The sequence below is a fragment of the Hypomesus nipponensis genome, chromosome 14 (assembly GCF_054491055.1).
Source record: "Hypomesus nipponensis isolate SF chromosome 14, ASM5449105v1, whole genome shotgun sequence".
Lineage (NCBI taxonomy): Eukaryota > Metazoa > Chordata > Actinopteri > Osmeriformes > Osmeridae > Hypomesus > Hypomesus nipponensis.
This window is the reverse complement of record NC_140374.1, coordinates 2,733,537-2,869,545: the sequence shown is the minus strand read 5'-3', so window position 1 is coordinate 2,869,545 and position 136,009 is coordinate 2,733,537. Positions and strand designations below refer to the sequence as shown.

The window sequence follows — 136,009 nt, the reverse complement described above, 5'->3', positions numbered from 1 at the left end:
GTTGGGTACGAAGGCTTCTTTGGCCAGATGGGCTTCTGGGTCGGAGGCCAGATGGGCCTTTGGGTTGGGTACAAAGGCTGCTTTGGCCAGATGGGCTTCTGTGTCGGAGGCCAGATGGGCCTCTGGGTTGGGTAAGAAGGCTGCTTCGGCCAGATGGGCTTCTGGGTCGGAGGCCAGATGGGCCTTTGGGTTGGGTACGAAGGCTTCTTCGGCCAGATGGGCTTCTGGGTCGGAGGCCAGATGGGCCACTGGGTTGGGTACGAAGGCTGCTTCGGCCAGATGGGCTTCTGTGTCGGAGGCCAGATGGGCCTTTGGGTTGGGTACGAAGGCTTCTTTGGCCAGATGGGCTTCTGGGTCGGAGGCCAGATGGGCCTTTGGGTTGGGTAAGAAGGCTTCTTTGGCCAGATGGGCTTCTGGGTCGGAGGCCAGATGGGCCTTTGGGTTGGGTACGAAGGCTTCTTCGGCCAGATGGGCTTCTGGGTCGGAGGCCAGATGGGCCACTGGGTTGGGTACGAAGGCTGCTTCGGCCAGATGGGCTTCTGTGTCGGAGGCCAGATGGGCCTTTGGGTTGGGTACAAAGGCTGCTTTGGCCAGATGGGCTTCTGTGTCGGAGGCCAGATGGGCCTTTGGGTTGGGTACGAAGGCTTCTTTGGCCAGATGGGCTTCTGGGTCGGAGGCCAGATGGGCCTTTGGGTTGGGTAAGAAGGCTTCTTTGGCCAGATGGGCTTCTGGGTCGGAGGCCAGATGGGCCTTTGGGTTGGGTAAGAAGGCTGCTTCGGACAGATGGGCTTCTGGGTCGGAGGCCAAATGGGCCACTGGGTTGGGTACGAAGGCTGCTTCGGCAAGATGAGCTTCTGGGTTCGAGGCAACTTTTCCCAGGTACCTTGAGTGTCCCTCAAAAACCCCAGCAGGACCACCACCATCAGAGAGGTGGTGCAACAGTGAATCTTCATGGTTTCATAGCAAAAATAGTCTGTAGAAAAGCATGAGTCAAATGCTGCTCCTTGTCCAACTTATATACAGGGCTAGCAATTTGTCCCCCCTCCAGATGATGTGAACCTGATTGGTGAAACACGTACTCTATCCGTCCAAGTGATCAGTCCAGTATCCACTGATGGCCTGTTGGTTCTTTTTACTTATCTTAATGTCTAAGTGACCTGAATGTTTGTTTTCTAGTAAATGTTTGTTTTGCTAGTGCACTGTGACACTGTGTGTTCCAGTTACATTCATTACATAATCGTTTCTTAGAATTAGCACAAATTTTAATAATGGCTTAGTGGAGCTAAACCACAATTTAAGACCATCATCCTGAACATAACAATGTTTACATTATCTATTATATCAATGAAAACATACTGTACTATACATGAGATGTAAGTTTTGTACAGTACTCCAGAACATTTGATTTGATCATTTACATGTATGAACCATGTAGATGGTAAATTAGATAAAGCGTAGTCTACACATGAATTCAGATTACAACACATTGAAAAGCAAAGCATTGACCCTGCTCTCAACTGCTCTGGGACAGGATGAACTGGCTACTTAGTTAACTAAAGTAAGTCACACTACAAGTCATCAACTGTCTGATATAGCAAGAATTAAGGAATTAAGGGCCAAATAAAAATGATCTTTGAGACACATTGAAATGAAAAATGTTTCACCTTGGAATTTGCCCGGGTGCTGTTCTATGAGCCCTGATGCATCTTGTGAAATTGCCCCAGAATGAAACGCTTGGTTTTCTCGTTTTATGGTATGCTCATGAATATATATATGAGCTGCGCGCTGATTGGTTGGTTTACAACGAGTGACGCAGCAGAGCAAAGACGCCACACGGCCAACAGCACTCACTGAAACGACAACAAAAAAAAACGAATGAAAAAAAAAAAAGACTTAATGAAACATTGAAGGTGGAGACTTACTTAAAATATAAATCAATCTATTGTGTTGTGAAGGACTGATGGTTTTGCCCCCTTTGGCTGTGCACGTGAACAGCCCCTTTCGCTGCTGTTGGGTCATGCCGTTAGTGCATGCACCCCTTATAGCTCCACTGGTACAGCCAATTGGAGCAGTTTTGGGGATGCTCGCGCTCACGATACCCAGTGGCGGGAATAGCGGAGTAGTGGACTGCCTTGTTTCTGGTGCGGACATAACTTTATTGAGGAGAGTAATTTTGTTTTGTATTGTGTGCGTTCATATACATGTAAGTAGTTCTGATGCTTCTTGTTATGTCTAGTTATGTCATTATGAGTCTGTGTTTGTTAGATACGGTATTGTAGCAGTTCAATGTGTTTTCTGAAGCCGGAGTGGTGGTTGCTGTAGCAATGCTATGTAATCGTTGTTAGCCAGCAAGCGACATGTTTTAACTACTTGCGCTGTTTTAGCGGCTGGTATGTCTACGTGGAACAACATACAGTATAGACAGTAGTGTCACTGCAGTAACGTTGTTACAAGAATGTTATAATAATATGGCTATTATTGATGTGAGGTATTCACTAGCAATATATGTTGAGATGCCTATTATTGTATTATGCTAATTATCCGTGTATGCTGTTTCTTTACAGAACCACACACACACACAAACACAATCTTAAAGGAAAATATAACCAACACCATTCCTCTCAACTTTACAATAAAAAAACAACTTTGGAACAGTACAGCATCTCCGGCATTTTAATCAGATGCACCACAGTGGCTTCTAAGCATTACTGACCAGAGAACATAGTCTCCACAACATATTGTGTGGACGGTACCAGGGAGGGGCTAGCAGGTGCATCAGCACCCCAAGAAAGACCAAAGCACCCCAATAGCACCCTCAAAATATTGCTCATTTAGTAATAATTAGCAGCAAATATGTGAGTGTTAAAATGTTAGGGACAGTGTTGAATCGAGAGTGTTGGTGTTGTTATAACACCACACAGTTATAAAATAGCACTGCTTGTGTTGCCTGTGACTCATTTACGTTGTCAAGTCAGACTGTATTTTTCACTGATGTTAAAATTAACGCCCATTGGGTAGGTCAAAGCCATGCCCTCATATAACGTTTCCTTGGAAAACGGTCTCATTCTCTGGTCTCATAATCTTTCCACCTGCGCCATTTTCTTTCACGCGAGGATGACAGTACATTTTATAACAAGGTTAGCGAGACTCTGGTAATCACATAATCACACAATTGTTATGTTTATGATACTTTATGTGTTTCTTAACTTCTGCTTTTTAAAGTTGTAACTGTCTGTTTTTTGTATTGAACTAAATAGCAATTACCTAAATGAACAAGACCAAGCCTAATAGCAACTTGGATTCCACTTCCAGAGCAAGGTGCATACAGCCCTCAGGTAATAGCGTTATAAAGTTTAAAGTTTAGTCTAAACTTTAGACTCTGAAGTAAGTTACAGTGAACCATTTACTCCCTGATAATGAACAGACTGTCTAAACGCCAGTACATGGTATGCTGGAGTTAACCGTATTATAAAAGCAATAAGGTACGAGAGGCAATAGGCTACTTTATCGTCAATGAAGTAAATGTTCCAGGGTTTGCCGCCACTATGCCGGGCCTAACCCTAACACTTTGGGGGACGATGACACAAACACATTGTGTCGTGAGAAGACTTGAGAGCTGAACAAAACGACATAATTTGTATTAACATAACCATTTATTTTCATTTACATGTCCTCGCTATCAATATTGCTCTTAAAAATATTTTTTTAAATTGCCTTGTGTAACAAAAATGTATTGAAACTTTGTTGCAGTGTTTCAGGGCGTTTTCACACATGTAGTTCGTTTGCTATGTTCCGATTCAGGGATTAATATGATAATATGTTGCAGTTGCTCCTTGTTTGGTTTGTGTTTACACTGCAACATTTAACATCGGACTAAATCTCGTAAACAAACTCCACTCGCTAGCAAACTGTTCTCTCATTGTTCTGATGCGGCTTTAATGCGGCTATGAATAGAATACAAAAATATTTTAGTATTATATAGCAACCATGACAATATTAGACATAAGTAACAATAGTTGGGACAGCTGACGTATGTTTATTGCAGTCCTTGTTACTTATGTCTGATATTGTCATGGTTACTATGTTACTCTGCCCAAAGTGTACAAAAATATACAGTAAGATTGAACTGATGTATGGTAGGAAAAGACAATAGCCTATGCCATCCTATGACCACACATCTGATGCTCATCAACATACATCTGAGACAGTGCTTGAAGTGGAGAAAAAAAGGTGCCGGTACTCTCTTGCATTGGCAAAACCATTATGAAATTTGAGATTTCTACAGTGAAAAACAAAACTTGGATTGCTGGTACAACAACAATTTATTGTTAGCCTATTTATTAACAACGTAAATGCATAGCCTCGGGAACATATTTTATCAGGGGGGCGTGGCTTAATGTTGCGGGGCGGCAGGGACGGACTGGGAGTAAAAAATAGGCCCTGGACATTTATCCAGACCAGCCCACCAGAACCGGCCCCCGTATAGCTACGCCACCACAGCTGCCTGCTAATGCACGCATAGTCTGTGTTTGATGTGATGCTAGTTCGAGAGTTCGATACTTAAAGGCCAACTTTTTTGACCTTTATTTGAGCGCAAAATAGTTTTTTGAGCCTTGTGTAAAACAAAAATGGCTGTTTTTTAATTGGTAAAACCTTGTCTAGTGAAAGTGATGTCTTTTTTTCTCTATAATTTTCAGCCCCACCCTTACGTTTCTTATCCTCATTTTCCATCGTTATTCTTCTCCCGGTGTTCCCGATGGCCAGTCCGCTACTGTAGGGATATTCCGCGGTGGTGGATTTTAAAGTCATATCATTTTAAATTATTGTGCTGTCAGGGGGTGCTGTAGCACCCCTAGTTCCCGCAGGCGTACTGTATTTATTTAAACAAGTTTGAAGCTCATGATTCGTAGCCTACCCGATGTTTCTGGTTGGACTTTGACCTCTGTTGACGTGTCTGCCTCTGGCACACACGTTCTTTTAGTGCCTTTCTGAAGCCAGGCTAACATAATTACTTACAAACGAAAGTCGTTTAGTTTCTAGGTTTGAAAGCAGCAGTGAAACATCTGTTTTACTCAGGCATCAGTTGATGCTGTCTAGATAACTTTTTCGAATCTAGCTTAAGAGTAAAATGTAGAGGTGCCGGTACTGCGGACCGGTAGGTACCAGCCCACGTCGAGCACTGATCTGAGACCAGAAGACCATAAGTACAGCTATCATCAACTTGTGTGTTTCTACTTCTGTCCCTTTACCACTCTTCATTTCCTAACTCTCTGACATCCAGCAGCTTCTTGGCTGCTCTGAAAAGCCCTTTTAAGAACCCCACAAATAATTCTACTTAATATACCTTAAAACAAGAAATATGTATCATAAATTCTATTCCCAGAAAACATATATGGAGAAAGCAAGACAATAAGCCATCAAAGTAGGTCACAACTCTTTTGTATTTCTTTCAAGAAAGATACATGCAGGGTTCAGAAGTTACTACATGTATCAGAGCAGGAAAGGTTTACTCAAGCTGTTCAACAGAGCCCTCAGTCAGGATCACTGCTCCACTGGAAACCACCACTCCTGTGGATGCCCTGGGGTCGTCAGTCCTGGGGTCCTCAGATACATCTCTCCCTGGAGAACAGACAAGCAAAGGGACAGTCAGTACCCAGCTTCACATACAATTTGATTGCTGACACATTCTTCTAGGGCTTCAGACACTAATCATTTATCCAATTGGATTAATTCTGTATAATTGGAATTGATGCAAATTCACATACTTTTCCTGAGGCATGACTGCGCACAGTTGGCGACAGCAGAGTGGCACACTGTGGCAGAGCAGTGGAAGAACACCTGGGGACAAAGCATTGTGTTAGAATGGTGACCAGCAGAACATCAAGGGCAGGGAGACATAGTTATGCTCTGGCACGGATTACCTGATTAGTCATAGGAAGCCTAGTTGACTGGTCAATAAAGGTGAACATCTTGACAAAGAAGCGTTTGTAGTGTGAGGGGAATTGGACGTTGGGAGAACTGCCCACTGGAACCAAAGTGGTCAAGTACTTGTTGTCATTCTGGTTTGGACAGCTTTTAGAGGAGGAGAAAGAGTGTGAGATGAACGGACAACATAACCATAGACGGTGACGATGCAGAATGCCTGACACCAGAGGACAGTTCCACGATGTGCACTGCGGTAAGTTTAGTAAGAGGTGTACGGTGGAGTAGTTACCCGCCAACCAGGAGGTCCCACTGGGGCATGCTGTGAGGCAGGGGGCTAATGGTGGCCCAGCAGCGGTTGAGGATCAGCACCATACTGCCGTCTGTCTTATCCTTAACACGCACCTCTACGTACACTGGATCCCGCAATACCTTGGTAATGGGATAGTCTCCCATACCATAATATGAGGAGTAGTACATGTTTTCTGTTGGGGAGGAGAGTTTGGGTTACTTTTCCCATCAGGACACAAGCAGCTCTGGAATACTGTCAAGACAGACTTGACGCCACTCACCATCCCTACAGCCCTTCACTGTGCACTGGCCATTTGCCAGTCTGAGTTCAAAATTAAGGGGTCCTTCATCATAAACGTCAAGGGGGTTGTTTTTGTCCAATATCTCGACAGTCAGAGTTTGTACTGACATCCCTGTGTATCTGATCTGGAATGCCAGCCTGAAAAGAAAGCAGTTAAATTCAGCCAATTTGAGAATTACATTTTAGTCAATTAAAGTGAGGTGAAACCACATTAAACTCATAATTTTAACCCTGCAACTTACCTTTAGTACAATTATGTTAAAATGTTATTGACACATAATTATAGTTTAGTCATTCTGAATTTGCAAACAAACATTTTCTGGAAAACTAAAAACTACAGATGTGTAATTATTTTGAGGTACTAACATTCTAGGCATTCTACAGTTAGTGACTGATGTAACCTCTCAACACTTTTTTTTTATACACTTGTCAACATCCACACGGGCATGTAACGGGCAGCTAAATCGGGAAGTCCACAGACAAATAATGTTCATTATTTTGTGAACAACCTCAACATCATGTAAAGATTAAATTATAATGGTATCAAACCTGCCTTAGATCATTTAGTGATCTGTTTGACACCAAGGAAAGTCTCATCTGCACCTACTTGAAATAGCTGTCCCTTGTAATGTATCCCAGAGGCCCAAAGCTGACATCATAAGAAGACTCCATGCTGTTCTCATAGACTATGAAATCATTTCCTTCCTACAAGAAACAAAATCATACAATTTACTAAAGTACCAAAATGTAGTGCAGGCTCCTCTAACAAACTACAAAATAGAGTACTTGATTTTTGATTAGAGATCAAAAATGTTGTTTTCATGAACAGCAACACCAGTTTATCTTACCATTGCGGAGGTTCCACAAGCTGTGACAGCAAACTGGAAGACTATAAATGCAGAGTTAAAGGCAATGGGTCTGCATTGCGGGTCTGCATCATTCCGAAGACGAACCGAGGTTAGGTCCAAAGTTGGAAGAGTGGCCTCTTTGGACACTACCATCACAATCTGACCGTCTTTGGTGGCCTGTACAGTCACTGATGAAGAACAACAAACACTACAGTGAAAACTATGTCATACATATTGACAACAAGGAGTAGATATTACATGGTCCAAAGCACTCACCTAATTTTCCATAGAAGCATCTCTGGCCATCAAAGCAGCAGTTTATGGCTCTACAACCAGCTGCTGAGGTTATACCAGATCCACATGTTATCTTGACACTTTGTTGTACATCACAGTATGGAGGTGTCTGAGGATACTGGACACTCGACGACAATGTTGCAAACACAGGTGACATGGTATCAGGCCTCTCAGGCCTCTGGGTTGGGTTCAAAGGCTTCTTTGGCCAGATGGGCTTCTGGGTCGGAGGCCAGAAGGGCCTCTGGGTTGGGTACGAAGGCTGCTTCGGCGAGACGGGCTTCTGGGTCGGAGGCCAGATGGGCCTCTGGGTTGGGTACGAAGGCTTCTTTGGCCAGATGGGCTTCTGGGTCGGAGGCCAGATGGGCCTCTGGGTTGGGTACGAAGGCTTCTTTGGCCAGATGGGCTTCTGGGTCGGAGGCCAGATGGGCCTTTGGGTTGGGTACGAAGGCTTCTTTGGCCAGATGGGCTTCTGGGTCGGAGGCCAGATGGGCCTCTGGGTTGGGTAAGAAGGCTGCTTCGGCCAGATGGGCTTCTGGGTCGGAGGCCAGATGGGCCTTTGGGTTGGGTACGAAGGCTTCTTCGGCCAGATGGGCTTCTGGGTCGGAGGCCAGATGGGCCACTGGGTTGGGTACGAAGGCTTCTTTGGCCAGATGGGCTTCTGGGTCGGAGGCCACATGGGCCACTGGGTTGGGTACAAAGGCTGCTTCGGCCAGATGGGCTTCTGGGTCGGAGGCCAGATGGGCCTTTGGGTTGGGTACGAAGGCTTCTTTGGCCAGATGGGCTTCTGGGTCGGAGGCCACATGGGCCACTGGGTTGGGTACAAAGGCTGCTTTGGCCAGATGGGCTTCTGTGTCGGAGGCCAGATGGGCCTTTGGGTTGGGTACGAAGGCTTCTTTGGCCAGATGGGCTTCTGGGTCGGAGGCCAGATGGGCCTTTGGGTTGGGTACAAAGGCTGCTTTGGCCAGATGGGCTTCTGTGTCGGAGGCCAGATGGGCCTCTGGGTTGGGTAAGAAGGCTGCTTCGGCCAGATGGGCTTCTGGGTCGGAGGCCAGATGGGCCTTTGGGTTGGGTACGAAGGCTTCTTGGGCCAGATGGGCTTCTGGGTCGGAGGCCAGATGGGCCACTGGGTTGGGTACGAAGGCTGCTTCGGCCAGATGGGCTTCTGTGTCGGAGGCCAGATGGGCCTTTGGGTTGGGTACGAAGGCTTCTTTGGCCAGATGGGCTTCTGGGTCGGAGGCCAGATGGGCCTTTGGGTTGGGTAAGAAGGCTTCTTTGGCCAGATGGGCTTCTGGGTCGGAGGCCAGATGGGCCTTTGGGTTGGGTACGAAGGCTTCTTCGGCCAGATGGGCTTCTGGGTCGGAGGCCAGATGGGCCACTGGGTTGGGTACGAAGGCTGCTTTGGCCAGATGGGCTTCTGTGTCGGAGGCCAGATGGGCCTTTGGGTTGGGTAAGAAGGCTTCTTTGGCCAGATGGGCTTCTGGGTCGGAGGCCAGATGGGCCTTTGGGTTGGGTAAGAAGGCTGCTTCGGCAAGATGAGCTTCTGGGTTCGAGGCAACTTTTCCCAGGTACCTTGAGTGTCCCTCAAAAACCCCAGCAGGACCACCACCATCAGAGAGGTGGTGCAACAGTGAATCTTCATGGTTTCATAGCAAAAATAGTCTGTAGAAAAGCATGAGTCAAATGCTGCTCCTTGTCCAACTTATATACAGGGCTAGCAATTTGTCCCCCCTCCAGATGATGTGAACCTGATTGGTGAAACACGTACTCTATCCGTCCAAGTGATCAGTCCAGTATCCACTGATGGCCTGTTGGTTCTTTTTACTTATCTTAATGTCTAAGTGACCTGAATGTTTGTTTTCTAGTAAATGTTTGTTTTGCTAGTGCACTGTGACACTGTGTGTTCCAGTTACATTCATTACATAATCGTTTCTTAGAATTAGCACAAATTTTAATAATGGCTTAGTAGAGCTAAACCACAATTTAAGACCATCATCCTGAACATAACAATGTTTACATTATCTATTATATCAATGAAAACATACTGTACTATACATGAGATGTAAGTTTTGTACAGTACTCCAGAACATTTGATTTGATCATTTACATGTATGAACCATGTAGATGGTAAATTAGATAAAGCGTAGTCTACACATGAATTCAGATTACAACACATTGAAAAGCAAAGCATTGACCCTGCTCTCAACTGCTCTGGGACAGGATGAACTGGCTATTTAGTTAACTAAAGTAAGTCACACTACAAGTCATCAACTGTCTGATATAGCAAGAATTAAGGAATTAAGGGCCAAATAAAAATGATCTTTGAGACACATTGAAATGAAAAATGTTTCACCTTGGAATTTGCCCGGGTGCTGTTCTATGAGCCCTGATGCATCTTGTGAAATTGCCCCAGAATGAAACGCTTGGTTTTCTCGTTTTATGGTATGCTCATGAATATATATATGAGCTGCGCGCTGATTGGTTGGTTTACAACGAGTGACGCAGCAGAGCAAAGACGCCACACGGCCAACAGCACTCACTGAAACGACAAAAAAAAAAAACTAATGAAAAAAAAAAAAGACTTAATGAAACATCGAAGGTGGAGACTTACTTAAAATATAAATCAATCTATTGTGTTGTGAAGGACTGATGGTTTTGCCCCCTTTGGCTGTGCACGTGAACAGCCCCTTTCGCTGCTGTTGGGTCATGCCGTTAGTGCATGCACCCCTTATAGCTCCACTGGTTCAGCCAATCGGAGCAGTTTTGGGGATGCTCGCGCTCACGATACCCAGTGGCGGGAATAGCAGAGTAGTGGACTGCCTTGTTTCTGGTGCGGACATAACTTTATTGAGGAGAGTAATTTTGTTTTGTATTGTGTGCGTTCATATACATGTAAGTAGTTCTGATGCTTCTTGTTATGTCTAGTTATGTCATTATGAGTCTGTGTTTGTTAGATACGGTATTGTAGCAGTTAAATGTGTTTTCTGAAGCCGGAGTGGTGGTTGCTGTAGCAATGCTATGTAATCGTTGTTAGCCAGCAAGCGACATGTTTTAACTACTTGCGCTGTTTTAGCGGCTGGTATGTCTACGTGGAACAACATACAGTATAGACAGTAGTGTCACTGAAGTAACGTTGTTACAAGAATGTTATAATAATATGGCTATTATTGATGTGAGGTATTCACTAGCAATATATGTTGAGATGCCTATTATTGTATTATGCTAATTATCCGTGTATGCTGTTTCTTTACAGAACCACACACACACACAAACACAATCTTAAAGGAAAATATAACCAACACCATTCCTCTCAACTTTACAATAAAAAAACAACTTTGGAACAGTACAGCATCTCCGGCATTTTAATCAGATGCACCACAGTGGCTTCTAAGCATTACTGACCAGAGAACATAGTCTCCACAACATATTGTGTGGACGGTACCAGGGAGGGGCTAGCAGGTGCATCAGCACCCCAAGAAAGACCAAAGCACCCCAATAGCACCCTCAAAATATTGCTCATTTAGTAATAATAAGCAGCAAATATGTGAGTGTTAAAATGTTAGGGACAGTGTTGAATCGAGAGTGTTGGTGTTGTTATAACACCACACAGTTATAAAATAGCACTGCTTGTGTTGCCTGTGACTCATTTACGTTGTCAAGTCAGACTGTATTTTTCACTGATGTTAAAATTAACGCCCATTGGGTAGGTCAAAGCCATGCCCTCACATAACGTTTCCTTGGAAAACGGTCTCATTCTCTGGTCTCATAATCTTTCCACCTGCGCCATTTTCTTTCACGCGAGGATGACAGTACATTTTATAACAAGGTTAGCGAGACTCTGGTAATCACATAATCACACAATTGTTATGTTTATGATACTTTATGTGTTTCTTAACTTCTGCTTTTTAAAGTTGTAACTGTCTGTTTTTTGTATTGAACTAAATAGCAATTACCTAAATGAACAAGACCAAGCCTAATAGCAACTTGGATTCCAAGGTGCATACAGCCCTCAGGTAATAGCGTTATAAAGTTTAAAGTTTAGTCTAAACTTTAGACTCTGAAGTAAGTTACAGTGAACCATTTACTCCCTGATAATGAACAGACTGTCTAAACGCCAGTACATGGTATGCTGGAGTTAACCGTATTATAAAAGCAATAAGGTACGAGAGGCAATAGGCTACTTTATCGTCAATGAAGTAAATGTTCCAGGGTTTGCCGCCACTATGCCGGGCCTAACCCTAACACTTTGGGGGACGATGACACAAACACATTGTGTCGTGAGAAGACTTGAGAGCTGAACAAAACGACATAATTTGTATTAACATAACCATTTATTTTCATTTACATGTCCTCGCTATCAATATTGCTCTTAAAAATATTTTTTTAAATTGCCTTGTGTAACAAAAATGTATTGAAACTTTGTTGCAGTGTTTCAGGGCGTTTTCACACATGTAGTTCGTTTGCTATGTTCCGATTCAGGGATTAATATGATAATATGTTGCAGTTGCTCCTTGTTTGGTTTGTGTTTACACTGCAACATTTAACATCGGACTAAATCTCGTAAACAAACTCCACTCGCTAGCAAACTGTTCTCTCATTGTTCTGATGCGGCTTTAATGCGGCTATGAATAGAATACAAAATATTTTAGTATTATATAGCAACCATGACAATATTAGACATAAGTAACAATAGTTGGGACAGCTGACGTATGTTTATTGCAGTCCTTGTTACTTATGTCTGATATTGTCATGGTTACTATGTTACTCTGCCCAAAGTGTACAAAAATATACAGTAAGATTGAACTGATGTATGGTAGGAGAAGACAATAGCCTATGCCATCCTATGACCACACATCTGATGCTCATCAACATACATCTGAGACAGTGCTTGAAGTGGAGAAAAAAAGGTGCCGGTACTCTCTTGCATTGGCAAAACCATTATGAAATTTGAGATTTCTACAGTGAAAAACAAAACTTGGATTGCTGGTACAACAACAATTTATTGTTAGCCTATTTATTAACAACGTAAATGCATAGCCTCGGGAACATATTTTATCAGGGGGGCGTGGCTTAATGTTGCGGGGCGGCAGGGACGGACTGGGAGTAAAAAATAGGCCCTGGACATTTATCCAGACCAGCCCACCAGAACCGGCCCCCGTATAGCTACGCCACCACAGCTGCCTGCTAATGCACGCATAGTCTGTGTTTGATGTGATGCTAGTTCGAGAGTTCGATACTTAAAGGCCAACTTTTTTGACCTTTATTTGAGCGCAAAATAGTTTTTTGAGCCTTGTGTAAAACAAAAATGGCTGTTTTTTAATTGGTAAAACCTTGTCTAGTGAAAGTGATGTCTTTTTTTCTCTATAATTTTCAGCCCCACCCTTACGTTTCTTATCCTCATTTTCCATCGTTATTCTTCTCCCGGTGTTCCCGATGGCCAGTCCGCTACTGTAGGGATATTCCGCGGTGGTGGATTTTAAAGTCATATCATTTTAAATTATTGTGCTGTCAGGGGGTGCTGTAGCACCCCTAGTTCCCGCAGGCGTACTGTATTTATTTAAACAAGTTTGAAGCTCATGATTCGTAGCCTACCCGATGTTTCTGGTTGGACTTTGACCTCTGTTGACGTGTCTGCCTCTGGCACACACGTTCTTTTAGTGCCTTTCTGAAGCCAGGCTAACATAATTACTTACAAACGAAAGTCGTTTAGTTTCTAGGTTTGAAAGCAGCAGTGAAACATCTGTTTTACTCAGGCATCAGTTGATGCTGTCTAGATAACTTTTTCGAATCTAGCTTAAGAGTAAAATGTAGAGGTGCCGGTACTGCGGACCGGTAGGTACCAGCCCACGTCGAGCACTGATCTGAGACCAGAAGACCATAAGTACAGCTATCATCAACTTGTGTGTTTCTACTTCTGTCCCCTTTACCACTCTTCATTTCCTAACTCTCTGACATCCAGCAGCTTCTTGGCTGCTCTGAAAAGCCCTTTTAAGAACCCCACAAATAATTCTACTTAATATACCTTAAAACAAGAAATATGTATCATAAATTCTATTCCCAGAAAACATATATGGAGAAAGCAAGACAATAAGCCATCAAAGTAGGTCACAACTCTTTTGTATTTCTTTCAAGAAAGATACATGCAGGGTTCAGAAGTTACTACATGTATCAGAGCAGGAAAGGTTTACTCAAGCTGTTCAACAGAGCCCTCAGTCAGGATCACTGCTCCACTGGAAACCACCACTCCTGTGGATGCCCTGGGGTCGTCAGTCCTGGGGTCCTCAGATACATCTCTCCCTGGAGAACAGACAAGCAAAGGGACAGTCAGTACCCAGCTTCACATACAATTTGATTGCTGACACATTCTTCTAGGGCTTCAGACACTAATCATTTATCCAATTGGATTAATTCTGTATAATTGGAATTGATGCAAATTCACATACTTTTCCTGAGGCATGACTGCGCACAGTTGGCGACAGCAGAGTGGCACACTGTGGCAGAGCAGTGGAAGAACACCTGGGGACAAAGCATTGTGTTAGAATGGTGACCAGCAGAACATCAAGGGCAGGGAGACATAGTTATGCTCTGGCACGGATTACCTGATTAGTCATAGGAAGCCTAGTTGACTGGTCAATAAAGGTGAACATCTTGACAACGAAGCGTTTGTAGTGTGAGGGGAATTGGACGTTGGGAGAGTTGCCCACTGGAACCAAAGTGGTCAGGTACTTGTTGTCATTCTGGTTTGGACAGCTTTTAGAGGAGGAGAAAGAGTGTGAGATGAACGGACAACATAACCATAGACGGTGACGATGCAGAATGCCTGACACCAGAGGACAGTTCCACGATGTGCACTGCGGTAAGTTTAATAAGAGGTGTACGGTGGAGTAGTTACCCGCCAACCAGGAGGTCCCACTGGGGCATGCTGTGAGGCAGGGGGCTGTTAGTGGCCCAGCAGCGGTTGAGGATCAGCACCATACTGCCGTCTGTCTTATCCTTAACACGCACCTCTACGTACACTGGATCCCGCAGCACCTTGGTAATGGGATAGTCTCCCATGCCATAATATGAGGAGTAGTACATGTTTTCTGTTGGGGAGGAGAGTTTGGGTTACTTTTCCCATCAGGACACAAGCAGCTCTGGAATACTGTCAAGACAGACTTGAGGCCACTCACCATCCCTACAGCCCTTCACTGTGCACTGGCCATTTGCCAGTCTGAGTTCGAGATTAAGGGGTCCTTCACCGTAAACGTCAAGGGGGTTGTTTTTGTCCAATATCTCGACAGTCAGAGTTTGTACGGACGTCCCAATGTATCTGATCTGGAATGCCAGCCTGAAAAGAAGGAAGTTCAATTCAGCCAATTTGAGAATTACATTTTAGTCAATTAAAGTGAGGTGAAACCACATTAAACTAACAATTTTAACCTGGCAACTTACTTTTAGTAAAATTATGTTAAAATGTTATTTACACATAATTATAGTTTTATATTATAGTTTTTTTTTATACTTGTCAACATCCACACGGGCATGTAATGGGCAGCTAAATAGGGAAGTCCACAGACAAATAATGTTCATTATTTTGTGAACCTCAACATCATGTAAAGATTAAATTATAATGGTATCAAACCTGCCTTAGATCATTTAGTGATCTGTTTGACACCAAGGAAAGTCTCATCTGCACCTACTTGAAATAGCTGTCCCTTGTAATGTATCCCAGAGGCCCAAAGCTGACATCATAAGAAGACTCCATGCTGTTCTCATAGACTATGAAATCATTTCCTTCCTACAAGAAACAAAATCATACAATTTATCAAAGTACCAAAATGTAGTGCAAGCTCCTCTAACAAACTACAAAATAGAGTACTTGATCAATTTTTAGAGATCAAAAATGTTGTTTTCATGAACAGCAACACCAGTTTATCTTACCATTGCAGAGGTTCCACAAGCTGTGACAGCAAACTGGAAGACTATAAAGGCAGAGTTAAAGGCAATGGGTCTGCATTGCGGGTCTACATCATTCCGAAGACGAACCGAGGTTAGGTCCAAAGTTGGAAGAGTGGCTTCTTTGGACACCACCACCACAATCTGACCGTCTTTGGTGGCCTGTACAGTCACTGATGAAGAACAAGAAACACTACGGTGAAAACCATGTAATAGATATTGACAACAAGGAGTAGATATTACATGGTCCAAAGCACTCACCTAATTTTCCATAGAAGCATCTCTGGCCATCAAAGCAACAGTTTATGGCTGTACAACCGGCTGCGGAGGTTATGCCAGATCCACATGTTATCTTGACACTTGGTTCAACGTCACAGTTTGGAGGTGTCAGAGGATTCTGGATATTAACGATCGACGACAATGTTGCAAACACAGGTGACATTGTAGCAGGCCACTGAGGCCGCTGGGTCGGAGGCCAGGAGGGCTTCTTAACCGGCCACATGGGCTTCTGGGTCGGAGGCCAGAAGGGCCTCTGGGTCGGAGGCCAGAAGGGCTTCTGGGTCGGAGGCCAGAAGGGCTTCTGGGTCGGAGGCCAGGCTGGCTTCTTACCCGGCCAGAAGGGCTTCTGGGTCGGAGGCCAGAAGGGCTTCTGGGTTGGAGGCCAGAAGGGCTTCTGGGTCGGAGGCCAGAAGGGCTTCTGGGTTGGAGGCCAGGCGGGCTTCTTACCCGGCCAGAAGGGCTTCTGAGTCGGAGGCCAGAAGGGCTTCTGGGTCGGAGGCCAGAAGGGCTTCTGGGTCGGAGGCCAGAAAGGCTTCTGGGTCGGTGGCCAGAAGGGCTTCTGGGTCGGAGGCCAGGCGGGCTTCTGGGTTCGATACTTATTGTCCCAGTTATTTTGAGCTTCACTCAAAACTCCCAGCAGGACCACCACCACCACCAAACAGGTGGTGCAACAGTGAATCTTCATGGTTTCACAGCAAAAAGAGACTGTTGAAGTCCATGCTGCTCCTGGTTCCACCTATATACAGGGCTAGCATTTTGTCCCGCCTCTAGATGATGTGAACCTGATTGGTTAAACACTTACTCTATCCGTCCAAGTGATCAGTCCAGTAGCCACAGATGGCCTGTTGATTCTTTTTACTTATCTTAATGTCAAAGTGACCTGAATGTTCGTTTGTTAGTAAATGTTTATTTTGCTAGTGCACTGTGACACTGTGTGTTCTAGTTACTGATGTCATTACATCATCGTTTCTTAGAATTGCTATCACACTTTTTAATAATGGCTTAATAGAGCTAAACCACCATTTAAGACATTTTAAAACCATCATCCTGAACATAACAATGTGTACATGATCTATTATATCGATGAAAACATACTGTACTATCCATAAGATGTAAGTTTTGTACAGTATTCCATAACATTAGATTTTAAATGAAACAATAACTCTGAGGTCAATTGTCAGATTCTATTTTAGATCATTTACATGTAGGAGCGATGTAGATAATAGAGTAAATTAGATAAAGTGTAGTCTAAACATGACTTCAGATTACAACACATTGAAATGAAAAGCATTGACCCTGCTCTCAACTGCTCTGGGACAGGATGAACTAGGCTACTAGTTGATTAAAGTAAGTCACACTACAAGTCATCTACTTTCTGATATAGCAGGAATTAAGGAATTAAGGGCCAAATAAAAATTATCTTTGAGACACATTGAAATGAAAAATGTTTCACCTTAAACATTTTACAGCTAATGAAATGCCATGAGTGGGAGTGGGGTGCGACTGGTTAATCACAGACAGGTTTATGGTAGAGATATTATATGACAGATATGCACTATGAAACATTAATATTGTATTTACATTGAACAATTTAACATTATGTAACTTAAATTAAGTAATCAAAAAGGTAATTTGCAAATTCCCTCAAACTAAGTCTGACAGTCTGTACTTTTAAGTTAATGTACAGTCAAAACAACAAATGTGTCACTGATATTTGTACTGTAAACAGTTGAGTTTACGCCCTGACAATTTAGGACTGGGTCAAGTTGGTGAGCAGACTACTGTATATTTAACAGAATCAGATCAGAATCAAGATGAATCGCCTAGTAAGTGAACACAAACAAGGAATTTACTCTGGTGGGAAGGTGCATACAATAAATAAATGTGGATTAATGCACTGGCTGTATTAATTGTACACTGTACCCCCTGGCTGGAGGCCCAGGGGGGTGTTCCATCAACGGAAAACCCATGCAGGTTTATTTCGTTAGTCTCGGTTACTTCAGTGAGTGTTCCGTTCCATTAGGTGGCTTATTCTAGTTGTACCGTCGCGTCGTATACCATCCCGACCAAGATTTATTCAAAAAATTACAAAAAATTACTACGTAATTTGGTTTTCATTAGCCTTATTATTAACAACTTTACTCTCCCAGAAGAACAAGGAAGAAGGCATTTTAACCCTCCTGTTGTGTTGACAAATTTTCAGTTTTCCCTCAAAAAATGTAGTTGATCAACTGATTGTCATGAGGTTTCATGGCTTTGTCCTTTGTCCTTATAGGCCAAATCTGAACACACAAAATACATTTGGATGATTGCCATACAAAAGTTGTATTTAACTTTCGTACACCTGTGTACAAATTATTGGGGGAGACTACAATTAGTGTTTAAAATTGAGTTCAGGCACAGCACATGCCCTTTTATCAGATGGACACACTTGTGTCCTGTGTTTGAGCACACCCATATACTTCACTCCCATTGTAACGGATCCCCGTATGTATCGTGGCATTAAACTTACTGCTGGTTGAATTTACTCCTTTATTTTCTTCCTTTGCATAGAAAAACATTCTGTAAACTGGTAAACCATCACCACCGTAAGAGCTGTAGCCTCATACGGGTCCATTGAACTATAAAACTTTGAAAAGGTATGCATGTGCATCCGTTCGTAACAAAAGGTGGAATCGTACTGACAAGTTCACATTAACACACACCAAATCTGCGATACCTTTTACCTTGTCACAATAAAAGTCCTAATTATATGTAAGAGAGAAAGTGGCATAAAACATCAATGAATTCTTCAAACAATACATTGTCATTTAGGCACTCAAAATATCACTAAGGCAAATGCAAAGCAGGCAATCAACCCCAAATAATAATCTGTCTAACGGGTTATTTACACCCATTCTTGGCTTCCATGGCAACTCCCACAGGAACCGTTCCCAAATAGAATCTTTCGCTTTCTGGACACACACACCTGTTAGCATTTTTACGAACAATCTTGACATAGTTCCAACGATGTACATATCTTTTCAGCAGCTTTTGTGTATTACATTTTTAGGCATTGCTCACAATACATTCTTTGGCAGCACAATGACCAACTGACATACTGTATGTGAGGCTCTTGATCATATTTTTGATAATGACACCTAAAGAGGGCCGTCACTAACCACTGATCAATTAACAATGATTAAAGTTTACAACTAATGATTTCAAATTGGTATTAATTGTATTCTGTTTTGAATGTTCTGAATACAATAAACAATGTTTGATCTATCCCCTGCTATTATGACCAAGGCCGTAGCCATGGAGTCAACATTAGGGGGGGGGGGGGGGGGAATCTGCTGGGGGGTCTGAGAGTCCCCCCCTGAAAACTTTTTAAGTTTGGTTATGATTATATTTTAATGATAATTTTGGACAGCGTGCGTGGTTGCCTATCGTAGCGTAGCACAATTATATTTGATTTACATTTGTATATCAATATATTGGGGGAGGGGGGCATTTTGACCAGATTTGAATATTGGGTGTATGTCCCGCAATATATATTATGATTACGGCCTTGATTATGACCCATGGTCATGTCCAGAGGCGAACTATGCCGATCTATGAATTGTGTTGCTTGAATCATTGATAAACCGTCATTATGCTGTTTGCTAAAGCTTTCTTATGCCTTCATAACCATAAGTTTGTTTTTTGTAAGACGCGACTAGAAAATGTCTGTGACACTAGTGTAAGTCTGAGGTCACAATGTTATCAAAGTGTATAATGCCATGCAACTTTGAACAAGGAAAATAGGAGGATCGTCAAGGCCATTTCTATGTGGCCTTTCTGAAGACTAAACAAAAGTTATCCGGCACCATGAATGCGGCATCTTCTTTCTGTAAAACTATGTTGATTGTCACCCCCCCTCCCATATTGTGATACTATTTAACTTCCCTAACCTGCACCTGTGGAAGAAATTTAGATTTCCTTTGTGCTTACATTATTCACTAATCAAGAGAACTAGTCATTGAATACTAGTTAGTATGTTCTCATGTAAGCTTGCTATTAATAAGAGTAGATTGTGTCTATGTGTCAGGGTTAATAGATGTTTGAGATCAGGAGAAAGTACTGGCTAAATGTTCCTTGTCATGACTACAAGGAGAGCTCCAACTATGAACTCTGTAGTTTGAGTGGTCATGTGTTGGGAGCTGTGAATCTCTTTCTCTGAGACTGTTGTAACATCATTACTGCCTGACTGTCACTATCTATGTTTACATTCTTGTGCCCTATAAAAGATGGTCCTCCTCCTTCAGAACCAAGAGATACATGATTGAGACCTAAGCCTGGTGTTGTGTTGTCATTTATTGGCAGCAGTCTGGTTTTCTCTCCCAATTTGCAGATTGATAAATACTTGATTGATACTACAGACTGATAAATCCAGAACTCAACTGAACTTAGTCACTCCGTTTATGAAGAGACGGACGAAACACTTTTTTCATCACACCTTACATATATGTAATAAAAATAAAACTTTGTCTTGAACTTTTATTTGGTAATTTACTTCATTGACTTGGTACTTTCACAGCAATCCAGTACACAAGAGGCTTCTTCACACTGGTTAAGAGGAGATAAGACAGGAAACTGACAGAGAAGATGCATTAGGGCAGGAAGTATCAGAAGTTGAAGACCACACAGAATATGATCCGGACAAAGAGAAAACCAATGTAAAACAATCAAGTGATGAGGAAGAGTGCACTGCTGAGGTTGTTGTTACATTCTGGTCAAAGAATGGAGTTTGTCTTGGTCTTCATCCCCATTTGAGAGGACAGGTCTGTTTTTGACTGAAAATTATATCAGGATGGCCCAAGGGCCAAAACAGGTTGATTTTGTGCCACTAACTAAAAATGTGTAATGATTTCAAAAACAAATATCCTTGTTAAACTTTGACACACAGTAGTCCGCGATAAATCGCGAAATATGTTTCATCTGAGTATTTGTAAAAAATAATGGTCAATAAGGCCTACAGTCCATAAATAGATAAGTTACAAAAAGTGTAATGTTCAAAGTACTGAAGTTGATCAAGACCTAACGTAATATTAGGTGATAATATATGGATTATTACAGATTTATGAACACCTATAATAGGGCGGGAACACAAAAGTAGTTAACATGAAACGAACACAACAGGAGGGTTAAAGGTAGGAATGTGTAGGCTATTTATGATTTTGCTGGTGCTCGGTTTATTGTGTTTTATAGATTCAAGATATTTATTATCATGTATATGGTTTAACAAAGTTAGTCCCACGGAAATTCTTTAGCGCAATGTCCTCCTTCCACAAAAAAACACAAAAAAGAGAGAAAAATATATAAACACACAGTCAGAATAAAATAAATTCAAATAAGGTACATCAATGAAATGACAGTTTCTTGAGTGTTTAAAGTGCGTTGTTTGCAAATATCGCAAGTCATAGTGCAGTATGTGGGTGTCTGTGTATGCGTGTGTGTAGTGGGGCTGTTTTTGTTATGTAGTGGCGGGGGGGAGTGGCTTGTGAGGGAGCTGGCCAGACGGCCTGCGGATAGAAGCTGCTTGTTAGTGTCTTTGTTCTGGATTTCAGACTCCTGTAACGTCTGCCCGATGGCAGTAACTAGCAGAGTCTGTGCTTGGGGGGTGTTCTGTCCTTAATGATATCGCAGTGTCCATATGACTGACGTGGTAAGGACGCTTTCGACAGTGCCTCTGTAAAAGTTGCTGAGAATTTTGGTTGGCCTGCCAAATTTCTTCAGCCATTTAATTTAAGCAATTTAAAGGTTTTCACTAGTGGTGGGCATAGATTTTTTTATTTTTAATATAGACTAATCCCCACAGTGCAATTCGGCTAGGTATACATCCGCACTAAAATATCAAGGTGAAAGTTGTCATAGCTTGCGTAGTAGGCCAGACCCAGCTCCCAACCAAACTTTGAGAATAGATTAACGGCGATATTTTTGTATCGCCCGAAAAGAGTCTCAAGTTAACGCAGCACGTTAACGCCGCTAACGGCCCACCACTAGTTTTCACCCTTTCCATGTCGGCCTCACCAACGTACAGTGGTGTGTGCTGCACCTTCTTCCTCATTGGGTCGATAATCATCTCCTTGGTCTTGTCTGTGTTCAGGGAGAGATTATTAGTTAGACACCGGGCCACAAGTTCCTCCACCTCTATTCTCTTCTGTACGTTGTCTCAGCCCCACCATTGCCAATGCTGTTGACCCACATTCATGCAAATGATTATGCAGCCATTTCTCTACTATATTGGTTCTCTGTTAAATTGTCTAACCACCCCAAACAATCTAAACATTTAGTTAATAACAGAATCATTGCATGCACAAAAGTTGAGCCAGTTGTCATAATTGTAGGCTTAATTCACCACAGCGGCTGTACATTTGCAATGTGCTAGCAGTTTGGACATCAGTAACACATTAATTTATGTAACAAAATTCACTTATGTCTACAAATAATATATACACTTTATATTGTCGTTCTGTTGGCAAGCCAGCCCCTTGGGAAACGTGGCATAAAAAATAAAATAAACGTTTTGTCTTTTGACCTTTACTTTGTAATATTTTTAAACAACCAACCGGAAATAAGATGCCTGATGGAGGCTCGGCTTAATTCCTCCAGTCGGCACGGTACAGCCGTGATCCCCGCTACAGGGATGGGAAAGAAAACTCGCCCCGGAACAGGAGGACGTAGAACAATACTTCAGCTCTCACCGCCTGGCCTTCGTTGTGGGACTGTCGGAGGTACTAGAGGAGAAGCTTTAGGTTCAGGATCAGACGGTAATAATGAGAATTACGTTAGAGCTTGCTACAGTATTAATATATTTGTGTAGCTCTAGCTGGAACTCGACTCGTGTGCAACAAGCTAACAATAACATTAGCTATCATGCGCCTTCAGCATTGGGCCCATTTTCTGATCTGTCTTGGCTAGGTAGCATGCTACATCGCGAGCATACAGTTGCATACAGTTAAGATACTTCGATTGAAAATATTAGGCTACACTAGCTGAGTTACAAAGTTAAAAGTCTGTGGACTATTGTAGCCCATACTATTTTGCCTTGCCCGTTCAGTGAACAGCTAGAACCCAACTTCAACTTTGTCCTTATTGAGAAGTTAGCTAGCTAGCTAGCTAGCTTGTTATAGAAACGTAGACCACGTTTGTTGTGTATCAGAATCAGCAGATACAAATTACAAAGATAAAACATAATTTTCTTTGAAATTCTAGAAGTCAAAGACGAACGGTTGCTGACCGAGGCAAGGGCCAGTAAAGTTACCTTTGCGTTCAATATATTCGACATTCAAATGCATTTAAGGGACCGTCTGTAAAGGGCAGTTCCAAAAAAATCAAAATTTTCTCACATAATTTCCGTACTCAACTCGGTGTGTTAAGTGTACAGCACAGCAGGAGGGTTAGTCTGCGGAGAGGAATTGTTTGATGTATTTTCGGTCGTTTTTTTCTTTAATATCTTACAGTAATTATAAAAAAAAGATTTCATATATATAACAAACCTAATTCCCGTGGATTGACCCTCCTGGTGTACGCTTTCTGACACTTGGTTTTGTATGATTTGGACATTTTATACGGTAAGCTTTAGATTTGTTTTTAAATACAGAACTGCACAGCAGATGGATGCTTAAATGCTGTTGAATGTCGAATATTCAATATCAATCTTGAAACTAACTTGCCCACGGTCAGTTGCCGCGCTGGGTTTGTCAAGTTGCTGTTACTACAATGTCTGATTGTAGCATAAAGAAACGTCATGTGCTGCAAGAAAAATGACACTAGCTTGTTGATATTTTTTAATTGGTTTTCTTAATTTGTGTCGTGATAACTTGAGAATCGCTTTTACCTTTTAAATTGTAGACAAAATGTGTTGTTAAAGACGAATTATGTTCGATGTTATGCAATTCAGTTGGCCATTCCATCACACCAACCTCTTTCATACCTTTTAGACTTCCTGGCTAACTTCCTGTATCGTTAAGCTACTAGTTCTATCATTGATAGAGCTTGACAGACTATTGTGTTTTGCAGAGGAGCAAGAGGCTAATTGTGATGGGCATAAATTAATAGAAGAAGAAACTACAAATATGAGGACCCCCGCAGTGAAGGCAACAGGTGAGATCACATCATGTATGCACTCGGATGTCGGGTTTATGTTGCCTTGGATTGACACCTTGGATGGTCTTATGAGAGGGAGAGCAGGAGTGTACGATCAGAGCACATTACACTACCTCAGCCCTTTGATCTGTTTTTAGAGGGCTTGTCCCTCCTAGGGGCATATGAGGACAGTGATGACGAGGACACAGATTATCAGCCCACAACTGGGAGATCTCAACACAACCAGTCAACGGACATTGACAGCACGCTTGCTAACTTTATGGCTGTAAGTATGAAACTTTAGGGAACCCTTGACCCAAGTCTGTCACATGTAATGTTGATGATTCCAATATATTCATTGTTAGGAATGGAACCTAATCATATCCTTCCTTAAAAGTGCCTTTTTACTAGTCAACACACAGATAAACATGTTGGGGTAGATTTAAAAATATATATTTGTAAGGATTGATGTACATTGGAAGCCACAAGTTTAAAATAACATACAGATTTTGCTCTCATGGGAAGCAATTTGTAAAGGAAGACAACAAGGTAATGAAAGTGATTTAGTCACTGACGCTGCCTCAAGTCGCATCAAGTTAGGACACATCTAAAACTAACAAAACCTATTGATTAACATAGGTTTAAAAAAAATAATGGGTGTAATATAATGATCATGTTTGTTTTTAAGATGTTTTTTTTCTACAAAGGATAATTTAATCAGACATAAAAATAAGTTATAACCCGTGAGAGCTGTTACAGATTTGTCTGTTGTTTAATCTGACAGGAAATCGATGCCATCACCACACAGCCAGGTTCAGAGGAACCTTCGGCAGACCCACAGGCCCCAGCTCCTACCCCCCCGCGGCCTGAGCCCAAGGCCCACCAGCTGGGCACGGACAGGGCAGCAGAGCAGAACAGTACTGGGGCTGAGTTTCAGTATAACACTCAGTGTTCATTAGCTGGAGGTGATTTAAAAAAAAAAAAATACAACCTTTGTCATATCATCATTATTGCTGACCTTTCAGCTTTCATCTATACCACCGAATAGACTGTTTGGAACAGGAACGCATGGTTGGTGATTACATACTAACTTTGTGTGCCCTGTTTGCAGTTGGGGTTGATATGGGGGATTGGCAGGAGGTCTGGGATGAGAATACTGGTTGCTACTACTACTGGAACACTTTGACCAATGAGGTTGCCTGGGAGCTACCTCACTACCTTGCTGACCAGGTGCAGGGCCTACAGCACTATACAGACAGGTGAGGTGCTACCTGTTTCTGAGTTGTTACTATAGGCTCACATAAAAGTGACGTGGATCTGACTTTTATATGGATGTTGGAAAACTGGGATATGAAAGCCCGCTGTAAACTCAAATTGGATGACATTTATTTTCTTTTTGTAGCGCAACTGTCAATGGGAATGGTACATCCCAGTCTGCAGGGTATTACTCTGAGCAGAACACATCCACCACCAGTGTCCTGCCATCCAAGAGGGAGACAAAGAAGAAGGTAATTTTATTGTTGATGTTGTGCCTGCGTTATTCTGACACATTTTGGCATGCTGACCCATGTTACCAATAAATACAATAATCAGGACCACTACAGTAAAACCTTGAAAGATCCCCATATGATGTATCTGAAGTTTCTATCCCAAAACTTGGGCACGCCCCTTTGGAGGGCAAAAAAACCTTTCCCCTGCCCGCCACCCATTATAAAGTCATACATTTTCTTTGAGTCTGTTGCTTTTGTGTTGCCAAAATGCATGATAGTTGTTGTTCTATCGGATGCAGTAATCGAAGAGGAGACAAGCCTGGGCTGTGCTTCTTTAGAATTTTGTCCGATAAAGAAAGCCCAGAGAGGAGGAGATGTTACCTCTCTCTCCGGGGAGGGCAAACAATGCCAGCCGTCCAAATAGACACGTATTTGCCGCTAACACTTCATTAAGCTCAAATAAAGAATATACAGGTATATTAATTATGGTATTTTTTTGCCATAAAACACATCTTTATGTAATCAGTTTGACACAGTTTGTAGTGTATCGAGGCGATCAACTGCAGTGGTAGTAGTAAGTTAAACTTAGCTAAATAGTTGGGTTGTTGTCCTTGGTTTTTATTTAAGTTTTTCACAGCATCCCAACATTTTTGGAATTGAGGTTGTAAAAATGAAAGGAAAAGTTGACTTTCCGTTTGAATAGTTAGCAGTTTTTTAGGCAGTTGGTGCTGTATATGGATCGCAAGTGCCCAACACTTGCAGTTTGTGTCCATGTCTTGACTTTTCTTTAGCTAAGAGGTGATCCAAAGAAACGTGGGAAAGTACATTTGCCGGCTTTTTCTGCGTCTCAACTGTGTCGAAATTTCTAGCCACTGGGGGACCAAAGGCAGGCTAGGGGAACTCGTATTAATGTAAAATAACCTCCTAAAGTGAACATTTCATGTCATGGGACCTTTAACACCCTATTCTCTAAGTCTGCTTAGGGTTCTACAAGTATCTTCAAATTAACAACCTCAATTTACTGAAAGGATTCAAATGTTGTTCCTTGCAGGAGGTGATGGAGAGTGTTGTGGCACTAACTAGCGAAGAAGAAGAGCATCGTGGTGTGGCTGCAACCCTGCTTGCTCCTCTCATCCCTTCTGAGGTGAAGGAGGAGGAGGATGTTTGGAGAAAGAGGTTGTTGGGGGGGCTAGATGACAAGGAGAGCAGCCTGGACTCTGACGTAGAGCGGGTATGCCACCCAGGGTCCCCTGCTGCCCCCCTCCGTGACCTGGACACCCCCTTTAGCCTCAGTCAAAGAGAACAGCGCAGCAGGAACCAATCACAGGACAACTCTGATGCAGAGGAGGAGGAGCCTGAGGAAGATACCATGGAACTGGAGCTGGCGTTGGAGAGGAAAAAGGCGAGTAATAAAAATCTGTTGAGTTTTGAATTTCAAACAATGTTCTGTACACTAATACACTGTGGTTGTTCTGTTAGAGTTGACTGTCTCCTCTTTGCCACACCCTTAGGCTGAGCTGCGTGCGTTGGAGGAGGGGGACGGCAGTGGAGGGGGGTCAAGCCCGTGTTCGGAGACCAGTCAAGAGCCCTCTGGCCTCCGTTCCCTCCTCCAGAAGAAAGCTCGGTGGAAGACGTCCTTCTTGCGCACAGCTAGCCCTGACTCAAACAGCAGGGAGTCAGACGCACAGGACAAACCTGAGACCAGTGAGAAACAGATCTGGGTCAAATGCACAATGTTCATGAAATTATTTGAATTCCATTTGAAAATGTTTGTCTTGTGGTGCATTATGCCGTATATTGTATTGAATATACAGATTTGACTAATTCAACCTGAATCACAAATGAGCTGTCATATAATAACATTCTTGCATTAAGTATTGTTTCTAAGTATACAGTATTAAATACATAAAACGGTATTAGGAATTGCTCATTAACGCATGCATCTATAGATATCTGTCCTAAGGATAGGGTCAACAAACCACCTCCCAAAAGCTTTCTGAACCTTTGATAACTGTTCTTTGTGTGGCCCTCAGCACATTCCAAAATCCTAGAGAAGGCTGTGGAGACAGATGAACAGGAGGCAGCGCCGGGGGAGGAGGAAGCCTTGGCTAAGGCCACTCCTAAAGAGGAGGTGGAAACTCCTGAGCTCAAGGTACAGCTACAGTTTGAAAATGTTAATTTTTTTGGAACATTCCAAATTACATTTCCAAATAATCTATAGGTAAATCTATAGGTGCTAAAATTCTAATGTTATTGTATGCTCAGTTTCAGATTGGAGAACTAGCCAACACTTTAACCAGCAAGATGGAGTTCTTGGGTATCAACAGGAAGGCCATCTCCAACTTTCAACTGCTTCTGTTACAGACTGAGGTGAGAGGACTATACCGATGGCTCAACTTGTAACCAACCTATTATCCCACAATTATATTTTGAATGTCAAATTCTAAAGGTTTGCTATTGGCTTTTCATCCACCCCAACTCACAATTGTTCCGTTTAACCTATTGCACACATCTCTCCCACTGTTGTGCAGCGCAATCTTCTTGTCTCATCTTTCATCCCAAAAATCGAAAGGTCTGTCTTTGTTTCTCAGATGCGGATCGCCGACTGGCGTGAAGGGGCTCTGAACGGGATCTATCTCCGTCGCAGGCTGCAGGAAGCCGCTGAGCACATAAAACATTACGAACTTAACGCCGCCCCTAAAGGCTGGTCCTGCCACTGGGACAGGTACGCGCTCCTTACCTTTCACAACTCTAACTCCTCCCTCCCCCCCCATCAGACGGTGACCCCCCTTCAGTCCTGGGGTCACAACCTTTTGTGACATGATATGGGGAGATGTTTACCAATGCAAGCGGGAAAAAGACCCCAAACAGACTGTTGAGGTTTCTGTGATGCCCGGCTGTCACTGTACCCGGTTAAGGAAGCAGCCACACAGGCCAGAGAGACAGAGGACCCCTGTCCTGTACTCCTAGCCCAGACTCTGTAGACTGTTATGGGGTCCAGTCAGTGGAAAGGGGTATGGTAGCTCTAGGAAGGTGGTCGCGTGCGAGAGCTTTGCACTTTACAGGACTACAGCCCCCAGAATGCAATGTTGGGCGAATGATTGACACAGAGTGACGCCCAGGAAACGTGGAGTGTCACAGGCGTGAATAAAAGCGAAGACGGAGCGTTGACGGGGACCCAGCAGGTCAGACCAACTCTATTTCCTGTTTCCTGTTATTTTTTTCCTTGATTGTGAAACATTATTTGAATATTTCTGGTGCAAGAACTTTGAGTGCTTGATGGAAGAACATTCCTGGTTTGGTTGTTGTGGATAATGATGCTCTCTCTTTGGCATCAACACATGTTTGGGGGGGATGGTTATCAGAATCTGTGAGTATTTTGTTATGACAACCAAAATGTCCTCATTTCTGAACATCTGAACGCTGCTGTTGATCAACTTTACAGTACCCAAGCTGATTGTTTTTGGTTTATTTGATTTGATAAGGTGGGTTCCCTATACATGTCCCCAAACCCTTCTCCAATCTGGCCCCTTCCCTGGATGGCTAATATAACTGTCCAGCCTAACATTGGCCCTCTCCTGCCCTCAGGGCAGCAGGCTCCCCCTCTCCCTTATCTCACCTGATCAGGGGACCATGCGATGCAGCCAGATGCCAGCTCAGCAATTGAGATTCTGTCTTCTATCTCTGTTGTCCCACTTTCTAGGGAGCACAGGCGCTACTTCTACGTGAATGACCGCACCAGCACCTCCCAGTGGGACTTCCCAAACAAGGAGACAGAGGAAGAGGACCAGAAAGGCAGCCAGACCCCCCAGCCCAGGGCTACCAGTGACGGGGAGCCCGCACCCCCTGCCGTCGCACCGTCAGGTGGGATTGCAGGTCAGTTGTCAGCTCCCTCAACTGGACCCAAAGAATCATTTTTTCATGGATCATAATTAGCTTGCCTCTTCAGTAATGAGAACCTTCACAGACCTCTACTGTACCACTGTTATTCTAATGAGAAACTTGCATAGAATAGTTATAGTCAAGATTCATGAACATTAATGGAAGCAGACTAACTAAACCTTTTGTCCGTTTGTTTATTTGAAAGGTTCCTCCACCTTTTCCCCCATGCCCCCCCCTGAGCCCGTCCTCTGGTCTGCACCTCAACCCCCCCTTCCCCCTGACCAGCCCCCTCCCCCTTCAGACTACCCCCCACCACCGCCTCCTCCCCCTGAGTCGCCTCCCCCACCTCCCCCTCCTCCAGACAGTGACGATGGAGAGATCATGGAGGTAGAGATGGAGGATGAAGAGGGCGAGCCCCCAGCGCCGGGAACAGAGGAGGATGGCAGTTTAAGGCCTCCCTTACCCCCTGGCTCTTCCAGCACCAAGGTAGGGCGCCTGTTTCATCAAACATGTCCTGACAGTTGACTCTGCTCAGTGCTTTTTTAATGTAATAGGATATCCTGTTTAGAAGATGCTCCAAAGTGGCTCAGCCAGCGTGTGCAGCAATGGAGGGCCCATTTGGAATCTGGAACCCTTGCTTTGTGACCATGTTCTACCAATTAAGCTTCAAACTATATTTCCAATCTTCCTTTCTGTCTTCCTTTTGTGAACAGAATGTTGAGTCCTCAGTTTCCTTGGGTAAGGGTCATAAACGCAAGGCTGCCGGAGCTGGGCAACCTTCCAAGGCAGTCACCATAGGCAGTAGTCCAATCCTATACACCCAAACTGCCAGTGCAGGTGAGGACGGACAGTTTTGCCTGTCAATCCGTTCACAACACAGTCTCTGTAGTCATGGGGGACCTGGAGTTGTAACGTTGTTCCTGTTTCCTCCTCAGTCCCTGTAATGTGTGGAAGTGCCTACTGGAGTGTGCCTGTAGTGGCTGCCCCTTCCCTGCCGGCTGAAACTCTTGCACCGCCTCTCCCTCCACCCCCTACACAGCCCCCCTTGCCCACCTCCCAGCCTCCCTCAGACCCCCCAGGAGCCAAAATGGTGGCCACAGACAAGACCAAGAAGCTAAAGAAGGATAAGGTGAGGGTCTATTTAATGTGGTTAGTTTAGTTCAAGATGGATGTTGCTAAGTGACAACATTTCAGGCAAGTCTCTAGTACATAAGGCCACACATCAAGCATTGAATCGTATCACTCAAGCATTAAATCACTCTAAACATCGCCTCCCTTTATCCATCTGTCTGCCATCCCCTGTTCCTGGGTGCAGTCGAAGAAGAGTAAGACCAAGATGCCATCGCTGGTGCAGAAGTGGCAGAGCATCCAGAAGGAGTTGGACGAGGAGGAGAAGAGCAGCTCCAGTGACGAGGACAGAGATCAGTTGAACAAGAGGGGCATCGAGGAATGGAAGCAGCAGCAGCTTGTCACGTAAGACATGGCAACGCAGACCCTGACCTAGTCTAGAAGAAATCTACTTTGCCTTGTAGTCCGTGACCAGATGGTCAAACTCATTTGGCCATCATCTTTGAAATGTGCTTCTTGGTTAATTCTAGTAGGATTGCCCAGGCCATGTGTACTATATTCTGTTTCAAAAGGTCCTTTTCATGGTAGACGATGTCATAAAATGTTTTTTAATGTTTATCTGTTCCTACAGAGGAAAAGCTGGGAGGAATGCTAACTTTGAGGCCCTCCCAGAAGACTGGAGGGAAAGAATGCTGAAGAAGAGGAAAATGATGAAGAGCAAATAATGTCTTTATGCATACATACATACATACATACATACATACATACACGCACACACAAACCTGACTCCTTAAAATGTTGCCATCCCCGTTTCTAACAATGGACAATGATCAGTGGGCAACTTGAACAGGGGTCTTTAGACCCTCTTATCGTGTTTTCCGCAAATTCATTGGATTAGTTGGAATTATCTTGTGAAGACTTATTGACTAGCAAACCCACTCTTTTATAAGGTTCCTGTACCTACTAAACCTTTATCCACCACCTCAAACCTAATATGGACCCTCTCTGCCAACAGTTTAATAATTAGACAGGTTAAAAATAGGGAGGTCTATCGAAAGCTAGATAGCAAATCTGTACCTCCCATACATTTTCAAATCACAAGGTGAAATTTTCTTATTAACTTTTAACGTTGCTGTAAGATCTGTGCTTTACAGAAATAGGACCTTTCATTTTGAGTGCAGAAGATCAGAGCTGTGTTTCCATTACCCTTATGTGATTGCATTGCATATCCTATTTTGTTCTCAGTAAAGTATAGATGTTGTTGAAGTTAAAAACCAGTGGTGGGACCCTGTCATTGCTTTGCTTTTCTCAACATTTTAATACTCTACTGAAGACAGGTGAACTGACCAATATATCTGTTAAACAATTGGTAATTTTGTCTGGCATTTTCTTTAGTGCAGTTTATTTTATGTGATGTTCTCTTGTCCAGTTGCATGATAAAGCGTCCCCAATACTGATGTGCCAATGGCTTTAACATTAATCTGTGCTGGTCATTTTGTAATTTGTCAACAATCACATAATCAACAATGGAGACTTGGTTTTGTGTAGAGGGATGGTCCATTTTCTGATGTCTGTTTAGCTGCTGTGTACAGCTGGAAGTCTTAGTACAATGTGTGATCCTGGTGTTCATTGTGTTTGGGAGGGAAGGGAATGACAACTTCATTGTATATTTTGTAAAAGAGTAAAACTTTTTGAACTTCTAGATCTGTTTTTTTTTGTTATTGAAAGTTTGACATTTGTTGTTCAAATGTATGCTGACAGTTCTGTTTTCGGATTAGGTCCTAAAACAGAAGACATTCGCACACTGAATAATCTATGAGGACAAATTGCGTGTCTCTTCACTGAAGACGCTCAACGTCGGTTCTGTAAACACACCAAAGAGAATGGACTCCATGGTAACGCGTAAAGAACAACTGTTGCTGGGCAACGGTGGTAAAAAAATATTTTGCTGGCATGGTAGTAGCTAGCGAGTCGCTAACAAGAGTTTAGGTAGGGTTAAGTTAACCTGTTCTGTGTATGCAATACAGAACTGAGGTTTGATTTTAAAAGGTAAGTTTAATTTTCTCACTTCTCAGTTTGTTGGCAGTTTTGCAAGTATACATTTTGTTCTAAATTGGGAGCAAAACAGGCTGGGATCTCAACTCTAACGCATTCGCCATGAGACGTCACGCATTTCAAACATTTTTCACGCTGAGAAGTACTGTAGCTTAAAGGTTAACTTGTCCAGCTAAATGCAGTTAATGAACGAGGTTCAGGCAGACTGGGGGAACCGTAGTTACCGTAAAAAATCAGAAACATCACCAGTCTCCCCCCTTGGACTCCCCGCCTGCCAAAGCAAATTCCTTGTCTGTGCAAACTTTCATGGCGAATAAATCCCTTTCTGATTCTTCGATCCAGTTAGCTAAATTGATTCCCGAGTTGATGCTTTTGAAATGTTAAACTGGCAAACTCCATGTTCAAACAGATTTTCACAGGGACTCAGGGACTCTTACAGGTCCCTCACAATGTGTCCAGCATTGAGGCCAGACACAGAGATACTGGTCAGTTTTTTTCGGAAGTGTTCTACTACGGTATACAGTACCATGTAACTAGTATTGGGCTGTGCTTGTCAAGTATTACGTTTGTCACATTACAGTGAAGGCCTAAATTAAATATCAATGCAATGCAACATAAGGATGAAATCTCGTTTTGCTGTGTTAGAGGACGTCAGAGGATGCGTATGAAAGATTCATCCTACAACACCTTCAACACTACGGACTCTTCACAGGTAGGCTGGTATACCTAAAAGTCAGGTAGAGTATAGTTTGTAAAGTCATCAGAACATCAAAAGACTGTCCTTTTTCTGGAAAAACTTGACTTGTCCTACTAAGTTGTCAGAATCAGTTTTATTGGCCAAGTATGGACATACAAGGAAGTTGGCTTCTCTTTACAGTGTGCTCTCAATGTACTCACGCGATGGGCATGAGTTAGAAAAAACAAGATCGAGTAGACAGTGAAAAATAAAGTTATGGTAAAAAACATGGTTTTCAAAATAAAATAAGAAATCGGTATATATGACAAATCAAATGAATAATATTGGATGGATGGAGTGGATAATTACGTATAATATGTGCAAGTATGTCTATGTACAGTAGTCTATAGATATACAGTGTGCAATATTTAAAGTGTCAGTGCATATCTGTGTCATCAACACAATGGCAGCAAAGAGACACCAACTGAGACTGTGAACTGAAGCTGTGTATCAGCTAATTGCTCTGCTCATAGGTTTCACCAGTCTATTCCAAAGACAAAATCCCCAAAGCTGTTGTCCAGAAGTTTCGGGAGGCATTGCATTTACTGTCCATAAAGGAAACCTGTCAGGTTGCTCAGAGCTCAGCCCCTCTCTCATCAGGCAGAGAAAACACACGCCAGAGAGGTCTCTCCAGAGGCAGCAGATGGAGGAGCCACCAGTACCAAAACTCATCCCCCCTCACTGACAGACACTTCCCAGACAGCCAGGACTCCAACCCCGAGGAAGAGGAGCAAGACTTGGGGAGGCCAAGTACAATGTTTTCATACAGATACATAATGCCCTAGCTAATTGAGTTAAAGGTTTTGTGAATCTGTCAAGTAGCCTTGATATTTAAGAGATATAAGAGACACAGGGTTCATCAATGCTGCTACGCTAATGAAAACAGACAAATTCAACGGAGCCTGATAGCCATTGTTTAATATTCAATACCAGATAAGATTATCCTTTAGGCTAATACTGTTGTGTAAATCAAATGATTGAAGCAAGTTCGCACCGTCTTTATTTCTGCCAGCCAGAATGGTTTCAAGACTGAAAGGTGTCACTTTGCAAGTCGTATCACGTCTGTGGAATAGCTCTTTTGGGACCTTCTTTTGTTATAAAGAATTAACCTTATTTTGTTCTGAGTTTCTAAGATGGCAATGTTTATTCCCCTTAGTCTCCTTGCTCATGGGCCAGGTTCAGAAGACCCGACAACTGATCATAGACCGTGACGGAGAACGCCCTGTTCACAGGCTGAGGGAGCCGCTGGATCTGTTTGCCATCCCCTCGCCTTCCAGACCCTTCCAGGGCGTCCGCTGGCCCATTGAGTGTGAGGTCATTAAGGAACCCTACATTCATCACATAGGTAAGTAAGTAAGTAAGTCAGACTTTATTTATATAGCACATTTCATACAAGAATTGTAGCTCAAGGTGCTTTACATAAAATCAATAAGAACAATAATACAAGTGATAAAAGTAATAATTAAAATAGCAACAATAATATAACTAATAAAAGTAGTAAAACCCTTCTGAGATAAAATTACTTAAATGCTTCGGTAAAAAGGTAGGTTTTAAGCGCCAGTTTTCTTGTGTAGGATATCAAACGAGCCAGTGTGGATGATAATCTTAGGGTTGTTTGGTTTATTGTTGAGGATTGTTTGTACCTCTGACGACAGTTTGTCGACAGATGTGTTGCTAAGACAAATATTTTCTGTCTTTGCCAGTTTAACATGTCATGGCATCTCCAATCAAGATAGTGGCCATATGTGGTGTTGTGTTTGCATTTCTAACGTTTGCCTTATCAGTAGCTGCGGAGCCAGTTCTTAGCTTATTTGGGTTAGAAATGATAGGACCTTGTGCTAGACCAAGGTTAGCCACTGTGTCAGTGCTAGCAGTAGATTCTATAGTGCTAGCAGCGTTAGCTCTTCTAAGTGCTGATGGGCTGTGGGTAGTCTTAGCATACCTTGGATCTTGATAATCCTGTGGTATTGTTGTCTGATTAGGCTTGATAGGGGGTCGAACAGCACCCCGACTGGTCTGAGAGGGGATTGGAGTAAAATGGGCGACTCCTGGTCGCAGCAGACGATGATGTGTTGGATTTACATGTGTGTAGTAGCTACCATCATGGTGTGTCGGCGATCTGGGCCCTTCATGTTTGTAAGCTGCGTGGCTAGCACTCCTGTGCCTCTTCGCCTTGGATTCCACACACAAGGGAGACCAAAGTTCCCAGTGGTAGGTATGAGGTTGTCAGGGAACAAGGCATAGCAACCCATCGGAAGTCACATGTCAATCAGGTGTTCTAAACAAAGCAAATGTTGCTGCCCCAAGAGTCCAGGTAGCCCAGCAGCCTTGGCCCTGGGCTAGGGGACCAACGGCTGTGCCCCAGCCAACGTTCCTCAGGCATCTGATTAACACAACCTTTTAGATTCATGTGTGAAACACATTTCTGTTGTGCTCTGCTCAGCTCTTTTCAACGAGCTCAGTAGTAAAGTCAAGCATAAGAAAAACAGCTTAAATACATTGTGAACCAGAGGGATTGTAAAGGAAATGTCTGCCAAATAAACACGTCTCTGCTGCTGTCGTATCCTGTAAAGAATGGAGCCCCCCAGATCCAGAGCCCTTCTACCAGGCCACAGGCCACGAGAGAGCTCCCATCCCTGTTGGAAATGAGATGGGAAACGTTGTCTACTGCATCAACCCAGGTACTTGACGCAGGGCTCAATCACCTCCTTCCATCATCCAGGCCTTCTCACTCCTGGGGTTCCCTCCCATCTCTTTCTTGTCCGTATTCCTCCCGTTTGACTTGTCATTGTATTTTTTCCGACCTGACCCTTGTTCCTCGCCTGTCAAGCTATGAAAAGCTCCTACTTCACCTGCTCTCGGGTAGGAGGAAGCAGAGGGCCCCTTAAGAATGCTTCAGCCTGTGCCTGTCAGCAAGAGGAGCCGATCCTGGCCTTTGAGTCACGCTTTGAGAGCGGTAACCTGCAGAAGGCTGTGCAAGTGTGAGTCTCTGGAGGCTTGGCAGCCCGACCTACGTGTTACTTTACAATCACAAAATGAATCCATGCAAACTAATGCTCACTGGAGGGAACAAACTACAGACATAGAACACACTGCGCTGACCTTCATCTCTCTGCCATGTCACTCTCTCTTGTCTTTGATTCCTCTCTTTCTCTTGCTCCATCCCTTCGCCCCCCCCCCCCCCAGTGGTATCCATGACTACGAGCTGACCCTGCGTACAGACATGTACACCACCAAGCACACCCAGTGGTTCTACTTCCGGGTGAGGAACATGAAGGCGGGCGTCACATATCGATTCACCATTACCAACCTGATGAAGTCCCGCAGCCTGTACAGCCTGGGCATGAGGCCACTCCTCTACTCTGAGAGGGCTGCCACGGAGACGACCATCAGCTGGAGGCGGGCCGGCTCCAACATACGCTACTACCGTAACCAACAGCACGTAAGCTTGTTTTATAGGTAGCCAATCGAGCTTTGCCGTCCAACCACATGACTAGGTATACTACGCCACAAAAAAAGGTGAGTGTCTTTAAAGTCACCCTCCCTCTCTCCAGGCTGAGCAGGACAACAGCGGCAGCACCAAGGCCCTCTACTGCCTGACTTGGACCTTGCAGTTCCCCTTTGACTCAGACACCTGCTACCTGGCGCACTGCTACCCCTACACCTACACTCAGCTGCAGCGCTACCTCAGCCGGCTGACCTCTGACCCTGACACGGCCGCCTGCTGCAAGCTACGCGTGCTCTGTCGCAGCCTGGCGGGGAACCCTGTGCACGTCCTCACAGTGACGTCGCCCGGCGGGAGCTGGGAGGAGCGGCGGGCGAGGCAGGCGGTGGTGCTGACTGCCAGGGTGCATCCTGGGGAGACCAACGCGTCGTGGATGATGCAGGGATTCCTGGACTTCCTGCTCGGGCCTTCTGATGACGCGCGGCTGCTCCGGGACACGTTTGTGTTCAAGGTGAGTCGCGTGTCCAACGGGGCCTAGATAAACCCCTTCCTCCACTAACACGCTCTCCTGTCTGTCAATCCCAATTCTGCTTGGTGCCGTAGAACGGTGTGTACACATTGTAGCGATGTCCGCGCTCTCTCTTGAACCTTAAGCAAGCTTGTTGAATCCATATCTCATTGTCTAGAACTAGAGGTTTGTATCTGTAGACGGCCAGCATACTCATAGCCACTTCTGCATTCCCACATACCACAAAACAGTCCCAGTGTGATCCGAGTTAAATCAAGTGTTCTATTGGTTGAAGCCTAATCTGTGAATGTGTTGCTCTGCGTGCGACAGGTGGTACCAATGCTTAACCCAGATGGCGTGGTGGTAGGGAACTACCGCTGCTCTCTGGCAGGTCGTGACCTCAACAGGAACTACCGGACCCTGCTCCGAGACTCCTTTCCCTGTGTCTGGCACACCAGGAACATGGTCAAGAGGTGGGGTCAAAGGACAGACCTCACCCATGCACACACATACACATACATTGAAGACAAACTGGCAATGATGTGTGTGTGTGTGTGTGTGTGTCCAGGCTGATGTCAGAGAGGGATGTGGTGCTGTACTGTGACTTCCACGGCCACAGCCGGAAGAACAACGTGTTTATGTACGGCTGCGACAACCGCCATGACGCCTCGCGACGCCTCCAAGAGAGAGTGTTCCCACTAATGATGAGCAAGAACGCCGACGACAAGGTAGCGTTGTGGCAGACCTCTCTGTTTTGTCCTTCTCTTCCCAGTGTCCCCCTCTGTCTGGTGTCCACACTCCCTCCTGTCCCTCGCACGGTGTCCCCGGACGCCGTGGATCCAATGCGAGAGAACGTTGTGTGTTCCTCAGTTCTCGTTCAGGAGCTGTAAGTTCCGGGTGCAGAAGAGTAAGGAGGGGACTGGTCGCATCGTCATGTGGAAGCTAGGAATCAAGAACAGCTACACCATGGAGTCCACCTTCGGAGGATCCACTCTGGGTCAGCACAAAGGATGTGCGTGCGTGTATTTGCTGCTTTTATCCATACTTCATTCTTTCTAAAAAAACAATATTTCTTACCACAGGAATTAGAAAGGGGACACATTTCACCACGGGTGACCTGAAGTCTTTGGGATACTGCTTCTGTGACACCCTGCTGGATTTCTGTGATCCAGACTCCACCAAGGTGAATGACAACACAACCCTGACAACCTGTGCTGAGGACGTTTTAATGTTTCACTGGGTTTGTTTGTTTATGCAGTCTGAAGACGTGCTGACTCTCGACTATACTAGTTTGGGGCTTTTTCTCTCATCATGAATACTAGTGTATTAAGCAGATGGACATATATTTTGTGCCTTTGTGAGGTATTGGCCTAACTTCCTTTCAAGTTAATTTTCCCAATACTTACACTCACATACACTGGGGGGATGGGAGCACTTTTGGACACATTTTTATTATTAATAAAACATATCATTGTAAGTATTGAAGCAGACAGAAATAGAAGGTGTGCATATCCAATTAGCAGTTTGACTTAACTGTTTCATTACTCATGGAAAGCTCTGTCTGTGTGCATGTGTGTGTGTCTGTGGGTGGGTGTGTGTGTGGGTGTGTGTGTGTCTGTGTGTGTGTGTGTCTGTGTGTCTGTGAGTGTGTGTTTTAGAAGAGTCATTGCCTGGCAGAGTTGGAAATGTTACTGAGGCAGGAGGTGAAGCAGAGACTTGGGCGAGAACTCGACTTAGAAGGGTCTCTCTGTGGTGTCTCAGTCTCTGACATGGAGTCCAGGTAACAGACACACACATGCAATACAACACACTTCAAGCACACAGACACACACATGCAATACAACACACTTCAAGCACACAGACACACACATGCAATACAACACACTTCAAGCACACAGACACACACATGCAATACAACACACTTCAAGCACACAGACACACACATGCAATACAACACACTTCAAGCACACAGACACACACAAATATACATCCTGGCTAACGCTGTTCTACTGCCCACAGTACCAGTGGGTCCAACAGCACAGAGTCAGATGGCCTCCCTGTTCATCTGCTGAACCTACCAAGGGAGGTAGTGTAAACACACTATACTAGTTTGAAGCTTTCTCCCTCATCCTAAATACTATTGTAATACATGTTTTACAATACGTGTTTTGTTTATTTAATTTAACATCTATCATTTGCAATTCTCTGACTGAAATCTGTGATGCTCTCTCTCTACTCTCCTCAGTCAAGCGCCGTCAAGAAAAAACACCTGCGGAGTCGTAAGGAGAGAAACCGTCTGAGGCTGGAGAGACACAGGACTGCAGAACCCAAGAACCGCAACATCAAACAGGTGGTCAGACATGTTCCTGCATGTTATGTTCCGTGTTCTACACACGCTCTGCTATAGAGGCCAGTGTTTGACCACCACAACACTGTTTTGGCCGCTGGTTCTTTTGAAAAGAGATGTTGATGTCCATGTGAGTTTCCATGAACAGAAAGCATAATAGGTGTGTAGCATTCAAAGACAGTGCGATGAGAAGCATGCTACCGTTCTTTTCCTGCTGGCGTCGTCTACAGAAGCTGGTCCCACCACAAGAACTGGAGGAGGTTGACATTGAGATCCAGAAGAAGACTGTGGCTTCAAGGAAATCAAAGCTTAGGAGAGATAGGGTATGGGGGAGAGTGGAGTGAGAGATGATGGTGGTGAAAGGTAGGGTCCAGCAGGCATATGACTGCTGTCCTGCTGTGCCGTCGACAGGTGCCCTTTGTAGTGAAGATCAGCAGCCAATCCGTACGCAGCTGGATTCCCCACCCAGCCAATCGTGTTGGAGTCCTTGGTCAGGTTACCCTATGGCAGGACGACAGTTCTGACAAGGTAATTGTAATTGTCACTTAATCTGAGTTAATCAAAAACAAGTATGGCCCAGGAGCCCGTTGCATACCTGATGCAACCCTTTCCACGATTGTTCCTAACCTACTCGGTTTTGATCAGGTAACCTACCTACCTAACCTACTCAGTTTTGATTAGGTAACCTACCTACCTAACCTACTCAGTTTTGAGTAGGTGAGACTAACAAACAAACAAACAAGCATTTGTTGCAATGGTTTCATGTGGAGTGGTGTGTTTTCCAGAAAAACGACCTGAAAGCAGTGACTGCTGCATACCCAAGCAGGGAGCAGCCCCGGCAGCCCAGCCCAAAGACAGACAAAACAGGTGAGAGACACAGCAGGTCTGTTTACAGGGTCCAATACAAGGAAGATCATTATGTTTTCATAAAGCTCACTTCACTCATGATCGAGGAGAATCACCATCATCATGAAGATAGGCTGGGATGGGCTACGTCCGCTAACCCCTGCAAGGCTGTAGAAAGACCTGATGTTTTCTCTCCTCAGAAGAGCTGGAAGGGGAGAAGCCTCAATGCCAGAACAACCAACTAAGGTTTCGCTCCTACCATTCCCCCCATCGGTATCCCTTGACTGTGACACCCATCCAGCATTACAACCCAGCTGGGCCTATCCAGCCACAGACAATGCCCTTCAACCCACACTCGGCGCAAAGAGGTGATTCAGGATTAGAGCACAGGACACTTTGATATTAGCACAGAAAATGGACAGAGTCCACTGGAATACTTTCATGAAGTATTACCCCTACATCCAAAATTGGGGTGATCATGTTTTGTGTTGACTCCTCTGTTCTGTCTTCCAGGCAGGCTTACAGCTCACCCCACTGCAGCCCACAGGTACCACATACTGTATAGCCAGGCTGTCGTCATTCCAATACAACTTTCAGTGTCAGTATTAGGGAGCAAAAGTTCAGTGCTGGGCCATACTCAAGTATAATTATCTGTATATTTTCTAAAAGGGCTATTTAATTGACTTGGAATGTCCAGGAAATGATCCATCCATTCATGAAAATAAAAACCTTGTCAGGTTCGCTTCGGTGGTCCCTGGCCTGCAGTGCAGGGTGGTTCCAGAGTTTGTCCCCTCCAGATCCCTGGAGTTCTGCCCCCCCTCCAACTTCTACCGTGCCAAGTCCCACTACCAGCAGGCCTCTTCCTGTGAGACGCAGGGCCACGCATCCCGGGTCTCCGTTCGCTACTACCTACCTGAGGGCTCCTCCTACACAGACAACCCTGCAACCCGGCACAGGAGCACCACCAGGGCCATGGCAGCAGGTAACACAGCAACACAGACACACATCATGAACACATGCATACACACCTGATTGAGCTCCCTCACTGCCTGAGGTGTTTCACCCGCAGGTTCTCCTGTGGGTGTGGGTGCGGCGGAGGCTGGTGCCCCGGAGGAGATGGAGCAGCGAGCAGGAGTCCCTGGACCAGATAACCTGTTCAGAAATTCTCGTGCAGGTTTGAACTGCTTCCTTCGTGAACTGAGGACTATGGACTTCAGAGGGAGGAGGTGACTGGCATTGTTATGACAGGGTGATTTTAGAATTCTGTGGTTTGTTTATCTCTTTCCCCTTAATATGTATTACCTCAGCATATCTCCCTCATCTCCTGCCTTTGAATGTACAGTACCTTTATTTCTACAACCCTGGCAAGAGACGGCTTCCTGAAAGGAGGGGGGGTTGAGATCACAAAGAAAAATGGAGGATCAAACAAGCTACCTAACCTCTCTGGTTTCTCCCACTGCCTTCACAGCCAGCCATGGGGGGACCAGGCTGGGCTGGGGTTACAAAGGACTGGACCCTCCAAGAGAGACCAGCTGAGGGGAGGGGGGGGCTCAGAGAGCCTAGAGGAGACACTGTCCCAGACACAAACAGGAGCCTGAATAACATCCACAGGTATGGAGAACAGTCAGCAGTTCCTCGGTAGCCTTTGCTGGGTATTAGTGTTCAGCGTCCTACATGATAGCCTGTCCTTCCTTGTCCCCTCAGGTCTGAGGGACATGCCAGGCCTGGGATGGAGCAGGTGCCAGAGGGGGAAGGAACCACAAGACCATCAGGGTCGGCTCCTCCCTCCAGTTCTGGACCTCTGGGTTAATTCCCAGGAACACTTCTCTTAGTTTGGTTAGACATGCACCTTGGCTTTTGTTTTTAAGTAATATCTATGTATAAGTCTCTACAGGACATGTTTGCTTATTGTATGCTTTCATCATGGAAGCATGAATATAAAAAGCATATAGCAGAAACATTTTATTTTTACAAACAACAGAAATAACATTATTTGCCATGAATGTGTGCCTATCCCATTTCACAACCAAATAAGACAACTATTATTGGTTTACAAATAATTATTCTGTAATGTTTATGAATCTCATAATGAAAGGACAATCTTTCTTGGTATGGTTTGTATTAACAATGGGCTAAAGTACATACATTTATGTCATAACATAACCATAGAAAGTGTATTTTCAGTGCACTGTATTCATATTAAGTCATGTAAAATAAAACTTTTAACATTTATTATAGAACACTTTATCGGTAACTACAAATCTTATCTTCACAGAAGACACTGCCACTTCTTAAATATATTTAGTAGCGTTTAAATATGAAAAATGTATAAAGCCAAACATTTGATGAATTTCTTTACAACTGTACAAACTCAAGGCACATACACGTGGTGTGAAAGACAATTAAAAAAAGTAATTATAAACAGTAAGTACTAAGGAGACCCAAAGACATGTTTTGTGCTCTGTTCGTGTCATCTGAGCCCTGGGCGTGTCAGGCTCGAAGCTCCTGAACTCCATCAAACTGACGCAGGTGAAAGTGTCTCTCTGTGTGCCGAACCATACACCTGAGGGCAACAAAGCCTGACAAGGCCTGGAGGAGAGGACGAGATGGGCCAGAGGAACAGGTTGTGGTTGAACACAAGCAGGATAAAACATGTTGGTACCAATACTGTTGGTATAATCACAGATGGGTTGATGGCTATAGGGATATTGTATTATTAAAGCCATATGGAGCACAATGGTGTTATTATTCTTAATATTACGTGTGACGTGTCAGTGTGAGTCATCTTACCTGCGTAAGTAAGAAGAGTGCCAGGACGATGTGGACTCCTCTCTCCAGAGGCTGGATGAGAATGGCCTCATTGAACAGCTGGAATAGGATCAGAGGAAACTGGAGGAGGAGACTAAGCAGCCAGAATCCGGCCAGTTCCGGGACCTAGCAGAACACAGAACACGTTATTTGATATTTAGGGCAGAAACATACGGAGGCTGTGTGTGCATGCGTGTTTGCTGCAGACCTTTTCTTGCAAATTTCCTGCATATCCCAAGTAGAGCCTGATGGCTTCTATTACAGTCATGAGGATGAGGACGGTGATGAGGATGAACTTGTAATAGTCGGGGAGAGCAGCATACTGAGAACAGGGAAGGGTGTCATAATATAAGTTATATTTCAATTCTATGTACATCCTTACACACACAAAGGCTAACATTTTGCGAACTTAATACTATTTGCTACCTTGAGGTGCAGCATCAGTACCTCGCTGATCCACCACAACGGGAAAAAACACATGTTGAAGAACAGAGACATCTGGAGGGGGAGACTTGAGACCACATCTCTATCTGGAAACACCGTCATAAGACATTAGTTAAGATCTTGCAGATAACCTAACCTTGTATCTATAGACAAGCCAACTTAAATAGTCAACTAATTTGTTATTGCTTTGCGGGAAGTTGAGAAGTACTGTACCTAACTACAGCAGCTAGCGTTAGCTCTAAAGTCTGTCTACATTAGCAAGCTAAATTAGCTAGCTCTACAGTTGCTAGCATGACGACAAGGCACGCCTTTAAACTTGCGTTCTGTAATGTTGAATTTCACTCACTGTGTCCCAAGAACGTGACATTATCTTCGTGTGTAGGCTGAGTACGAGTCGGATCAACGAAAACTGTCCGGGATAAATCCCCAAGACGTTTTCTGATCGGCTCCGGTAGCTCCATAGCTATGATGAGCAATGCAATAGTTGTATGAAATCATCTCACCACCAGACAAATACAAAGCTCCCGCAGTTTCCTAGGCTACGGGGAAATCTCGCGGTCTACATTAACATCCCGTAGGATGTAAAAAATTACACCCATTACTTTAACTAGTTGGGTAAAACAGCCTCTTATAAGCAGTTCAGGTAAATATGTACATAGTCTTCTTATATAATTTCACATCTTTCACACACAGTGACAAGGTGTATAGATACAATAATGCCACAAATGAATAGAACAGGCAGGCCCACACAGCACCACAGAATGATTGGCCAACGATATTCCGTGTCTAGTAATAATACTCTCTTGGACCTAACATCAGGAACAGAACAGTGGCAGATGTGATGTAGGCCCTACCCCTTTTACTTTGTCGTAACCATTATGTGGGGGTATTTTTTATTAAACCTTCGTTTAATTGTCTATATTTTTTTACATTGTATAGTCGTGGTTTGAATTATTTAGATACTGTTGTACATTTTCCACATTTGATATATTCTACATTTTATATTTAAAACTGTAATGTTTAACGTATGTATCTTCCCGCCATAGTAAATTTTGTTTGTGCAAACTTAAAGCTGATTCTGATTTAATTCTGATTACCAGGCCATAAGACGACATAACGCCACTCCCACTTCTGTGGTTTCATTTCAAGGAAAACGAAACTTAATTGAGTAGTGCTCTGCTTTCGCGTCAATATCGATCAAGATGGCAGAAGTAGTTCTAAATAACCAAGATCCATTCATTTGTTCCATCTGTTTAGATCTACTGAAGGATCCGGTTACTATTCCATGCGGGCACAGCTACTGTTTATTATGCATTGATGGATGTTGGGATCAGAAGAGTCAAACGGACGTCTTCAGCTGCCCTCAGTGTCGTCAAAGCTACACCTCGAGGCCTGTTCTCAACAAGAGCACTGTGCTAACTGAGGTGCTGAACAATCTGCAGAAGTCAGGAGTCCACATCAACGCACACAGTTATGCTGGACCTGGCGATGTGGAATGTGATGCCTGCGCTGGAAGGAAACACAAAGCTGTGAAGTCCTGTCTGGTCTGTCTGGCTTCATACTGTGTGCCTCACCTTCAGCCTCACTATGAATCACAAGCCTTTAAGAAACACAAGCTGGTTAAAGCCTCCTTCAAACTACAAGAGAAGATATGCCCTCAACATGACAAACTGCTAGAGGTCTACTGCTCCACCGACCAGCAATGTGTCTGTCTGCTGTGTGTCATGGATGAACACAAAGGCCATGATACAGTCTCAGCTGCAGCAGAAAGACTTGGAAAACAGGTACAGTATGAACATTTTCTCACTGTAGTGAATCTAAAAGGACTGCCCAAACCAGAAAAAAGCAACCACAAACTCCATTTGGTTCCAAAACAAGGTCATTTGGTTGGCAAACGTGGTTTTCATTTGACAGTGCTTCCAAAACAGTAGGCAAGTCAATGTCATGTTGTGCAACGTGTCATGAACAGAAGCAGGTGGGGGAATTCCAGAAGACTCTCCAGAAAATCATCCAGAAGACAGAGCAGGAGGCCCAGGGCCTGAGACAGGCTGTGAAGACTGTTATGGTAAACATTGTTTACAATATGATACCTACGGCATGAAAAGACCAATTAAATATCTGTAATACTGTGTGCAGGATGCTGAGGCATGTTTAATGTCAAAATAAGTCCAGTAGGTGCTATGTGTAAATTAACTGTAAGTTAACCAACCCTAACTTTAAAATTAAATGCATCTTCCGAGCCATAGTTTTAGCAGTTATCAGTCTTTGCATTACCCTATTTTATTGTTTTGGCCATCTCCACCTCAGATGTTTATCAGTTACATTTTCTGTCCTGAAATCATTTTTTGCACTTAAGGCCTCAACATGCTAAATGGGTTCTCCCATTTTGTGTGTCAACAGCAATCTGCACAGGCGACAGTGGATGAGAGTGAGAGAATCTTCACTGAGATGATCCGCTCCATGGAGAAGAAGCGTTCGGAGGTGAAGGGGCGGATCAGGGCTCAGGAGAAGGCTGCTGTGCATCGAGTTGAAGAAGTGCTGATGCTACTGGAGAAGGAGATTCTAGAGTTGAAGAATCAAAACGCTGAATTGGACAAGCTCTCACATACAGAGGATAACATAGATTTCCTCCAGGTAACACTGACACATCTATGTTTTCTGATGGTACGATTCCTGTTGTCCTTTTTAGTTGGCTCATGTTTTGTTAATGAAAAATGTTTGTCTTTCCTTGCCGTAGAGTTTTCCGTCTCTCTTGTCCCAAGCTAAGTCTGAAGCTTTACCCAACGTTAGCATTAAGCCAAACTTGTCTTTCGACCAAGTGCGGAAACTGGTGTCGGGACTGAAAGTGCAACTCGATTACATTTACGATGAGGAGATGAGCAAGATATCAAAAAAAGGTGAAACCAAACTGTATTTCCTTAGTCATTTAATACAATTATTTGTTCAATTGTATTGATTGGTGTCAAAAATAATTCTTATCCCTACAGTGACTGAAGTTCAAATAATTTTACCTTTTGAACCCAAGACCCGAGAGGATTTCTTGGAATGTAAGTAACATATATATATACACACACACACACACACACACACACACACACACACACACACACACACACACACATACACACACACCACACTGTTCATTTAAGTAATACACTCTGTCCTCTCGTCATACAGTTCCCTGCAAACCCACTTTCAACAGTAACACAGCAAGTGAAGCATTGTGTTGTTCGGAAGATGGTCGGAAGGTAACGTGGACTGAAGGGGAAACGTATCCTGATCATCCCGAACGATTTACTCATTTTGATCAAATCCTGTGTGAGGAAGGTCTGTTAGAAAGATGCTACTGGGAGGTTGAGTTTCGTGGCTGGATTTCTGTAGGAGTGGCATATCAAACCATGGAGAGGAAAGGAAATGGTAAAGAAAGTAAATTAGGAGGGAATGACCTGTCGTGGAGTTTGGAGTGCTCTCCATCCTCATGCTATTTCCTCCATGATAATATTAAGACTAAAATACGCTGCCGCTGTCCTCCCACCAAGGTAGGAGTGTACTTAGATTATAAGGCAGGTACTTTGGCTTTCTACAATACCTCTAAAAATGTTAGCCTCCTTCACAAAGTGCAGGCTACGTTCACTCAGCCACTATATCCTGGGTTTGGGGTGGGTTTGGGGTGGGTTTGGAGTCTTATGTAAGAATCACATCCTCCTAAAGGTATATTGAGGTATTTTTTCATGTAAAAACAAATCCCCAAATATAACTGCTAATATTTTCCTCTGTATTCACAACCAATCGCACAACCCTGGCACATCAACTCACTTTTTCAATACCCTGCCACAGGCAAGATATTTCACACAATTCTTAGGTAGTTTTAAATATACAAATAACCTTAATGTTACACTCTTAGAAGTAAAGGCGCTAACTACAATCACATAGGGTTCTTTGGGCGAACCATTTATAGAGTTTCTATCTGGACCCCTTTCAGAGGGCTATACCCCAAAGTGTTATATCTAGAACTGTCCGGGAAAGATTCCACCCAGAACCCCCTATGAGAGGTTCTACAGAGAACTCTTCTATGATGTGATGGTTTCACCCAGAACCCTCTCTGGGGGTTCTACTCAATGTTCACATTCTAAGAGTGCTTACAAGAACCCACCTAGAGGGTTCCACTAAAAACCTTTTTATACTTCAAGGGTTTCTAGAACCCACCCAGCAGGATTGAATCCCACATCCATCACTTTAACAAATTTAGCATTTTATTTAAAATGAGAAACAATTGCATTTACAAATGATGGAACAATGATGGATATGGAGGGGAGACTGACAGTAAGCCAACAGAACAGGTGAGGCTCAAAGGTGAGTCAAATGTTGGCATTTGAAGAATAGTGGAATCAGCAACATAACAGATAGGACACCAGCCATGTCAGCAGTGGCGGCTAGTCAATAAAGGGTGCTGCCCTCCCTGGGGAAAAGTGTTTTAGATTTGTTTTTCATGTAATACATTTTCTAAACAATAATGACTAATTTCAAGCATGACTATAATAAAAATACACAATAAAGTGTTGTGTGTGTGTGTGTGTATACTAAAATTCTGTTTTGTGATCAATTTACTTTATGCTCGACATCTGGGGCGCTAGAAAAAGTGCCCATCAAAACACCTACCAACCTGCAGGCGATGGGTGAATTGCTGACTGTTGCTAACAAGAAACACATATTTAGCCTATCAGTGTCCTCAAATGATGCCTGAAGGGCGCTGGAATTTAGTGCCCCAAGCAGAGTTAGAGTATAGAAGTGATTTTGCGACTGTAGGGCCTACTTAACGTTATTGAAAATGAATGACTCCGGACCGGACTTCAGACGTTCTAATTTCTCAAATTCTGTCAGATATCCTCTCCAAAATCCCTTTGAGAGGAGAACTTTAGTGGAGAAAATTAAAAGAGTTTGGCCCAACCTGACATCAAAATTACATTACAGGCGAGCGAAAAGGGTAGAGGTAAATCATACACAAAGGTTTTTCCCACGATTGGTATGCCACAACAGAAAGGCCTGTAAATTACTATTTCACAGAGAACTCGTATCATGCAGTTTGTGTTTAATTGTCTTAGGATGGTTACCGAATTGACTGAATATTTCACAGCCCCACCGAGAATAATTTTCACCTGCCGCCACTGCATGTCAGACCATCCTGTTAGACTACCCTCAGCAGAGGAAGTCATGTCCAGTTACTGTGACATACGGTAGCTGAGAGGGAAGAGGACAAACCCAACCAGTAGCAACATGCCAAGGTCCACTCAACACAACAGATAAGGCAGTAAGCCATCTACAACCAACGTGTTATAGGGTCCAATGAGAGCAGTACGAGTTCTTAAAAATGGTGACCGGGGAAATGATTGTAAATGCTTTGTCCTCCAGCTCCTGTATTAACAGCTGAATGAATATATATATATATATTCATTCATTCAGCTATATATATATTCATTCCAAACCCTCTTGCTCAAGCCATGGCACACTTTAACTTACTTTCTCTGAGGTTTCTCATCTGTTAGTCATGTTTTGTATGGGTAACGGGGTATTACCAAATGTGGAATCCTAGTAGGTGCTAGAATTGTAATATTAATATGTTAACTCTTTATAGAGGCCATGCGATGACGTGGATTCTGCTGGGTAGATGGTTAATGTAGTTGTTATGTATCTCAGCCTGCAAGCTTTTCTAAGTGCTTTTCTATGTAGCTCACCTACTGTATATCTTTACATCAGTTGTGTTTGTGCCCATATGTTCTTTCTTTAATGTTTTGAGCTTAGTAAATAAATATAACAAATGTATGTCTGCAGGATTATTATTATTTTTTTATTGGCAGCAACATTGAATACATGGACTGTGCATGGACCCACCTGCTACCTTTGGTGGTTTTTGATCACACCTACAAGTGTACAGACAATACATTGTGGGCCTATCCACTCTCAGGAGATAAGTGTCATCTGAACCCTGCCTCTCAAAGAAGGATATATGAGAAATACCACTCCAATAGAGATATTGTAAATACCAATATGATAATCCACAGGAAAAAATCAAATCAGACATATATGTACATATTCTATAGTTGTAACGCCAGCGCTACAGCATTCAAATCACGAGGTTACAAAATACTTTCAATGGAGGCAGTGGTGTAGGAACGTTCCATGGTGTCATAGTAACGCAGACAGGTCTTGTAGCGTTGTAGCTTCTCCGCTAGCATGCTGCAGCCCATCCCTCGGCCGTGCACCACGCTTAGATCCTTGTACCTTGAAGGAAACCAGGACGTACTCAAACACTGTACCCACGCTCATGCAGATGCTTGTGCACACTCATGATCTGTGTCCTATCTACCTATATGAGATCCACCAGAACACCAGGGTGTTGATGGCCATCAGCGTAGCCAGGAAGAAGAAGAATCTCTCCAAGTTCCCATCATGCAGTGTGTTAGGGTAGAAGTTACCTGATCAGAAAGATTAGTCAGTGACATGATCCCCTAGAATGAACAACACCGAAGAAGGTGAGACAGTCTCGTTGTCTCGAACCTTTACTTTGCTTGCCTCTATGAAGCAAAAATGCATACATCAGATACTTATATTTCAGAAACGCTTCATCATTTTCCAACCTCCAGGACTGATCCAGTGTGTTTCATTGTGTAGTGGATGGCAGGGAACTAAATCAAATGCATCACACGAAATAGAGACTGTCATGCTTACCTCCAGAGAGCAAATAAACCAGCTGAATGATGAGGGCACCTAGGAAACAGCCCCCTCCGTATGACAGAGTGAGGAAGTGCAGGGAAATGCCTCTGATGTGGCTGGGGGTAAGGTGGAAGGAAATTAGAGAACCTGCCAGAGAGGAGGAATAAAAGATAAGGCGTGTTCAGAGAGAATATCACAAACATGCATACAAAGAGAGTAGATAGACTCAGTTGGGAATCAACAACTTCAGTGGTATAACAAAATAGTTATTTGGTGTGTAGCCATTTTATTCCACAGCAAATTAGCTGTAAATAGTCCCATTATTTTATTATGATGAATCAAAATGAATTAAACAAGTAAAATTTTGGACAGTCACAGGTTTTTATTTCCCCTGGAGTTAATTAAGAAAGCTCTGTGACTCACAGGCAGGGGTGACCAGGGCCTCGGCTAGGCCCAGCAGGATGTACTGAGGAGCCAGCTGGAAGCAGGCCATGGAAGACACCTGGATCACCTTCCCTGACAAGGCCTGCTCCACCAAGGGATAGCCCTTCCTGTGTATCTCCAAAATGCCTGCCACCAGCATAGATAAGGCTGCACATGCATGGCCTAGAGCTGGAATGAAGATAAAGGGGTGAGTTTGTGTGGGTGTGTGTGTGTGTTTGGGTGTGTGTGTGTGTGTGTGTGTGGGTGTGTGTGTGTGTGTGGGTGGGTGTGTGTGTGTGGGTGTGCATACTTAACAAGTAGAGTCATTCTTTGGGAGGTGCACTACTGACTTATAACTTGTGCTGGGGCCAGTGGTGTTTTCTCCATGGTGAGATAACAGGTGGTCACACACTCTATAAGCGGGGCCAGCAGCAGCAGAGGCAAGATACTGATCACGTTCATGGCTGCTATGGGCAGCAAGAAGCCGTTCAGGTGCAGGTTAGAGTTCATGGTCTGAATGTAGTAACCTGAGGGAATCTGAGGGACACAGCCAGGAGCCAATCAAAATCAGAACATTTAAAGACAAAGATACATAGCATGTACCGGTACAAAGAAATAGGCTACTTATAGCCGTAAATGGATGTGGTAAATGGTTGTTCCTGTGGGAAAGGTCTCAGAAAACATTCGTTTACAACCCATTTGAGGGTAAAACCACAAAGGTTTTGGCCATAACAATTTGACCAATAAAATGTCAAAAAAGGGACAAGTAGATCCAAAGATACCAGCCTTCCAAGTCCCATACCTGAGTGATGCAAGCTCGATAGAGGAGCTGGAGGCCATAGAGGGGGAAGAGACGGGCCAACACCTTGACGTTCTCCACATGGGTCTCACTGTAGCAGCCTCCGTTGTTCTCCTTGGCACGATCCAGCCAGCTGCCCACATCTCCTCCCAGGTGGTGGCGGCGTAGGCAGCACATCTTCAGAGAGTTCAGGAACACACCCAGCGTGGTGAGCAGAGAACTGCCTGCATAGAACAGACACACCCCGTCCAACACTGGCCAACCAAAGAAGAAAGTTGTAAAAAAAAAAAAAACAGGAGACTTGACCGTACCTTTCTTGGGCTTGAAAGTGAGGTTGTTGCGGACCATGTGGATGGCCAACAAAGTTAGCAGGACGGAGGTGAAGGGGATGAGGAAGGCCAGGTTCCTGGCCACAGACTGCTGGATGTAGGCAATGCCCAGGAACACCACAGTGGAGTTCAGGTTCACCAACCAGTAGAACCTTTTTAAAAAGATGAGTATCAATAAACCAGCATTCCTGTTTCTTTATGATATTGCTTATACTCTGCTTGAAGCAAGCGGAGGGGGTTATAGGAGAAAAGGAAGGAGCACATCCATTACTACTGAATCTTGAATGTTTCAAAAATCTATGAAAAAACGTTTGTCGTTTTTTAAATGTCTTTCTGAGACTCCTCCTCTCATGATATCTCTACACAACCACTCCCCCTAGTAACTCTAAGCACAAACATGCAGTCATGTGGGTTGCACTTCCTAGTTGAAACAGAAAGAGAACTCTCTTTGTAGACGGAAAGAAAATGGCGGACCATCAGGAACATTTTAGCTGTCCTATGTGTTTGGAGCTACTAAAAGATCCTGTGACGACTGCCTGTGGTCATACCTACTGTATGAGCTGCATCAATACCTTTTGGGATCAAGACAATGAGATAAATGCTAAGTATTGCTGTCCCCTGTGTAGACAGACTTTCACTTTGAGGCCTGTTCTCAAAAAAAATACACTGCTGGCTGAAATGGTGGAAAGACAGAGGAACACAACGTTCAAAGATAATAAGACTGAACGTGGAGATGTGGAGTGCGACGTCTGCGCTGGGGGAAAACGCAAAGCTGTTAAATCGTGTCTGGTGTGTTTGGTTTCTTACTGTGAACCTCACCTCCAGCCTCACTTGGATTTGCCTATCCTCAAGAAACACAGGCTGATTAATGCCCACAGAAAACTAGAGGAGAAGATCTGCCCTCACCACGACAAACTGCTGGAGGTCTACTGTCGTACTGACCAGCAGTGCATCTGTTTTCTGTGTGCTATGGATGAACATAAAGACCATGAGACAGTCTCAGCTGCAGCAGAGAGAACAGAGAAACAAGTCCGACAGATACATACTCTACACATCTTCAAAAGGGGATTTTCTATTCTTTGATGTTACCCTTGTAAACACTGAAAGTGAAATACGACTTGTGTCCCAACAGATGCAGCTAAGTGTGACCCAGCAGAAAGTCCCGCAAAGAAGATTGGATATAAGTATGGAGATACGTAAGCTAAGAGTGGCAAGGGACTCGATCACAGTAGGTGCCACCCACTACAATCTACTGATGACTACTATGCTTCATTTTTTCTTCCTTTTTGTATCTTTATGCTTTAATAACTTAACGGATATTTTCGGTAGGGAGAGGTATAGTGAATAGATGAATCTTTAGTTTTCTGTGTGCACCTGACAGAACTCTGCATGGACAGCAGTAGATGACTTTGACAGGGCCTGTGACGAGCACATCCGTGTGTTTGTTCGCTCCGTGGAAAGAAAACGTTCAGAGGTGAAGGAGCTCGTCAGAGCCCAGCAGGGGGCAGCATGGTTACAGGCTGAGAGTCTGACAGAGAGTCTGATTAAGGTGGATGGTGAGCTGACTGAGAGAGGCCGGGAGATGAAACAGCTTTCTCAGACAGAGGACCCCATACACTTCCTAAGGGTAATTACATTCTATAAATCAACTTGTTTCATCCAGTAGTGTCAGACTGGCTTTAGCTAATATGTGTGTTTGAACTGCCTGAAAATCTATGAGCAGAGTTTCCAGTTACTTGGTGATCTTCCTGGATCTCAGACCTCATCTGCAAACTCTGTAGTAAAGTGTATCACTGAACGAAGAGAAAAACTGGAAAATATGGTTGAGGAAGAAACGAGGAAGATGTTCAACTCTCTGCCTCTTCATAATGATATGGGTATGCCAGTCTCACAGTATGACTAGAGTCACGAAAGGTTGAAAGAATGTCATAGAGCTCCCTTAGCTATATTTATACATAAGACTATTTTAGAACTACAGAGTTCTGACTCAACATCATTCGGTTGAAACTGTCTGATGTAAGTTTATGGTAAACCTTTACTTTATTTTCACAGTGACAGAAAGCCCACATCTTTTTCCAATGATAGAGTTCAAATCAAAGAGAGATATAAGCGGTGAGTCATGTTTTTTCACTCACACACATACACACACACGCTCTCACACAGCTAACTCTGGGTTTATATTAACTGTATATATTTTGATCTACAGCCTCTTGCTACTGCAATGTGGAGGTGGATCCCATTACAGTATGTCCATGTCTTCACCTCTGTGATGAAAACAGAACGATCTCCTGGAGTGACCAGGTCAAGTCCCACCCAGACCACCCCGACAGGTTCAGCTACTACCAGCAGGCCCTGAGCAGGGAGGGTCTGTCAGGGACCTGTTACTGGGAAGTGGAGTGGAGTGGTGGTGTTGTTCATGTGGCCGTCTCCTACAGGAGCATCAGGAGGAAAGGCTGGGGGAACGACTGCTGCTTCGGGCACAACGACCAGTCCTGGTGTCTAGTCTGTTCTTCGTCATCTTGTTTATTCTGGCATGATAAGATGTTCAAGCCCGTTCCGTTCCCTTGCTCCTCCAGAGTGGGAGTGTATCTCAACCACAAGGGAGGAGTTCTGTCCTTCTACAGCGTCTCTGACACAGGTACGATGATGCTCCTGCACAGAGCGCACACTATATTCACCGAGCCCCTCTACCCTGGCTTTGGTGTTGACCAAGGAGCAATGTTAAAGATATGTGCAGCTAAGAAGATAAACTGACAATTTGCTACCTTTCATTTTAATGATGTACTTTTGCCATTCACACAGCATTTTGGACTGGTTCAAGGATAAATATGGTATTCATTTTAAGTTAAATTAACAATTTTAAGAAATGGATTGCAAATGGGAATATCGTAAATTAAAGATTCTATGCATATATTGACCTGAATAACAACTAAAGGAATGGTTTTGTGTCAACCCAAATGTAACTGTTAATGGAAGTAAATTATTTGTTATTTATGGTTGTCAAAATTATTGTATGAGAAGTTGTTGGATATGAATATTAAAGGACAGACTTTAAAATGGGATCTCCACTGGAGATTGTTCTTAGTATGGTAATATTGTTTTGACCTGTAGTACTTTCCTGTTATTTGACAACAGTAGAATGACACCCACAACTTGTCTTGGAATCGAACATCAGGGAACATCAGAGGTTTGCAAAAGCATATAGACATCGGCTCTTTCGGAAACCTCTTAAATGCAACCTTCCTCCCTCTCTTCCTCTCAATCAATCAATCATGTTTGGGAGAAAAGCTGCATTTCTGGAGAATCCAACGAAGCCATCCAAAGGATAGTGTTACTCACCAGTTGAAGAAGGAGAGGAGCTGGTGCTGATCGTAGCCCTGCAGGTGGTAAGCTCCCATGGGACAGAGGATGGCTCTTATGCCCCCGATGCCGAGCGCGGCAGCCAGCAAGCCCGTGTAGAACAGAATCTGCTGCTCATGAGGTTCCAGATGGTGGGTCATGTGGTGCGTGTCGATGTAGAAGTCCTCGAAGGGGAAGGCCACCACCGGCAGCATGGCAGTGCCTGCAGGGACAGAGAGCGATCGGATCAACACTTTCTTTTTGATTTCACGTTCTTGAAATCATCCAATGTTTGAGTGTCTGTCTTGACATGTGCCCAGTTGGTTGATGCAGTGTGCAGTTACAATTCTCCAGATTAAATTCTCCAGATTATTTAAACTCACCCATGGGTAACCCCAGGGCCGGCCCAAGGCATAAGCGAACTAAGCGACTGCTTAAGGCCCCTGTGGCTACCAGAGTGCCCCCAAGAGCAAATGAAATTACAGTTTAATGTATTACGTAAAAATGTACATATTCTTTTTTTTAATCAGCAACGATAAGCGACGCCGAAGGGCCCCCAAAACAATTTTACCTAAGGCCCCATAAAGGCTTGGGCCGGCCCTGGGTAACCCAAGTTAACTGACACTGTCACTGAAACTTACCGAAAAAGTGGAGAAAAGCACAGAGGTAGAGAACCTTGGTCCTGCCCAGGCAGGTCTCAGCAAACCACCCCACCAGGACAGGAGTCAGGGTGCTGGCACCCACAAAGCACAGGTTGACAGTGGCTGCCTGGTGGTTGTCATAGCCCAGCTTCACGGTGCAGAACAGGATCATGTTACAGACGATGCCGAAGAAGGTGAACCTCTCACACAGTTCCACCAGCAGGACGCAGATGATCACCTGGAGCTTTTTACGGGACTTCCGAGGACGGTCCTGGTGGGGCCTTCGCTCAGCACGCGCTGACTTGGAGGAACGGCGTGGCTGGGGGTGTGTCCCCTCCGGCAGCCCCCTACGGTCCACGGCTAGCATACTGTCCGCTTTGCCTGGCTGTCTGGCTGCTTGGTTGGCCTGACTGGCTGTTGGGTATCACAGGCTTGGTTTCGTCAACCTTGCTTGCTTCCTCCCCCAGACGCACACTGACTGTAGAGAGCCTGGGTTGGAATTCTGCAGTCCTCTGTGAGGGGTCTAAATCAGTGCTGGGGTGTGAGGGATCAAAGAGCCTGTAGACACTCATCTGAATGTTGCATGTGCTCCTGGCTGTGTGCTTAGTCAGGATGGGCATCAGGTCATTCTGATTTGGGCGGGGGGGGGGGGGGGCGATGGTGGGCACCACGCAAAGGTTTACAAGCCTGGACTTTAAATACAAGTGTTAAGGATGCACGCTATTTATTAAGTATCCTTGACATAGTTGCTAAATTAATTTCTGGAATTTCTGCACGTGTTGATACAAACAAAACACAGCAGACATCAGACGTAAGGACAATGACTATTGTTGTTTTGATTGCAGGTGCTGACAATTGTATTATTCACTTTTCAGTGTAACAGATTTGTGTCAACATAGCCTGTAGTCAATAAGACAATGTAATATATGGCCTATTTACAAGTCTTTCCTTTAAGGTAACTCATTATATGCATGGCACCTTAATAGGTCACACACATCGACAAAGCAAGTACAACCACAGGTCAACACATTACAAATTCTTAGAAAATGTCACACCCTTCTGTCAGAGCAGCAGTCCACAGAGGCAGTTAATTTGTGTTTACTTTGAAGAGGTACAGTCACAATTAGACCACTGATGTGAAATATAAAATCGGGTGCCTTGGATGTCACCCTAAATAGGACTGGGCTGTTCATTAAGCAGTCTCAGGTCTGGTTTAAGACTGATTAATCACCTCGTTCTTCAAGCAGGCTTTCCCTGCTGATTGACTCTCATCGCTGTGAACCACAGTCAGAACAATTTCAACGATTGTTTTAACCAAAGTTAATTCCAGAAAAATCGGGGGTAAAAAAATATAAACCTGGCAACCCTATCAAAAAGACAATAGTGATGTTGTTCACTTTCCTTCCAGTGGTTGGCGATAAAGAACTTGCGTGCAGGTCGAGTAACGTTGTCAGCCTGAGACCGAAAGCTTTATGACTACAATTCCCGAAGACCTTTTAGCAAGTGAGGAATGCGGGGGTCTATGTTTTCGGGGTCTGCCATCGGTGTCTGCGCCGAACACGGTAGCTGTACTCATCTCGCGAACAGTGCCAGACCTGTCGAATTTAGGATCATAGGAGGCTTAAAGAGAGGCAAAATCCTTAATCAGACATTTTTTGTATTTTAATTACGGCTACACTACACATATTGCTCCGTTGCATGGATTGAAAACGTCATATCACAGTACATTTTGCTGAATGCACGGTGGTATTGTTCCTCACACTGAATCGTTCACAGAAAGAGTAAAAAAAAATGCATTTAGATTCAGACAGCGTGATCGAACCGTGGCTGGCAAACGCCGTCAGATGCGCGAGACCATCGAACCCTGAGCATCTTTTTGTCAATGAAGGACAGCACCAGTAAAGAGGGTCGCCCGTGCATTAAGAGTTTTGTAAACTGGACAGCACAGCATCTTTGTTTGGTAAGAATTTTTACAATTTGGCTTTATGTAAAATGTAATAATTCAAGCAGCAGCCTATAGCAGCTGCTAGAACTAATTCTATGGCGACTCTGGATATGGGGGATTTAAGCATGGACCTGCATGGTTTTGTTTGGGTGTCCTGCCTTGTTCACGTAAGCATTGTACCTGCTTTATTGTAACCAATATTGGTTCCTTAATATCTGCACACCCCTTCCCACCCCATATCGATCCGCCAGCGTTGCTAAGATACTGCAGCAGTATCGCGAAGGATGGATGGACCGCTCTAGCAGAAGAAAGACCTTACTTTCACACTGCCTAAGTTCCCCTGTCAGGCAACACATCCAGAGCCAGACATGCAATATATAATACATATGTACTTGTGCGTTCCAAAATGCTAACATAGTCGGCTTTATACACATTATCTAGGCTACAACTATTTATAAAACGATTTATTTCTGTTTGTTCGCACTTTGCAAATTAAGTCATATAAGATCCTTAACATTCCAATTAGTTCGTGCCGTCGTTCTCAGCTCTAACGGCCCGACAAATTTAACAAAGATTACTGGGAAACTCACAAATAGCCCGATTAAAGCGATTATAGCAAGTAAACTACGTTAAGTTACAATAGGATTATCTCCAGGTGCCGGCACCAAGGTGGTATATGTATGTAGCGGTACCGTAGCCAAGCTTACACACCATGTGGAGATTTAAATTACAAATCCTGCTTGCTAAATTCCTCGAATGTGCCTTGAGCCCTCGGGTCACACGGTCTGCGATGGCATGGCCAACCTACCGGTCTGTCTGCATTCAAATAGACTTTTATTGTCGGATACCCAACCGTAACACTTATTTTGGTTTTAAGCTCTTGCTAATACACTACTAGAGCTAATAGGCTTGTGTACTGAAGTCTAAACAGAAGAAAAGTACCCTAGAGCCTACTTAAGCATAGCCTACCGTGAGAACATCATTTATTTTCTTAATAACGCTGTCATTGTTACAATCACCTATTCTTAACCAACCAACTGGTGTTGAGCCATTACACTATTGGAATGATATAGGTAATATGGACCCGTAACAAAGATTTACCGGAGCTATGGGGGTGAGATGAGCATCACGAGAAAAAAACCATTTTCTTTTGACAGACTTTTTAGGGTTCAAGGACCTTGTGGAACCCTGTGATTGGAAAACTGGGTCTTCTGGTCGTCGGAGCCAGTACTGAGTTTACTAGACTAAACATGTGTGTCATGTGGACTATTACTGTATAGACTGATTTAGAACTAGACTTTGAGGCTGCACTGTAAATCAGACATTCTCAGACTCGTTTCAAAGGCGTCCAGAAATATGGTTTTATATTTGAACAAGACGCTCTGAAGTCTTTTCCAATCTTACTCCAAACATTCATCCATTTTAGGCCCAACTAGGTTAATCTGGTGCTTGGGGACTGGAGAGTGGCAGCAGCAGCAGATACTGTAACTGGGTTAGCTCAATGTGCCAGACTACGCTAGCCCAGCTATAGGCCCCTACAGGATTCTGCTGTCAGGAGGTCTACTGGGGCTGCTAAATAGGTTACCACGCAGAGTTGAACCACCCCTCCGTCACTGCCTCAAATAGGCTAGAGCAGTGGTTCCCAACCCTGGTCCTCAGGGCACGCCTGTCCTGCATGTTTTAGATGTTTCTCTGCTCTAACACAGCTGATTCAAATGAATGGGCGGTTATCCAGCTCTGCAGAAGCCTGCTTATGACCAATCATTTGAATCAGGTGTGTTGGAGCAGGGAAACCTCTCAAACATGCGGGACAGGGGTGCCCTGAGGACCAGGGTTGGGACCCACTGGGCAAGAACACACAGAACGGTGGTGTGGCGGCTCACTGGCAAATCCAAATAACTGGAAGCTTCTCTGAACATCGGGATGGACGGCAGGAAGGATGTGTTATGAGCACATGCCTCCAAACACTGGACCGGAGTGTGTGTGTGCTGTCCTCGTCTCCAAACACTGGACCGAAGTGTGTGTGTGCTGTCCTCGTCTGGAACCTGCCTGACCAAACACATGCCGAGTGAGAGTATGAAAGACTTGTAAAAAGAGCAGGAAAAGGGCTCATCAGGAGACGTGAAGCAGAAAGACAGGAGGTGACCACGACAAGCGATCCAGAGATATCCGAACGCGGATCTGCAGAGGAGAGGGTCAAGAAAGGTTGAGGGGGAGAGGAAGATACAGGGAGGAGGAAGAGTAGGACAACCGTAACCCGAGACGCCAAGGTGGGGGAGTGGTGAGAGGAGAGAGAGGGACATGCAGCAGGGTTTTGACCTTCTGGGATTAAGGTGATTTTACAACTCACCTCTCAGCCTTCTTCAACATCATATTCAGCCTGTAACAGAAAAAACGATGTGTGTTTATGTGTATTTGCGTCAATTTGATCTATATAGAGACCAGACAACAGTTACGACAGGTCTTACCAGTAAGGAAACACTACAGAGCCTGGAGGAACTCATTAGTCACCCTGTTGTTATCTGTGAGGAAGGGATGAACAGGAAGAAAGGTACGGGGAGATATGGAAGTAGAGAAAAAGAGAGACACAAGGAGAGAAAGAGGCCAATAGTGCCAGTAGTGTTAATGTCTGGCTGCTGTTAGTCAGAAAGATTCTGAGGAAACCTGCTACCAGTTATGTCTGGGCTTCTGTGTGTGTTTGAGGTGTTAGTGTATGTGTGGACATCCGGAAGGTCTGCCTGCAACCCTGCACTCACCGATTCATTATTTCTCTCCCACTCTGCTCTTTTTGATACATCGCCATGGCAGCCAGCTGTGATGTGATGTTACCAGGGTAACAAGGAAACTTCTGCCCCCTCTCGTCCACCACCCTGTATTTCCCATTGGTTTGGACAGTATGCCTCTGCTATGTGTGCTTGTGTATGTATGAATGTATTCATGTAAGTTAAGTGTATGAGTCAAGTCCACTATCTTGATGTATGAAGGGTAAGAGATCTTCTGCGTGTGTGTGTGTGTGTGCGCATTTCAGTTAATCTGGCAGTCCATGTGTTCCTTTGAGTTTCGGCAGTGTCTGGATAAGGTCACTCATGGCTTTGCAACAGGTCAGCTGCATGTAGAAATCTAGCACTTACCCAGGTCGATATCCAGGTTGGTTTGAGCTTTCCCTGTCTGCTCCCACACTAAGTCCAACTGATCAGAGGAAGGGGAGTAAAGAAGAGAGGAGGAGAGAAAAGGAGAGGAAGTGACAGAAGAAGATAGAAGGAAAGAGCGGCGTAATGTTGTGTTTGTGCTCTAGAGCCAAATCAATCGTTTCCCGCAGTGTTTGTTCAATTTGTATGTGTTGAATATCAGTATATCATCTGAAAGAAAACAACATTGACGTCAGCGATTTGTCCGGTAATCCTCAGTTTGCCAGGGTCGAGATTTCCTTCTGCTGTATTTCAGTCAAGACATTTACATTTATTGTTACATGACATGGACATGTAGATTTAACTTTGGTCGAGTGGATGATCTAAGGGAAGCACTCCCTGCCTCCTCGATGCAACAGATACATACATGACATATGAGGCAGGGAGCAATAGAGATATAATCCCCCTGGTGGATAGAATTTACAGACAGCATGGGGGAGAAGGGGATGGTGGAGGGTGGCAGCAGCACTGATCATACAACAACCAGGGTGAGTGTGTGCGTATCCGCGTGTCTTTTAAAGACGCCTTATCGGACGTGGCCCAATGGATATGCGCTGCTAATATGGATGTAGTAGTGGGCGGAGGAAAGGAAGGTGGAGTAAAACGCCTTGCGTCCTCGATAAATGAATGACGCACCCTGCCCGATTGCCCTGCCTGAACGAGCTGCGCTTATGTACTGCAGGGGTGAGTCACATTAGCCACCCAGCCCTTAGGGCCAACCTTCCAATACCCACCACCCCTCTATCATTTTCTTCCCTTAACTGTCGCTCCTCTCCACTTTTCCTCTCGTCTGCCCTTCCCCAAGCACAGTGGTTGGTCTTTTCTCCAGGATGGGTATCTATAAGAAAGTCCCCCTCTTAATCAGGAAAGAGATCATCCCAACAGGCCCCTACAATCAACAATATAATCTAAACAGTCACTCAGTTGTCTCTCTCCATCCCTCTGTCCTCCTCGTGTTTCTGTGTGTCTCTGCGCTCAGACGGCCTGTGAGTGTGCACCTTTAAGGGGTTGGAGTACAGAACATCTACGCCGCTTCAGGAACTGTAATCTCAAATTCATTTTTCTAATTGAGAACAAAGAGAGGCATTACGGGAGCTTTGCTGCTACGCCCACAGACGCAATCACAGAAGCCTGTCCTAATCGTAGGATGGAGACAGGGCTGTGGAGATTGTCCATACTGAGATACCGTAATACACATACGTATGCTTTTTCTTTTTACTTTTTGTAATACTGCAGCTGCCGTTAAAAAGCATGTACAGTTGCATGCAGTATGCATACAATTAGGACATACTACTTTGTCATAACATTGTGCCTTGAACTTTGACCCTATAGCTCATACATTTGTCACAGTTTGTAGCACTGAATTTAAATATTGTTGAAAAAAGGTTGGTGCTACATACATTGTTTACCTTGGATATTAAAACCCCACCATGGAACTTACCAGAAACCTGCATACTGGCAGAAGGCAACCAGGAGCGCTCTGCTGTTGTTACTTTGTAATGTATGTAGTTCAGGTGACGTTGCTGTGCTGAGGATTGTGGGTCAGAATAGCCAGGAAAGCATGCGACCGGAAAGAGTTGAGCATCCTGGTATTTTGGCACACTGTATTGGACATACTATGCATTGGGACATAAAATATTTTGTTCTGTCATACTAAATAGTATGGGTATTGAGACGTACCCTATGTAGCTATAATGCTTGTGACAAGGGTCCATTTTGTCTTGGTTATTCTAGGGGTTATCTAAAAAGCCAAGGACAATGGGCTTACATAGACATGTTTGTTTCGTTTGTAGCCTTGTAACTGCTGCTTAGATTTGTATAGAACCTATATTGGTTGCCATGTTGGCTTTTGCAACACTGTCTCAACCACTGGCCTTGAGAGCATTCATAGCAGCTCTTCATTTGCAGTATACAGTTATGGAAGCCTTCACCCTATTGGCTCTAGCCTGCAGCACCTGGAGGATGCAGCCACCTGTACTAAAGCACTTTGAGCTGCAATTCTTGTATGATAAGTGCATATAAATGAAGTCTTACTTACTTACTGTGGATCGCAGACAGCTGCTCCTCCTTCCTGGCTGCCAGCAGAACTGGGATTTTGTATTTGTTTGTTTGTTTGTGTGTTTGCCGTTCTGTTTTGGTTTCTGCTTCCACTTGATTTGGGAGCCTTTTTTGGTCTGTAAAACCAATTCCTTGTTCTTAGAGATGTTGACGTGTGTGGTGGATTAATAGTATTATCTACTCAATGTTGCTCTTACATCTTTTATCTGTTATCCATTGTAGAATGTGAGTGGAAATGTGTCTCTTTTTTGTTCAGTTGTCTCTCACACACACACACACACACGCACGCACACACACACGCACGCACACACACACACACACACACACACACACACACACACACACTGAGTGCAGGCAGCTCAGTTCAGTACTATAGGTAGCCATGGAAACCTATGGTCGTTTCTTTGTCAAGAGAAAATTCATTTTGTGGTGAACGGTGATGCTGTGTGTGATGGATGGAAGGAATAGACTCTCTGGGAAACTATCGTATGGTTTCAGTATTTTCAGTTTAAGAGCTGTATTTGTCCTACCTGCCACCGTAGCCAGTCAGAGTGTAATCTTTCTCTTTCTCCCTCCCATCTATCCAGGAGTCTACAGCCACCTAAGGAGCAGCGAGCTGGGGCCTAAAACCCAGACACACTCCCTCTGTCTCCAGACCGTGGACAAGATCAGCCGTGCCCTGGCTAACTGGGGGGCTGATTGTGGAGGGCTGGCCAGCAAGAGGGTACAAGGAGGTCACCTGGGTGTCTTGGGAGCTGGCAAGTGCCGGCAGCACACAGATTACAGATTAGGAGATTACACAGAGCAAATTACCAGGCCACATCAGCCCAAACCAAATCTACATTTCCTCAACCAAACACACACTCACAGTCACCAGAATTCTATCCCAGCTGCTACTGGTGGGCCGTGATCCAGCAACACACACACACACACATTGCTGCAGGACAGCTGTTACCCTCTTCCCTGAACTGGCCAGCTGGACGAAGATGAGATTGTTGTGGGATTGGTTTGTCTTTTCCACTCCTTTCAACCCCGTCTTGGAGATTGGAGACTGTTGCTCGCTAAGCCCTTAACCAGTTATCATATATTCGTCGTTGACCAACCAGCCAATAGCCTTGCTAGATGATCAAACTCTCATCCAATCCCTCTGCAGTGTGATCACAATCTCGATGCCTTGATTACATTTGTTTCTATTCTTGGCAGCGCCGTTCTTTGTTTCTCCGTGGCGGTTGGACCGATACGATCACCACCACTCTGATAGGCTAACAGCTTTTCTGAGGGTCCGTCCTGCAGTGACTTCTTCAAATTCTATTGGTCATCCTGTCAGTCGGGCGGTCTGACACAGCCAGTAGGATTGGCATTTGTGGGGTTGGTAGGTGCTCAGCGTGCCAGTTTAGGAACAGACACTTCCTCCCATGGGTGGACTCAGCTGTGTCTGAACAGCTCTGCTTGTCTGGATATAGTCACAGAGGGGAGCGACCGAGGAGAAGAAAAAAGCAACAGCAAAGAAAAGAAGAATAGGGAAAATACAACGCACAGAAGAGAAGAAAGAGACGGCTAACAGAACAGACAGGAGAGGGGGGGAAATAACGCGAGGAGAGAGAGTGTGTTATTTTAATAGGATGACTGAATATTGAATTGAGCGGTCTTCATGCAAGGCTGGCCTTTGTCTCCTCCCCCGTTAACTCTCTATCCTGGCTAGCCTGCTGGTGTCTGTCACTTTCGCTGGGCGAGTCTCAGATAGACACTGGAGAGGGAGAGAGAGAGAGAGAGAGAGAGAGAGAGAGAGAGAGAGAGAGAGAGAGAAAGAGAGAGAAAGAGAGAGAAAAGGAAACACCTGGATATCGCGCCACCCACATGGCTAGGAGAGCAGTATGGAGTAGCTACCAGGCTGAACACAAGACAACAGGGCTACTGACATGCAGGCTGGCTCACGGTGACAGGGAGAGAGTCGACTAAGTCGTAGCTCAACTGCATCTCTCAGAATTGAGCCAGAATAGAATCTGGAGGGAGGTGTGAGAACCGGTAAATAGAGAGAGGGGGGGGGAGGAGAGAAGAGGACAGTGACGAGGAGAGAGCTTCAGCTGTGGCCCAAGTGAGAGATCCACCGGGCAGAAAAGACGAAGAAGACTGACAGACGGTGAAGCGAGGTCTAACTCCGTGCCAGGCTGAGAGGACCGGAACTGCACCCGTCTGTTGGCGTTTGGCGTTTGGGAAGGGCAGCACACTGAGCGTGCCCGAGGCCAGCGGGAGGGTGGGGACGGTGGCAGGCAGCGGGGCGTGGCCGTGGGGTGGCCGCATCCCACCCTCCCTGCCCCGGGATGGGCGCTGGGGCTGGGGGGGCTGGGGGGGCTGGGGCTGGGGGGGGACGCAGGGTCTAAATAGGGCTGCACAGCTGCGACCCTGGCTGACCGGCGGACCCGGGTTAGGGTTAGGTGTGGAGCGGGGGGCTCGTACTGGCACCAGTGGACCGAGCCCCCCCCCGAGTAGTAGTGGCGGGGTCAGGTGCTCCCTGAGGGTGTGGGTCCTGCTGGGCTCGCTGGCCCTTGTCTTCCTCACCTCGCTCTTCTTCTCCGTCTCTCTGCGCGGGGGCGGCAGCCTGCCATACCTGGACCCCTCCGGCTGGGAGGAGTCTCGGAGGGTGAAGCTGGTTCCCAGTTATGCAGGGGCGCAGCACCACCCCGGGCCAGTGGAGGGCGCTCCACAGAAGACTTGCGCCTGCGACCACTGCGTAGGAGACCCTGGAGTCTCGGATTGGTTCGATGAGAACTACGACCCGGACATCTCGCCAGTCTGGACGCGAGACAACATCCAGCTCCCCTCCGATGTATACTACTGGTGGGTGGTAAGTGGTCCAAATGGATTTGGGTTCTGTTAATGAGAATTGGTTCAACTATTGTCTCACACTCAGCCTACCTTTGCTTTGCCAGCTGTGGCAGTTCCCTAGTTACAGATTCTCAGAGGAGCATCTAAACTTTAACCCATATACGTAGGGAGTCAGGTGGCTGAGCAGTTAGGGAGTCGGACTCGTAATCTGAAGGTTACCACTTCGATTCCCGGCTGTGCAAAATGACGTTTTGTCCTTGGGCAAGGCACTTCACCCTACTTGCCTTGGGGAGAATGTCCCTGTACTTACTGTAAGTCGCTCTGGATAACAGCGTCTGCTAAATGACTAAATGTAAATGTAAATATACAGTGATAGACTTTTCCAAACTAACTTATGGTCTATCTTCATAAGCCATGCCAGCCTTCCTTCTATTTAATAAATGGAGGAGCTTTGCCAATTATATTAACAAGGGAGAGTGTTGGGTGGGTCCAGAGAGAAGACATTGAGTAATGTCTGAATACTGAAATGACCAAGTCAGCAAAGCCCTGTGGAAAAACAGCTTGTGTGTGTGTGTGTGTGTGTGTGTGTGTGTGTGTGTGTGTGAGAAAGACAGAGAGAGAGACACAGAGAGAAATCGAAAAATATATTTACTGCTAAAAAAGGCAAGGCTTGTCTGCTTATGTAAAACTGGGTGTTATAGAGTTCTTTTCCTGGTGTTCAGTAGGCTACCTTCCAATTGATGAACAGAAGAGGTTACGGGTGTGTTTATGTGTACGTGGGTTCTTAGGCCAAATCTTCTCAAATTGAGTGTGTTGTCCTTGAGTTGCTGACCAGCTGTTTTGCGCTGTGCTGTAGCTACAGTCCAGCTGTAATAGGCTCAAAGTGCAAACACAGGCAAAGTGGTGCCAACTGCCCACTAAGTCACAGAGTACGCCACAAATGCTCTACTGGAGGACTACGAAGAGGAGAGGAAGGGATGAGGAGAGAGGGAGGGAGGGATGGGGGAGAGAGAGGGATGGGGGAGAGAGGGAGAGAGGGAGGGATGGGGAGAGAGAGAGAGAGGGAGAGAGAGAGAGGGAGAGAGAGAGGGAGAGAGAGGGAGGACGTGGGAACAGAGTGTGTTGGTAGAAACTGTTCAGACTAAAGATCAACAAGCACTTGGCCTCTTGAGACGAGTCAGAGGATGTTGTAAAAAACCCACGCTCCATTCCTCTCTCTCTCTCTGTCTCTTTCTCTCTCCCTCTCTCTCTCTCTCTCTCTCTCTGTCTCTCTCTATGTCTCTCTCTATGTCTCTCTCTATGTCTCTCTCTATGTCTCTCTCTCTCTCTCTCTCTCTCTCTCTCTCTCTCTCTCTCTCTCTCTCTCTCTCTCTCACTCACTCACTCACTCACTCACTCACTCACTCACTCACTCTGTCTCTGTCTCTGTCTCTGTCTCTGTCTCTGTCTCTCTCTCTCTCTCTCTCTCTCTCTCTCTGTCTCTCTCTCTGTCTCTGTCTCTCTCTCTCTCTCTCTCTCTCTCTCAACATCAGCCAAGTGTCAGCATGTACAATGCTGTTGTTCCGGCCCTGGCTTTCAGGAGAGAATGAGGATAGGGAGATATGAGGGGGATCAGCCTATCAGCACACACACTAGTCCCCCTCCATTCCCCTGATGGCCGTGTCTCTCTGCTGCCCTCTCTAGATGCTCCAGCCCCAGTTCAAGCCCCACAGTATCCAGCAGGTGCTGCAGCGCCTCTTCCAGGTGATCCCTGGCCACTCCCCCTACGGCTCCTGGGACCCCGCCCGATGCCTCCGCTGTGCCGTGGTGGGTAACTCTGGCAACCTGCGGGGGGCGGGATACGGCCCCGCCATCGACAAACACAACTACGTCATGAGGTGAGAGGGAGCTTGTGGAGGACGGGAGGGAGAGGACGTCAGAGAAGGAGAGATTGAAGTGACCACACCCTCCCACGTGCCACCACTTAAATAATTGGGATTCCTTTGAGCCTCGTCACCCATTGGCTGGCTGGCTGGCAGGTCATATGATCTGTGGTCTCTGCAGGGCCATACTAGTGAGGGCTTTGTGTCTTAAGAAGATCAGAGGAGAGCAACATATATAGATTATAATAAACATGAATAGACACAGATCAGAAGGGTGTGCAGCTCAGCTAAAGCCTTCTGTCCCAATCTCCCAGTCGTGTCACACAAACATGCACTATCATACACAAACACACACACAGCACATCTGTGTCCGAGTAAATTCATACAGCCTATGCAGACAGCATTTGCACAAAGCACAGTGAGGTGCAAGAGGAAAAAGCGTATACTCTTATCAATTCTTCTTAATTCGCGTGGGAGGGTGTAAGGAGAATGAGAGAGATTTATTAGGGGAGAAGGAGAATAATAAGAAAAATGAATTGCAATAAAGATGCAAGAATTCTATGTGTGTTGGGGGCGGCATAACAAACTGTAATTAAATCCCTTAGCAACATCAACAGCCATTTGCTTCTCTCTGAAACCTGAGTGGGCTGAACCTGCCTGCTGGAACTCTGCCACTGACTCTTTCCTTTTTTTTTTACTCCCTCTCTCTCCCTCTTTATTCCCTATCTCTCTACCCGTGTCTGCCTTTGGTCTCTTCCCCTCCCTCCCTCTCCATGCCTTTCTTCTCCTTCTCTGTCTTCTCCTCCCACCCTCCTTTATCTCTCTCTCTCTATCCCCCCTCCCTTCCCATGACCAGGATCAACCTGGCCCCGACAGTGGGCTATGAGGAGGATGCAGGCAGCCACACCACCCACCACTTCATGTACCCCGAGAGTGCCAAGAACCTGGCTGCCAACGTAAGCTTTGTCCTGGTGCCCTTCAAGACCCTGGATCTGCTCTGGATCACCAGCGCACTTTCCACCGGACAGATACGCTTGTAAGAGATCCCCCCCCACACACACACACACACACACACACACACTCAAGCAAACACGTACACACTATCCTGACTGATCTACTCTGCAATGCACGCTTTTCACCCGGACCATGGTGCAGCCACGTATTTACAACGGACAGTTAGATTCACACAGCCACATGCACATTGCTCTCATGCCTCTCGTCGCTCTTGTTCTCTCTCCTTCTCTTCACACTCTCACCTCCATCTGTTTCTCCGTCTTCCTCAGCACCTATGCTCCAGTGAAGCAGTTCCTGCGGGTGGACAAGGACAAGGTATTTCATCCTCCTCGTCTGCCGGCCTGTCCTGTTACAGTCTGTGGTCCTTCTGATCACACAAGGGGTTCTGGAAAAGTCCGCACCTCGATTTTTTGCTTGGTTTACTTGGTTTGCTGTCTCTAAAATCTCTGACCCCCCCCCCCCCACACACACACACCCCTCGTCTACAGGTCCAGATCTTCAACCCCGCCTTCTTCAAGTACATCCATGACCACTGGACAAGGCATCACGGACGCTACCCCTCCACTGGCATGCTGGTCCTGTTCTTTGCTTTGCACGTCTGTGACGAGGTCAGCGTCATCCACACACACACACACACACACGTACTCAGACACAGAGACAAACACGCTCACACGCACACACGCACATATGTGTTGATTGTGGAAATGAAGAGGAGAGTGATTCCTGTGTATGATCTGACACCGCAGGTGAATGTGTTTGGGTTCGGCGCTGACAGCCGGGGAAACTGGCACCACTATTGGGAGCAAAACCGCTACTCGGGAGAGTTCCGGAAGACGGGGGTCCATGACGCCGACTATGAGGCCCAGATCATCCAGAACCTGGTTAAGGCCGGCAAGATCACCGTGTTCCCTGGGAAGTGAGAGCTCCCCTCCTGGGGAGAGAGGGCAGGGGGTGGGGGGCAGGAGAGCATGGAGCTTGGGAGGGTGAGGAGGAGAACCAGGGAAGGGATTTGGGACGTGGAGACTGTCAAAAACAAGTGTGCTGGTCGTTTGTTGGTGTACATGACGGAGATTGGGTTGCGTGACGTGGAAAGATACTCTGACAGCCCCCAGAACCAGCTCACCCCCCCTGATGTTTGAGGAGGACAAACAGACCTCCTGATGGTCCTGGTGAGGTTGGACATTGCCCCTCTGCTCTGCTCTCTCTGCCAAGAAAGGACACAAGGACATCCAGGGACACATGCTCCCAAATCCGGAACAATCCAGATCAAGAGAGCCCTGAGATTTGTGGCCTTTCCCCTGGACAGACATGTCAACCTGACCCGTCAACCCCACTAATTGGCTCAATCATGATGCGCCTTCGGGGTCTCTTCAGCTCAGAGACTCCACCTCCCAGTGACAAGCCACACCCACCTGTAGAGTTGCTGCTGTAGCCCCTCCCCTGGGGGCGGGGATTAGCTAGTTGAAGTTGACATGCTGTATATGTGAGACTGTAGAAATTCCGAATGACCGTGTTGTAACTAAGTGACTATCATGGTATAGGTAAGACCCACAGACAGGGATATGACCACATATATCATTATATTAACCCTTTTTCTTTCAGTATTGTTTAATAGTTATAGTTGACTAATCATCCTGCTGATTGGATTGGCTAGACCGATCACATGCACATGAAAACAAACTAGCGCAGGTATCACTAAGCCACTCAGTCACACTCATTCGCATACACGCGCACAAGAAGAACATTTCAGTGGTCTCTTGCAGTTATTGGCAGCCACATGTGTCGCTTAATCTGAGCACTGCGTGCTGAAAGGCAGAGAATGGTCATTAGCAGCCTGCTGCCCTCTGCTGGTATAAGAAAGAAATGCTTCTCACTATTCCAACCAGACAGGATGTGTAACATTGTATAGTAATGATATGATGATGATATGATGATAACCACACCATACCTTCCATCTGCTTTAGTTATGTTTTTTTACTTTTGTACATGTTTAGTTTGTATCTGACACTAGAGATATGTGCTGGACTGGTCTTATATTCCAGTGTTCAGCGAGTGAGTTCAGTTGAGTGAGACAGACAAAAAGACTGTCCATCATTTTCCTGTCGTATTTTCAGGTTTCTCTTGTCTTGTGATCCAATCAAGTATCAGTGAGTCTTTCCATATGTGTGTGCCTAAACACAGACACACACATCCATGCTTACGTGCCTTGTCTTGCTGAAGGACACACCAGCCCTGCAGTGTATCATCGACCTCAGCCACACAAATACATCCATATACACACACACACACACACATGCACACACTTCACGGTCATATGTAACCTGTACATTCAATGCTTCAAGTTCATCACTCGCACACACATATCTCGGTCTTGGCCTTGCTAAGAGCTGTGCCTTTCCATCTTCAGTCCAACACACACACACACACACACACACGAACAGACACATCCACTCTCTGCCTGGAGTGGAATACGTATCACTGTACTCTGCCTTTCTTGAGGTTTCTAGAACCTTCTCTCACCTCCTGGCATTTGCTCTTTCCTTTGGCAGTATTTCTAATTGATGACACGGGACTGTGATAGACAGATGTAACCATATTCCTTTTGAACCTGTGGCTGTATTTAAATGCTACTCTTGCAGTGTTCTGCTCTCTGTCTGTGACTGTGGTAATTTTCCGTGGACGCTAATGTGTTCAACATGACAGGCGAGCCTGTGTGGGAGAAATGTATCCGGTGGCTCCTCAAACATATCTTCACCAGACATCCAATAAAGGAAGTTGCTGTTTGAATGACTGGTCTGAAAACCCACCCCGCACTGTCCATTCACCAGAAGCAGTGAATGAAGAAAAACCAACGACATGGGAAGGTATTACCAGTAATTAGAAATCTGTTCAATAAGCTCACAGTACAGTTATGTGGTGGAGATTGCATTGTCATGTTTTCTCAGGATAAGGACACCCATGTTTCCTTTCAGTGCTGTTCTTCCACTGCAGAATGTTCACCTCTGGGAGCAGGCTTAGCTCCACCCTGCTCGGTTGCCCCACATTACGCAAGTGGATAGACTCTAATTTGGGGTGTGCTTAATTTACCTTTCTTGATAAAGCAGGGAAGACTTCCTCCTATTCAAGCAGCTCAGGCATAAACCAGGAAATGAAATGAATGGTGAGGGAGGGATCGAGGAGACCGGTTTAACCGCTCAGCATCTCCATGTTGTTCAGGCAGTCAGCATTGTGACTCTTCAGAGCACTGCGGCATACATGGACATTAACCTCCAGATCATCGTGTTCCTCCATTACGGCAGTGTCACTAGAAGTCTCCTTGTGTGTTTGGGCTATTGCAGGGTCAGCAGCAGGGCTGCCGTATAGGAGGGGAAAGTTAGGACAATTCAAAGGGCCCCTTACTGACAGGGAAAAAATAGAAAAACTAATAGAAATTACAAATATATAATTTGATCATGGGGCCCAACATTCCTGGCAGTGCCCCTGGTCAACAGTGTCTGATTTACTGTTGCTTAGCACCAGTGTATATGTGATAAAGGACTCTTTCTGATTATACGTGCAGACACTCAAGTGAGACTTGATTTCTAGGAATGGTCATGTTAGGGGGTCACTTTCGTTAGTCAGCGCATCACATCCTGGAGGGAGAAGGCTGTTGCAATACAGGCATCGGAAAATCGGAATTTCTCAGGATGGCATAATCTTCATTTGCAGATTCCTACAAATAAGATAAATAAGAGAACACAAGTGGTGGTGTAGACAGATGGCACAACACAGCATTCAAGCATTACCAGTAGTTTTTATTCCACATAATAGGCTTCATCAGATCAGAACTAGCCTCAGTGACACTAGTATAGAGCAGTATACGGCAATAGCCCATACACGTCAATGTTACAGAACAGGTGGACAATATTAGGTTGTTACTTGAATCACTAAATGAATCAACTGACATTACTTATGAAAGAGACTACTAATCTGACAAGACAGTGAGATGATGGTAAGATAGTGGCTCTGATGCTGACAAATGTACAGCTCTGACAGACAAAAAGGATTATTGCAAGGTGCTTTTGTGATCGAGTCATGAGCCAGATTCTAACACTTAATCAAAAAAGCATCTTCCAATGCTAGGTCTGGGCTAGTCACTTGTCTGACTTCACTTAGAAAAGGCTAAATGACAGTGGCTCAAAGAAGCCGGGACCAGACACCAGCCCACAAATGAACATTTTGGACAGTGACAGCAGAGATGGACAGACGAAGAGGAGAGTCATTTAAGAGGAGAGGACGTTTTTTTACAGTGGCAGAGTTCAGGGAGAAAGCTGGGTGTGGATGCATCATTTAAAACGTGTCATTTATTCAAGAGCCAAAAGAAGTCATTAGTCAGAGATTGGCCCTGCCTCTCCCCCTGTGTGCTTTAGGCAATTCTGCTGAATTCAATATCAACATCTCCCCAGGAAGAATGTCGATTATTTCCATTTTTGTCTACAAGAACAATAAAATAATGTTGAGTCTATGGTGGTCAAGGGTTTTGATTAGGAACAGTATACCTTGTCACTCTCCTGCATGCACACCCCTCCAAGGCGGGTTCCCTTTCTAAAACAGTGGGATGAGTGAATGCTCCTGTCTGAAACGTCCAGAGATCAGGACAGGGAGGATTATGGGGAGCTAGGGGGAGTCTTTCAGCTCTCATAGAACACTTTAATGCATCTTTCCACTCATGCGTCTTACTTCTCATCCCAGATCTGACAGCAAAAGAGGGACGCCAGCAGCTGGACGCCAGCAGCTGGACACTGTGTGTGTTTTTCCAACCAAGTCACGTCAGATCATTACCCTTCGGAAGATCAGAAAGGATGCACATTTAAAACCCTCCAGCAGGGCCTTTGAGACCCCTCTTCACCCCCCCCCCCCCCCCCCCCTCCACCTCTTGGAGTTAGTTCTCGCCTAGTTTGAGGCGAGCAAACTCGTTGGCTAGTTGCAGCGCCTCCTGCAGGCAGTGTGTGTTCCTGCCGGTGGCCTGGGCAGACATGTCTTTGCCTCCTCCCTTCCCATCCAGCAGGGGGCACAGCTCCTGGACCCACTCGCTGGCCTTCAGGCCCCGGCTAGCCACCTCCTGGAGCACACGGGTCAGAGGACAAATGCTGATTTAGGCAGGGACAAACTCCCAGAAAATGAAGAGAGCGAGGGAAAGAGGGGAGCTGACGTGAGGTGAAACATGGGGTGGACTCTGGTCCCAAGGCGCTGCCTTACCTGAGGCACCTGACACAGACAGATGATCTTGCCGGCGTCGGGGTCGACCGTGAAGAGCATTGCAGCGGTCTGGGGGGAGTTGGTCTTCAGCAGCTTCAGAGACTCATTTAGGGCCTGGGAGACAGGGGGCAGAAAAGGGGTCAGAGGTCAAATCTTTGACCCTTTGATCAGATAAAGAGATGCTGAAGAAGTAAACCACAACCCCATCTGATAGATGAAACTCAAAGCCAGTTGAGACAAATAGAGCACATTATAGGCACATGAAAGCAGTGTTCACCTTTACCTGATACAGATCCATTTCATCATCTGTCAGATACGGGGGGAAGAACAGCATGTCAATACCTTAGCAGAGGCTCCACTCTCCATCTCCATGACAACCAGAGGCTGATTTGGGTTGCTGTCAATCATCTCCTTTGTCTTTTCCAGAACCTGAGGGTCGGAAGGTAGGAAGAGAGTTGATTCCAAGAGTTGTTATATCCCGGATAATCCCATGTGACCATAAACCACTGGTCCTTCCCTGTCCAGGACCGGTCCCCCTCGACATCCTCCCCCCTCTCCCTCACCCTCCACCCCCCCCACATCCTCCCCCCTCTCCCTCACCCTCCACCCCCCCACAGCCTCCCCCCTCTCCCCCCCCCACATCCTCCCCCCTCTCCCTCGCCCCCCCACAGCCTCCCCCCTCTCCCCTCCTTCCTTACCCTCTTCTGGACGTCGGCCTTGCTGGCACGGTCCAGGTCATCCATGACCTTCTTCAGGCCTTTCAGAGCCTCCCTCATCTCATCCTTCTGCCACTGGGAAATCACTGCTGTGCCCAGGGACTGGAGCGCACACACACACACACACGTTAGAATAGGCATGCCTGCTCCCAACAATACAGACATGACAAAAACAACATCAGCCCCTCACTGCAAACACCCCCTTACCTCGGTCATGTCAGCGATCTCCTTCTGCACGTCCTTGTTTGGGGCGGTCTGGGCCTGGACCGTGTTCCCCAGGGCAGACAGGGTCTGTTTGAGGGCCTCTGCTTTCCTCTGGGCCTGGAGGGGGGGGGGCAGACACCTTTTAAAAGAATCACTTACCGTACCGAAACCTCCCCAACAGCAATACACCAGCTTTCCTACTGGAGTGTGTGTGTGTGTTCCGACCTTGTGTGCCTCCGCTCCGGTGACAGCGACGATGCGTCTGATGCCCTTAGCGATGGCCTCCTCGGACACGATGACAAAGGGAGCAGCGTGGCTGGAGTTCCGGAGGTGGCTGTGTGGAGACAGCAGTGTTCAGTCCAGCTCGGCTACGCGGCAGCTTGAACCCACCTCTCTGATCTACTGATATCAGAGCAGGCGCGGGTCCACACAGTTGACAAAAAGACACTTCAAAAAAAACGTAAGCATTCCCACATAAATCGTCTTGGATCTTGTGCGACTCGTCGGGATGCACTGGGAACGTCTCTCTGTGTGTGTGTGTGTGTGTGTACTCACGTTCCTCCGCAGAACTCGATAGAGGTGAGGGAGCCGGCGGCGCTGTTGGGGTCGGACAGCAGGTCCTCCACGGGGATGCCGATGGAGACCACCCGGACGGGGTCAGGGTAGGTCTCATCAAACACAGCCCTCAGACCCTGGATGGCCTTGGCTTCAGCCAGGGGGGTATCCATGGCGTACACTGGCTACAGGGCACCACGAAACAAACCCATCCAAACATCAGTGCACGCCACGTGGTGGTGGTTGGGGGGGGGGGGTGGGGGTAGAAGGAGTGCCCTCTGACCTTGGCGTCCTGGATCATGGCGCAGGCGATCTCCTCGGCGCGGCGGACCTCGCCCGTGCTGAGCGCTCCCTTGGCGGTGAAGTCGAAGCGCAGGCGGTCGGGCGCCACCAGAGAGCCGCGCTGGTCCGCCTCCCCCAGGACCCCGCGGAGGGCAAAGTTCAAGATGTGGGTGGCCGTGTGGTTGCTCATGATGGGACGGCGACGCGCCTGGAGGGAGGGGAGGCGGACAGGAGGAAGAGGGGGGGGGGGGGGGGGGGGTGTCAGGCCAGAGGGGGGGAAACGTGCCAACGTGGCTCGTGGTCGTGTCGTCTGGTGGGTCTGACCCGTGTGTGATGACGGTACCTCATCTACGTGCAGCGTGACGCGGTCCCCGACCTTCAGGGTTCCGTACACCGTCCCCACGTGCAACACGTAGCCACCTCGCACCTGAGTGTTCTTCACCGTGAACTCCATCCTCTGGAAGCGGGGGAAGAGGGGGTCGGGTTAGAGGAGGTCGCACTTCTGTTTTAAAACCCAACAGAGAGGGGTGTTTACACCCCCCCGAGTGCACGCGTGTTTGTGGTGCGGGGGGGGGGGGGGCGGGGCCTCACGTCCTCGGCGGAGTCGTTCTCCCTCAGCATGTAGCCCTCGTCGAAGCTCTGTCCTCCCTGCTCGGCGTAGAAGGACGTCCGATCCAGCAGCACGCCGCACTCCTGGCCGGTGCACACCTCGTCGCAGAAGGCCCGCTCCCGCCTCAGGGCCAGCACCGTGCCCACGGTCGGCTCGAACGCTGCACGGGAGACGGGACGATACGGACACGTGGAGGGCGAGGAAGAGGAGAACAAACGAAGAAATAAGCCCAAACCAACCGCGAGGCCACGAGCGCGTACCGCTGGACGACACACCACGCAGATTTTTTTACGCGACTTGTGAGGTGTGTGTGAGGTGTGTGTGTCTAACCGTAGCTGCCAGAGTCATCGGAGCTGTAGCTGTACTTGGGGGCATCATCTGTGGCAGCGATGCCCTTGTTCCTCAGGTCCTCGATAGCATAGATGTCCAACATGAGGTGGTCTGCATCGCCCGACCCCTTACCCTGGGATTTCACCTAGAACACACACACACACACACTAGCCTCAGCCTTAGGATCATATTAGAAATGATCAAACTGCTTTGGATCTTATGAAGCAGAGGGAGCTTGGAGTGGAGAAAGACAGTTTACAGACGCACAGCTTGACTGCAGTGAGGTTTACTGTGCTCAAGTACATGAGGCTACAAGCTACCGTGCACCAAGGGGTTAACATCTGGATCATAAACACACACACACAATCACCTTGAATAAGCTGAGCCAGGATATTCCGTTTTACAGGGAACGCTAAAAAGGGCTGGCAAAGCCGGTAGAAGCCAAGTTTGGAGACAGGGCAGTATTTGACTTCAACTCCCTCGCTCACATACGCGCTAACTCAATCCACTCGGTCCTCGTTTGAACTGGGGCTGCATATCAACACGAGGACAGAAACATCCCGGTTCTCCACAGAACGGTTCTCACCTGCGCGGCCTTCTTCTCCTCCTCGAAGGCCGTGACGTCCACCCCCATGCCCCTCTCCTCAGCGATGAGGGCCGTCAAGTCCAGGGGGAACCCGTAGGTGTCGTACAGCAGCCAGGCCGTGTCCCCTGGAGAGAGGGCCGAGAAGGGAGGGTTAGCGTCCGCACACCCTCACACCCGGGGCGGGCGAGGACAGAGAGAGCAGGGCGGGGCGGGGGGCGAGGACAGAGAGAGCAGGGCGGGGCGGGGGGCGAGGACAGAGAGAGCAGGGCGGGCGGGGGGCGAGGACAGAGAGAGCAGGGCGGGGCGGGGGGCGAGGACAGAGAGAGCAGGGCGGGGCGGGGCGGGGGGCGAGGACAGAGAGAGCAGGGCGGGGCGGGGGACGTCGTCCGTCACACCTGGGATGGTCTTGCTGTCCCCCAGGCTCTGGATCTTCCTGTCCAGGATGCGGCGCCCTCTGCTGAGAGTCTTGAGGAACTGCGCCTCCTCTTCGTTGACGATGTCCTTCACCATGTCGGGGTCCTTCTTCAGCTCGGGGAACGCGTCGCCCTGGAGACGGAGGGGGCGGCTTGGGTGAAAAACAACCGGGACTAACGCAGCGCCCGGAGGACTGTCACCGTCTTCTATGATCATGGGTGGGCAACAGAACAAACAGGAGGGAGGGTCCGAGAGGTTCTTACCAGGGACTCCACCACCACGTCCACCAGGGAGGCAAAGAAGCCCCTCTGAGCCCCGAGCTTCTCGTGGGAGTACCTCACGGCTCGGCGCAGGATCCTCCGCAGCACATACCTGGGGAGGGAGGGACGGGGGTCAGACAGACATCAGGCTCCTGTTCTCAGACACAGAGCCACGTGGAGAAAAGAAAACATGCACACCAGAACGCTGCATTTACATTTTAGTCATTTAGCAGACGCTCTTATCCAGAGCGACTTACAGTAAGTACAGGGACATTCTCCCCGAGGCAAGTAGGGTGAAGTGCCTTGCCCAAAGACAAAACGTCATTTGGCACAGATGGGAATCAAACCAACAACCTTCTGATAATTAGCCCGACTCCCTAATCGCTCAGCCATCTGACCCACGCAAGCGTTGAGAGAGCGGGGAAGGAGAGAGCCTCTCACCCTCTTCCTGTGTTGTCGGGTCTCCCGCCGTCTGACAGGGCGATGGTGATGGTGCGAGCGTGGTCGGCCAGCACGCGGTAGGCCATGTCGATGCCGTCGGTGTCCTCGGCGCCAACTTTCCCCGTGTAAGCCCTGGCGCCTGTTCCCTACAGATCAAACGCAGTCATACAGAACCTCCATCACAATCATAACAGGTCAGTAAGTATACGAGTACTAACAAAGTGAATTATGACAGTTATATTTATTTCCATCGGCTGGACTAGCATTTTTAAGCATTACACAAGGCAGACAGAAAAACAGACACTAGTTCCAGACCTCAAGTAGGATTTCACCAACATTAAATGTTTTCTCCAAAGCTGCGTGCAGGGGGTGTTTGAACTTGCAAACCATCAATCCGTCATCAAATGCTCTATCAGTGAGCGTTACCAATCTGATACGTCCTTATACATATACACGTATATGGATTGTAACTATACCAATCCCTCTTATTGAGTCAAATAGCCAGCCATGTTGTGTGCTCACCTTCTGGATGGCCTGAAAGTACGGGATGAAGAGGTCAGTGTCGTAGTTGGACATCTTGTTCTGCAGCACCGACACCAGACGTTCCAGACCCATGCCTGTGTCAATGCTCTTCTTAGGAAGAGGCTTCAGCTCAGTCTCTGACTCCCTACACACACACACACACACACACGACAGGGTATATGTAACATACGGTGTGGTAGTGCAGTAGTGAGAAAGTGAAGAAGGAAAGTGTTTTGTGTGGAGCAGGCCTTGACAACAACAGGCCTTGGCAACAGTATTGCAGTCTTGAGGAAGTGTCTAGAAGCGTGTGCATTACCTGTTGAACTGGATAAAGACCAGGTTCCAGATCTCAAGGACATTGGGGTCATCCATATTGACGAGGTGGGAGGCGTCGCGGCCCCCGATGCGGTCAAAGTGGATCTCACTGCAGGGGCCGCAGGGACCAGTGTCCCCCATCTCCCAGAAGTTATCCTTCATGCTGCCCGGCAGGATACGAGCCTCGTCCATCCTGACACACACACACACAAACACACACACACACACACACACACAGTGAGGAGACACCCAAAAGTGCCAGACGGGCCCAGCCTCCCCCTCCAGACCCAGCCTCCTCCCTCCAGACCCAGCCTCCTCCCTCCAGACCCAGCCTCCTCCCTCCAGACCCAGCCTCCTCCCTCCAGACCCAGCCTCCCCCCTCCAGACCCAGCCTCCCCCTCCAGACCCAGCCTCCCCCTCCAGACCCAGCCTCCCCCTCCAGACCCAGCCTCCCCCCTCCAGACCCAGCCTCCCCCTCCAGACCCAGCCTCCCCCCTCCAGACCCAGCCTCCCCTCCAGACCCAGCCTCCCCCTCCAAACCCAGCCTCCCCTCCAGACCCAGCCTCACCCCAAGTCCACCCAGATTTGTTTGCACTCCAGGTCGGGCTCCAGGCCTGCGTCAGGGTGGCCTCCAAAGTAGGTAACGTACAGACGCTCAATGGGGATGCCAAACTCCTGAGTCAGCAGCTCCAGCGCCATGGTACAGGCCAGTTTCTGCAGGAGATGGGATGAGAAAGGGGCAGTGATTCATTGTTGTTTTGTTTTTTTACCAACCCATTAAAGACAAATCCAGTGTAGATATCAGGCCATGGTCAGGTCAAAAAGAAACAGCTCAGTAAACTACAATTAACCAGCTCATCTCCCTCTGTGTAAACTTCATTGCCCCAGCTTACCTTGAAATAGTCCCCAAAGGACCAGGAACCCAGCATCTCAAAGAAGGTGTGGTGGTAGACGTCCTTCCCTACGTCGTCCAGGTCGTTGTGCTTGCCCCCGGCGCGGATACATTTCTGAGTGTTTGCTGCACGACGCAGACGAGCCATGGGGTGGGAGGGGTCTATGGTGTTCAGGAAGATGGGCTTGAACTGGGAAGAAAAGGAGAGAATTTGACAGAAAAGGCCAGAAAAGGTGAGCGTGTGAGGGCAGAGGCATGTAGGCCATCCAGTATCCAGTTGTAGGGAGTCAGATGGCTGAGCAGTGGGGGAATCGGGCTAGTAATCAGAAGGTTACCCGATCGATTCCCCGCCGTGCCAAATGACGTTGTGTCCTTGGGCAAGGCACTTCACCCTACTTGCCTCGGGGGGGGGGGGGGGAATGTCCCTGTACTTACTGTAAGTCGCTCTGGATAAGAGCGTCTGCTAAATGACTAAATGACTAGATGGACGGAGGGAATAAAGGAGTGATGCCTGAGCGGTTGGCTGGTACCTGGTTCATGCCGGCGTTGGCAAACAGCAGAGTGGGGTCATCCAACGGTATGGTGGCAGAAGAGTGGACATACTGGTGCTCATGGCGACGGAAGAAGTTGATGAACTTCTCACGGATCTGACAGGCAGTCATGGAGGGGTCCATCCTGGCAGAGCTGCGTGAAGGCATTGAGGCACAAGCACACACGTATAGCACATATTAGACATAGAACACATGTTGTTCAATAACAATTAGCACTGATGCAATACCAGTCTCGTGGGCCTCTGAAAGAAAAAAAACAGGCTTGGGATCAATTCAGATATACGGAAACATCTGCTCCCCTAAGGAGACCTGGCTCTGCAACAACATTGGAAATAATGCTCCCATGCTTTGATATCTTAAGCCCATGGCATATTTGCATTACCGTAAACTAGCATCTATATCACATTGCAATTGGGGCTACAAGTCCTCTTAGTTCTATGGTTGGTTCTCATTCATGTGTTGGTGGGGGTCAGATGGCTGAGCGGTTAGGTCTATTAATCAGAAGGTTGTTGGTTCGATTCCTGGTCGTGCAAAATGACGTTGTGTCCTTGGGCAAGGCACTTCACCCTACTTGCCTCGGGGAGAATGTCCCTGTACTTACTGTAAGTCGAAATGGCTAAATGTAATGTAGTGAGTTAGACTGTCTGGAGCTGTGGTCATACTAGACAAGCTTACTTGGCTTGAGACCCAACTACAACATCCTAACCCTAACTCATATCATAAACCCTTGTCTGAGAGGCCTCCCACTATCACCATTATAAACACCTCAACAAAACATCGAAACAAAGCTTTAAGGCATTGGCTTATGAATCAGTTCTAGGTCTACAACACTACACTACACTTAATTTCATTTAACCGTCAAGGGCTAAATCTGTGTGTTTTATATTTATATTGTTCAAGACTGAATATGACATGTATCTTGATCTGAAGGTGGAAGGCATCTGAACACTGACACATAACTGTAGGGCAATTTAATCCTCCCAAATTAACTAACGACCCAAATTTCCCCGAGTGAGTATCAATAGTTGTATCTTAACTCCATAAAGACAATCAGACTTTATCCAAAAAAACATGTTCCTAATTCTTATACGTTACTCTTCCATAGCTGGGAAAAAAAACAGAACGTAGCAGGTGGAAACTCCAGAGGTGGCGTCTCAAATCTCGTAGTACCAAGTAAGAAGATACGAAGACGATGTTCGCATCCTGCCAACACAACAAGCTACCTCGTTGTTAATAACCGTGAGCGGAATGGCATTGCCTCACTTGCCAGCGGTACCTACCGTTTCCATGCCAAGTTATAAAAGGATAAACTGGTAGTGTTAGAACATCTATGAGTGATATTTAACATTGTGCTGTTTCACAATTTGTCTTCAGATGTTTTGGGCACACAACAGCCAAATAGCCCAGCCCAAAGCCAAGAAATGCCTGCGTAAGAAGATAGCAACCTGGAACCGGTATGTAACTTGGTGCAAGCCAACCATCTGCCCTAACCAACTAGCTACTCAGTACCGGCTAAACTACCCTATGATAGCACGCAATGTGGCTTGCTATGCTAATCGTTAGCTAGACTCGAGCTAGTAGCATTGATTTGAGTCAGGTTTGTAACGTCAGCCGAAGCGATTCGCCAATGAATTGGCTATGCAAACAGTAACTGCTGCCTCAATTCTACAATACTGCTAAGCATTTGAAACATATTTGATTCAATAAAACATTGGTGTATTATACAATTGTAAGAAATACTTACAGAAGTCGCAATTCTTTTGATATGACTCTGTCACTGATTACACTGCCAGCCTCCCCACGCTGCTGCACTCAAAGGGGATCAACATGAACACGCCCATAAGGAAATCGTATTGGTTGAACTATACCGGTAGTTTACTGAGACTGCGTTTCTATTGGCTAAGCCTCATATCCATCATTACTCCACCGGAGATCTTTTTAGCTCGAACCGCAGAAGTCGGCTGATGCAATGAAAAAGAAATAGATGTTTGTAGGCCTACTTAAATTGATGCAACGTCAAAACTTGTATCTTGATTGTGATACTACTCTGCATGGTCATCTTTATTTCCCCAAAAAATCTATACTTTAAATTGATTCAAAATTGTAACCATCACTCACACAATTAATTTGAGTTTCCAAACGGAGTGTATGCTGGGTCCGTGTACCTTGTGGCCATTGGTTTTTCAATTTTGCAACCTGTGTGACCATGCTGCAATTATGTTGTTTGTAATTAGTCAACTGCAGAAGCTCATAATTCCAGCCATTTTAACTGCATTGAAATCTACTTGTCAAGGACTGACTTTCCTTGCAGATGCAGCGGAACTCGCAAGGTGTCAGTGCCCTGCGTATGCGGCAAGTGTGGAACCTTCTTTTGCTTGTCATGTTGTAGGGGGAATCGTCTGCGCGGCGTAACTAGAAATCATTTTGAATTACAGGATAACCAGACCAAAGGAACGTAAAACACGTGGACAAAAACATCACGTTTGAACTAACTTGACCAAGAATGCCGACAGACACTAAAAGGGTACAAGGCCCAGAAGTATCTCAAAGTCCGTCTACTTTCTGCCTATCGCCACCAAAGTGTCCTGTTGCCGATTCTCGGATAGATGGGAGGCAACCAGGCCAAGTGGACGTCCGACCAGTGTTTGTTCGCTGCGGGCTGGTCAGTCAAGCAAAAGGGTCAGCCTACATAGAAGCGGGGAACTCGAAACTGATGTGCTGTGTCTACGGCCCCAAGGAAATTGAACGAAAGGACGAGTTAGATATGAAATGCGGGAGAATGATGACCGACATGAGATTTGCCCCGTTCTCCTGTAGGGAGAGGGGGTCGTGGATCCAGGGCAGCGAAGAGAAAGACCTGTCGTTGATGCTACTAGAAAGTCTGAGGCCAGGGGTGTGCCTTCACAAGTACCCCCGTTCCCAGATCGAGGTGAACGTAATGGTGCTGGAAAATGACGGTTCCGTCTTGGCTCACGCCGTCACGTGTGCATCCCTCGCACTGGCGGATGCTGGTATTGAGATGTACGACCTGGTCCTTGGGTGCTCTATTCGACAGGACGGCGACACCTACCTGATAGACCCCACTTGTGTAGAGGAGAGCAGCAGCACAGTGTCTTCGGGAAGCGGTGAGAACCAAGGCAACCTTACCGTTGCTTTCCTCCCTAGCCTAAACCAGATTTCGGGTTTGCAGTCGGACGGCGAGATGGACGAGGAGACACTGACTTCCGGAGTGCGCATCTGCATCGAGGGCTGCTTTAAATTGTACCCAGTCATCCAGCAAGCTCTGTCCAGAGCCGTAAGGAGGAAAGCTCCTCCACCAGAGAGTTGAGACTGAGTTTCATTAACCCAATCCAATGCATAGTGTTTTCATGCAATGTTGGTTGTCAGTGATTAAGAGGATATGTAAATTCTTTATTAAAAAAAGTTAAACAAGTCTTACATAGTTGTATTTAAAACCCACACATGTACATTCAGTATAAAATGTTCTGCTTCAGCTATACAATGCAAGTTTAGGACATGAAGGTGGAAGGCTACAATTTTATGAACAGAATCAAAACTTCTCAAGTGCAATTATCAGGGACTATACAATGTAAGACTGAAAGGTTATTTCACAACAGTTTGCAAGGCCTAGATTGGCCATACTCATGTTTATTAATGAGCTACTATTTATAGGCTTTAGCTATTTATAGAATAAAACCAATAACCTTAGATACTGTGGATTTAAGTTCAGAGAATACTACTTCCTCCTGACAATCAGAGTGGCCACACCCTTCACATCCTTCAGCCTGTCAGAGTCAAAGTCCACCAGCAGCTTCCTCAAACCAGGGCGACTGGGCTTGAAAGACAGCTTGACAGACACCTCTTGACCCGGACCAACATTACCCCTGGCAGAGAGAAGGGAAAGAGAAATGGGGAATTAGTCTTCTTTTATCATGGGCCGAGGTACAATCTTAAAATATGTGTTGGGACTTTTACGGCAATGTTAGGTTGGTATTTTTCTACCAAGACGACAGCTAATGTGGTGTTTACTAGTCTAGAAGGCTGCCTAGATCCAGAGAATAATGTTTACATTGGTTTTGAATTCTCCCCTTCCCAGCAGTATCTGTTGTAATAGAACAAGAAGACCCCGAATAATAAACTTAATGAAATATTGTCCGTAACAGCCAACTGGTCAGCTGCAACGCAGCTGGATCTTAGAAAATGGTGTTTAGTCTGTGAGAGGTATGCACTGACTTCTATCGATGTGTTGGAACGGTGTGTGTTTTCCTGGTGTCAGCTGAACAGTGGTCCTGGAAGTCAGGCAGGCTCACTGTGAGGGATTCAGTGTTCTTTGGCCTAAGGTTCGGGGGCCCTGTCTGGCTGGAAGTCCTTGGCTCCAGGGGAGGTGGAAGACAGAGAGAGCGGGCCGTGTTCTCTCGTCACGCTCTGCGGTCAGACTATGTCCTCTCTGAGGAATTCACCCTTGCTGCCAGGAGAGCAGAGATGTGACCTGGCAGAGCCCTGCTCTCAACTCCCAACATCTGCCCAGACTCACCCTTCATGGCCTCGAGACAGGCTTTTACTGTGTCAGGTCTACACTTTTAACAGCTACATCTACATCCAGCCCCTCTACTATTATCTTTAAAGGTGCATAGCAGGTGTTTGTTGAAACAGACTGATTTTCATAAGCATTCTTATGCAGAGAGACTGGTTTTCATAAGCATCCTTATGTAAAGACTGGTTAAAGGTCTGTCCCTAGCTGATATATTGTGTATATATTATATAAGAAAGAGGGATTATTGAGATACTTACGGTGCAGGGATTTCTTGTACAGATGTCAACCCTGCCCCCTCCACTGTGAACACGCCTCCTTTCAGCATCACTGGCAGTGGATTGGTGAAGATGATGTAAGCCGTCAGTTTCCTGGATACGACTGCTTCTCCTACTACCTGAGGAGCAGAGGAAGGCAGAATATCGTCTCTCTGCTGGTCCACGTGTTCATATCACCCCGATGTGTACAGCTTCCCCCTCCTGAGGAACCTGTCCGGTTACCTTGACGTGCAGCTGGGGCATGCTCAGTGGGATGTTGACCTCCTGCAGGATGAGGTCATTGTGGCCGCTGGCTTGGAGAAGCGCTGTGACCCTGATCAGGTGGTGTTCAGACACACACGCTCCGTAGTGGTCGTAGCGCAGACGCAGCACCTCCTTATGAGCTGGGGGGGAGAGGGGGCTACAGTTCACCTCTGTTTCTTTTGTCTTATACAGGTGTACAGCTGTCCTAATAATGTCCTAATTTTATTTCGTTTTCACAATGTATGCTTCATGTTTTGGTTACCCGCAATGTTTGGGGCTATCTCGTTGTTATGATCAGTGACCTATGCACTTTTGCAAAGCTCTCTTTTGGAAGTCGCTTTGGATAAAAGCGTCTGTTAAATGCGTAAATGTAATGTGTAGCTCTGTTTTTCTGGGGTTTGTCCTGTTGCACTACTGTCCTGTTACACTACTGTCCTCTTGCACTGCTGTCCTGTTGCACTACTGTCCTGTTGCGCTACTGTCCTGTTGCACTACTGTCCTGTTACACTACTGTCCTGTTGCACTACTGTCCTGTTGCGCCTCTGGCCTGTTGCACTACTGTCCTGTTAAACTACTGTCCTCTTGCACTACTGTCCTGTTGCGCCTCTGTCCTGTTGCACTACTGTCCTGTTACACTACTGTCCTGTTGCACTACTGTCCTGTTACACTACTGTTCTGTTACATTACTGTCCTGTTACACTACTGTCCTGTTACACTACTGTCCTGTTGCACTACTGTCCTGTTGCACTACTGTCCTGTTGCACTACTGTCCTGTTACACTACTGTCCTATTGCACTACTGTCCTGTTGCACTACTGTCCTGTTGCACTACTGTCCTGTTACACTACTGTCCTGTTACACTAATGTCCTGTTACACTCCTGTCCTGTTGCACTACTGTCCTGTTGTGTTGGAACAGGGAGACTGGAACCTCGGGCTCAGTACCCAACGCAGGTGACCTGGACGACACTGAGACTGAGATCTCTGAGAACTCCCCCTTAGCACTGGGACTGGCCATATGAAGCACTCTAAAGCCTGTTAATAACTCAGATATGACACAATAATGAGGGATTGGCCACCCACCCTTCTGTGCTGGCACAGTCACACTGGCAGTACGCCTCTCACACTCCCCCCGGTGGAGGCTGTTGTAGGTGACAGCGTTGGACATGACGGTCAGCTTGGCCAGGGCATCGTGCCCGCCCACATTGTGCACCTCCACGATCACGTCAAAGTCGGTCCCGTGGATGGCCTGGGCATGCTTGATTGACAGTTCCAGCTGCCCTGGTTCGCCGTCCATGTGAGAGACTCGACGTCCTGCCTTCTCATACACCTCGCGCTCTTGAATTGAACCTGGAATGAAAGAGGAGACAGGCATAACGCTATAATAATAATAATCTTTATAATACGCTTTATATTAGTTAAAATCTCAAAAGTGCTAAACCTACAGGTTAAAAACGAGACGCGAAAATCTCAAAGTGCTACGGGTTAAAAACGAGAAAGGGCGCAAAAAAGTCTGCGTTTATCCATTCTTCTTTGTTTGGTGCATCTGCATATTGGTTCCCGTGGGAATTAACCAGGTATTATTCAGGAGGTACTAACCCTAACCCCAGGTGTATTATTCAGGAGAGCACGGCACCTTCAGGGTATTTGTAGTGTGAGGTGATGTCCTCTCTGTAGTCTCCGTACGCGCTCTTGGTGCTGATGTTGCGTCCGACGGTCCGGCTACTGAGGGAGGCCTGCGAGCGCTGGCCGTCGGGTCCAACCACCCAGTACACCAGGTCAGCGTTCACCTCGGAGAACACAAAGGCGGCGTCATACTTCACGCCCACGTTCCCTTCTCTCACCGCGCGCACGGGACAAGGGCCGCAGCAGTACACACCTGGAGGGACGCGTCAGCCGGGACAAAGTCACGATGCCAGTGTGACAAAAACAAAACAACAACAAATACTGTTCTAAATGGGCCTTCTCATAAAGTGGAAACACATGAAACACAGTTTTGAGTGAACTGATGACCGGTAGCTTATGAGTGAACGTTTTACCATCACTCCTCTCCTGAGGAGTCGGGTCCAGAGCCTGCCAGCCATCATAGCCTTTACCCAGATCCTCTCTGTCCATCCAAGACTCCACCCAGCAGTGATAGTTCCTGCGCACAGAAATGACAGGAAAGGTCAAAGGTCATTCCTTGAGGGACGTCACACTGTCGAAAACTGGGATTTTTCTACAGATTCTCTCCTGGATCCGTACCAGATCATGTCCTTACGTCCGGTGGCCACACTCTCCAACTGTTCGTCGTACAGGAAGTCCACTGCCAGGTTGCCGTCTGTGTCGTGTGCAGAGGAGTAGTTGGTCACGGAGCGCGTCGGGATGCCCAGGCAGCGCAGCACTAGGGAGGGAGCAGAGGGAGGAACCAATCAGCAAACAGGACACGACAGCTCCGGAATCACAATGGCAAATGCAGTCGGAAACAAATCGTGACCCACAACGTTGGTGACAGTTTACGCGTCTCTGTTTTAGTGTCGTTCTTTGCATACTCTGGGGAGTCAGGTGGCTGAGCGGTTAGGGAATCGGGCTAGTAATCAGAAGGTTGCCGGATCGATTCCCCGTTGTGCAAGATGACGTTGTGTCCTTGGGCTTCACCCTACTTGCCTCAGGGGAATGTCCCTGTACTTACTGTAAGTCGCTCTGGATAAGAGCGTCTGCTAAATGACTAAATGTAATGTAAATGTACTTCAGTCTCCCTCGATGTTGAACTGTATGACATGATGTATTTACTTTGACAGTGTTTCTCCCTCACGTGGTCCATCTCCTCACCTGTGCAGGCTACTCCAGAAAACACCCAGCACTGCCCATATCTGACCCTCTGGGCGCCAGCCTCGCTCCAGCGTCTCAAGATGGGGACGCTCCCCGTCCAACGCGTCGGTGCCACCCCGTCCTTGTACTCTCCGTCCCAGCGGCCGGACACCACGCCACGGTCGTCGTTGGAGTTTACCTGCAGAGAGACAGAGAGAATATCAGTCTGGACAGGTTTGGCAGTTTGCCGGGAAGTCGTGGGAAGGAATTGTATATGTAAAGGTGCGCTAGGTCATTTCAAAGTGGGCCCTACCATGGCTGTGATGGTGCGGCTGACATAGACGGGGTCAGCCCTGTTTTCTGTGTCCATCTCTGGGCTCTTTAGAGCAGCGGGAGAGTTGTCCAGGATCTCAAAACAAATGTCCACAATGCCGTCCTCAAACTAGGAAATAATAGGACATGAGAGGACTCTTCATAAACCACCTCCATACTCCATAACAGTTATAAGAGAAACGCAACCAACAGTTTCTTGGGAATATATATACTGTATGTGTATGTTAACTTGAGAGAAAGATCAAGCCATACTGCACTACTGAAAAAATGGAACTGAAAACATTTTTAATGTGTCCTTGAGTGGGTCTGTCTTTGATTGACTGTCTCTCAGCCTCTAGCTACCACCTCCCCCTCCCCCACCTTTCTCTCTATCTCTATTCTTGTCTTTGCGTCCTCCCCGTCTAGAAAGACAAGCCCTTGTTTGTGTGGTCTGTTGACATTCTCACACGTCCAGACCAGAAATGCCTTACATCCTCCAAAGACATGTCCTGCCCTAGCCCTGCTCCCACCCAGGGCAGATAGTCTGCCCTGTCACTGAGCTCTGACTCTTCACACAGGACACATCCGAGTCACCAGACAGTGAACCCAACCCCCCCTCCCCACACACACACACACACACACACCACACACAGACACACACACAGTGCACTATAACTAGTTAGAGAAAGCCATCTCCAACGCCAACCGCAACATCAAAATTGTAATTATGTACTGTCTTTTGTCTGGCCCTCAAACTGTGTTTGTGTGTGTGTTTCACCTGTCCATAGTTCCAAGGCAAGGCAGAGATCTGGTCCCAGGAGCCCTGATACAGAACGCCGCTCTCATTCAGGACGTACTCCTGCAGCTGCTCCTCATCAGGGAGATGAACCGCATCACCTGGGACGCACGCAAACATGTTATTACAAAAACATACACTCACGCGTTTAGCTCTGCCTTGTTCCTAATTAAACCACAGGAAGACAGGCTGGGGAAGACAAACACACAGCAGGGTGTCCCAAGGAACTTCCAAAGGTGTGATTGTTTGTGTGTGTCTGGCAGCTGACCTTTACACCAGGGGTTAAAGAGCAGGTGGAAGCTCTGAGGCGGGCTCTGCTCCAGGATGTGTCCATCAAGTGAAGTCATCAACACCACTAGCTGATACTGACCAATAGGAGCGTTTGCTGGGCTATAAACTGTCAGCAGCATCTCGCTTTGCTCCGCCCCCTGCTGTCGGAACCACCACTGGCCGCGCCCCCCTCGCACATCCAGAACCTTCACAACCATCTCCTTACCTGAAAGCACACACGTACACACATTACAGTCCACTCATTTCCATCGCTTTCTTCCTCTTGATCGGAGCCTGTCTGTAGGGAAACCATCCCCATAGACAAACTGCATCTTCCCCCCATCGTCCCCGCCTGTTGGTGTTTCCTCTGTCAGTCTGTGATGCTGATTGGCTCACCCAGGTGGAGGACCAAGGCAAGGCGGTGCCCGGGGGGCGGGGGGGAGGAGCACTGCAGGGTCAGAGAGAAGGGCTGTCCCCTGCGGACAATCAGCCTATCCTGATCCATCTCCTCAGTGCGGTGGGCCTGGTTATTCACCTGGCAACGCAGGTCCACGCCCAGGAACACACCTGTCAGGTGGAGGAGATGACCGAGGGAAACACCAGTGACTTAGAGGTTAGGTGAAGACATGGGACAAACAGTCAATGCAAACATCAGCAACGCTTTCCATTGAGGTTACATTACCTACCATGTAACTACATAGCAATAACTTGGTATTAAGTGTTAGAGGTACAGGTTATACCAAAAGTGTAAGAATGTACATAATGAGGGAGGGGTATAAGGAGTAATTGGATGCTGTGAAGGCACAATTGAAGGTTGTATCTTTTTTAAACAAGATCGATGCTAACATCCCCTTGTCCAATCTCCCCCACACCAAGTTTCACTTATGTAACAACTTATAAAATACTGGGGGGATTGCTTTTTAGTTGCATGGTAGTTAATGTAACTTTAGTGCCCAAACTTTAAAAAAATCTAGAGAATAACCATGAACTGTTAACTGGGTCAGAGGAGCAGTCTTCCCCGTTACCAGAGACCACCCTCTCCTGTTCCTCCTGTTTCCAGACCAGCCCTGTACTGGCCAGACCACTCAGCAGTCAAACAGTCGACAGCACTGAAACGACTTATTATTACTGGAAGTATACAAAGTCACTTTGCTCTCTGTCCAATTGAGACAGATGTAACCATCATCCATGTTGGTCAACACGACACAATGTGAAAAACACCCTCAGCTGTCATGGTTCTGGAATGTTCTAAAATTGTAAAGAAAAGTACTTTAGAATGTATACAGTGGTCTTATGACATTGGATAATAGAACTGTTTCTCTAGAGATTTGATGTGATCTTGATAGAACACCGTCTGGATCTCATAACAGAGGAAGAGGTAATTGCAGCTCTTTAACGTGCCAGGTTTGACTGCCAAAGAAGACAGCCGCTGGAGCCATGGACCTGAGGTCATCATCATTCTTCAGGTAGCTCACACAGAGGTGTGTGCCACACACACACACACAACACACACACAGACACACACAGACACACACACACAGACACACACAGACACACACACACAGACACACACAGACACACACACACACAGACACACACACACAGACACACACAGACATACACACAGACACACACAGACACACACACAGACACACACACAGACACACACAGACACACACACACAGACACACACACACAGACACACACAGACACACACACAGACACACACACAGACACACACAGACACACACACACAGACACACACAGACACACACACAGACACACACACAGACACACACAGACACACACACAGACACACACAGACACACACACAGACAAGACACTAATGGGATGTGACATAAATATGACATTATTCATACAGTTTAAACACACTTATCACGCTTTCACTCACAGGTATTCTTTGTAAGGGCAATGTAATGCTGCAATGAAGATCAATGACATCACACATCAATGACATCACACACATTTGTGAATTCATTCAGCATCGCACTCATAACAGCTACACTGCATGCAATGTGATAATTGAAGGGACTGTGTCGCTGGGTTAGACAAATGAAAAAATGGTTAAAACATAAAGGAGAGAGAGGAGATTGTTGGAGAGTTGTGATATTGATAACACACTCACCGTTAGGGTTTTCCATTGTTCAGCTCCTTGATGTTAGAGTGGACGTAGTATGCTCCTTTCTCTCTGGTTGGAGTCTATGGCTGGAAACCTCTCTGTTCACACTGTGCTGGAGTTGGCTTGGACACCTCTCTGGCCCACTCTTCTTCACCTCCCTGTATTTATACTGGGAAACACTGGCCTCATCCCACCTCTATGGCACACACACCCACACACCTTCTCTAGCCTCGGTAACCTCTGACATCACAAATCCCCTGCTCAACTTACAGTTCCTCCTGTGTGTGTGTGTGTGTGTGTGTGTGTCTGTCTGTCTGCACTGCCTATGTCAATATTTTGCAACAAATAGAGACAAAAGGTGTGGGAGCCCAGGAGTCCAAGTTGTCCCTTTGGCTGCTGCCCTCCCTGCCCCTCTGGGAGCTGTGTCTCTGCCCCTCTGCTCCAGACTCACACACTGGGCTCTTTGTGGGACTGGGTGGGTGGGTGGGTCCGCGTGGGGGGCTCAGGACCCATTCCAGTAAAAGGTTCTACATCATGTATTGTTTCCTGTTTTAGAGTCTGTCCCACATCCTGCGCATACGAATGTACCTGCGAACCTAGGGCATACACCAATGGCAGCCCAGAAAAGATCTGCTTTAATGTATTCGTCATGCATGCTTTTATTGGTGCGTCACAAGTGGGAAAATAATCTATGATTCCAAGTTTAAAATTCACATGAAATTTTGTCAGAGACCTGGATAGGAACATATGTTTTTTTTCCTGGTGTTCAGATGGGCAGTTTGGAGCTAATTTCGCCATTTACTCTGTCAGAATGTCTCTCGTTCCATTGCAGAGAGCGGTGATGTTATTGTAGAGCTGCACCATCTATAATAGATCTATAACAGATGTATGCTATGTGTGCAGTCCTTCCATTACTCTAACATCATCATTGAAAATCATTAAAGTCACTTTTGATCAACATCGCCCGACAACATCAAATAAAATTGTATTTATATAGCGTATTTCACACCAAGAGGCAACCAATGCGCTTCACACAGGAAAAAAGGTGGTGGTGGCGTTGATTCAAACACTTATGTTTGACCAAAATGTTCCTGAGGGAAGCAAAAAATCAGTTCAACCAATATAACTTGAGTCCATTCATTTTATTTTATTGAGTCCATTTCAATTTATTTTATTAAATGCAGTAAAAAAAAAAAGAAATTCTACTCTAGTCTATAAAAATGAGAAATAAGACACAGACATATGACATGCATCATATGCTACTTATAAGTTAAAAACATGTTCAGCGAAGTAAGACAGATTCATGGCTGTATGAGTGTTAAGACGTGATGTGTTTAGAAGGTATGTGTGCTTTTTTATGTGAGCGTGTGTGTGTGAGCGTGTGTGTGTGAGCGTGTGTGTGAGCGTGTGTGTGTGTGTCTGCCTGGAAGACCAAGGAGCAATAGTGAAATAGAATACAATAGAATTGAACACATTAATAAAGTACTCAATTATAAAGCAAATGAATCATTCTTCTGTTTGTATGATGGTGCTAGATTCCCCTACTTTAGTGTGTCGCGTCTGGTTGGTTCAGTTACTATTAATAAAGACTGATGGGAGTTGTATTGTCTGAGAGGGACGGAAAAGAAGGAACAATTCACTCTGAAATCAGAGTCCTGACAGAGGGTTCACACTCTGCTGTCACATAGCTGGAGTGGTACTGCTGTGTGCTGACACAAACACACATGCATGCACACACACACACACACACACACGGAGGGGTGTGTGTGGTGACGTGACGTCAATCTGAGGAATGTTGGGATAGTCATGTTTCGGGAAATTGGGGTGTCCACTACCTCCCTGTACACAACCACACATCTTGCCTGTCACACTCGCACCTAGTTGATGATGTGACGGCTTAAAAACCAACTCAGGACCAATCAATACGCACTCTATTAATGATTCCATTCCTCTCTGTACTCCTTTAAATATAATTTAATTTTGAATATTTTATGGTTTTTGTTACTGTAAGAGTTGGGAATGGAACTAAAGAGATACAGCTACTCTTTAACTAATACAGGAACACAATGACACAGAGGTCAGAAGGGGGTCTGAAGCATGTGGTAGAACAGGAGGGGTACAGGGTAGAGCAGGAGGGGTACAGGGTAGAACAGGAGGGGTACAGGCTAGAACAGGAAGGGGTACAGGGTAGAACAGGAGGGGTACAGGGTAGAACAGGAGGGGTACAGGGTAGAACAGGAAGGGGTACAGGGTAGAACAGGAGGGGTACAGGGTAGAACAGGAGGGGTACAGGCTAGAACAGGAGGGGTACAGGGTAGAACAGGAAGGGGTACAGGGTAGAACAGGAGGGGTACAGGGTAGAACAGGAAGGGGTACAGGGTAGAACAGGAGGGGTACAGGGTAGAACAGGAGGGGTACAGGGTAGAACAGGAGGGGTACAGGCTAGAACAGGAGGGGTACAGGGTAGAACAGGAAGGGGTACAGGGTAGAACAGGAGGGGTACAGGGTAGAACAGGAGGGGTACAGGCTAGAACAGGAGGGGTACAGGGTAGAACAGGAAGGGGTACAGGGTAGAACAGGAGGGGTACAGGGTAGAACAGGAAGGGGTACAGGGTAGAACAGGAGGGGTACAGGGTAGAACAGGAGGGGTACAGGGTAGAACAGGAGGGGTACAGGCTAGAACAGGAGGGGTACAGGGTAGAACAGGAAGGGGTACAGGGTAGAACAGGAGGGGTACAGGGTAGAACAGGAGGGGTACAGGCTAGAACAGGAGGGGTACAGGGTAGAACAGGAAGGGGTACAGGGTAGAACAGGAGGGGTACAGGGTAGAACAGGAAGGGGTACAGGGTAGAACAGGAGGGGTACAGGGTAGAACAGGAGGGGTACAGGGTAGAACAGGAAGGGGTACAGGGTAGAACAGGAGGGGTACAGGGTAGAACAGGAGGGGTACAGGGTAGAACAGGAAGGGGTACAGGGTAGAGCAGGAGGGGTACAGGGTAGAACAGGAGGGGTACAGGGTAGAACAGGAGGGGTACAGGGTAGAGCAGGAGGGGTACAGGGTAGAGCAGGAGGGGTACAGGGTAGAACAGGAGGGGTACAGGGTAGAGCAGGAGGGGTACAGGGTAGAGCAGGAGGGGTACAGGGTAGAGCAGGAGGGGTACAGGGTAGAACAGGAGGGGTACAGGGTAGAGCAGGAGGGGTAAAGGGTAGAACAGGAAGGGGTACAGGGTAGAACAGGCCTTACATTCAATACTCACTGGTCAGGTCAGCATGTAGTGAACCCCTGGAGAAGCAGTACATGTCTCTAGACTTTTACTGAAGAAATAAGCTCTCCTTTTATCTTCCTCAGAACTGGGGACTGGAGCTGGCACCGACACGTGCTAAGGCTGAAGCCCAGGCCAGGTTAGAGCTAGTATACAAGTGGTAGGGTTACAGACAATACTGTCAAGATGATTCACATTTACTATGGGATTTGTAGTAAATGGAGAGTCTAACATTGGCAGACCAGACATCCAGAAATGAAAGAAAAATATTTGCCTCTGAACTTTTGGGGCTTCAACTGTTTTCTAAACTTGAGTTTTGGCGTAGAAAGGAGATTTGTTGAGTTTCAAACCACAGAGGGTGTGAAGCAGTCGAAGAGCAAGTGGACCCAGAGGACCAGGTGTGACGCAGCCCATTGAGTCACCAGCATCCCTAACGTGAGTCATAAATCCACTCTTTCAGTGGGAAAAGACTGAGACAGACAGGTAGACATGCTGACACACAGGTAGAGAGGAATGGTTGACAGAATGACAGATGATGAGTCAGACAGGTCAGTCAACATGTATCCTGCCTTGAGCTCCACAGTGATACTTGATGTCTCTCCCCGGACCAATGCCTACAGAAAGAAAATAAGTTTGTCGAGGGCACCTGGTGTGCCGACATCTTCCACATTAGCTAAATATTATGGCCAAAACCCAACAACCCGGTTGTGGTGGTATCATAATCGAGCAAACTACTTACCTCATCTGAAACAACAAGCAAATGTATCAGAGACGGGTGATGTTTGAAGGGTGAGTTCTACTAGCGAGCGTTTCAAGGGTGAGTTCTACTAGCGAGCGTTTGAAGGGTGAGTTCTACTAGCGAGCGTTTCAAGGGTGAGTTCTACTAGCGAGCGTTTCAAGGGTGAGTTCTACTAGCGAGCGTTTCAAGCCTGCACTTGCTCGCCATCTAGAGGTAGCTTAGCACAGTGTGAATTTGCATAGCATTTGCTCAAACTGATTTTGATGAATCCTGGTAAGTCACACTCTTTGGGAAGTTCGGGATAAACAGGGTTAGGGTTAGGGCTATGCTGGAATGGATTTCTAGTACAGATAGGCCTATGCTAAATGTTGTCATGCAATGTAGGTTACTTGTAATAATTACAAGTAGTTACATTGGGGAAGTGGGTCTGTTAGAGGGGCCAGTTACATTAAACATTATTGTTGTCGTATAGTTTGCGTTACTGCAGTGCAGGCATTAACAGGCAAGAGCAGTGGCACCCCCAGAAATGTTTCGTGGGAGTGGCCAGATGGGGTCACTGAAGATCTAGGGGTGGCACTCAAATCAAAAGCCATAACTGAATTTTAGGAATTGTATTATGCTGTTGTAGTATATAGGTTAGTTAAAAACTGCAATGGGCTGGGGAAGGGTGATAGGATCTGAGTGTGGAAATGTGTGGATTTATATGCCAGAATGTTTTGATATACAGTACACGTCATTTTGGAGAGAGGGAGGGGGAGGGTTTCTTGCACGGGTGTGACTGTATTTTTCAACTGATGCAGTTCTGCACTTTTGGCCTTGTTTGAACACACACTGGAGCCCCGTCTTGTGATGTTTCAAATATATATTAAAGAATCTTGGGTTAATCAAAGATCATTGTTTGTGAACTAGGTATCAACTAAAATCCGCAACCTCTCCTCAAAATGTGACGACTTCCAATTATGGAGATGGGGCAGTGCTTTGCCAAATATTTAGTTTTTTATTTCCGAAAATCAGACTCTCCTGAGAAATTGACAGTGTCAATTTTTATTGTATGTGTATTCTTGTCCTGTGTTTTTTTTTTAATTGATGTTCTTTGATATGGGCCAAGTGCCTGAATTAAAGCTGAAATGATTTGTATTTTAACCAGAATCAAACATTTGCTGTACAAGAGACTGACGTTTCCCAAACTTGATATAAGTTCTTCGTCTACGCATGAATCAAAACAACCTTTTTCCAGGACGAATACTTTTTCATTCCTCTTGTAGCAGTAACAGTTAATTTTACATCATGGCGCCGCTTATTTACTTCTCCCCGCCCAGCCTGTGGCGAAGACAACTTTGGTCAAGTCCTTGCCCCCAGCTGTCCGAAGCTGTCTGACCATTTCCTGATTCACTCGTCTGTGTTGGATCGTCGTACGTTCACTCTGCACTGCTTACAGGTATGTCCGTAACCCAAGCACTGTGTGTGAAGTCTGTTTGCCCGCTGAGGGCCAGCTAGTTACTCATCCTTCCTGTATTGTTTTAGCAAGTTTGATGCGTTATAACCGCTCTCTGCGCCGTCCTGCGTTTTGTTCCATCTGATGCTTGGTACGCCACATTGGTGGGGGAGCTGAACTTGTTTAGTTTCACTTTTTCTTTCTCTACTCACGAGCGAAATCCCCACTGCGTATGTTAGAGTGTCCTTTGCATTCCTGTGTTATAGCAAGGATAATTTTATTATATTTTCCGTTGCTATCACAAGCTATTGCCACAACAGCAGGTGCTTCATACCACTATAGAGGAGGTTGTGAGAGAAGCCATTGTACCATAAATGACTAGCATGAATAAAACATATAGCAATGAGGAACTGACACCAAATATGATCTTCTTCAGGTACAGCTGGTGAAAACCTCCTGCTATGGCCAGTGCTGGAAGCCATGTGTGGGTGGGCTTCATAGAGGCCCTTCCAGTGGTGGGCTCTGTGAAAGAGGCAGTGGAGTGGGTCTTGGCTGTGGCTGCAGATGACTCAGCTCTGGCAGAGGAAAAACTGGATGTCATCAATGGAAGGCTTGGAAGAGAGTTGAAGTTGAAAGAGAACAGGTCTTCTGGGAGTTCATCGGGATATTCCTCTCAGAGCACGTCTGGCAGCTCAACGCCAGTTGGGAAGGCATCCTCTGGTCTGACTGCAATGCAGGTGGAAAGTAAGTATTGCTCTACTGGTTAGGGTGATGGATGTTGCCGCCCATCCATATTTTGTTGTCAGTTTTGTTTGGCTGGTAAGTCTCAGCTGTCCATTCATATGTTATTATTGCATATGTCTTGACATACTGTGTCTGATTCAGAGCTGCATCTGTTGTTTATGTTATTTCAGGTATTCCTGAAATGGACCTGATGGCCCACATAACAGAAGTAATGGGAAAGCATGGCAAGAAGAAAAGTCAACAACCAGCAAAACTAGTGGCACCTAGCACAAATGTATTGAGAAGGGTTCAAGAAGAGACAGAGAGAAAGATCCATCGAATCAACCAGAATTTTCAGTTCCGTGCTCCTCTTGGTGATGATGGTCAGAGGTCTGGAAGGGGTGAGCATGTCATCAATAATGGTGTTATTACATTTTACCAGAAAACTGTAGATGACTTCATGAAACAACCAACCAACCTTGACATAGACGGTCCCCTTGATGCAAACACAGCAATAGCCATTATGAATGAGTTAGTGGTACATTTTAACGAAGATGAACTGTATATCAATGCTAATGCACTGATATATGGTGAATACTGTCGGGTATTGAAGAGAGCTCTTACACATTTCCTGACAGTGCATTGGCAGGGAGGCTGGAGTCAGGAAGACAAGCATGATGCACAAAATGAGGTGACTCGCATTATACAGATCATGAATGAAGAAAAGGCTTATGTAGATGACTTTGCTAAGGTAAAATGGATTCAAAATGGAAGAAGGAGACTAATACGGTTTGAAAGTATCCAAGGTGAGGTTGTGACCATGTTCACCAACTGGACTCAATATTTTGACATTGTAAGAGATCGACTTCAGTTCCCTGCTAAAGATCGCTCTGAGGTTACCGGCATGTAATGAGTAGGGAGGTGTTAACATGAGTAGGGAGGTGTTAACATGAGTAGGGAGGTGTTAACATGAGTAGGGAGGTGTTAACATGAGTAGGGAGGTGTTAACATGAGTAGGGAGGTGTTAACATGAGTAGGGAGGTGCTTCATATTGTTCATATTACACAAATAATCACAAATAATACATCAGAGTAATTTAGCTCTGTTTCTTTCACATAAGCATCAAGCATGAGAAAACTCAATTGTATCTATGATTAGAGTCAGGTGGCTGAGCAGTTAATATATAGGTTGCCAGTTCGATTCCTGGGCGGGGAATATGATGTTGTAACCTTGGGCAAGACACTTCACCCTACTTGCCACAGGGAGAATGTCTCTGTACTTACTGTAAGTCGCTCTGGATAAGAGTGTCTGCTAAATGTGTAAATGTAAACGATTAGTGGCATCATGTTTAGGCATCACATGACGTCAAAGGTGTTATCCTTGTTTGTGATCCATTAAAAAAAAAATTGTGAAATTCTACTCACATTCCTTTAGCTGTCTGTCCAGTGTGTGAGGTCAAATACCTCTGTGTTCATGCACCGTCCTGGCTCTGTAAATGACAAAAATCAGGACCGAGAAACATTCCAGCCAATAAACCACCAGGGGGCGCTAATGCTCCAGTTCTGCTTCAGTACCACTGAAGAGTGGGTTGTATCTGATTGGTTCTTAAGTTAAAATATCATCCGTCTTTTGCTAGGATCAAAGACTCGAATTTAAAATAGAGGTGGATACAGATAGCAACAACCTGTAAACTGCAAGAACCTGAGAAGTCCTTTAATACATGTTAAACAAGGAATTATTATTTTGTCTTTGTACATATTTCTTTTTGAATGTGGTCAGCAACTGTTGTGATGAACTGTTTGAAAAATAAAGATGTTATAAATGTAAAAAGAGCATCTGCAAGGACCAGACCTTGATGATAAGGAAGGTGACGCCATGTACACATACGAAGAAAATACCAAAGGCACGTACACATGAACCCACAACAGACAAATCAAACCCCAGTGGTTCAAGTGGATGATAGGTTAATGCAACAAGCTATATCCCCCTTCAAGTAAAAGACACACAATGGGCCCAGTTATAATTGCGCAGTTTGTCACAGAGCCTTGTTTCCAGATCAAATAAGGGTATGCAAACGTGTAAGCTACCAAAAGAATCCAGACATGGTATCAGTCTACTTGACTGGTAAATATGTTCATGCACTGAAACATGCGCTGATCTTGAGCAATGTACTGTTCCTGAGAGGAGAGAAGAATGGGTCTGTCATAGCTGTCATGAAAATCTTAAGGTGGGAAACATGCCGGTCATAGCTGTGAGGAACAAGTTAGAGCTGTCACCCATTCCATCTGAACTCTGTGATCTGAACATACTTGAGAGACACATTATAGCCAAGCACATCCCATTTGCTAAAATCATCACCCTTCCCAAAGGACAACAGAAAGCAATTCATGGTGCTGTGGTTTGTGTACCTTCAGACGTGGAAATGACTGTAAACTGTTTACTGAGAAATGACTGTAAACTGTTTACTGAGACCAAATAGCCAAAGTCAGTTGATGAAAGAGAAGTTAAAAAGACAACTTAGCTATAAAGGTAATTATCAGTTCCAGACACTGAACATGAAGAAAGTTTTGACAGCCATTTTGAAGCTTAAAGACATTCATTCCGAGTACAAGGACATATCTGTAGAGAAGATGCCGCCTCTTGTGATCCAATTTTGTCAATGACACAAACGAACTGATGGACACTGATTCAATTCAATATTTATTTGTCATTGTCATAGAAAACAACGAAATTCTGTTTAGAGCATTCATACATTGCATAGTTTGACATAAAAGTGTAATACAAAGTGCAATATCCCTCCAATAAACTTCCCATAAATAAACCTTGTGTAAACCTTAGCTTAGTTGGAGTGCCTGCTGTTCAGCTTAGTGCAGCTGGAAAACCACACTAAGAAACCATACGTTAACACACTGCTGATGGCACAGTTGTAAAAGTTTGACATCACAGTGGTTTTCGGGATGTTGGCACTCCTCAGTTTCCTCAGATAGTAGAGGCTCGGAGAAAATCATGCAGCAACAGTTGTTAAAAATAAAAAGACTTTCGTGACCCAAATACAAATTCTGATGCGACAGATCAATGGGTAATCGCTTTCTCTCTTACAGGCTGTCCTCCTCAACTTTTTTTTTTTTTTATCTAACTATTTGTATTATCCGTGTGGTCCTTTTGCCATTTAAAAAAATGCTGTCCTTTCCGGTTTTCTGCAACCACATTGCGCGCGCATCCCAAATGTTTACAAACAAATAATTGGTCTATTGGAGGGACGTGTATCACGTGACAGATACACCACGTTTTCACGTTAGTTTTCAAAGACTATACGTTGATGAAAGCGATTTTCCTTTGCTAATGATGTTTTTCTAACTCCGTTTTAGTTGTATTTTTTTACGGATTATATAGCTCATTAGTAGGACCGTGAAGCCGTATATTAATATGACGATCCTGGGAATGAGTTAGGTCCCTCAAGGTACAGGAGGCTAATGCATCGACCCGGTATTGCAGTATACCTTCAGGAACGGGGCACTTCCCCTCTCGGGGAAAACAATATGTCTCATATAATGTCCTCATATATTGGATAGGGTTAGGAGATTGTAGTGTGTTGATCACAACTAGTACTATGTATTTCATAGAGATGTTTGGAAACAGATTTTCTCTGGATATGAAAATGGCAGCAAATGAAAAGCTTACAGAGAAGTATTGAGAAGTTTGCTATAACTAAACAGTGTGTGGACAGTTTAAAAGATGGTGATGAATATAAATATGATGATGAAGATAATGATGATGAGATTTTTGGGTGACTGGGGGTCACCCCAGTGGGTTTTTGTGGCTACTAGCGATCATCCGGGAGAGAGAAATGCAGTTGGGGCCCTCTCTCTCTCTCTCTCTCTCTCTCTCTCTCACTCTCTCTCTCTCTGTCTCTCTCTCTCTCTCTCTCTTTCTCTCTCTCTCTTTCTCTCTCTCTCTCTCTCTCTCTTTCTGATTTCGCCCCACCACTTTCGACTCAGTGGAGTATTGAGCGCATGTAATGTATTTACTATTAAAAAAAAAAAACTTTTGCAACAGAATTTATTCACAGAATGTTATTTAATTTCTTCTTGAAAGTTGATAAAATGCTTCTCCAAATTTCAGCCCATTTACTCTGTTAACTATAACGCACTTCTTCAAACGCTGACTGCAACAAGTGAATGCACTTGTCAGTCACAGTGATCTCCTAGCTACATCCAACCCGCCCCAGGAGAGACCATCGACCACCCCTCTCAACAACTCATTGCTGCTAACGCTATCAAGCATAGACTGTATTAAAAAACAAGTCAGTGCAGATGGTTTCCAAATTCTTCCCCACCACTTTTGGACCTGTGGTGCCACCTGTGTCGTCCAGTGTCTCGACAGCCCAGTACATTTACATTTAGTCATTTAGCAGACGCTCTTATCCAGAGCGACTTACAGTAAGTACAGGGACATTTCCCCTGAGGCAAGTAGGGTGAAGTGCCTTGCCCAAGGACACAACGTCATTTTGCACAGCCGAGAATCGAACCGGCAACCTTCTGATTACTAGCCCTAACCGCTCAGCAACCTGACTCCCCAATAGCTCATAGAGCTGCAGCTTTAATGATCTGTGGCGCTTCAGGACTCCCAGGAGGATGCCTGACCTCCAGTGAGTTAGCGCCTGCTTTAGAATTAGCATTAGCGTGAGCATGATTGTTAGCATTAGCGTCAGCGCTAGCCTCGGCCAGTGATCTAGTGGCGTTGGGAGGGCAAAAGGGCACATAGCGGACCCAGGACGAGGTGGAGAGACGTGAACTGATGCCAAAGGGCAGGTTGTAGACCTCTTCGCTCTCCAGCGTGTTGCTGGAGTCCTGATGAGCCTGGGTCCATGCTACGATACCTCGCTCCCGCTTCGATCCTGACCAACACCAAACAGAAAGGGGAGGAAGGACACGCACACACACAAGGAGAGGGGGAAGGAGAGAGGAATAATGAAATTAGATGAATGATTTCATACCACATATCAAAAACACAATTGACTGTTTTGTTGGTTTATCTGCCGACTAACTGACTGGCTGGCTGGCTGACTGAGTGACTGAGTGGGTCTCAACCAGGTATGGTGTTGTCCAGGAAGAACCCGAAGAAGCCTCCCACAAACATGCTGGTGGTCAGGAGCATCTGCAGCACCTGGTCCAGCTCCACCACAGTTGCTACGTTACGAGAAAGAAAACACCCCGATTGGCCATCGCTAGCGAAAATCGCTCCTCATTTGCATAAAGTTGAGAAAATCTCAACTCTGTCGCGTCGCTACCCACAATGCACCACGCAAGCGATTCGCCTGGCTCCATAGAAAATGAATGGAAAACATGTTGTCGCTCGCATTGCGTCGCTGCAGTGTGAACGCACCGTAACTCTATGATATGTCCCAGAAAATGAAATGCCAACTTCTTGACAAAAGCGGAAGTTTGTCACTACGCTTGTGCACAAAGCCTATTGGAGGGACGTGTATTACGTGACAGATACACCACGTTTCACGTTAGTCTTCAAAGACTACACGTTGATTAAAGCGATTTTCCTTTGCTAATGATGTTTTTCTAACTCAGTTTTATTTTTTATTTTTTTACGGATTATGTAGCTCATTAGTACAACCAGAGAATGTCTAATATAGAGAGAACTGCCACTCTCGGGAAACTTCCGAGTTCTGAACTGGGTGAAGTTCCATGTGAGGGCGCTAACGAGCGAGTGCAGAATGAATCTCCTTAAACAGGCTCTCCTTAAACAGGCTCTAGTACAACCGTGAAGCCATATATTAACTCTCAAACTGACGGTAGCGGAGGTGTTCTGCCAGCAGGACAATTTCCTGGGGAGGGAGTATGTCCTCACCCTTAAAACGGAGGCTCTCGCGGCGTCGGTGCTGGCGAAATGCCGGGAGCTGGCGCAGGAGCAGCCCCTGGCATCCTATGAGGTGGTGGATTTGGCCCCCTGAGGGGGGTTTCTTTTTGTTGAATTTTTCTGTTGGGCGCATGGCCCCCTGTGGTGGGTTGATCCCTTTGTTTTTGTCGCCCCCTGCTGTTTGTTTTCTGTGTTGCGGTTTCTGGTTTGTGAAGTGGGGAGTGTGTCTCTTTGAGTTTTTTATTTTTTTGCTGCCCCCTGCAATTTTTTTTGTGTTTCTGTTTTGTCATGTGATGTGGGTCATCCCCCCGTTTGTGTTTTGGTGTACAGTGTTTGGTATGAATACAAACCGTCAAAATAAAAGTCAGTTTTTAGTTTAATGTCTGTATGGTCTCCTACCCGGAGACCAAATATCACATTTATTTTTGGAACAGGGAGATGGAATAGAGGCTTGCTCCATCCACTCTATTGCATTGACCTGGTATTGCAGTACCTCTAGGAACGGCGCACTTCCCCTCCCAGGGAAAACAAGACGGCTAAGAAAAAGTCCTCATATATTGGGTTAGGAGATTGTGGTGTGTTGATCGCAGCTAGTACTATGTATTTCACGTTCTGGTAAGGTAGTCATGAAACAATGCCAAACCACTACTTCTGATTTTCGAACACTAAAAACCACAGAGAGATTTTTGGAAACAGGTTTTCTCTGGATACGGGTGGGGACACGCCTCTATGAGAAGTCCAACCACTGTCAGGCAGGATCTGTGGTCCTCTCATCTTCATTTAGGTTTCTGTTCAGGCTTTGACTGGATATCTCATGTGACTGGTGTGTTGGTACTGCAAGCTCTCTCCACCACAGCCAAGAGGACACGGACTGAGCTGGCTCCTCAAGTCAACCTGGCAGAAATACTAACGTTTCTGCTGTCAGTTTAACCACAGCTAATGAAACATAGATCCATAAACACTGACTGGAGTCAAGCTGACGTGTACTCCTGCAGGGATGCTGTTGTTTCAGCCTTTCATAAGTAGACTAAGTTCAGAACAGAGTATTTTTGTGAGAGCCTGTGTGCTATTCATGAACACAAGATGTTTCCCAAGGAAAGCTGGACTCAATATATAAAATACGTCTGTTATGAAAATGGCAGCAAATGAAAAGCATACAGGGAAGGATTGAGAAGTTTGCTATAACTAGACAGTGTGTGGACAGTTTAGAAGATGATGAATATAGATATGATGATGAAGATAATGATTTTGGGTGACTGGGTAAATTCTTGTAGCCACAAGCGATCATCCGGGAGAGAGAAATGCAGTTGGGGCCCTTTCTCTCACTCAGAGAAGCTGATAACTACCATCTGTCAGTACTGACAGACTGGAAATCAGCTGACCAAAGGGAGAGAGAGAGGGAGGGAGAGAGGGAGACATAGGGAGAGAGAGAGGGAGACAGAGAGAGAGGGACAGAAAGAGAGAGGGAGACGGAGAGAGGGAGGGAGGGACAGACAAAGAGAGGGAGGGAGACAGAGAGAGGCAGACAGACAGACAGAGGCAAGGAGACAGAGACAGACAGACAGACAGACAGACAGACAGAGGGAGGGAGGGAGACAGAGGGAGACAGACAGACAGAGGGAGGGAGGGAGTGTACAGGGGAGGGAGAGAAGGAGTCCAGCTCTGCACTGAGGCAAATTGAGTCTGAGGACTCCGATGATGGATGTCTAAGGTCTGATTTTGTGAAGTGTCTGTGGCTCTGACGTGTCTACAGACAGAAGAGGGACTAGACAGCAGCCCGTGTGGGGGTTACAGGTTACACTTGGGAGTGGGTCATACTCCACTCCATCCTGGGTCTGGAAGCAAGGGGCCAGGTCACCATGGCACCCTGGAAGGTGGTCGTAGTAACTCTGTTTTACTGTGTGATGGACCCGTGCATGGCTCAGCGGCGCAACAAAGGTGAGACGTTGTTCTGTTGAGTCGATTATTAGGCTGCAGTTTCTTGACATTTCTAAACTTCACATTTAAAATGTCATTAATAGTTCAGTCAAGACAATCACGTATTAGATTTGAGCATTTATTGTTACATGACATGGACATGTAGATTAACTTTGGCGGAGTGGATGATCTAAGGGAAGCACTCCCTGCCTCCTCGATGCAACACATACATACATGACATATGAGGCAGGGAGCAATAGAGATATAATCCCCCTGTTGGACAGATACAGACAGCATGGGGGAGAAGGGGACGGTGGAGGGTGGCAGCAGCACTGATCATACAACGACCGGGGTGAGTGTGTGCATATCCGCGCGTCTTTTAAAGACGCCTTATCGGATGTGGCCCAATGAATATGCGCTGCTACATGGGTGTGGTAGTGGGTGGAGTAAGGAAGGTGGAGTAAGACGCCTTACGTCCCCTATAACTGGCTGACGCGCGCTGCCCGATTGCCCTGCCAGAACTAGCTGCGCTTATTTCAGTCAAGACAATCACGTATTAGATTTGAGCATTTATTGTTACATGACATGGACATGTAGATTAACTTTGGCGGAGTGGATGATCTAAGGGAAGCACTCCCTGCCTCCTCGATGCAACACATACATACATGACATATGAGGCAGGGAGCAATAGAGATATAATCCCCCAACACACGCCACCACTCCGCCATGCAGACTATGTGTAGAGCGGAGCGCCGCTGCTCCTGAGCCACAGGAGGACCCCCTTACATCCCACTACGTACGTACTAGTGGCGAAAACAAGCGTTTTCTGGATGCGGGGGTCATGCTAGCATTAACGATGACTAAGACTATGTGTGCATATCCATCGTGTTACATACCATCTGATGTGCGGTTTACCGAGCCGTCCCACGCGCACATCCCGTCCAGACCCAGTGCTGGACGGAAGGTGAACCCGCGACAAGCCAAATACACCGACCATCTCCCCGGTACCCTTCTCATCCGACATCGGGCAGATAGCTACCTCCAGAGAGCTGCCCCTCTTTGCGCCCGTCAGCGAACTCATCAGGATGTACACAAAGGCAGCATGTACGCCGGAACACGAAGATATGCTTATCTAGTGAGAATAACTAGTGTCAGCAGAGCACCTGCCGTTCCCTGGCCGGTATCCAGGGTGTCTCCGCAGATATCTTGACTCGGACGCTGGATTCTGATCGATTGCTACCGAATCAGAGCACGTCTGCGGATCACCAGTGCTGAGACAAGATCTACGGAGACATTCTACAATGCTTGTGATCCGGTAACCTCTCATCCATACAGGGCAGAGTTACAGCTGTCTCTAGAGACCCATTCCTCTAGCGCCCGTCGGCAACCCCAAAGATGTACGCGAGGCGCATGGTGTACCATCAATGTCCCTATGTGAGAATGAGAAACAAATGTGTCGGCAGAGCACCCGCCGTTCCCTGGAGTCCAGGGCATCTCCAGAGATATCTCGATTCAGACTATGGATTCTGATTGATAGCTACCAGATCAGAGCACGTCTGCGGATCACCACGCCTAAACCGAGATCTAAAGAGATATTCTACTGTTATGGGTTAACAAGCCGACCCAGCCACCATCTGTAATGCAGGCTTGTGTATTGACACACAGCAATTAGTCCTTTGACCACATGGCCGCAAGCTTGTTCACGTCAAGCTCATAGATCTCTGGACTCTAACGATGTCCAGGGCATTGGGGCGTACATGGTGCTCGTAAGCCGAGGACGACCAGTCCCCATCATTCCAGCGTGGCTAGGCACTTGAAGATGCCCAGGTGGCAGCCCCAATCCGGAAGCTTTGCGATGTATACCAATCCTGGGACAGCCCACAGCGAATCGTTGAGCAAACCAGGATTTCGTCATGGCTTTGCCGGCATCGGTGACAACAGGGACTCGGAAGGCGGGACTCGGAAGGCGTCACCCCGGGCGACACGGCGTGACATAGGAGAGTGGACAAAACGCAGTTAGATCGAGAAATCACAATAGAGGCACCTTGCAAAGTATCAGGTTGGAATGTTCAGGACACTAAACGTTCACTGCACAATGGTGGTGAATTCCCCACACCGTGAAACATTAAAAGGTTGTGAAAACACTGACTCGAGTATTATCGCTGTATAGGCCCGAGTACCCTTGTTCAGTTGGACACCAGTAATTTGAAGAGCATAGCCCTTTGACAAGCAATGTCACAGAGGGCTCACATAAGTGGCCCTCAACCAACCTAACCCTCAGTGGCCTATGTGCAAGATGGGTAGATGATAGTAGACGTAATCTTGATCTGAATTCTGCTCTCTTGGCCCGTTCAGCAGCTTGCTGAGGGCTCCAAACACCTTAATTGAATACCCCGAACCCGTGTTTAACACGTCTGCGCTGTGCGCTCATTGCCTCTGCTTAGACCACAAAGTTGCATCCTTCATCCACCAATGTTGATTGAAAACCATCCTCATGTATTCGCCGGCAGACAAACATAGGCCTACATGTGCACCGCGCACGCACCCGGGCCTATGGTCTAGCACCGTCCGAGAAATGGCGGCATGCTTGCCTATCAGAACTCCTGAAATGAACAAGACAGTGCGCCACACCGTCTCTATAGCCTGAAAGACTGCGGTGCGCAATGAGATTCCCACACTCTGGTCCAAGTGAGCAGTCTGACTAGATTAATATGCACAGACCTCCTTATGATGTGGACCTTGCTTCGATATTACAACAGTAAACTTTTCCCTACGCAATAACAAGCATCACGATGGAATGCAATTCGTGTAAAGCCGTGAGATACGTCTCAAGAGCCAGGAAGCAGCCCCGTGGCCACAGGGCCTTGTCCGGAGAGCTCGATAACCCCCCAACCTAAAGAGGCAGCCGCGTCGGTACGAAAATCGAGGCGGAGGACGACTCCACGGAACCGTGATAGAAGAACTGACGCCGCGCCAAAGGCCTCACAGCCCACCCAGAACGTATATCCGACCGCACCAGTCGTGTACGCCATCACGAAAACTAGCACGCATTGAGAAGTCCAACAGACGGGACACGAACTCTGGGGCACGATGCATGCATAGAAGCGGTGCCCGAGCGGCCGCCACGACGCAGAGGACACACTCCGAGGGTAACGACGCCCGCATTAAACACTATCAGGAAATGCAGAGAACCAAGGTGACGGGCCTACGGTCAACTCAAGGACAGAGAAATGTGCATGCAATCAGACGCGTCCGAACACCTAGAGGCAGCGCGGGTGGAGATCACGGAACATCCCGACAAATCGTCCAGCAGGTGCACGATGCCGACTGGTGCTCATTACCAGGATCCAACATGGAGCCACCGACAGTGTGTCGATGTGTGCGGGCCGCTGCGGCGGCCGATACCACCGAGAGTAGGCTACAGCTGCTGCCCACCGACGCCAATTAGGTGCCACTGAGAGGCATGCAGCAAAATGCGCGGACCACCGGTCGTTGACATGCAGGCAGCCTGAGAAAGCTGTCTACTTGAGATGTGAATGCCAGAGTTAAATCCAGTCCCTCAGAACAGACGACAAGAGGGACCGTTGCAATCGTTTGGCTTCTCGTAACTGATAACCTATGTACTTGCGGTGAATCTAAATATTGGCACTCAGAATAAAGCGTCTGCTAAATGACCGATGTAACGCAGTCACATTAACACTGATGGTGTCAGTCATCCCAACCTGCAGAGACCCATTTCCGGGTGGTGCTTCTCCCACCCGGAACTCCCGGGAGACGTGGAATGTAGGCCCTATGTATCGGAATTGCCTAAATATATTGAGTACTATTGGATTCAGACACCTAAAAAGATGGTTCGACTTAGTTTGTAAATTTAAATGTACAGTATATATGTTTTACCTCCCAAAAAAATCCCAGAATTATACAAGGTATTGCGTATTATTTTCAGCACTACCACTAGTAACACTAAATCAACACTTGGTCCAAGGGTTCTTCCCAAACTCAGGAAGGTGGGGTTAATCTCATTCAGTTTTTTAAATCAAATACAATTCAATATAGTAGTGCATTTGTACACGCGGTGGATTTAAATATTGGCTTCTCCCACCCGGAACTCCCGGGAGACGTGGAATGTCTGTATTGAAAGTTTCGAAGCATGTATGCAGATAGACGTACCTTCATGCGAGTACCCATCGACCCACTAGCCTATACTAGCCACAGGGTAGGGGCACTCTGACGGCCCATCACACGTCAATTACACCCGCAACGATTTGCATAGCCACACTCCGCACACTTAGATGCGTGAGTCCAATTATCCCCACGCTCCCACAGCATGAGTACGGTTGGGGCCCACAGCTTGCTAGCTTGTTCCTTCCGTCAAGTACCTAGCATGACACTCGTAGCTAGCAACGCTAGACGCTGGTGTTTACCGTTACGGCACCCTCTTGCCGGTACATGTTTTGCCACACCAGCGTAGTGCATAGAGCTAGATAACCGTATGTCTATTGGACGTTCATCTGAAATGTCCGAAGTCACACATCCGAGATGGTAGTCTACGCTGTGGGCCCACACACGACGACAGACAGATACTGTGACGCTACTCAACTGGTTAACCGATAATATAGGGATACCATATTTCACTTAAGGATGTATTTGACGTTTGAATTAATTTGGCTGCCCTAACATCTGCCCGGAGACAGCAGACGAAATTAGCGTCTCTGGCTGACTGCTCATTTACACTTTCTATTGATCAGTGCGCACCCCTGAAATAAAGAATATTACAATGAACAATATTGACAAGCTGTTACGTAAGCACCGGCTAATACATTCCCGAAATCCGAGTATTCCGTTTGCACAGCGTATACTAAGCCTACTGAATGCCATGGCAATCAAACAATACAATCGAGTTAAAGAACCGCAGATACACAAACCCTTTCATTCGGGTACGCCATTCCTGATTACCAGCCGGTGGTGTCCTAAGACACGGTACCACGTCATTCCTCCCCTACAGTCAATGCGAAATCGAAGGCCACGGGAGCGCCTCCGAAGCAGTACCGGGGATCGGCGGATCCACCGCTGTCGTCGACCCCTCCTCCAGCGCGACGACCCGAGCACTCGTTTCCGCCAGAGACCTCGACGTCCAGAGGGGCCAACAGGACCGGGTCTTCCTCCCTGGACCAGAGCATTCTCAGCGGGCACCGGTCGGGAAGAGAAGGAAGGAGAAAGAGCGGCCTTGCAGCACTCCACGAACGTGCAGTTCATCATGATACACTCAAGGAAAGAGACACGACCAAGACATAGTAGAGTCCAGGATGCGTTGACCCGCCAATCCTGGTAGTAGGCGATCTTTGAGCCGACGCGAGTTACGCCGGGCCTGGCTACCTGTATCGTCGCAACCGCCGTCGGGGCGGTTCTCAGAGGCTGCGAATCCAGGCGAATGCCCGAAACCTCCCGCAAACACCCCCAACAACAACAGGCCACCCCCGGATTGCAAGAGCCGGACACAGCAACACAGGCGAAAGCAACAACCGACAACGCAGGAATACAAACACATTGGCAGCAGCACTGATCATACAACGACCGGGGTGAGTGTGTGCATATCCGCGCGTCTTTAAAGACGCCTTATCGGATGTGGCCCAATGAATATGCGCTGCTACATGGGTGTGGTAGTGGGTGGAGTAAGGAAGGTGGAGTAAGACGCCTTACGTCCCCTATAACTGGCTGACGCGCGCTGCCCGATTGCCCTGCCAGAACTAGCTGCGCTTATGTATTGAAAATGTGCATTTTTCCTAAAGACTATTTTGCATTGATGTGTTAACAACATATAGTCTCTAGATTACTTAGACATTTACTTATTTGAAAATGCAAAAACCTTTATTTTTTATATCTTTATTTAGTTATGAAAAGGCAACATAAATCAACTGCTTTCAGCCGATGCAGATGACAGGTTAATAACCACTGTGTTATGATAGCAGGAGCGCCATATATTATTCCAGTGATCATATATCAAGCTAAAGTTCTTTTAAACTTGTCTTGGCCACAGCAGAGAATCCTGCAGACACAGGGTCCAATCAGACCGGTAGACTGATACAGTACTGGTTCAAGACCCACATACTCTAGGCAACACAGCTCCCTGTCACATGTCTGCTAACACAGTACAGAGAGGCCTGTGTTCAATAGCTATCTCTGCTAACACAGTACAGAGAGGCCTGTGTTCAATAGCTATCTCTGCTAACACAGTACAGAGAGGCCTGTGTTCAATAGCTATCTCTGCTAACACAGTACAGAGAGGCTTGTGTTCAATAGCTATCTCTGCTAACACAGTACAGAGAGGCCTGTGTTCAATAGCTATCTCTGCTAACACAGTACAGAGAGGCCTGTGTTCAATAGCTATCTCTGCTAACACAGTACAGAGAGGCCTGTGTTCAATAGCATCTTACTCATCATCGTCCTGCCCAATCTGATAGTCTCCTGAAATTCGTAGCACATACTAACATATAAGATTATCATCGGGTGTACGTTTCCTGACACTTTTGTCCATTTCTTCTGTTCAAATGAATCTGGTGTTTTTACTTGATGAGGTTCTGAAGAAATCCATTTAGCAAAGATCGAATTCCTGTAAGTGACTCACCCTGTGTTTAATTCCATCCTTATCGTTCAGAGTTCTTCTGTTGTGTTTGGGATAAACATTGAGACAGTTTTGTCCCAAATTAGGATTTTCACCAAAGTTTTCAAAGGCTTATCTCAAATTCCTGGCCAGCAGCCAGTTTGTGAATTCATCCTTTGGCAACCGCAGTTCAGTGCTTCTGTGTTATTGCAACAGTGTGAACACAATTCATAATCCTATGATTATGGATGTATTGTTTTTTTCAACACTAAAAACACACACACACACACACACAGCATCCCTTATCCCACCCTGTGGACACGCCAGCACGACAGACTCTCTCTTGATATTTTTGGACCAACAGACCCATCTGTGTTGGTTTAAGGTGGTGGAGGAGGAGAGAGGATGTGACATCGAAGTAGTCTTTCTCTCTCCAGCTGGCTTGATCTCTCTGAAGTGCACATGTCTCCCAGATGGGCAACACTGATGTTGAGATACTAGAAGAATTCTTAGCACACACCTCACCTTGGTATTCCTATAGGATAGGATACCTCCACCCACATTCAGATACGGTTTGTGGAAGACGTTTTGGACCGTTGTTCTGTATTGTTCTGGATATTTGAGACTGGTTCTTTTTTCCTATTCACTCCCTGGCACGTATCTTGTGTTGGAAAGCAATTTCCTCATCAGGATGGCCTTTCATTTAAAAAATACTTTTTTTAAGACTGTAACAGCTGTCTAATGTTATGGATCACTGTAGTTTGACCCTTCCCAGCACCACCAGTTCTACTGAATAACTAGTTCCTTAAACGCTGACTGATTGAACCTACAGTTGTTAATATGTTTAAACCTTCACTCCAGTTATACTGTCGGCTGCTGAGTGGGTTTTAACTGTTAGCAGCTGCTGTGTGTATGAAAATATTTGAAACATTCCAACCATTAGCTGCTGCAGGAAACTGATAGCCACCAAAGAATAACGACTATGTCTCCAAGATTTCTATTGATGTAGATGTGTTCAAATATGTTTTTTTATCTAGGTTATTTGAAAGATGTCTCGGTTTGTACAGCAAGAGGAAATAACAACAATTTCATAACTTGTGATTTGGTTTCACTTGTTGTCTGGGATACAATATTATTATTCCAAGGATGAAATCTTTTAAAAACGGCAGTGTTTGATCATTTGTTGCTTAACCTTTCTTGCTATGTAACATCTAGTTAACTTTGTCTACTGAAACACAAGCACACAATGACCACTTAAATTGTCATGGAAATGTTGAGCAAAGGTTGGACAACAGTCAGTTGAAGGTTGTCCAAAGGTCGTCCAGATCTGGACCTGTAAAAAGACTTTCGTCATATTTTAGCAAAAATGTACAAAACGTGACTTGGCAGTTTCTGTGAAGATGACCTCACTGAGCTGTATGCTTAGAGAGCATTATGATTGCTGACTCTATTAGTCCAGCAGTTCCTAGAGGAACCATGTTAGCCCAGCGACAGACTAAGGAACCCAATTTGAACTCATTCTTTGAACACATTTCAAATATTTTCTTGCTGATCAATTCTTTGCATAGTGGTCTGAGGGATGCCTGCTATGCTGGACCAGAAACCATTTCCTTAGATAGTCAGTTCATCTTCAAGTAGGAATCCCTAGTTCGTCTGTTCTCGGGTTCTTGGCTGCCTGCTTGACTGTCTGCTCACTACATCTCCAACTCATCTGGGATATTATGACCCCCCCCCCCATACCTCCTGAACTGTACGTCTTAAAAGGTCCAGATTTAACACACTCAAGACTGAACCCTGGCTCAGTTCTAGGGAGGAGGAGACCTGGTGCTATTAAAGGGTTTACTGGACATTAAGTGGAAACAGTAGCTACACCATGTCTGGATCCTCTCCATCTACTGTACCTTCCTGTCTCTCCTTTCCAGCTTTTTACGTCCTCTCTCACCCACTCTTTCTCTTTCACGCTATTGTCTCTCTCTCTTTTTCTCTGTGTCTCTCTCCTTTCTGTCTCTCTCCTCTTTGTCTCTCTCTCTCATTCTCTCTCTCTGATAAATGATAACAACGCTGACCTGTTACATTAACTAGTAAACAGTGTTTCAGTCTAAGGCACGGGTTTTGGACCAAACGAGCATGCCGTTCTCATTTACGCTCACATCAAAACCGCGCTCCGATTAAGACCCATCCTGAGTTGCATTTGTCTGAGGGACAATCTTGGGCTCCGCTTCTGCCCTGCGTTCATCCACAATCTGCTGCCCACGTGCTGATCTGATGGGGGTATACATGTCTGCATTACCAGCCCCTGGACTGGGCCTCTAACAGGTCTGACCTCGACCTGCACTGATACGCTGTGTTATTCTTGCCCTGGGAAGACGAGAAGAAGAATTCTGTTGTTTTGTGAAAAAGGGGTGCAGGAAAGTGTGCTCATTCCATCTCTCTCTCCTTAATCTATTTCTCTCTTTTCGTGATCAGCTCTCTCTCTTTAATCTATTTCTCTCTTTTCGTGATCAGCTCTCTTTCCTTAATCTATTTCTCTCTTTTCATGATCAGCTCTCTTTCCTTAATCTATTTCTCTCTTTTCATGATCAGCTCTCTTTCCTTAATCTATTTCTCTCTTTTCATGATCAGCTCTCTCTCTTTAATCTATTTATCTCTTTTCGTGATCAGCTCTCTTTCCTTAATCTATTTCTCTCTTTTCATGATCAGCTCTCTCTCCTTAATCTATTTCTCTCTTTTCATGATCAGCTCACTCTCCTTAATCTATTTCTCTCTTTTCATGATCAGCTCTCTCTCCTTAATCTATTTCTCTCTTTTCATGATCAGCTCTCTCTCCTTAATCTATTTCTCTCTTTTCATGATCAGCTCTCTCTCCTTAATCTATTTCTCTCTTTTCATGATCAGCTCTCTTTCCTTAATCTATTTCTCTCTTTTCATGATCAGCTCTCTATTTCTCTCTTTTCATGATCAGCTCTCTTTCCTTAATCTATTTCTCTCTTTTCATGATCAGCTCTCTTTCCTTAATCTATTTCTCTCTTTTCATGATCAGCTCTCTTTCCTTAATCTATTTCTCTCTTTTCATGATCAGCTCTCTTTCCTTAATCTATTTCTCTCTTTTTATGATCAGCTCTCTATTTCTCTCTTTTCATGATCAGCTCTCTTTCCTTAATCTATTTCTCTCTTTTCATGATCAGCTCTCTCTCCTTAATCTATTTCTCTCTTTTCATGATCAGCTCTCTCTCCTTAATCTACTTCTCTCTTTTCATGATCAGCTCTCTCTCCTTAATCTATTTCTCTCTTTTCATGATCAGCTCTCTCTCCTTAATCTATTTCTCTCTTTTCATGATCAGCTCTCTCTCCTTAATCTATTTCTCTCTTTTCATGATCAGCTCTCTTTCCGTCTGCGGTCCGAGTGAAGAGAGGGATGGCATCCATGGTGAACCCAACCTTCCACACCTCCATACAAGACGTCAACCTACTCTTTGAAGTGAGCACTTTTGTATAAAGACCAACTAACACACTGTATACTGAGTAGTACCTAACCTCTGAGTTTCTCATCCATCTGGCCATGCTAGATCCTGCTGGCAGGCCTACAGTTTGGGGGCGAGGCGGGCCGCTTTTCCCTGCCGGACGCTGAACTGGCCTCCCTTCGCCAGACCAGGAAGCTGGAGGTCATCTGTGACGACGTGCTCCCCAGGAAGCTGACCGAGGTGCGACGCCTGACCTCTGACCTCAGCAGTCACCTAGGCCACCTGAGACCAGAGGACTTTGAGCGCACAGTGCTGACCATGGTGTACACTGCCCAACGAATCTCCAATTCCACCTCCGGCCACCAGAGGGAGGCATGGGCAAAGTCTTTTGTCAGTTTGTTCCAAGCCATCAAACAAGACCTGAGTCCAGAATAAAAACCTTTTGCCGGGGACCTGCAAAACCGCCACCAAAATGATAGTTTGTCTGTGGAGTGGTTTGGCATGTGGTTCTGGTGGACTCCTAGCCTATGCCAGGGACGGTTGGTCAGACTTGACTTCAGACTGTACATCTGTCTTTTTGTGTGATATTTTTCCATGACTATGATTTTATTTTCTTTCATCTGGACTTCATGGTTTGAACTTTAAATGATGTGTACAGATTGTTGGAGTTGTAACCAGGGAAAACACTGTGGAGATTTTTGGACAGGGCCGTTTTAACTATATAGCCACCTTGAATGAATCAAACAATATTAGTGCCAGGTAAACATATTACAGATTCTAATTGTTGAGCAGTTTAGTATTGCTATTGATCTGCATTTATTTCCATTTAATTTCCATTTATATTAATTATTAGCACCGTGGCAATGTTGTTTGACTTGACAACAGGCACATATTGTGAACATGCTCTTTGCAAACTTGAAAATGTATATATAAAGGAATCAATATGTTTACAGTCTGTTAATGTTTAAGAAGTATAGTTCCTTTAAAAAACCACATTTCAGTAAAATTCCAGTACAGTTTTTAAACATTTAGGATAAATGTACATCTTATGCATAAACATTTGCCATACATTCATTTGCCATTCACACATGCCGTACAACTCTAATGACACATAATACAGTTGCCGTACAACTCTAATGACACATAATACAGTTGCCGTACAACTCTAATGACACATAATAGAGTTGCCGTACAACTCTAATGACACATAATACAGTTGCCGTACAACTCCAATATTTAGCTTCACACTCTCCCTGACCAGTGAAATCACTTCTTTTCAACACAAAGTATACCTTGACAAAACCCACAGCACAGCACACAGATTGTGCTTTTACACTGACGTTTAGTGTCTGCAGAGCGAGTCCATACTCAGCCTCTGTTGCTGTTCTTCCAGTGTCTCGACAGCCCAATAGCTCATAGAGCTGCAGCTTTAATGATCTGTGGCGCCTCGGGATTCCCAGGAAGCTGCCTGGCCTCCAGTGAGTTAGCGCCTGCTTTAGAATTAGCGTTAGTGTTAGCATAATTGATAGCATTAGCGTCCGCGCTAGCCTCGTCCAGTGATCTAGTGGCGTTGGGAGGGCAGAAGGGCACATAGCGGACCCAGGACGAGGAGGAGAGACGTGAACCGATGCCAAAGGGCAGGTTGTAGACGTCTCCGCTCTCCAGCGTGTTGCTGGAGTCGTCCTGATGAGCCTGGTTCCATGCTACGATACCTCGCTCCCGCTTCGATCCTGATCAACACCAAACAGAAAGGGAGGGGGGGGGCATATTATTGATTTTATGATAGGTGAGATGAATGATTTCATATCACATATCAAAAACACAATTGACTGTTTTGTTGGTTTATCTGCGGGAGTGACACTGACTGACTGACTGACTGACTGGCTGACTGGCTGGCTGGCTGGCTGGCTGGCTGGCTGACTGACTGGCTGGCTGGCTGGCCGGCTGACTGAGTGGGTCTCACCAGGTATGGTGTTGTCCAGGAAGAAGCCGAAGAAGCCTCCCACAAACATGCTGGTGGTCAGGAGCACCTGCAGCACCTGGTCCAGCTCAACCACTCCTGTTATTGTCATGGTAACAGTACACAAGATCATTCTGGGCTATGACCTTATTTTGACATGGCAAGCAACAGCTATGTATTGGCAAATAGGGTATATAATGCAGCCACAACACACATACATGTTAAAACTGCAATATAACAATGCTAAAATGGTAACAACACTATACATATGATGTGAAGAGTCCCAGACAGTTTGTATGTTAAGTTAAGTTAATTTTGGCTATAGCAAATATTGAGGTGATTGTGTGAACAATGTTCAGCTGAGATTAATGTTGTTGGTTTGAGAGGCTTGATCGCCTGGGGGAAGGAACTGTTAGTGAGTCTGGTAGCCTCATATGAAGCCACATATAAACCATGACATGTCTCTTACCTGTGGCTATTGCTTTAGGGTTCTTGAACAGCCAGTTGGGTATGACTAGCCCAGAGAACATGGAGAATCCAAAGATGAAGATGTTTCTGGACGAGTTCATGTCTGCATACTGAGAACGCCAGGGACATATTTGTCAATGTTTCGTCAGTATAGCTATATAGTCAATCAGTGCCCATACACATAACTCCCCCGATGAACGTTAGCAGTAACAACTTTTAATATTTCCACATTTGAACTGTGAGAGATAAAAGTTCACCTGGAGGTTGGAGACTCCAGCAGCCGATATGACCCCAAACATGACCATGAACATTCCCCCCACCACAGGGGTGGGGATGGTGGTGAAGATGGCCCCCACCTTACCAAACACCCCCATGACGATCATCATCACACCGCTGGCCACGATCACCATGCGACTGCCCACCTGTGAGGAGCCCAGCATGCCCATGTTGAGGTCACCAGCACACACCCTGACTGTGCTCTCTGTTATGTTAGGAGGACGTACCAAGACACACCCTGACTGTGCTCTCTGTTATGTTGGGAGGATGTTGCCCTTGGAGAACAAGCTGAAATAACTGTCACCCTGAGAATGAACAATCTCCATTCAAAAAAACTCCACATCGAACTGAATTTGGTCATCTTGTTTTTTTGAATAAGCAAGTTCATTACTAATATTTGTGCCCTTAAATGTGATGGGGCATGTTTGCAGTCAAGCCATCAGTGTGTCTGGGTCTCACCTTGGTGATGCCCAGCGCTCCTACGTTCTCACTGTAAGAGGTAGTGCCGTTGCCTGTGCCCCAGGCTCCAGCCAGCAGACACCCCAGTCCCTCGATGCCGATCCCCCGGTTGATGGCATGTTTGGGGGGAGGAGGTGCCCCTGACAGCCTGGCGCAGGCGTGGTAGTCGCCCACGGACTCGATCATGGAGGATATCACCCCCGCCAAGATCCCCACCACCCCCGCCAGACTCACGGTGGGAAGACCCCACTGACCTGGGGAGAGATTCAGTGGATGCTCAGGGTAGTTATATAACATGTCTGCCTTTCTATATTTATATACTATAGGCCAGAGACGTCATTTCAAGTTAGAAAGCTCACTGAGTGGATGTGATAAACACCCGACCGAAAACAACAGTTTTCAAAACTTTTTGCCATTTGGAACAAGAACAGGTACATTGGAATAATTTTGGTCCATCGCGTGACAGTTTCTTACTGCACTGGCAGCTAAATGTACTTGTTTTAAGCATAAGCAAGCTCAAAAACTAACATGGTTCAATTTGATAGGGCATTCCTGCAGCTTGTCTGGCTCGTTTTGACCAGCTCAAGAGTGTGTGTTGCCGTGGCCTCCGCCCTACCAGGGTACGGGAAGCGGAACCAGGGGGCTTGGCCCACCACATCCCCCTTCAGGTCGGTGCGTGCCAGGTGCCCGTACTGCTCTGGGTTGGGCGGGAGAACATTGAACACCGTCAGGATGTAGCAGATGAACCAGGACAGCGTGATGCCCAGCAGCACCTGCAGACAGGTAACACACACGTTATAGAACTCACACACCTGGATTAGCTCAAGCTGTTTGTCTTCCTGTTCAACACATTTTAAACCCGGTTCCCAGACACATAAGAAGTGAGGCATTGGGAGGAAGAGATTTATCCCCGCACCTTGGACCCAGAATTCAGGTTCTTTCATTTGGCAAAGTTACACTAGCCACTAACAGAGGCTGACGTTCCATGGGACTCACTGGGAGGATCTGGAAGATGTATATCCTGGAGGTGTGGAGCTTCTTGGTTTTGGTGTACGTGGGGAACGGGACTGGGATGTGACGCAGATACTGAGAGAACAGGATGATCAGCACTGTTGTCCTGTGGGGGAGAGAGAGGGAGGGGGAGAGAGAAGGAGGGAGATAGAAAGAGAAGGAGGGGAGAGAGAGAGAGGAGATGGGAGGAGACATCTCTCCATCGTTACTCCAGTTGACCTGCTGTTCTGACCCAGGAGGCCTCGTCAACACTGAGGCTCACGTACATGGAGGAGATGCCCCAGTGGTTTCCAGCGCTGGTGCCGGCAGAGTCGAACAGGGACAGGCCAATCAGGGCGATGGTGGGGGCGATGGTGAGGGGGCCAATGAAGCGCATGAAGAGGCCGATCAGGCCAGAGAATCCAACCAGAACCTGGAACAGAGAACCCACCATGATGGAACCCTGCAACTGGAGACAAGAGACATAAAGGATGGTCAGTGTCAATCAATCAATAAAGAAAATCTGTCCATAAATATATCATTTAGTAATTTAACATGTTTATATATCCAATACAGAATATCAACGGGAAATTAATGGTTATTCCATAATCAAAAAGAACAACTTGCGATGTGGTTTAATTCAAGTTTGTGTTAGTCTCTTTCGATTGAACTTCACCCTCCTGTACAGTGGGTGGCAGTGATGCACCTTTAGGACCACTTATAAAAAGAAGAAGATGACTCACAGCTCGCATGCGGCTCTGCCACACCTCTATGAAGACGGGCGAGGAGGCGTTGACCAGAGATGCATTCTGGGTCCAGGCTGGGCAGGTCCACTCTGGCATAGAGAGCATAGCCATGGAGGGGGCAAGCAGGGTAAAGGTACCTCCCTGGAGGATGGGCAATCTGTGGTGTGTGTTTGTGTGTGTGTGTGAGTGTGTGTGTGTGTGTATGTATGTGTGTTTGGGTGGAGGTGGCAGACAGACGGACAGGTACACAAAGACACAGAGCGTCAGAGAGGTATAGAGAGGTCTGGTTTGGGCGGTGAAGTGAAGTGGAACTGTTGTGCTCAAGTGAGGAGTTGCAGAGAGGCTCTCCTGTACAGTTCAGTGGACAACAGCGACTCTTTTTCCTCATGGCGGCCCCTTCCCCTCCTAGGCTGATTTGAGTCTCGTGAGGAGATGAAGAGAGCATGTTTCTCTAATCTGCAGTTACACGGCCTCTGTGTTTTCTTTAAAAAAAAACACTGTGTTGCCCACATATGGATGAACAACCAAGGGACTTAGCAGAGTCAATAATCTAGTCATTTTATAACTGACATGAACATTACCTTCACAACAACATTGATGAAAACCCGGATGTAACCTTTCAACCTTGCTAATCTTAGCGCCGTTCAGGTCCAGCTCGCGGAGAGAGGGGCGTGCAACCACAAGGTTCAGTTGACTTTCCAGTGTGCCCTGAGTGTGTGTTCTCGAGGCTGTGTTGACCCTGGTTAGATCTGGCCTGTGTTGTGGTCACCACACTCCAGCCAATGTGCTCAACACACACATGGTTCCCCCACTGCTGATTTCCAGATATTTGAAGAAAGACACAAAAGCATCCGTGCTGATAAGCTTGAGGAATGTGTGGATTTAATGTGAACCAGATTCCAAACCTAATAAGATGGAAATTCCAACCTAATCCTATTATGATACTAATACAAGGGCCAGGTTGGACCTTACAGAACTTCGGTACACAAACACCTGGAATCACCACACTGCTGATGCTACCAGACAGTTCTAGAATGAAGCTTCAAAACGGCAAGAGATAATTGTAACCTTTACATTATATTATACTATGTATATTCAGTATGTTATATTTGATTGATATCATCAATATCAATTTGATGATGTGGCTTCATGAGAGTTCCAGGAAGTCCATTAAACATGTTAACTACAGTTTAATGGGACTCTTTATAAGTTATCTCATTTTTGGTAGCTCGAACTTTAGTCATTAATGAACCATCTAGTAATATCTCACCTCCTATTATCACTCTCATATAATCAGAAGAGTAACTTATAGTGTTAGGCTATCAAAACAAGCCAAAAGTCCTTGGCATCCAAGATTTTGTACAATCATTTTCTTATTTTATTTTTTTGAATTTGTGCGGCAATAATGCAAGTTCAACATTGTTAGTGTTTAGCTTTTTCATTTGATGAACTTGTGATAGATGAATGAATCCCTTCATGTTGAGATAATCCCTCGATTGACCCTGTGGCCAGGGCAGAATATTCTATTGTGTTGTGAATCATAAGCCTAGGCCACTGACCTGAATAGTGCAGCTGACCACAGCCAGGAAAGACTGAGAGGGGAGGAAAACAGCTAGTTCTGCTCTGGCTGGTTCATCACATGGTATGGCTGTGTTGGGCTTGTTAAAGGATAGCCCTATTACTCCTGGTGCTAGGACAGGAACAGGAAGTGCAGTGACAAAAGATGGCCGCTTGGGACCGTTGTTCCTGGTGATGATGTGGGTTTTGTGTCAGGCATTGTGTGCTAAAGTGAGGTGTTGTGTGCTAAAGTGAGGTGTTGTGTGCTAAAGTGAGGCGTTGTGTGCTAAAGTGAGGCGCTGTGTGCTAAAGGGAGGTGTTGTGTGTTAAAGTGAGGTGTTGTGTGCTAAAGTGAGGTGTTGTGTGCTAAAGTGAGGTGTTGTGTGCTAAAGTGAGGCGTTGTGTGCTAAAGTGAGGCATTGTGTGCTAAAGTGAGGTGTTGTGTGCTAAAGTGAGGAGTTGTGTGCTAAAGTGAGGCATTGTGTGCTAAAGTGAGGTGTTGTGTGCTAAAGTGAGGTGTTGTGTGCTAAAGTGAGGTGTTGTGTGCTAAAGTGAGGCGTTGTGTGCTAAAGTGAGGCATTGTGTGCTAAAGTGAGGTGTTGTGTGCTAAAGTGAGGAGTTGTGTGCTAAAGTGAGGCATTGTGTGCTAAAGTGAGGAGTTGTGTGCTAAAGTGAGGAGTTGTGTGCTAAAGTGAGGAGTTGTGTGCTAAAGTGAGGAGTTGTGTGCTAAAGTGAGGAGTTGCAAAGAGACCGGATGTGGGTTTTGTGTGACTGACGCGCTCGTGTGTGGGCTAAACTACCCTATGAGGGGCTGTGAGGGACATTATTCAGAATGCCCTCACACACAGTACTGAAAAGCTCTCACACACACTACTGAAATGCTCTCACACACACTACTGAAAAGCTCTCACACACACTACTGAAAAGCTCTCACACACACTACTGAAATGCTCTCACACACACTACTGAAAAGCTCTCACACACACTACTGAAATGCTCTCACACACACTACTGAAATGTGGTCATATACACAACTGAAATGCTCTTGCATAATATTGTGGAATATAATGGTTCAGTGGTGAATACGAGCATTACAATTAAAAAGGAAGGCCTTCCTTTCAACTGAAGGAAACAGGAAGTTCACACCAGGAAGTGCTTCCGTTGCAACTGAAATTTTCATGTGTGTATGAGAGCTTTTCAGTAGTGTGTGTGAGAGCATTTCAATAGTGTGTGCGAGAGCTTTTCAGTAGTGTGTGTGAGAGCTTTTCAGTAGTGTGTGTGAGAGCATTTCAATAGTGTGTGCGAGAGCTTTTCAATAGTGTGTGCGAGAGCTTTTCAGTAGTGTGTATGAGAGCTTTTCAGTAGTGTGTGTGAGAGCTTTTCAGTAGTGTGTGCGAGAGCTTTTCAGTAGTGTGTATGAGAGCTTTTCAGTAGTGTGTGTGAGAGCTTTTCAGTAGTGTGTGTGAGAGCATTTCAGTAGTGTGTGTGAGCGTAAAGCTTTTCAGTAGTGAGTGTGAGAGCATTTCAGTAGTGTGTATGAGAGCATATTCTGAATAATGTCCCTCACGGCCCCTCATACAATCCTATGGTGTATACTCACACATTTTATGACCCTGCAACACCATATGCACACACACACACAGACACACCCAAACACACACACACAGAGACACACCCAAACACACACCCGCAGAGACGCCCACACACACCTGACTCCAAAGGTGACCTGCAGCAGAGTGCAGACTCCGGACACAAAGAAGATGGTGCTGATGAGGTGGCTCTGCGTCAGGCCGTCGTGCTGCAGACACAGGCCCTGGGACAGGATCAGCGGGATGGCTATGATGCCCCCGAACGCCGTCAGGCAGTGCTGGAGACACAAACGGCAGACAGACGGGGTTCAACAGCGGGGAGGGAAAGAGACGTTGTCACTGTTCGAAGGGACAGTTTGAGCCATAGAAAGGAATGGATGAAAAGCACAGTTAAAGTCCGGGAGAATACTTAGGGAACGTATAAGGTTATCAAATCGGAATCAGAAATTGCATCGCATCTGTCTGGATTAGCAGTAGTCCTTCAACAACTCGTGCAGCCTTCGGTCTGACTGAAACTTCCTACATAGGAATGTACAGGTCTGCCAGAGCTTGTCATGTGACGCTGTCATGATGTCCTTTCCGTTTTCCTCCACATCCTTTTACTGGAAACTGGGTTACTAACTAACTGCTGATATGATCATGTGGGCTAATTACATCAATGGACTCCCAGGGGACCCCCAGCCTCAACCACATCTGCATATTCAGCGTCTGTGCTAAATCGTGACACATTTTGGACTGATGAGGAAGGGCTTTTAGGCGTACATGGTCGTGGAAACAATGTTGAAATAGAATACAGCAGAAGGCAGGGTTGGTACCTGGATGCCCAGGATGATGCAGAGGTACCACGGAGGGACGTCGGTGACGCAGTAGGCCAGCTTGTTCCTGTTCTCATCCCCGGAAAACTCAGACTCGTCGCCATCCTTCTCCTCTGACAGGTCGCACAAATGGCTGTCGGTCTGCATCACACACACACACACACACACAAGAACGCACACACACACGCACCCATGTGTTTTCCATGTTTCAATATATTCAATATATACATTCCTTGGCGACAGAATGTTTTATAAGATGAACGTTTACGATTATCTGGTAAAGATTAACATCAATTTTGTTAACACTACATTTCTTTCACGGCAACTTATCATAAAAACAATAATATGCCCTTAAACAACAACACTGACAAGACACAGACAAGTTAATTTCTTCATGTGTTTTTCATCCCTCAGTTCAATGCCCCACTCCACAGGAATGGGACAGGATCGTCCCTGGAGCCTTTAACAACCACTGATGCAAATATCTCAAGAGAACACCCTGATCTCCGTCAACTCCTGTTTTGAGTTCAGTTCTCTCAATGTACCTGTGCAGATTGTGATAAGCTCGCTTTCCTCATACCGATAAAGCCTGCATCACTGATTAACCCTGCATTCCAGAAGTTTCACACATTTTATTAGCTAACTCTCCAACCCATTTAGATATGTTGTTGAATAAGATGTTTATTAGATGTTCCCAACATAAGGTCCTCTCTCTTCAAGAAAGTAATAACGGCAACATACCGCTTTAGTATTTCTAAGGGGTAACAGTCTATTGTAAATCTCTATCGTATCATATAATTGGCATTCCCATACTTACAAAAACACCCGTAAAAGAAGAATGTAAGAAATGGTTTTAATACTCACAGCGAAGGCATAGCTGTCCAAGCCATTGCTGTCTTTCTCGGGGGGCATTGTCCTATCTCAGGTAGAATTCTAGGCCGGGGTCCCGATTTCAATAAATACAGAAGGAGAGAGAGAGAGAGTGTGGATGGTTTATGTTTGAGAAGTGTTTGTGTACAAGCGAGAGAAGGTGGGAGGAAAGGGGCAAAGGGTGGGACTACTGAGGGAGACAGAAAGAGAGGGAGGAGTCAGAGAGACACAGAGGGCAAGAGAGAAAGAGGGGGAGGGAGGGAGTTAAAGAGGGAGTGAGAGAGGAAGAGAGAGAGGGGGATGAAGAAGGAAAGAGAGATAAGGGGAGGGAGGGGGAGGGAGTGGGAGTGAGTCAGAGTAAGCAAGAGAGAGAAGGAGAGAGGGAGATAGAGGGAGAGAGAGGGAGATAGAGAGAGGGAAAGAGAGGGAGAGAGAGGGAGAGAGAGGGAGGGAGGGAGAGTGAAGGAGCTAAGACACGAGACTACTGCTGTTGCTGATTGTGAGTCAAATGAATCTCACCAGATACACATGTGAACCCAATTTCAGACAGGCAGCTGATCAGCCCTTCGGAAACTCAGGGCACTGAGGACTGGTTTCTCTTATTCTAGTTTCTCTTTCTTCCTCCCCCCCTCATCTTTCTCTCTTCACCAATAGCATCACAAGACAAGGGTCCTTGTAGGCCTACACATGACATATCCTCCCTATATATTATCACTGGAACATGGTCCACAGTCCCATTGTTTCAAACCGTGTTTGTATAATTAGATGCGCTGTAATATTGCAGTTTCTGTCCTTCAGTGTTTGTTCAGTGGCTGACGGGACTTGATAAAAGGCCTTGGGTAAAACTCTGCAGCTTTAGGTTTACTTTGGTCATGTACTTATAAAGTGTTGAAAACAAATATGCAACTGCATTATCACTGACAAGCCGTTTGACAACTACATCCCAGTGTGTGCTTTGCTACAAAGACCTTTTTCACTTACACCTCTGTGAGTGGTTTATTAATATTTAAATGTCATGCCATCATGTTATTTGCATGAGAAACTTAATGTGCTTCTGGACCAGCTCATCAGTAATGTCTTGGAAATGTTTAAACAAATCTTAAACTATGAATGAAAACTACGAATAACTGATCGACTCAAGTCAAATTACAGCATAACTTCATTTCCTCAATTACTGGAAAAAAGTAGGCTAGATAATGAGTAGCATGGCTATTTATATTCAATTAGTCAAGAAGATTAGACATTTCTGCTTCTAAAATGCACAATTAGATGGGTTTTATTCTTATGAAACAAAGGATTCAGAATGTGTATGTCAACAGTAAGATAGATCTGACAAACAACAACAACAAATTTCCAAGAGACAATGTAATGTCCGTGTTTGTTCAACGTAACCTCAATGTTTCTTCAACAGCCACATGCATATCCCCCCCCCCCCAACACACACACACACTGACGTGTGCGGTCAACATGTACAGCTATTAAAGACGTGAGCACGAGGGTCTTGTGAACTAATTCACAAGTCATGTATTTATGCTGAAATGACCAGTGTCAAATCCCTTATTCCTGAACGTGGTCACCCAACATCTGACTCACATGTGTGTATGTGTATGTGTATGTGTGTTAAACGTGTATTTAATGTGCTAGATTCATATTGTGGTGGTGGCTGATTTAATGTACTAGACAGTAACTTTTTCTTCAGGAGAAAGTTACTGTAAAGTTACTGTAAAGTTACTGTAAAGTTACCACTCCCCTCCGGCTGAAGGCTGTGGTCCATCAGGACCAAAACCTCACGCTACAAGAACAGTTTCTTTCCTTCGCTGCTAGCCTTTTTAACAAGGCCCCAAACTGACACTGATACTGTCACTTTACCTCACACACTGTATGATTCAGTATTATTTTTATTCTATCTTATTTTATTTATCGTATTTTATTTTATATTGTATAGCTCTGCCAGTAGTTTATTTTATTTTGTTGTACATTTTCTACATTTTCTTTTTGTTCATTATGTTTAAATGTTCACTGTATGCACCTGCCCACCAAAGTAAATTCTTTGTTTGTGACCATTTACTTGGCGATTAAACACAATCGTGATTCTGAGGAAGAGGAACAGGGTTGTGGAGTCCTGATCCATCTTGTGCTGATCCAGTCCGTATCATCTCTCTACAAGTGACTCACAGGGCAGTGTATGTCAGTGAGACGATGTACCTTTAGCTCCCGAGCACGTGACTACTATCAGACAGGAGAGCGCACATGGTACAGTAGTAGTCCGGCCGTATCCTTAAATTGGGTTAAAAATTACTTTTAACGATCAATTACTGAGAACTTTGACTGTAAGGGAGATACCCTTTCCAAAACTTGTAAGGGCGTAATCGTTTGTGAAAGACACAGAGAAACACAAATATCCGACGAGGCAAAATCCCGGACAATTTTCGAATCCCTGCCGGGACGCAATTTTTAGGTCTCGATAAGAGGACATGTCGGTAAAAGAGGACGTCTCTTCACCCTAACATAGACAGTGTTTTTCGGTGTCAAAAATGTGTTAATCGCTTTCCCCGTAAGTTTCTGTGACGAAAGGTGAAGGTAACGGTTGCTAACTAACTGTTGATAGTCGGTGATTACATGTCATTATAATAATGACATATAATCACCGACTATCAACAGTTTGTATAGTCCTTCAATCATTCAGCAAAATGAAATTAATTGGCTAAATGACGTCACACACGTTGCGGGTTAGACTGCAGTTGGTCTACAAATAAGTAGCTTGCTTGACATTATCAACATTCTCGGCTGACTGATCGCTTTGTTGTCCCTAGTCAAAAGTATAAACATACAGAGACTCTCACAGGGAATCTCAAACATTCTATGGTCTAGTTAGATCCAAACCTATAGCATCTTGACTGTGCTGCTGTTGAGAGAGATGGACACGGAGAAAGGAAATAGGTCCAGATGAATCACCAAGCCGGCCCTTCACAACTTAGAATTTTACTGCTAATGTAGCTACTGGACTTTAAAAAAACAATAGATTAATCGTGGGATATATCATGAGATCAACCTTTTTGCTTTTGTATCAATCACATATTCGACTTTTCTGTTCACCAGCAGAGGGAGTCTGTCTCACATCTTCCTCAGGCTACTGGATGACATGGTTTGGACAACATTAGACAGTGTTACAGTCAATCATTAAATATGAAGTCACTTACTGTGGCCTATTTACTGTTTGTACGAAATGAACAATCAATTAATCATGCCAGTGCATCCTCTTCCCTGTAAATAACAATAGTTGCAATCACTGTAAATTTGTTATGTTGTATCCATATACAGTATATACATGTATCTAATATTGATATGCCTTTATATACAGTCTATGGTTGAAACAAGTTGTAACTGTAACTAATGTAACTATGTTGACCAATCTCAAGTCTTCAACACCAAATCAACGTGAAGGACTGTGGTTATTGATGTCCATACTTTTCATGTATAATGATTTAAATGTACAGGAAATGCTTTTACGGCTAATATGACAGGGTGCAGAGCTGTTGAACTGAACAGAAGGTAAAGACTAGATAATAACTGTTATCTATAGCAGCACATAGTTCCTCTCGAACAGCAATCTACGAGAGTTTTCACAAGGTGAAAAGTTGTACAAAAGGGCAGGTGGAGGGCAGAATGATAAAAACATTTGTAGCCAATAAATTCCGATAAGGAGAAGCAGCAACGAGATAAGTTACATTAAATAATATTTCCTATCCTATGTTTCAAAAACAGGCTTTCCTATGTTAAAACTGTGAGTAAAAGTTATAAATCCAAGCTGCCAAGCTATCAATGCCAGAGGATATTGTAGCTATACAACAGACAGCCGTTGAGTACAGACAGAGTGTAACAGAGATAGGGAATTTGACAAAGATACTGTATTATCAAGGATCAATGTGACAGGGTGCTAGTTTAGTTGACGAGCTAGAAAAGCATGTCATAGTTACTCAGTAGATCTGGCTCCTCCTCCTAATCATCTCATGATGTGGATTAAAACACCAAGGGGAAAACAGGCGGGACAGTTACCTCTGTTGGGGGGAGAAGGAGAGAAACAGAGAGAGAGAGAGACAGCATGAGAGAGAGAGAGAGAGAGAGAGAGAGAGAAGTGACTAATGAGTGGAATTGGAATCAAATGAAGATGGATGGGTTCTAACTGAAGGAAAAAAAACACACGCTCAGCTTCTGGTGAAATCCTGGTGTGTAAAATAACATGACGACAGGACAGTGCGTGAAGGACTCTGACCTGGTTCCCATGACTCCAGCCACGGTGACCCTACGAAGGTTCAGGAAACTCTGGGAGGATGAGCACACACACTTGCTTGGGGTGGACAGAGGTGGGGGCCGGACTGTCCCTCCCAGGAAGCTGTCCCATTCCATAGAGGAGATCTTGAGGACTTCGACAACTATGCGAGAGAAGAGGTACCGCAGGTTGTCTGTTATCAGAGAGAACAAACAGTTTCCTGCTTCGCCGTCCTGCACTGGTACGTGTAAATAAGTGGTGGCATAAGAAATTTAGAAAGTCGGAGATAAAGTCTGTAAAGTATGTTTTCATGTTACTACTGGTGCTTACTGTACACATCCAGTATTGTAGACAAAGTGTCTCTGGTCTCCAAATAGGGATTTCTGTCAGTTGAAAATCTCCCCTTAACCTACCCATCATCTTAATACCTGGAAGTTTTGTTTAGCTTCTACTGGAGTATTCTGAATTCCCCTTCAGGGATAGCTCAAGTTCTATCTATCTAACTACATTTACATTTATTCATTTAGCAGACGCTTTTATCCAAAGCGACTTCCAAGACTAACTACCAAATATAACTTGAATTACTACATAAAACACATCAAAAGTCACACAGGATCTTCTCTTCTGTGAGCAGAATGGACCGTACAGCCTTCTGTGACCCCGGCCTTTGGCTGGGTCAGTGACCACGCATCCTCTGAGCACGGCCCGGGGCCAAGCACTCCCCACCCTGGGGAGGACAGGGGTACAGAGCTGGGGGTGTCTGGAACAGACTGCCCTGGTCTCAGTCATGGTGAGAAATGATGCTGATTGTGACGATACTGACACAGATGATGATGCGTATTACGATGATGATTTGAATGAAAACGATGTGATAATGACATAGATGATGACGATGATTATTACGATGACGACTTTGATGATAATGACGTATGTCACTTCCTTGACTGTACTGTGTTTAAACTCCGGATCTCTGACTTGCGAACACGACCTCCACCTTTATAACCAGCTACGCCACCGAAAGAGTTAGCTCTTTGATGATGCAGTGTTCATACTGAGGAGTGAGTCTAACCAATTCAACTGGGTTCCATCCACGCAGTGCAGAGGAGAAGGAGGCAAACCAGGGTCAGCTTCTCTGCTTCCCAGCTAGAGGAGCTGGAGAAGCTGTTCCAGGAAAACCATTACCCAGATGTCAACCTCAGAGACCAGCTAGCCTCTCGGCTGCAACTCACTGAGGGGAGAGTACAGGTAGGATACACACCTAGACACAGCTGAACACATGCACTCGTTTATTATTAAAAACACACCTGAACACAGACAGACACTGAAAAGTAAACTGGAGACATAAGTCTAGTCATGGTTAAACACATGCATTTGATTTGAAGCCACTCCTAAACATATACTCCTCACACAGACTGCATACAATACAAGTGGAAGGGATGTTTGTAAGAAATCCTTGCCATTTTGAATGGACCATATGGATATGTCAAACCCCTATCTCTTCATTTGCTGATGTGAAACAACCTTCTGTATCTATGTTTGCTTGACTTGATTGGAGACTACACGACTGTGCCGACCATATCAGATAGTCATTTGAGATTAGACTGGATTATTATTGTATGTTATCATCATCATTCTCACCATAAACGTATCGTTATGCACCTTCAGACCCAAGTAAATTCCTCGTATGTGAGAACCTACTTGACAAAAAACCTGTTTTCTTGTTACAGATTTGAATATTACTGTAAAGCAGAGAGGACACGTCATGATTTCAGGATGGTTTTGTCTTTTCCAGATTTGGTTTCAGAACCGCAGGGCCAAATGGAGGAAAGCAGAGAGTCAGTGGGATCTGGAGATGGTGACCAGAGACCAGATCCACACATCCAAACTAGGCCTTCCTCATCTGCAGGTACAGAAGTATGCCTGTTGTGTGTTTGAGTTTAGAAACAGGTGTATTGTTGATAAGGTCACATTTGAAATAGGTAAAAACTATCTGTTATCACACAAGATCACATTTTCTGTGAAGTGATCCAAAGATCCTACCTTAATGTAATTCAAGGATCACACCTAAAATGGCCTATCAACACTAACTCTATACCAACCCAACCATTAGTCTACCTGACTGAAGTTGTTTCACATCAACAAAGTTGCTATTGACTGTTGATAGTGTTTGTGTGTATTGGTTGGATGCAACTATCCTCGGAAATAAAGTGCAGCCAAACCAGCCTGATCTAATCTGGTGGCGTTTGTGTTCCATGGCTGATAAAGGGTGAAGAGGCTAGGTCTCTCCTATCAGCTGCTTCCCCTGCGGGGTACACCCATCCAGCACGTCCGTTAGCACCCTGCCCCAAGGACAACAGCTTCCTGACAGCTGAATGGGCCCCAGTCTGCTTACCTGAAACCTTTCAGCCAATAGCTTTGCACCTGCCCCCTCCCCGACCTCCCCTCTGTAACCCTTGGACCTTCCACCCCCACCCCGTCCCCAGATATGCCCTCAGCTGACAGGAAAACAAACTGGACCACATTGAACCACAAAGAACACTGTAAAACGGTATCAATATCCACTGGAAATACCTTGTTGGAACTGCTAAGCACAGCCTGGTCTTGAGGGGGAATTGGGTTGAGATTGTGAACAGATTATTGGAAAAGGAAGTGGAATTGTACAATTTACTTTTTGGTGTTCAACACACACTTGCTACGATTATGATAGTTGTTTGACATATCTCAATATCAATAAAACATCAGCTGGTCTGTTTTTCATTTTAGGGGATACTTACATTCATTTTTGTTCTTCATTGTCAGTTGACAGGGGGACATCTTAAAAAATATATGTGAAATTGAGCACATTTTCATTATCTTCACATGCGGTTCTACTGTTAGCTGTGTTGCAGTATATTTCACCGTTGTAATGACCTTAACCAACAGGCTATCTTATCTATCATGACGTCATCCTCCTAGGAGATAAGATAGTGGGAACCTACAAATGAGTTGTCTTTTTGACTGCTCTTGTTGTTGCTCAATGGTTTTATTGGTATATTGTTATACACACATCTCTCCTTATCTTAATTTGGGTTTGTCGGCTCAGGTTACCTGCAGGTCATCCTCAACTCCATTTGACCCCAGTTCTAAAAATGGAACCAGAAAATATATCTTCCTTTCTTAGGTTTGAAGTAAAACGTTATAAGTTTGCTATTGTAATCGTAAAAAAATTTTCCCCTGTATTTTAATTCAGCAAAATAAATTTACCTAGCTTCATGGCATATGCTTAAGTGACAATAAATGTGTTTTACCAAACTGCTTATAATTCTGCCCTTAGTTGTATTTTCAGTGATAATTCGTTTAATTCTCTTGATGTACAGTAAGTGTCAACCCCATACTGTACCCTCAAATGTTTTATCACAACTTTGATAATTTTTTTAATGTAAATCTTTAATCTGCAGATTTGAAAGCTTTATCCGAAAGAAAAAGTCTGTCTTTTGCGTCATGTCAGTCAAGACCTCAGTGACCGCTCAAAGTCTGTACCGTATGTGGTACTGCGTTAAGGAGTGTAAACTTTTCACCTTTGTGAAATCTGGGTTTACAACTCCCGTCTATGTTCTCTCTGCTGTAAAACACACGTCTGAGTGTACACTAACCCTGCATGGAAAATAATACCGTGTAGGGAAGAGTTGCCTTTTTTGGCACAATTGAGTATACAGTACACGCGCGCGCTGACACTAGAACACTTGACTTGATTCCCACCCCCTCCAGGATATGACAAAAAGTAGACTTTCCATCGATGAGTCGTCCTGTCTCCGTTTGATCTGACCCGAGCAATTACGATAACGCCGACATCAGGTCTACCTTGATAACTGACAGGGATTTGCCAGGGGTCGTTTTCCACAGCAGGGAGGAGATCATATCCTGATATAAACTTCATAGCCTATGGACATATATGGACATATTTACATGCAAAGGAAACACTTTAGAATAATAGTCTGTTGTTAACAAGTGACTATGCAGGAAGTAATAGGTAGTTCTACATTAACACCAAATTGAATACTATTAACTAATATGGATCCAAGATTAACTAAGCAGTAAGTAATAGCGAATTTACAACAAAGGTAGTTCCTTGGTGGGTATTTGGTTATTACTAAATAAATGTATCCTCTTGACAACTACTTGTGAACTATGACCAATTAAGAAAGAATAACCAATTAATTACTAATCACAAGAATACATTTGCATATACCCATGCAAATGTATTCTCGTTCATTTTTAAACATACTTACAGTAATAACTACCAGGTGGGTATCAGCAGTCGATGTGAAAAGTATGTCAAAAAGACATTGACTTTTTGACATACTTTGACTCACTTTGATAATTAGTAGTCGATATGATGTTCTGATAAGCCAGTTCTAAGAATAACACAGCTGCCCCCCCTCCCTCCCCAAAAAACATATTAACGCGTCACAGGTGTACCTACGTCTTGCATCCTTACTGACAATCCAATTGCTCACGTTTGTTTTTGTTTCGGTGGTTATCCGCAATAAGCAGTCGAGCCGCCTCCCTGCCCAACACAGGCGCGCACAAACACACTCATCCACATCACACTTCTTCCCAGCAGTAAAGAGGGGGTGGGCTTACAGCGGTGCTTTGCGGCATCTTCCATCCTCCGCCTGCTGACTGTTAACAGCAGAAAGGCGACAGAGAAACTGGAGACAGGGAGACAGAGGCGATGGCAGCCGGTGGAGGATGCGGGGAGACCGTGGACCAGTACCGAGCGGAGGTGGAGCGGCTCACCCAGGAACTTGCGGAGGCTAACCGGGAAAAAATCCGGGCAGCAGAATGCGGTCTTGTTGTTTTGGAGGAGAATCAGACTCTAAAACAGCAGTATGCCGATCTGGAATCGGAACAGGAAACGCTAAAGCAGGAGTTAGAGCAATTACAAGAGGTATTTGTCTTTATTTATTCTTGACTAAAAAAGTAATTAACCCCGAATTCCGACCATCGAAAGCTCACCCAACCCGCATTGGCAAAGCCTGTAATTGTCGGCATACATGACACTTGCATTCGTGGCATTTTTGAACAGTTTTGAGATTGGGTGTGTGCTGATGTCTACATCCCCATCATTTTCGATTTATGTTTCCACTGGCCACTCATAAACTCACGGAGGCCTTTGTTTCTATAGAACCATCATGATGCAAGTCAACCCGTTCCCCACAGTGAAGTTGGGTCTTTTGCTTGCTCAAAGTGCATCACGACACAGCGTGTAGACGTTGAGGAGACGCAGGAGACCCGTGTTTTTCCGTGTGGGGCAGATGGAAGATTTCCCTCAGGGGCTGATGTTGTGTGTGGACGGTTAAGTTACCTATCAATCCAAGAGTCACGTTCAGCATTTTCATGAAGAACTTGTGATTAGACCCCAGATCCATCTTTGGCTCTTTGTTGATGTGGGACTTGCCTCTCTTGCCCCACACCCCTCATCTCCCCTGGGGCAGTGGGAGAGGAGTGAGTGTGTCTGTGTGGAGAAAAGCACAGATACAGGTGATCCATCCATCTGTCTAAATCTGCTTCTAACACTGGTTCACCGAGGGGAGCTGTCCAGTAGAGTCAATAAGATGCTTTTCTGACATGGCTGGCACACACTGTCCCTATAGGCCAGTAGTTAGTTCTTGTGTAGCATAACCTTGTGACACTTATTAGTTATTTATGTTATTTAAACTACAGTGTGGACAGCAAACCTAGTGTAAACACATTGAAACAAAGTTTGCTGTGTGGGCTTCAGTTCAAGTTTGAATAATGTATGAGTGAGAGCTGACTCCGCCGGTCACTGCATACTGCATACATGCATAAATACAGAGGGGACCAGACCTTCAAGGTCGTCATGGAGATGTAGGAGCCATAGAATCACGGCAGAAGAGAGAGACAGAGAGAGAGAGAGAGAGAGAGAGAGAGAGAGACACAGAGAGAGAGACACAGAGAGAGAGAGAGAGAGAGAGAGAGA

At 45.7% G+C, this 136,009-nt stretch overlaps 17 protein-coding genes, 1 long non-coding RNA gene and 1 pseudogene across 25 annotated transcripts in view; 11 read left to right on the top strand and 8 right to left on the bottom strand.

Annotated features, from left to right (window-relative positions):
* Window positions 1-5,422: 5,422 nt before the first annotated feature.
* LOC146258187 (uncharacterized) lies at window positions 5,423-10,058 on the bottom strand. Its single transcript, XM_084672244.1, has 9 exons — window positions 10,007-10,058; window positions 7,639-9,315; window positions 7,363-7,550; window positions 7,122-7,219; window positions 6,495-6,652; window positions 6,215-6,407; window positions 5,922-6,072; window positions 5,766-5,838; window positions 5,423-5,619 (listed from the first exon to the last, which is right to left on the bottom strand). The coding sequence occupies exons 2-9, from the start codon at window positions 9,293-9,295 to the stop codon at window positions 5,507-5,509; spliced, it is 2,631 nt and encodes an 876-aa protein (XP_084528370.1). The 5' UTR covers window positions 9,296-9,315; window positions 10,007-10,058; the 3' UTR covers window positions 5,423-5,506.
* A 3,695-nt stretch (window positions 10,059-13,753) lies between these two features.
* LOC146258186 (zona pellucida sperm-binding protein 4-like) lies at window positions 13,754-16,580 on the bottom strand. The gene is made up of 8 exons (XM_084671788.1): window positions 15,853-16,580; window positions 15,577-15,764; window positions 15,336-15,433; window positions 14,826-14,983; window positions 14,546-14,738; window positions 14,253-14,403; window positions 14,097-14,169; window positions 13,754-13,950 (listed from the first exon to the last, which is right to left on the bottom strand). Exons 1-8 carry the CDS (start codon window positions 16,553-16,555, stop codon window positions 13,838-13,840), a joined length of 1,677 nt encoding a protein of 558 aa, XP_084527914.1. The 5' UTR covers window positions 16,556-16,580; the 3' UTR covers window positions 13,754-13,837.
* Window positions 16,581-20,358: 3,778 nt separating this feature from the next.
* On the bottom strand, window positions 20,359-23,295 carry LOC146258185 (uncharacterized). The gene is made up of 4 exons (XR_014729742.1): window positions 23,156-23,295; window positions 22,461-22,640; window positions 21,930-21,987; window positions 20,359-21,173 (listed from the first exon to the last, which is right to left on the bottom strand). It is a non-coding gene; the product is annotated as an uncharacterized LOC146258185 (long non-coding RNA).
* On the top strand, window positions 22,493-32,121 carry fnbp4 (formin binding protein 4). Of its 3 annotated transcripts, none has more exons than XM_084672479.1 (17): window positions 22,493-22,625; window positions 23,914-23,997; window positions 24,138-24,265; window positions 24,764-24,944; window positions 25,091-25,238; window positions 25,382-25,487; window positions 26,521-26,871; window positions 26,981-27,173; window positions 27,503-27,621; window positions 27,735-27,839; window positions 28,061-28,194; window positions 29,173-29,345; window positions 29,557-29,837; window positions 30,065-30,188; window positions 30,287-30,480; window positions 30,667-30,824; window positions 31,051-32,121. In XM_084672479.1, exons 1-17 carry the CDS (start codon window positions 22,538-22,540, stop codon window positions 31,142-31,144), a joined length of 2,661 nt encoding a protein of 886 aa, XP_084528605.1. In that variant the 5' UTR covers window positions 22,493-22,537; the 3' UTR covers window positions 31,145-32,121. The 3 variants fall into 3 exon arrangements, with proteins under 3 accessions (XP_084528605.1, XP_084528604.1, XP_084528603.1); XM_084672478.1 differs by having other exon boundaries at window positions 22,529-22,661; window positions 29,173-29,333; XM_084672477.1 differs by having other exon boundaries at window positions 22,529-22,661.
* Window positions 32,122-32,333: 212 nt separating this feature from the next.
* Window positions 32,334-42,332, top strand: agbl2 (AGBL carboxypeptidase 2). Of its 4 annotated transcripts, none has more exons than XM_084673207.1 (25): window positions 32,334-32,468; window positions 32,884-32,959; window positions 33,120-33,186; window positions 33,811-33,960; window positions 34,367-34,555; window positions 35,784-35,891; window positions 36,041-36,191; window positions 36,397-36,652; window positions 36,765-37,166; window positions 37,494-37,636; window positions 37,732-37,891; window positions 38,034-38,160; window positions 38,246-38,346; window positions 38,822-38,943; window positions 39,183-39,249; window positions 39,409-39,513; window positions 39,741-39,833; window positions 39,922-40,038; window positions 40,296-40,377; window positions 40,560-40,724; window positions 40,870-40,903; window positions 41,094-41,338; window positions 41,426-41,582; window positions 41,699-41,967; window positions 42,061-42,332. In XM_084673207.1, exons 2-24 carry the CDS (start codon window positions 32,924-32,926, stop codon window positions 41,952-41,954), a joined length of 3,333 nt encoding a protein of 1,110 aa, XP_084529333.1. In that variant the 5' UTR covers window positions 32,334-32,468; window positions 32,884-32,923; the 3' UTR covers window positions 41,955-41,967; window positions 42,061-42,332. The 4 variants fall into 4 exon arrangements, with proteins under 4 accessions (XP_084529333.1, XP_084529335.1, XP_084529334.1 ...); XM_084673209.1 differs by having other exon boundaries at window positions 40,557-40,724; window positions 41,426-41,530; window positions 41,825-41,967; XM_084673208.1 differs by having other exon boundaries at window positions 40,557-40,724; window positions 41,825-41,967.
* tmem17 (transmembrane protein 17) lies at window positions 42,306-44,326 on the bottom strand. Of its 2 annotated transcripts, none has more exons than XM_084673218.1 (5): window positions 43,955-44,326; window positions 43,612-43,694; window positions 43,373-43,486; window positions 43,147-43,290; window positions 42,306-42,945 (listed from the first exon to the last, which is right to left on the bottom strand). In XM_084673218.1, the coding sequence occupies exons 1-5, from the start codon at window positions 44,067-44,069 to the stop codon at window positions 42,847-42,849; spliced, it is 555 nt and encodes a 184-aa protein (XP_084529344.1). In that variant the 5' UTR covers window positions 44,070-44,326; the 3' UTR covers window positions 42,306-42,846. The 2 variants fall into 2 exon arrangements, with proteins under 2 accessions (XP_084529344.1, XP_084529343.1); XM_084673217.1 differs by having other exon boundaries at window positions 43,591-43,694; window positions 43,955-44,308.
* A 434-nt stretch (window positions 44,327-44,760) lies between these two features.
* Window positions 44,761-46,874, top strand: LOC146258181 (E3 ubiquitin/ISG15 ligase TRIM25-like). Of its 2 annotated transcripts, none has more exons than XM_084673214.1 (5): window positions 44,761-45,392; window positions 45,578-45,673; window positions 46,009-46,242; window positions 46,346-46,655; window positions 46,786-46,874. In XM_084673214.1, the coding sequence occupies exons 1-4, from the start codon at window positions 44,811-44,813 to the stop codon at window positions 46,562-46,564; spliced, it is 1,131 nt and encodes a 376-aa protein (XP_084529340.1). In that variant the 5' UTR covers window positions 44,761-44,810; the 3' UTR covers window positions 46,565-46,655; window positions 46,786-46,874. The 2 variants fall into 2 exon arrangements, with proteins under 2 accessions (XP_084529340.1, XP_084529341.1); XM_084673215.1 differs by having other exon boundaries at window positions 46,596-46,655; window positions 46,786-46,860.
* Window positions 46,875-49,438: 2,564 nt separating this feature from the next.
* On the bottom strand, window positions 49,439-56,217 carry slc15a5 (solute carrier family 15 member 5). Its single transcript, XM_084671717.1, has 9 exons — window positions 55,851-56,217; window positions 55,210-55,432; window positions 51,853-52,022; window positions 51,545-51,765; window positions 51,093-51,279; window positions 50,743-50,931; window positions 50,335-50,466; window positions 49,973-50,081; window positions 49,439-49,887 (listed from the first exon to the last, which is right to left on the bottom strand). Exons 1-9 carry the CDS (start codon window positions 56,215-56,217, stop codon window positions 49,743-49,745), a joined length of 1,743 nt encoding a protein of 580 aa, XP_084527843.1. The 3' UTR covers window positions 49,439-49,742.
* On the top strand, window positions 52,312-54,925 carry LOC146258180 (tripartite motif-containing protein 16-like). The gene is made up of 6 exons (XM_084673213.1): window positions 52,312-52,899; window positions 53,003-53,098; window positions 53,252-53,497; window positions 53,594-53,747; window positions 53,923-53,982; window positions 54,077-54,925. The coding sequence occupies exons 1-6, from the start codon at window positions 52,336-52,338 to the stop codon at window positions 54,622-54,624; spliced, it is 1,668 nt and encodes a 555-aa protein (XP_084529339.1). The 5' UTR covers window positions 52,312-52,335; the 3' UTR covers window positions 54,625-54,925.
* Window positions 56,218-65,424: 9,207 nt separating the features above from the next.
* On the top strand, window positions 65,425-70,683 carry st3gal2 (ST3 beta-galactoside alpha-2,3-sialyltransferase 2; the record flags this gene model as incomplete). Its single annotated transcript, XM_084673219.1, has 6 exons — window positions 65,425-65,886; window positions 67,551-67,744; window positions 68,586-68,765; window positions 69,013-69,058; window positions 69,232-69,351; window positions 69,490-70,683. Coding segments are annotated over 6 exons (1,176 nt in total), but the record flags the coding sequence as incomplete, so codon positions are not given.
* Window positions 70,684-72,170: 1,487 nt separating this feature from the next.
* Window positions 72,171-82,528, bottom strand: aars1 (alanyl-tRNA synthetase 1). The gene is made up of 22 exons (XM_084673210.1): window positions 82,404-82,528; window positions 80,639-80,792; window positions 80,110-80,298; window positions 79,785-79,930; window positions 79,218-79,409; window positions 78,902-79,046; window positions 78,380-78,525; window positions 77,942-78,050; window positions 77,660-77,810; window positions 77,265-77,389; window positions 76,679-76,823; window positions 76,330-76,508; window positions 76,082-76,195; window positions 75,740-75,946; window positions 75,457-75,641; window positions 75,127-75,235; window positions 74,905-75,018; window positions 74,680-74,799; window positions 74,324-74,410; window positions 73,982-74,095; window positions 73,656-73,844; window positions 72,171-72,455 (listed from the first exon to the last, which is right to left on the bottom strand). Exons 2-21 carry the CDS (start codon window positions 80,780-80,782, stop codon window positions 73,665-73,667), a joined length of 2,901 nt encoding a protein of 966 aa, XP_084529336.1. The 5' UTR covers window positions 80,783-80,792; window positions 82,404-82,528; the 3' UTR covers window positions 72,171-72,455; window positions 73,656-73,664.
* A 411-nt stretch (window positions 82,529-82,939) lies between these two features.
* exosc6 (exosome component 6) lies at window positions 82,940-84,093 on the top strand. The gene has a single exon (XM_084673216.1). It carries the CDS (start codon window positions 83,163-83,165, stop codon window positions 83,985-83,987), a length of 825 nt encoding a protein of 274 aa, XP_084529342.1. The 5' UTR covers window positions 82,940-83,162; the 3' UTR covers window positions 83,988-84,093.
* Window positions 84,094-84,097: 4 nt separating this feature from the next.
* Window positions 84,098-92,038, bottom strand: LOC146258175 (protein-glutamine gamma-glutamyltransferase 2-like). Its single transcript, XM_084671716.1, has 13 exons — window positions 92,023-92,038; window positions 90,273-90,482; window positions 89,875-90,102; window positions 89,589-89,707; window positions 88,812-88,940; window positions 88,520-88,697; window positions 87,953-88,091; window positions 87,748-87,851; window positions 87,345-87,587; window positions 86,792-87,058; window positions 85,691-85,851; window positions 85,451-85,587; window positions 84,098-84,543 (listed from the first exon to the last, which is right to left on the bottom strand). The coding sequence occupies exons 1-13, from the start codon at window positions 92,036-92,038 to the stop codon at window positions 84,396-84,398; spliced, it is 2,079 nt and encodes a 692-aa protein (XP_084527842.1). The 3' UTR covers window positions 84,098-84,395.
* A 5,298-nt stretch (window positions 92,039-97,336) lies between these two features.
* Window positions 97,337-100,006, top strand: LOC146258174 (uncharacterized). The gene is made up of 3 exons (XM_084672538.1): window positions 97,337-97,456; window positions 97,890-98,197; window positions 98,368-100,006. The coding sequence occupies exons 2-3, from the start codon at window positions 97,915-97,917 to the stop codon at window positions 99,084-99,086; spliced, it is 1,002 nt and encodes a 333-aa protein (XP_084528664.1). The 5' UTR covers window positions 97,337-97,456; window positions 97,890-97,914; the 3' UTR covers window positions 99,087-100,006.
* A 4,343-nt stretch (window positions 100,007-104,349) lies between these two features.
* Window positions 104,350-104,562, top strand: LOC146258173 (U2 spliceosomal RNA; annotated as a pseudogene).
* Window positions 104,563-105,724: 1,162 nt separating this feature from the next.
* Window positions 105,725-116,973, top strand: LOC146258172 (protein FAM180A-like). Its single transcript, XM_084672893.1, has 3 exons — window positions 105,725-105,985; window positions 115,946-116,043; window positions 116,132-116,973. Exons 1-3 carry the CDS (start codon window positions 105,907-105,909, stop codon window positions 116,459-116,461), a joined length of 507 nt encoding a protein of 168 aa, XP_084529019.1. The 5' UTR covers window positions 105,725-105,906; the 3' UTR covers window positions 116,462-116,973.
* slc23a4 (solute carrier family 23 member 4) lies at window positions 116,973-126,074 on the bottom strand. Its single transcript, XM_084672892.1, has 12 exons — window positions 125,751-126,074; window positions 124,887-125,027; window positions 124,192-124,349; window positions 120,923-121,082; window positions 120,467-120,648; window positions 120,186-120,306; window positions 119,806-119,962; window positions 119,190-119,443; window positions 118,712-118,876; window positions 118,456-118,564; window positions 117,990-118,085; window positions 116,973-117,756 (listed from the first exon to the last, which is right to left on the bottom strand). Exons 1-12 carry the CDS (start codon window positions 125,796-125,798, stop codon window positions 117,440-117,442), a joined length of 1,908 nt encoding a protein of 635 aa, XP_084529018.1. The 5' UTR covers window positions 125,799-126,074; the 3' UTR covers window positions 116,973-117,439.
* Window positions 126,075-129,769: 3,695 nt separating this feature from the next.
* LOC146258170 (uncharacterized) lies at window positions 129,770-132,788 on the top strand. Its single transcript, XM_084671242.1, has 5 exons — window positions 129,770-130,267; window positions 130,661-130,816; window positions 131,123-131,271; window positions 131,819-131,932; window positions 132,292-132,788. Exons 1-5 carry the CDS (start codon window positions 129,997-129,999, stop codon window positions 132,523-132,525), a joined length of 924 nt encoding a protein of 307 aa, XP_084527368.1. The 5' UTR covers window positions 129,770-129,996; the 3' UTR covers window positions 132,526-132,788.
* A 1,952-nt stretch (window positions 132,789-134,740) lies between these two features.
* bicd1a (bicaudal D homolog 1a) overlaps window positions 134,741-136,009 on the top strand; it is a 29,843-nt gene continuing 28,574 nt past the window's right edge. Inside the window, exon 1 of the mRNA XM_084672985.1 lies at window positions 134,741-134,956. Within this exon, the coding sequence (XP_084529111.1) occupies window positions 134,741-134,956 (216 nt within the window). The remainder of the gene's footprint in view (window positions 134,957-136,009) is intronic.

Bases quoted from the DNA above. Each gene is read 5' to 3' on its own strand.
- fnbp4 (XM_084672477.1), top strand. From the start codon at position 22,538: ATGGGAAAGAAAACTCGCCCCGGAACAGGAGGACGTAGAACAATACTT. The intron at 24,945-25,090 runs GTGATTTAAAAA...CCCTGTTTGCAG, and splicing joins TCAGTGTTCATTAGCTGGAG to TTGGGGTTGATATGGGGGAT. The intron at 30,825-31,050 runs GTAAGACATGGC...CTGTTCCTACAG, and splicing joins AAGCAGCAGCAGCTTGTCAC to AGGAAAAGCTGGGAGGAATG.
- LOC146258180 (XM_084673213.1), top strand. From the start codon at position 52,336: ATGGCGGACCATCAGGAACATTTTAGCTGTCCTATGTGTTTGGAGCTA. The intron at 52,900-53,002 runs GTCCGACAGATA...GTGTCCCAACAG, and splicing joins CAGAGAGAACAGAGAAACAA to ATGCAGCTAAGTGTGACCCA. The intron at 53,498-53,593 runs GTAATTACATTC...ATCTATGAGCAG, and splicing joins ACCCCATACACTTCCTAAGG to AGTTTCCAGTTACTTGGTGA.
- tmem17 (XM_084673217.1), bottom strand. From the start codon at position 44,069: ATGGAGCTACCGGAGCCGATCAGAAAACGTCTTGGGGATTTATCCCGG. The intron at 43,291-43,372 runs GTCTGCAGCAAA...GTGTTCTGCTAG, and splicing joins CAGGAAATTTGCAAGAAAAG to GTCCCGGAACTGGCCGGATT. The intron at 42,946-43,146 runs GTAAGATGACTC...CCTCTCCTCCAG, and splicing joins CACTCTTCTTACTTACGCAG to GCCTTGTCAGGCTTTGTTGC.
- LOC146258187 (XM_084672244.1), bottom strand. From the start codon at position 9,295: ATGAAGATTCACTGTTGCACCACCTCTCTGATGGTGGTGGTCCTGCTG. The intron at 7,220-7,362 runs GTAAGATAAACT...TGTTTCTTGTAG, and splicing joins CTTGTGGAACCTCCGCAATG to GAAGGAAATGATTTCATAGT. The intron at 6,653-7,121 runs GTAGGTGCAGAT...CTTTCTTTTCAG, and splicing joins ACAAGGGACAGCTATTTCAA to GCTGGCATTCCAGATCAGAT.
- LOC146258172 (XM_084672893.1), top strand. From the start codon at position 105,907: ATGGCACCCTGGAAGGTGGTCGTAGTAACTCTGTTTTACTGTGTGATG. The intron at 105,986-115,945 runs GTGAGACGTTGT...TTTCATGATCAG, and splicing joins GGCTCAGCGGCGCAACAAAG to CTCTCTTTCCGTCTGCGGTC. The intron at 116,044-116,131 runs GTGAGCACTTTT...TGGCCATGCTAG, and splicing joins ACGTCAACCTACTCTTTGAA to ATCCTGCTGGCAGGCCTACA.
- LOC146258186 (XM_084671788.1), bottom strand. From the start codon at position 16,555: ATGAAGATTCACTGTTGCACCACCTGTTTGGTGGTGGTGGTGGTCCTG. The intron at 15,765-15,852 runs GTGAGTGCTTTG...GTTCTTCATCAG, and splicing joins ATGCTTCTATGGAAAATTAG to TGACTGTACAGGCCACCAAA. The intron at 13,951-14,096 runs GTATGTGAATTT...TCTGTTCTCCAG, and splicing joins GCAGTCATGCCTCAGGAAAA to GGAGAGATGTATCTGAGGAC.
- aars1 (XM_084673210.1), bottom strand. From the start codon at position 80,782: ATGGACCCCTCCATGACTGCCTGTCAGATCCGTGAGAAGTTCATCAAC. The intron at 80,299-80,638 runs GTACCAGCCAAC...TTTTCTTCCCAG, and splicing joins CCAACGCCGGCATGAACCAG to TTCAAGCCCATCTTCCTGAA. The intron at 74,411-74,679 runs GTAAGGAAGGAG...TCCGACCCTCAG, and splicing joins AGGCCGACGTCCAGAAGAGG to GTTCTGGAAAAGACAAAGGA.
- agbl2 (XM_084673206.1), top strand. From the start codon at position 32,924: ATGTGTCCAGCATTGAGGCCAGACACAGAGATACTG. The intron at 38,944-39,182 runs GTAACAGACACA...TACTGCCCACAG, and splicing joins GTCTCTGACATGGAGTCCAG to TACCAGTGGGTCCAACAGCA. The intron at 40,039-40,295 runs GTAATTGTAATT...TGTGTTTTCCAG, and splicing joins AGGACGACAGTTCTGACAAG to AAAAACGACCTGAAAGCAGT.
- slc15a5 (XM_084671717.1), bottom strand. From the start codon at position 56,217: ATGCTAGCCGTGGACCGTAGGGGGCTGCCGGAGGGGACACACCCCCAG. The intron at 51,280-51,544 runs GTATGGGACTTG...TGTGTCCCTCAG, and splicing joins ATCGAGCTTGCATCACTCAG to ATTCCCTCAGGTTACTACAT. The intron at 49,888-49,972 runs GTAGATAGGACA...GTTTCCTTCAAG, and splicing joins TTCTGGTGGATCTCATATAG to GTACAAGGATCTAAGCGTGG.
- LOC146258175 (XM_084671716.1), bottom strand. The intron at 87,852-87,952 runs GTACGGATCCAG...TTCTGTGCGCAG, and splicing joins GGACGTAAGGACATGATCTG to GAACTATCACTGCTGGGTGG. The intron at 87,588-87,747 runs GTAAAACGTTCA...GCGTCCCTCCAG, and splicing joins TCCTCAGGAGAGGAGTGATG to GTGTGTACTGCTGCGGCCCT.
- slc23a4 (XM_084672892.1), bottom strand. From the start codon at position 125,798: ATGCCCCCCGAGAAAGACAGCAATGGCTTGGACAGCTATGCCTTCGCT. The intron at 124,350-124,886 runs GTACCAACCCTG...TTGTGTCTCCAG, and splicing joins GCATCATCCTGGGCATCCAG to CACTGCCTGACGGCGTTCGG. The intron at 117,757-117,989 runs GTGAGACCCACT...GGTGTTGATCAG, and splicing joins CCTGGACAACACCATACCTG to GATCGAAGCGGGAGCGAGGT.
- LOC146258181 (XM_084673214.1), top strand. From the start codon at position 44,811: ATGGCAGAAGTAGTTCTAAATAACCAAGATCCATTCATTTGTTCCATC. The intron at 45,674-46,008 runs GTAAACATTGTT...GTGTGTCAACAG, and splicing joins AGGCTGTGAAGACTGTTATG to CAATCTGCACAGGCGACAGT. The intron at 46,243-46,345 runs GTAACACTGACA...TCCTTGCCGTAG, and splicing joins ATAACATAGATTTCCTCCAG to AGTTTTCCGTCTCTCTTGTC.
- LOC146258170 (XM_084671242.1), top strand. From the start codon at position 129,997: ATGACGACAGGACAGTGCGTGAAGGACTCTGACCTGGTTCCCATGACT. The intron at 131,272-131,818 runs GTAGGATACACA...TGTCTTTTCCAG, and splicing joins TCACTGAGGGGAGAGTACAG to ATTTGGTTTCAGAACCGCAG. The intron at 131,933-132,291 runs GTACAGAAGTAT...TGGCTGATAAAG, and splicing joins TAGGCCTTCCTCATCTGCAG to GGTGAAGAGGCTAGGTCTCT.
- LOC146258174 (XM_084672538.1), top strand. From the start codon at position 97,915: ATGGCCAGTGCTGGAAGCCATGTGTGGGTGGGCTTCATAGAGGCCCTT. The intron at 98,198-98,367 runs GTAAGTATTGCT...ATGTTATTTCAG, and splicing joins GACTGCAATGCAGGTGGAAA to GTATTCCTGAAATGGACCTG.
- exosc6 (XM_084673216.1), top strand. From the start codon at position 83,163: ATGCCGACAGACACTAAAAGGGTACAAGGCCCAGAAGTATCTCAAAGT.